The sequence below is a fragment of the Urocampus carinirostris genome, chromosome 18, assembly GCF_059441175.1.
Source record: "Urocampus carinirostris isolate Australia breed hairy pipefish chromosome 18, RoL_Ucar_1.0, whole genome shotgun sequence".
Taxonomy (NCBI): Eukaryota; Metazoa; Chordata; class Actinopteri; order Syngnathiformes; family Syngnathidae; genus Urocampus; species Urocampus carinirostris.
The window spans coordinates 30,708,779-30,852,957 of NC_142366.1; the positions used below are offsets into that span (position 1 = coordinate 30,708,779).

The 144,179-nt window shown below is 40.9% G+C and overlaps 1 protein-coding gene across 3 annotated transcripts; it reads right to left on the bottom strand.

Annotated features, from left to right (window-relative positions):
- Positions 1 to 22,335: 22,335 nt before the first annotated feature.
- On the bottom strand, positions 22,336 to 76,382 carry pfkpa (phosphofructokinase, platelet a). 3 transcript variants are annotated; one of them, XM_088322885.1, is made up of 23 exons: positions 76,143 to 76,382; positions 72,278 to 72,351; positions 70,741 to 70,818; positions 67,610 to 67,799; positions 65,120 to 65,285; positions 65,003 to 65,047; positions 64,246 to 64,354; positions 60,301 to 60,396; positions 59,997 to 60,092; positions 55,822 to 55,914; positions 55,623 to 55,748; positions 54,235 to 54,299; positions 52,805 to 52,874; positions 47,307 to 47,453; positions 44,499 to 44,569; positions 41,235 to 41,322; positions 39,654 to 39,806; positions 37,764 to 37,928; positions 35,795 to 35,856; positions 35,605 to 35,716; positions 30,225 to 30,324; positions 26,452 to 26,557; positions 22,336 to 24,124 (listed from the first exon to the last, which is right to left on the bottom strand). In XM_088322885.1, the coding sequence occupies exons 1-23, from the start codon at positions 76,234 to 76,236 to the stop codon at positions 23,968 to 23,970; spliced, it is 2,463 nt and encodes an 820-aa protein (XP_088179011.1). In that variant the 5' UTR covers positions 76,237 to 76,382; the 3' UTR covers positions 22,336 to 23,967. The 3 variants fall into 3 exon arrangements, with proteins under 3 accessions (XP_088179011.1, XP_088179010.1, XP_088179009.1); XM_088322884.1 differs by lacking the exon at positions 60,301 to 60,396; XM_088322883.1 differs by lacking the exon at positions 59,997 to 60,092.
- Between the last annotated feature and the right edge of the window lie 67,797 nt (positions 76,383 to 144,179).

Here is a 144,179-nt window from a genome sequence, read left to right on the forward strand (position 1 = left end):
GTGTATTCTGTCGTGTAATTGTGTGTTTTAGGGTGTACTCTTTTGTGTATTTTCTCGTGTATTCTAGAATCGGGTAGTTTGTATTATGTATTTTGTATTTATTTTGTGTCGTTTGTCATTTGTTTTAGGATATTTTTCGGGAAGTTTGTCATTTTTGTTGTGGTTCTTTTTGTGTATTCTGTCGTGTAATTGTGTGTTTTAGAGTGTATTTTTTTGTGTATTTTCTCATGTATTCTAGAATCGGGTAGTTTGTATTATGTATTTCGTATTTTTTTCGAGTAGTTTGTCATTTGTTTGAGGATGTAGTTTTTCGGGAAGTTTGTCCATATTTTTTTGTGTACTTTTTTGTGTATTCTGTCGTGTAATTGTGTGTTTTAGGGTGTACTCTTTTGTGTATTTTCTCGTGTATTCTAGAATCGGGTAGTTTGTATTATGTATTTCATATTGTTTTGTGTAGTTTGTCAAACAAATGTTTTAGGATGTAGTTTTTCGGGAAGTTTGTCATTTTTGTTGTGGTTTTTTTGTGTACTTTTTTGTGTATTCTGTCGTGTAATTGTGTGTTTTAGAGTGCACTTTTTTGTGTATTTTCTCGTGTATTCTAGAATCGGGTTGTTTGTATTATGTATTTCGTATTTTTTTTTGTAGTTTGTCATTTGTTTTAGGATGTTTTTGGGGAAATTTGTCATTTTTTGTTTTTTGTGTATTCTGTCGTGTAATTGTGTGTTTCAGAGTGTACTCTTTTGTGTATTTTCTCGTGTATTCTAGAATCGGGTAGTTTGTATTATTGTATTTCGTATTTTTTTTGTGTAGTTTGTCATTTGTTTTAGGATGTAGTTTTTCGGGAAGTTTGTCATTTTTTATTTTTTGTGTACTTTTTTGTGTATTCTGTCGTGTAATTGTGTGTTTCAGAGTGTACTCTTTTGTGTATTTTCTCGTGTATTCTAGAATCGGGTAGTTTGTATTATTGTATTTCGTATTTTTTTTGTGTAGTTTGTCATTTGTTTTAGGATGTAGTTTTTCGGGAAGTTTGTCATTTTTTATTTTTTGTGTACTTTTTTGTGTATTCTGTCGTGTAATTGTGTGTTTTTAGAGTGTACTCTTTTGTGTATTTTCTCGTGTATTCTAGAATCGGGTAGTTTGTATTATGTATTACGTATTTTTTTGTAAAGTTTGTCATTTGTTTTAGGATGTTTTTCGGGAAGTTTGTCATTTCTGTTTTTTTGTGTACTTTTTTGTGTATTCTGTCGTGTAATTGTGTGTTTTAGAGTGTACTCTTTTGTGTATTTTCTTGTGTATTCTAGAATCGGGTAGTTTGTATTATGTATTTCGTATTTGTGTAGTTTGTCATTTGTTTGAGGATGTGGTTTGTCATTTTTGTTGTGGGTTTTTTGTGTACTTTTTTGTGTATTCTGTCGTGTAATTGTGTGTTTTAGAGTGTACTCTTTTGTGTATTTTCTCGTGTATTCTAGAATCGGTTGGTTTGTATCATGTATTTCGTATTTTTTTGTGTAGTATGTCATTTGTTTTAGGATGTCGTTTTTCGGGAAGTTTGTCATTTTTGTTGTGGTTTTTTTTGTGTACTTTTTTGTGTATTCTGTCGTGTAATTGTGTGTTTTAGAGTGCACTCTTGTGTATTTTCTCGTGTATTCTAGAATCGGGTGGTTTGTATTATGTATTTCGTATTTTTTTTTTTGTGTAGTTTGTCATTTGTTTTAGGATGTAGTTTTTTTGGGAAGTTTGTCATTTTTGTTGTGTTTTAGGGTGTACTCTTGTGTATTTTCACGTGTATTCTAGAATCGGGTAGTTTGTATTATTGTATTTCGTATTTTTTTTGTGTAGTGTGTCATTTGTTTGAGGATGTAGTTTTTCGGGATTTTTGTCATTTTTGTTGTGGTTTTTCTGTGTACTTTTTTGTGTATTCCGTCGTGGAATTGTGTGTTTTTAGAGTGTACTATTTTGTGTATTTTCTCGTGTATTCTAGAATCGGGTAGTTTGTATTATGTATTTCGTATTTTTTTTGAGTAGTTTGTCATTTGTTTGAGGATGTAGTTTTTCGGGAAGTTTGTCAATTTTTTTTGTGTACTTTTTTGTGTATTCTGTCGTGTAATTGTGTATTTTAGAGTGTACTCTTTTGTGTATTTTCTCGTGTATTCTAGAATCGGGTAGTTTGTATTATGTATTTCGTATTTTTTTGTGTAGTTTGTCATTTGTTTGAGGATGTAGTTTTTCGGGAAGTTTGTCATTTTTGTTGTGTTTTTTTTTGTGTAATTGTGTGTTTTAGGGTGTACTCTTTTGTGTATTTTCACGTGTATTCTAGAATTGTGTAGTTTGTATTATTGTATTTCGTATTTTTTTGTGTAGTGTGTCATTTGTTTTAGGATGTAGTTTTTCGGGAAGTTTGTCATTTTTGTTGTGTTTTTTTTTTGTGTACTTTTTTGTGTATTCTGTCGTGTAATTGTGTGTTTCAGAGTGTACTCTTTTGTGTATTTTCTCGTGTATTCTAGAATCGGGTAGTTTGTATTATTGTATTTCGTATTTTTTTTGTGTAGTTTGTCATTTGTTTTAGGATGTAGTTTTTCGGGAAGTTTGTCATTTTTTATTTTTTGTGTACTTTTTTGTGTATTCTGTCGTGTAATTGTGTGTTTTTAGAGTGTACTCTTTTGTGTATTTTCTCGTGTATTCTAGAATCGGGTAGTTTGTATTATGTATTACGTATTTTTTTGTAAAGTTTGTCATTTGTTTTAGGATGTTTTTCGGGAAGTTTGTCATTTCTGTTTTTTTGTGTACTTTTTTGTGTATTCTGTCGTGTAATTGTGTGTTTTAGAGTGTACTCTTTTGTGTATTTTCTTGTGTATTCTAGAATCGGGTAGTTTGTATTATGTATTTCGTATTTGTGTAGTTTGTCATTTGTTTGAGGATGTGGTTTGTCATTTTTGTTGTGGGTTTTTTGTGTACTTTTTTGTGTATTCTGTCGTGTAATTGTGTGTTTTAGAGTGTACTCTTTTGTGTATTTTCTCGTGTATTCTAGAATCGGTTGGTTTGTATCATGTATTTCGTATTTTTTTGTGTAGTATGTCATTTGTTTTAGGATGTCGTTTTTCGGGAAGTTTGTCATTTTTGTTGTGGTTTTTTTTGTGTACTTTTTTGTGTATTCTGTCGTGTAATTGTGTGTTTTAGAGTGCACTCTTGTGTATTTTCTCGTGTATTCTAGAATCGGGTGGTTTGTATTATGTATTTCGTATTTTTTTTTTTGTGTAGTTTGTCATTTGTTTTAGGATGTAGTTTTTTTGGGAAGTTTGTCATTTTTGTTGTGTTTTAGGGTGTACTCTTGTGTATTTTCACGTGTATTCTAGAATCGGGTAGTTTGTATTATTGTATTTCGTATTTTTTTTGTGTAGTGTGTCATTTGTTTGAGGATGTAGTTTTTCGGGATTTTTGTCATTTTTGTTGTGGTTTTTCTGTGTACTTTTTTGTGTATTCCGTCGTGGAATTGTGTGTTTTTAGAGTGTACTATTTTGTGTATTTTCTCGTGTATTCTAGAATCGGGTAGTTTGTATTATGTATTTCGTATTTTTTTTGAGTAGTTTGTCATTTGTTTGAGGATGTAGTTTTTCGGGAAGTTTGTCAATTTTTTTTGTGTACTTTTTTGTGTATTCTGTCGTGTAATTGTGTATTTTAGAGTGTACTCTTTTGTGTATTTTCTCGTGTATTCTAGAATCGGGTAGTTTGTATTATGTATTTCGTATTTTTTTGTGTAGTTTGTCATTTGTTTGAGGATGTAGTTTTTCGGGAAGTTTGTCATTTTTGTTGTGTTTTTTTTTGTGTAATTGTGTGTTTTAGGGTGTACTCTTTTGTGTATTTTCACGTGTATTCTAGAATTGTGTAGTTTGTATTATTGTATTTCGTATTTTTTTGTGTAGTGTGTCATTTGTTTTAGGATGTAGTTTTTCGGGAAGTTTGTCATTTTTGTTGTGTTTTTTTTTTGTGTACTTTTTTGTGTATTCTGTCGTGTAATTGTGTGTTTCAGAGTGTACTCTTTTGTGTATTTTCTCGTGTATTCTAGAATCGGGTAGTTTGTATTATTGTATTTCGTATTTTTTTTGTGTAGTTTGTCATTACCAGCTCAGTAGCCTAGATGGTAGGGCGCCCGCTTTGAGACCGGGAGGTCGCTGGTTCGCGCCTCGGCCGAGTCATACCTAAGACTTATAACATTGGTAAAAATGGCGGTGCCCTCTGTTGGCTGCGGCTGCATCGGCTCGCTACAACGGGTCAGGTGTATCGACATTTCGTTCTGTGTACATTGTTACAAAGAATGACAATACAAAGGAAATAATTATTATTATTATTATTTGTTTTAGGATGTAGTTTTTCGGGAAGTTTGTCATTTTTTATTTTTTTGTGTACTTTTTTGTGTATTCTGTCGTGTAATTGTGTGTTTTTAGAGTGTACTCTTTTGTGTATTTTCTCGTGTATTCTAGAATCGGGTAGTTTGTATTATGTATTTCATATTGTTTTGTGTAGTTTGTCATTTGTTTTAGGATGTCGTTTTTCGGGAAGTTTGTCATTTTTGTTGTGGGTTTTTTGTGTACTTTTTTGTTTATTCTGTCGTGTAATTGTGTGTTTTAGGGTGTACTCTTTTGTGTATTTTCTGGTGTATTCTAGAATCGGGTAGTTTGTATTATGTATTTTGTATTTTTTTTGTGTAGTTTGTCATTTGTTTTAGGATGTCGTTTTTCGGGAAGTTTGTCGTTTTTTGGTGTACTTTTTTGTGTATTCTGTCGTGTAATTGTGTGTTTTTAGAGTGTACCCGTTTGTGTATTTTCTCGTGTATTCTAGAACTCATTTTATCCTGTGATTTGCTGTTTATTTTGTCTATTCAGTAATGAATTTTGTTATTTATCTTGTTGTTTTTTATGTATTTTTCACATTTTGTGTGTTATTGTGTTTTTTTGTGTATGGTGTACAGTGTTTTGTTGAGGATTTGGTCACGTACTTTGTATAGTGTTTGTCTTGTAATTTATTTTGTGGTGTATTTTGTTAATTTCTTTGTATTTTGGAATTCATTTTGTCCCGTAATTTGTTTATTTCGTCGTGGATTACAGCATGTATTTTGTTGTTTTATCGTGTACTTTTTTGTGTATTTTGTCCTGTATTTAAGAATTTTTTCCGTCCTGTATTTTTTTTTATAATTCGGTCATGTACTTTGTGTTTGTCATGTATTTTCTTTTGTACCTTGTTGTTTTTTTTTGTATTTTGTCCAGTATTTTAGAATTAATTTCATCCTGTAATTTGTTGTTTATTTTGTCGTGTATTAAGTAATGTATTTTGTTGTATGTTTTATTGTGTGTTTTGTTTAATGTGTATGTTGTCCTGTATTTTAGAATGAATTCCGTCCCGTAATTTGTTAAGGATTTGGTCATGTATTTTGTTGTGTACTTTGTTTATTTTGGGGGATTTTCTCCTGTATTTTAGAATTTATCTTGTCCTGTTGTTTGTTGTTTGTTTTGTTGCGTATTTGGTAATGAATGTTCCGTAGTTTTTGTATATTTTTTGTGAATTTTGTCGTGTTTTAGAATTCCGTCATGTAATTTGTTAAGGATTTGGTCATGTACTTTGTATAGTGTTTGTCATGTATTTTGTAGTTTATTTTGTGGTGTATTTTGTTTATTTTTTTGTATTCTAGAATTGATTTTGTCCCGTAATTTGTTGTTTATTTTGTCGTGTATTACATCATGTATTTCGTCTATTTTTTGGGGTGTATTTTGTTGTTTTATGTTGTATTTTGTCCTGTATCTAAGATTTTTTTCCAGACTGTATCTTTGGATAATTTGATCATGTACTTTGTGTAGTGTTTGTCATGTGTGTGTTATTTTGTTGTGTACCTTGTTTACTTTTTTGTGTGAATTTTCTCCTTTATTTTAGAATTGATTCTGTCCTGTAATTTGTTTATTTTGTCATGTATTACAACATGTTTTTTGTGTGTATTTTGTCTCGTATTCAATAATTTATTCCGTCCTGTATTTTTCTTCTTGTACTTTGTGTTTGTCTTGTACCTTGTTTATTTTTTTGTATTTTCTCTTGTATTTTAGAATTTATTTTATCATGTCATTTGTTGCGTAATTTGTCGTGTATTCAGTAATGAATTTTCTCATTTATTTTTTTGTGTTTTTTGTGTAGTTTATTTTTTTGTATTTTGTCCTGTAATTTTTTGATAATTTGGTCATGTATTTGTAGTGTATTTTGTGTTTACTTTATTTTTTTATTTTATGATGTATTCTAGAATTTATTTTATCCTGTAATTTGTTTATTTTGCTGTGTATTCAATAATGAATTTTGTCATTTATTTTGTTGAGGATTTGGTCATGTACTTCATGTAGTGTTTGTTGTGTATTCTGTAGTTGTGTAGTTTATTTTTTGTGTATTTTGTCCAGTATTTTGATTTAATTCCGTCCCGTAATTTGTTCAGGATTTGGTCAGGTACTTTGGGTAGTGTTTGTCCTGTAGTTTTTTGTGTATTTTGATGTGTATTTTGTCCTGTATTTTGTTGAGGATTTGGTTATGTACTTCATGTAGGGTTTGTTGTTTACATTGTTTATTTTTTGTGAATTGTGTCCCGTATCTTAGAATTGATTTTGTCCTGTTGTCTGTTGTTTATATTGTTTATTTTGCCATGTATTTTAGAATGAATTCCGTCCTGTGATTTGTTTGGTCATGTACTTTGTGTAGTGTTTGTCATGTATTTTGGAGTTTATTTTGTTGTGTACTGTGTTTATTTTGTATTTCAGAATTCATGTCGTATTTTAATTTGTTTATTTTGTCATGCATCACATCGTGTATTTTGTCATTTATTTTTGGTTGTGTGTTTGCTGTGTTTTTTGAGTGTATTCTTTGCGTATTTTGTCCTGTATTTCTTTTTATTTTGTCATGTATTTTGTGTAGTGTTTGTCATGTCTTTAGTGTATTTTATAATTTATTTTATCCTGTTTTTTTTGTTTATTTTGTCCTGTATTAAGTAATGATTTTTCTCATTTTTTTGTGTATTTTATTGTGTATTTTTTGGTGTATTTTGTGTGTTTTATGGTGTAATTTTTGTGTATTTTGCCCTGTATTTTGTTGAGGATTTGGTCATGTACTTCATGTAGTGTTGTGTATTTTGGAGCTGTGTACTTTGTTCATTTTTTGTGTATTGTTTTTGTGTCCTGTAATTTGTTGTTAATTTTGTCGTATATGACATCATGTATTTTGTCATCTATTTTGCTGAGTTTTATCGTGTATTTTGTACTGTATTTAAGAGTTTATTCCGTCCTGTATTTTTTATGATTTGGTCATGTACTTTGTAGTTTGTCATGTATTCTCTAGTGTATTTTGTTGTGTACGTTGTTTATTTTTTTGCATTTCTTCTTGTATTTTAGAAAAAAAAATCTCCTGTAATTTGTTGTTTATTTTGTCGTGTATTCAGTAATGAATTTTCTCATTTATTTTGTCGTTTTTTGTGTATATTGTCCTGTATTTTTTGATAATTCGGTCATGTACTTTGTGTAGTTTGTCATATATTGTTTATTTTTGTGCATTTTCTCCTGTATTTTAGAATCGATTTCTGTCCTGTAATTTGTTTATTTTGTTGTGGATATTGTGCCGTATTTTGTTGTGTGTGTTGTCATTTTTCATTTTTTTGTGTATTTTGTCACAAATATTGTTGTGTACTGTAAACTATCGTGTATTTTGTCGTGTACATTCTCATGTATTTTGTTGTGTATATTGTCGTGTAATTTATAAAATGTTTTGTCGCGTACATTTTTGTGTAAAACGTGTGTTTTGTCAAGTATTTCGCTTTTCTATTTTGTCATTTTTTTGTTGACTATTTGTCTTTTATTCATTTCGGTATTTCATTTGACATGCATTTTGTCCTGTAATACGTCTTGTGTGTTATGTATTTTATGGTATGTTTTTCATGCATTTTTTTGTGCATTTTGTCATGAATTTGACTGCTCACAAAATAAAAGAACAAAAACACGACAACATACTGAACAAAATACATAAATAAAATAAAAAACACCAAAATAAACAGCAAAAGGCACAACAAAACACAGGACAAAATACAAGACAAATAAAGACTAAATAGACAACTAAAACACAACAAATACATAACAAAAGGCATGACAGAATACACAAGGGTTCACGTGACCAAATATCATGACAAAGTACACAATACATAAATTTCATACCATATGTCGTACACAACAAAATATATAAAACAATAAATAACAGAATGCATAATGAATAATTGAGAGATGGGTATTATGTGATGTTTTTATGTGTACATGTATTTATATTGTAAAGTTTTGTGTGGTTTGTTTTATACATATACATACCTGTCATTACTCATTACACTAAATGGGAGTAAATAGGTGCTGGATTGAGTTTGTAAGGTTTATTGGGGAATCGCAGTCATTACTAAAGGGAGCAGGGTTGGGTAGGGTTACTTTAACTGGATTACTTTCAATGACTTTTGGATTACTCCAATACCAAATATGCTAATAAAAGACAAAAGAAACTAAATATGAATACAATCGCTAAATTTTGCGCAGGTTTGGGGAGTAACGGCAAAAATGATGTTGGCAAGCTGTTTGGATTTAATTTCATTTTTGTTTCTGTCGCATTTTATGTTCGTTTTGCCGGGGATCAAAGATATCAAAGCCAGGAGAGAAAGCTTACCACGTGTTGTGAGTCATCATTTTTTGTCAGTCCGTCTGGGAATCTCTGTTTACAATAGGCAAGCCGTTTTTTTGCTCCTGTCTGTTTCTCGACTTCGACCAGTTTTTGATCCTGATCACGTCTACTCTCCCGTCCCGGCTTTCGACCTTTTCTTGTCCTCGACCACGTCTACTCTCCTTTCCTGGCTTATGACTCGATTCCGACCCCATTTTTGCTCTTCTGTCCCGGCTAATGACCCATTTTTCCGTTCCCAAATATGCTCATAAAAGACAAAAGAAACTAAATATGAATAAAATTACTCAATTTCGTGCAGGCTAGGTCAGTAACGAAACACATGGAATGGCAAAAACGATTGTTGGCAAGCTGTTTGGATTTAATTTCATTTTGTTTCTGTCGCATTTTATGTTCGCTTTGCCGGAGATCAAAGCCAGGAGAGAAAGCTTACCACGTGTTGTGAGTCATCATTTTATTCATATTTAGTTGTTTTTTTGTCTTTTATTAGCATATTTGGTATCGGAGTAATCCAAAAGTAATTGTAAGTAATCCAGTTAAAGTAACCCTACCCAAACCTCTATATATATCAGTATGTATATGATTATTTATACATTTTATCATTTGTTTATTCTATGATTTATATATTTTACTATTTAATTTGGTATTAATTTTCTCATGGATCCACTTCTTCACTTCCTGGTTCAGCTCATCTGCCACATCGCTTCCTGTTTCTGCACTTCACTTCCTGGTTCAGCCCATATGCTACCTCACTTCCTGGTTCTGCCCATCATCACCACCTGTTGCCAATTAGCTGTTGCTGATTACTATAAAGGCGCCATGTTTTTGGCCGTTTTTTTATTTATACATGCTGATAACTGCAATCTTATGCTTTGGTATTTTTGTCAATGTTTGGTCCTGAGACAGAGCCCTCTTTACGTTCTAAATGTTGGGTTTATTTCTGTTAAATACACCAGGTTAGAGGGGCTTTGCCACCCTTGTATGTTATTTGGTAGAGTACTGTTGAATTCGGACTACATGGTACACCTGATTATAAGCCTCACCTGATTATAAGCCTCACCCAGTAGGTTTTGAAAGTAAAAAAAACATTTTGTATGTACATAAGCCGCCGGAACTATAAGCCACATATGCTCACATTGAAACATGAGATATTTACAAGGAAAATATGTCTGAACTTTGTTAGCAGGCACTGAAATATGTCATGACCCATAATGTTGGAAGGCCTAAACTCTTAAAATTCTAAATATGATGACCATTTTATAAATATACTCATTATTTGAAATACCCGATCGGTCTGAATGAGTTACCTGAAACCTATAAAGCCGAGCTAACTCACCATTATGTCCCCTGTCTGGAGTACTGTTGAATTCGGACTACATGGTACACCTGATTATAAGCCTCACCTGATTATAAGCCTCACCCAGTAGGTTTTGAAAGTAAAAAAACATTTTGTGTGTACGTAAGCCGCCCCATACTATATAAGCCACATATGCTCAAAGAGATCAAAGCCAGGAGAGAAAGCTTACCACGTGTTGTGAGTCATCATTTTATTCATATTTAGTTTTTTTTTTGTCTTTTATTAGCATATTTGGTATTGGAGTAATCCAAAAGTAAATGAAAGTAATCCAGTTAAAGTAACCCTACCCAACCCTGAATGCCGAGGTTGATGGGTATGCATCCATCTCTACATATACCAAAACGTCTGGATTTGAAATCCTCAAATCGGCGTTTGAGCGCAAATCGCACGTAACCTTTCCACGAGGGTTGGATTGATCGTCCCGACTCATTTATCACATCGCTCCAAATGTACGGATGAATCCAGTGATGAAAATCTGTGCTGAGAAATGTCAGGCAGATATTAACTCCGATGCATCAAACGGGCGCCGCCGACGCTTTCGGACGCCGGTTTGAGTCTCGGATGTAATTTTCAGCAAGGCCGCGGCCATTTGTCACCGCCCCCCCCCTACCCGAGAGGAGTAAATAAAGACACAAGTCACTTTCTCCCAAAGATTAACATCTGAAATGACGCAGAGCGAATTTCATTAGCGTCCCCGACGCCATTCTTTAGATCTGTCTCATCTCAATGAGAGTGAAGGGACAAAAAAAAGGAGGGGTGGAAATTGCCTTTTCTTGTAGTTTTCACTAATCGCTTCCCTAACAAAACACAGCAGCCTTGTACTAATAAGTAAGTTAAGGCTCAGTGGATAGATAGAGTGAAACAGCACAGAGGCTAATGGAATTGAGAGCTTTGCATGCCTCCATGGGCGTCTTAATTGTCAAAAGGAGATTCTCAGATGAGTGCGGCGGAGAAACCCAAATTGGAGAGCGGCTCGCCGGACTTGTTTTAAGCCGGGGCGCCGCTCATTTGCGTAAGCTGGTTCAAATCCTTTTTTCGGTGTCTGGAAGAAAAAAAAACGGAGGCTGGAAAGTTTCCGGCGTAGTCGATTGGGACTGAAGAAAAACGGAGTGTTTATGGCTTTACACTCTCGAGTTCTTGTCATAAACCAGAACAGGATCAGGACCCAAACGCGTGATGTTTGTCACACAAGCCTTTTATTTTACGGGAAATGGGGGATCATGCACGTTAGGTAGCAGTCTGGCGTGACATGATAGGAAGCCAGAGGCCGATGAGATCAAGTCCAATTGCCGATATCGGACAGATGGGGTCGATACCGGACAGGACGGGACAGACAGGAGAGATAATGAAACATGATATCGAAAATAAACAGGAGAAATTATACGGGAATGAAAATTGGAAACCGATATTAAACAGGACAAAAATAAACAGGAACAATTACCGGACAAGGAATACCAACAGGAACAGGACCGAGTCAAAACCCAGGTTCGTTGACGGACTGACCAAGGAAAATGAGAGCACTGAGCTTAAATAGACGGATAGCATATCTGTCAATGAGCCGCTGCTGGCGCCACACGGGCGGGGCCAATTGGGCGCCATGGCAAATGTGACAGTTCTTGTTTATTTCTTTGTTTTTTGCTGTTAATCTAAACTGAGAGATGATTGCTTCAGTCAAGGTTCAGTGATTAAGGTCCCCTAAAACGGTGGTTCTCAGTTGGTCTCAATTCTAGGCCAACCATTCCAGCCTTGATGACAAGGTGGCGTCCAAGGTGGCCTCAGAATGACCAGGGACTTTTTCAACAAACCCTGGCCCAACAACCATGCCTAAGTACAATGCCTGGCAACCTCGGGCCATTATGATTGTTAATTATAAAAAAAACTTGGAAAAAATGTACTTTTGAATAGGGTACCCTTGGAGAATCCAATATAAGTGTTTTACTGTGGGATCTAAACCTCTATTACTTTGGTTCAGTTCGCTCACATGTGAAATAAAAAGAAGTATGAGTTCGTATCGGAGTGACAAATATTTTGCTTCTTGCAAGAAGGACACCGGCCGAACGTGTCCTAGTCACCGTTTGTTCTGCCTTTTTATGCAGCTCCAGTCGTGAGAGTGTGAAGCAGGATATGACTAGAAAATCAATCATTGAAGACCGCTGGAGTTAACAGAATGAAAAATTGTGGCCTTCACACAGTGTGCAAAACAGGATATGACTGGCGGCGCAGTGGTTAGCGCGGGTGTGGCACAGTTCTGAGGTCGTGGGAACCTCCTGCGTGGGTTCAAATCCAGATCCCGGCCTTACTGTGCGGAGTTTGTATGTTCTCCCCGTGCTTGCGTGGGTTTCCTCCGGGCACTCCAGTTTCCTCCCACATTCCAAAGACATGCATTTCAGGTAAATTGGCCGGTCCAAATTGTCCCTAGGTGTGAATGAGCGGGTGAGTTGTCTGTCCCCGTGTGCCCTGCGATTGGCTGGCAACCAGTTCAGGGTGTCCACTGCCCGATGATTGCTGGGATGGGCTCCAGCACCCCGCGACCCTACTGAGGATAAGCGGTGCAGCTAATGAGATGAGATGAGATGAAAAAATAAATGGGAACAATACCGGACAGGAAAACAGGACCGAGTCGAAACCCACGTCTTGCGGGGCGGAGGTTCGTTGACTGACTGACAAAGGAATAATGGGAGCACTGAGCTTAAATAGACAGAAAGCCATTCTGTCAACAAGCCGCAGCTGGCGCCGCACAGGCGGGGCCTATTGGGCGCCATGGCAACCATGACAGTAATACAATCTTAAAAAGGGAAAAACGTACACATTTACACGGCAGTATTGGAGACAGGATTGAGTTGTAGGTTTTAAACCCAAAACGATCACCAGCACTAGCGGTTTATACCTTTTCTAACGATGACGCCAAATTAAACAAAGATAAAACTGGATCGAGGACTCGATGAGAATCCCAAAACCGGGAGAAGCCCCCCCCTGCCTCCCTCTCATTTGCAAACTTTAATCAGCCCAATGAGATCAGATCCCGAGGCGGGAAAAGAAAGTCAGGCCGGAGAAATGAAATGCTAATTAGCATCGATTACCGATATGCGTGTGACCCTTTCACTCTCCGCATGCATTCTTAAATCAACCCAAATTATTCAATTTACTAATTTCTATTTAAAAAGATGGAGGAGGGGGGGGTGAACTCTGCACCTATTCGAACACCGGTGTCTAAAAGGCGGCCCGCGGGCCAGATCAGGCCCGCTAAAGGATGGAATCCGGCCCGCCAGACAACACTCAGAGAAGCGCAAGAGAAAAACAAGTTGCAGGTTGAAATATGTCAACTTGATGTTGCCAAAGCCAGGTGCCTCGAACAAAAACACTGTACTTGTATTTCTCTCTCTCTCTCTCTTTTCCACCCCTTTTCTTCCACTCCCTGTGTCTCTCTTTTCTTCCTTTGTTGCTCTTTCTCTCTCTGTGTCTTTAACCTTTTTTGCTCTAACTTCCTTTTTTCCTTTCTCTCTTTTCTCTCTTCCTTCCCTTTGCGCTTTCTTTTTTCTTTTCTCTCCTTCCGTCTTTCTATTTCTCTTTGGATTTCTTTCTTCCTCTCCCTTTCTTTTCCCCTCTCTCTTACTTTGTTGCTCTTTCTCTCTCTGTGTCTTTTACCTCTTTTGCTCTAACATCCTTTTTTCCTATTCTCTTTTCTCTCTTCCTTCCCGTTGCGCTTTCTTTTCTCTTTTCTCTCCTTCTGTTTTTCTATTTCTCTTTGGATTTCTTTCTTCCTCTCCCTTTCTTTTCCCCTCTCTCTTACTTTGTTGCTCTTTCTCTCTCTGTGTCTTTTACCTCTTTTGCTCTAACATCCTTTTTTCCTATTCTCTTTTCTCTCTTCCTTCCCGTTGCGCTTTCTTTTCTCTTTTCTCTCCTTCTGTTTTTCTATTTCTCTTTGGATTTCTTTCTTCCTCTCCCTTTCTTTCCCCCTCTCTCTCACGACTTTTTATATTTTGTTTCTCACGCTCTCTCCCTCTCTCTTTTACTTTCTTTGTCCCTCCCTCTTTCTCTTATTTCTTTATCTCTCTTTTTCTTTCTCTTTAATCTACTCGTCCGGCCCCCGACAGAATGTTTTTTCTATCGTGTGGCCCTCGAGTTCAAATGAGTTTGACACCCCTGTATTAGAAAACTGGGTTTTATTTGACCACTAGATGTCGCTGTATTGTGTCTGCAACTGAAAACAAGTACTAAAAGGCACAGGAATACAAACTAAAAATACTCAGTGTCAAAATTGCACAATTTTCCTTTGCATTTTTTTCCCCAAGCTTTTTGTAACCGTAGTAGCAAGATGGCGGGGAATTGTATCAGCTCTCCATAGGTAAGTGGCATGTTATATAAAATAAATGCAACTGCCTTGACTTACAACTAATTTTTTTTCACACGTATATGCAAGTTCATTTTTTTTTTGCTGCTCATTTAAATCAATGTGATTTTATTAATGAGAACATTTTTTTTACCCCTAGGAGGCAATAAACAACACACATTGTCCCTTTAAGAGAAAATATAGTTACTCACACAAGCCTATTATTTTACGGGAAATGGGGAGTCATGCACGTTAGGCAGCGGTCTGGTGTGAAATGATAGGAAGCCAGAGGCTGACGAGATTGATACCAATTGCTCGAGATGATATCGGACAGATGGGGTCGATACCGGACAGGACGGACAGGATAGATAATGAAACAGGATATTGAAAATAAACAGGACAAACTAGACGGGAACGAAAACTGGAGAGTATAATAAACAGGACTAAAATAGACGGGAACGAAAACTGGAGAGTATAATAAACAGGACTAAAATAGACAGGAACGAAACTGGAAACCGATATTAAACAGGAGAAAAATAAACGGGAAACCATACTGGACAGGGACTTCCAACGGGAGATAGGACCAAGTCAAAACCCACATCTTGCCAGGCAGAGGTTCGTTGACGGACTGACAATGAACTGAAGTAGAGCGCTCGTCTTGGGATCCAGAGATCACAGGTTCGATTCCCGGCTCTTCCGTGTTGTATGTCGAAGTGTCCTTGGGCAAGACACTGAATCCCTAATGCCCCCAATAAGCAGGACGGCGCCTTGCATGGCTGCTTGGCCGCTATTAGTGTGTGAGTGTGTGTGTGAATGGGTAAGTGTGAAGCACATTGTAGAATAGAATAGAATATACCTTTATTGTCATTGTTACAAAAGGGGTTAACATATTGAAACAACGAAATTGGGCATGACACTCCAGTTTCACACATTCACAGTGAGATAAAAAAAAAAAAACAAGAAGATAAAGAAACAGTGAAGATAAGGTTATAAAACAAGGAGGATAAGGTTATAGTTATAATTTATACAAAATTTACCAAGAAACATGTCATGTCCAGCATGGTCGCCGTTGCGACCGGCTGGCCCCGTCCCGTGGGCACCGGCTGGAGCAGATCGTCTAATTTGCGTGTGGGCTTCTTAAGGGTGGGTTGTGGGTATTGCGGGTTGCAGGTTCATTGCATTTTCTGTTCTGCGTTAGTCTGTTCTGTTTTGCTCTGTCCTGTTTTGTTTAATTCAGAGGAAACCTGTACTTGCCCGTTCTGAGTAAAAGCCTGTTTTGTGAGTATCCCTAGTCTGAGTTCCTGTTTGCCTGTAAGCCTGTTTTTGTTTTGTTTTGTCCCTGAGTGTTGGACGACTTTTATTTCCTTAATAAAAGTATCTGATCGTTGATGCGAATGAGTTCTCCCTTCCTGCCTCCTGCCTCCGGTCCGGTCCGGTCCCGTGACAAAACATAGACATAAGTACCATTTACGTTCGTAAGAGGTAGTGTTTTTTGCAAGAGTTTTTCAGTTTGCGATTTGGGAGGTCTTCATTGACTTGAAAAGCGCCATATAAATGCAGACCATTTACAGAGGAAAAATGAGAGCACTGAGCTTAAATAGACGGAAAGCCAATCTGTCAATGAGCCGCAGCTAGCGCCACACAGGCGGGGCCAATTGGGCGCCATGGCAACTGTGACAAATCACATCCCTGTTTTACATCTCCTTGTGTCCTGCATTTGGGTCCGTCCGCCTTCCTGTGACAATCTTATCCACCGTTTTCTGCAGTATTTAAAGCACACCTGATTATAAGCCGCACTTTCAAATTTTTTTTGCCAATTAGGGTTTTGTCGGGGTATTTTATTTACCCTTTTAGTCTCTGCATGCTTTTTTTTTAAATCAAGTTATTGCATTTACTAATTTCATGCATAGGAATAGAAAAGGGGGCGGAGTCAAAGTGTGCACCTATTAAGAGTGTGAGGAAATTACAATGATGGGATACAAGGTGTCTTTTTGCGCCCGGGCGGAGGAGTGGAGACAAATTAAGCATGCGGCTTGAAGTTAAGTATAATTATTCTGGGAGAGTCTATGGGGAGGAAAGGTGATTCGGGTTGATCTCCCCCCTTCCCCTTCCCCTTCCCCTTCTTTCAAATTACATTCACATTGTCATCGAGCACTAGTCTCGTCTTGACCATATACGCATGTAATTACAGTTACTTAGTGCAGGAGCGTTAAAAAATAGACTTTAATAAGTGGGAAAGCCGCCCAATTAATACCCCAGTGGGAAATTGAAATTTTCTTTTCATATGATGAGATTAATTCGTGTAATTGTGGGAGCTGGTGCGTCGTTAATAAAGCCACTAGTGCCCGGAATTGGGACGCAGCCAAAGTGGACAGCGACTGATGGAAGGAATCCGTGTCATAATGGACCCAATGAACCCGAAAAGTAAAAGGGAAGCGGCGCTCTGCTGACACCTGGTGGATATTTGGGGGATTGCAGTGTTTACAGATTATTTGCGTTTTCAGGTGCACTTTTTCTTATATTCTCGGTAAACAGGGTTGGGTAGGGTTACTTTAACTGGATTACTTTCAATTACTTTTGGATTACTCCAATACCAAATATGCTAATAAAAGAGAAAATAAACTAAATATGAATAAAATGACTAAATTTTGTGCAGGCAAAAATGATGTTGGCAAGCTGTTTGGATTTATTTTCATTTTGTTTCTGTCGCATTTTATGTTAGTTTGGCCGGAGATCAAAGAGATCAAAGCCAGGAGAGAAATCTTACCACGTGTTGTGAGTCATAATTTTTTGTCAGTCCGTCTGGGAATCTCTGTTTACACTAGGCAAGCCCTTTTTTCGACCCTGACTCCAACCCGTTTTTTGCTCCTGTCTGTTTCTCGACTTTGACCCGTTTCATTTTATTCATATTTAGTTTCTTTTGTCTTTTATTAGCATATTTAGTATTGGAGTAATCCAAAAGTAATTGAAAGTAATCAAGTTAAAGTAACCCTACCCAACCCTGTCGGCAAATGATATGTTCTTGTCACATTTATTTCAACTCGTAAGTTTCCCCCGTATTTTGAACGTTTTTTTATCATTTCAACTTGCATAATAACTGTAAAATGTTTATTTAATGTTTTATTCGAATATACAGTTTTGTTTAATAAGCAGGGTGTTAGTTTTGCCAGAGATCAAAGAGATCAAAGCCAGGAGAGAAAGCTTACCGCGTGTTGTGAGTCATCATTTTATTCATATTTAGTTTCTTTTGTCTTTTATTAGCATATTTGGTATTGAAGTAATCCAAAAGTAAATGAAAGTAATCCAATTAAAGTAACCCTACCCAACCCTGTTTATAAGTAACATTGAGTTCACTGGAGTTAGGGAGAAAAAACTAAGAAAGATGCGGGAAATTGTGTTTATTAAGTAAAATGGACTTTTCATAATAATATATTGGCTTTTATACACATAGTCTGTCCTGATGTGAGTGAAAAGGCGTTAAAATGGGGAATTGTAATTGTTAATAATGGGGCAATTGTTGACAAATTAGACGGTAACAAAAACTGGAAACCAGATTAAACATTATCATTTAACTTCAATAATGAAGTAAAATACATGGTAAACAGTGCAACTGTTTCTAAAACCCTAATTAAAAACGATTAACATTAAAAGGCATTATTATATTAGCACATTTTTATAGAGATAAATAAGTAGTTAATTAAAAAAATAATTCCTATTACTGACCTCAGTGAACTGTTAAATCATTTTAAAAAAGTGTCAGCACCAGAACGGGAACAGGACCCACTTGCGTGACGTTTACCACAAGTTTTATTGAAAAAGAGAGGAGGGGCTGGGCGCGGGAAGCAAGTTGCTCTCGTATTTTGATTGTGATCCGAACATGGAAGTGGATCTTCCGTAGCGAGCGATGGCGGTGTCAGAGGCGGAAAACTGGTCGGGAGCCGGGACTTGGAGAGCAAGACGTGGTCGGGGTCAGAAACGAGTAGTAAGCCAGGACGGGAGATTATACGTGGTCTGGATCAAAACGAGCCGTAGCGGGAGACAGACGGGAGTGACTCCCACCTGCTTTTGCTCCCATCTGTTCCCCGGCTTCGACCCGTTTTTGATCCTGACCACGTCTACTCTCCTGTCCCAGCTTTCAACCTCTTTTTGTCCCCGACCACGTCTACTCTCCTTTCCTGGCTTACGACACTCTTCCGACCCCCGACCACGTGTTTGCTCTATCCGGCAGCTGACCCGTTTTTCCGTTCCAGACGCCGCCATTGCTCGTCACGGAAGATCCGCGTCCAGCAACCACCGGATCGTGGGCGCAACCCTTTCTCTTTCTTCCAATAAAACTTGTGAAAAGCGCAACGCAAGTGGGTCCTGTCCCCGTTCTGGTCCTGACAGTAATAACTATTAAAAATAATTCTTTAAATACATTTTTTTCATTATTTTTAATCTCAATGTCAACAAAAACAACCTGAAATATCTAAACACCTTGCACAAGGTGGTAGGCGCAACGTTTTGTTAGAAGAGGTTTCAAGTCTCGGAGTTTTTGACAATATTCAACAGGGAATATCAAGCAAAAAAAAAAAAGAAATAAAATAAAAAATACTGCTTCGATACCAATAGCTTTGATTGATACAGTGAGAGATTGCGGATTGACTGTAGTGGTGCAGATTGTGCAACGGGATAGCTCGTAGATCAACGATGACACCAGCCAGGAAAAGAAATAAAACGGATGGATGGACTGTCACCGGGGCACTAAGTTATGAGTTTTTTGCTGTGGTCTAAAGATCTTTTTTATACTGACACCGATATCATTTTGTTTTTATCATTTTTTTGCTATGTACAAGGGGGGAAATATTTGCGATTAAAACGTATAGTACTTTCCTATGAATGAGTTTTTTTCATAGTTTGGCAGGGATTGCGACTTCTATGTGAAATGTTTAACACATATTATTCATCTCATCTCATTAGCTGCGCCGCTTATCCTCAGTAGGGTCGCGGGGGTGCTGGAGCCCATCCCAGCAATCATCGGGCAGTGGGCAGGGGACACCCTGAACTGGTTGCCAGCCAGGGACAGACAACTCACTCGCTCATTCACACCTAGGGACAATTTGGACCGGCCAATCCACCTGAAATGCATGTCTTTGGAATGTGGGAGGAAACCCACGCAAGCACGGGGAGAACATACAAACTCCGCACAGTAAGTCCGGTAGCTGGATTTGAACCCACACAGGAGGTTCCCAAGACCTTAGAACTGTGCCGCACACACGCTAACCACTGCTGCCCACACATATTATTGAATTTGATTTTTTTATTACACACTTTCGACTTACGCAAAAAGGTAGATAAGAAAAAAAAATTCGGGATGCCGAAAAATACTTCTGTAAGTTAGATTTTCTATTGTGTGCACCTTTTCAGAGTACAAGACAGTATTGTAGTGCTTCTTTCCACAACGTGGCGCTGTGAAAGGTCACCCAGCATCCACCCCGAAGAAATCTGGCTTCTATTTCCTGGTTTGTGTGCATACACACTGCACTGTATCTCTAGCACGCTAAGAACTTTGACGTTTTTATTGTTTAATATCTCGTATATCCATTCAATATGGTTGGTGCAAAGTGTAAAGAAGAGGCATGCCATTTCTTTTAAATTGAAAGTGGAGTAAGAAAGCTGGATGCGGTTGAGAAAATGGTTGGATCGCTTTTTTTTGTCCACTTTTTACCACCGAGGACGGCCTCTTGAAGCGCATCTTTCAAAAGTAAGTTAAACTCGACAGATTGTTTTATGAAATGTTTCTTTTTGAGTACAAAACAATACAGGTTACAGGGAGAATTTGGACCAGCCAATTAACCTGACATGCATGTTTTGGAATGTGGGAGGAAACCCACACAGGTACAGGGAGAACATGCAAATTTTTTTAAATAACAGTATCACTGCATTGTGTTGTATGTGGGTAGGAACCATTGTCCGGTACCTGTTCACAAGTATGTCATGATTACAGATGTGAATCACCTGTGCCCGCTCCTTTGGCGCCAACTGCCTCGGACTCTGATTGGCTCCCTGTCCCATTTTAAACCCAGTCCTGTCAATCCCCTGTTGTCAGTCCATCTGCGAACCTCTGTTTTTACAAAGCAAGCCTTTTTCGAACCTGACTCCCGCCTGTCCCGTTTTCGCTCCCGTTTGTCTACGACTTGTTTTGATCTCGACCACGTCTACTTTCCCGTACTGGCTTACGACTCATTTCCGACCCCGACCTGGCTTACAACCCATTTTTGATCTCAACTATATCTACTTTCCCGTACTGGCTTACGACTCGTTTCCGACCCCGACCACTCCCTGCTCTCCCAGTCCCGGCTACCGACCCGTTTTTCCGTCCCTGAAACCACCATTGCTCGCTACGGAAGATCCAGTTCCGTGTTCGGATCACATTCCGAGTACAAAAGCGACTTGCTTCCCGCGCCCAGCGAACACCGGATCGTGGGCGCAGCCCTTCCTTTCTTTCAATAAAACTTGTTGAAAATGTTACGCAATTGGGTTCTGTTTCCGTTCTGGTCCTGACAAAGTATGCGTGAGCCGCTTCCGCCCAAATCAGATTAACAAATGGAGAGAAGAAGAATGGGTTCAACAGCCTCATTTCAACACACACTTCCTTTATTTTGAAGAAACCCTGTGGGTAAGGACTCGGACATTTTTAATCAATTTTGATGTGTGGTACCCGGGGACCTCTGGGACCTGTACCACTTGCATTTCCGGTTCCGGGCTTTGTTTCTGGTTCGGACAAGCTCAGGTTTGATTTTGGTAGGACGTGGCATTTGTTTTGTGACCCTTGTTTGTCACCTTGTTCCTGGTTTCCTTATTTTGTGCACCCCTGCCTCTCTTCCCCCATATGGGTTGTCCCCAAAGAACCCAACACAGTCTATTTCTAGAAGTTCAAGTATTAAAAACTTAAAATTAGCACAAAAAAAATTGGTTTTAAATTTAATTATTTACTGTAAATTCCGGACTATAAGCCGCTACTTTTTAACCTAATTTTCAACCCTGCGGCTTATTCAGTGATGCGGCCAATTTACGTCATTTTTTTAACGGCCGCTAGCGGCGCTCGAGTGTTGCTACCATTAACTGCCCTGTCAAAGCTATATTATTATTATTATTATTAAAGCTTTGAAAACTCTCTTTCTTTGTAAATATGTGTAATCCATGTATGATATGTATTTGACACTGTATATTTTTGTAATATATTTATTTGTATTTATTTTAGAAACTTATTCTGATATGTTTTGCACGGGTGAACGAAAAATGAGGGGCGGAACAAACGCGGGGTGACGAGTTTAAGTGGGGACCGCTAAAGGTGAGGGACAGACAAGGAAAGAAGAGGGGGTAAAAAGTTGGTTAAAGAAAAAGGAGTTGCTTGAGTAAATGTGTTCATCTGATATTTTTTTCCCACTTTTTTCCTTGGATTACTTTCAACGTGACCCGGACTCTGCAGGTCCGCATCAAACCTTAAGTACAGGTGTCATTTTCCGTTCATTTTGCCGGCTGTGATTTTTGGACTCTGGACTTTAATGAAGGACATTTAGTTTCAATCGCGGGACTTGTAGGCTTTGTAGCGTATTATGAACTGACCGATAACGGATAATGGATAATGAATAACGAAGATAGAAAAATAACCCTTAAAAACCCCACTTGAAGTCGGGTTTGGGTTAATTTTGTGTTTGTGTTACATGTTTAAATGTGGGCGCATGCGGCTTATATACAGGTGCGGCTTGTGTAAAATCGGTTTACTCTTAAAATGCGGTGGGTGCGGCTTATAAACAGGTGCGCTCTATAGTCCAGGATTTACGGTAAATGACTAACGGCAAATGACCTCCACAAATGGAACAGAGATTTGATAATAGAAAACAAATTTAACCATCATTTCAACAAAAAACAATCAACGTCAACTTGATCATTTTTATTCTTATTCACATCTAACAACTTTGTGCATCGTGTCCAGACATATACAGCAGTGTCTACATTTCGTGATAAACATCTTCAAAAACAAAATAAACTATGTTAAAAAGATATATATATATATTAGATCTCTGTGAAAAGCGTCAAATTCTTGCAGGTAGGATCCACTTTTAATTGGAGCCTCAGTTTCGAGGACTGATCCTGACATATGTAAAAATCTATGTAAAAATAAATAAATAAACCTATAAATAACGGAAGTAATACATGAAGAGAAGACATAAATGCAACAGTTTATGTATTTTATTCATTTCTGTTTTTAGTTTGTCATGTATTTTGTGGTGTACTGTATTTCGGTCATGTGTTTTGGCCCTTATTTTTGTCGTGAATGTACAGCTTAGTACAGAAACAAATGTGGTGGGTGCGGCTTATAATCAGGTGCGCTCTATAGTCCGGAATTTACAGTGTATGAATACATTACATTAAGGTCCCATATTTATCTATTACGTCATATGTTTATATGATCCTTTATCTATATAGTATATTTTGAAGGAGTCTTTCTCTCCTGCAGCTTGGTACAGAAACAAATGTGGTGGGTGCGGCTTATAATCAGGTGCGCTCTATAGTCCGGAATTTACAGTATATGAATACATTGCATTAAGGTCCCATATTTATCTATTACGTCATATATTTATATGATCCTTTATCTATATAGTATATTTTGAAGGAGTCTTTCTCTCCTGCAGCTTAGTACAGAAACAAATGTGGTGGGTGCGGCTTATAATCAGGTGCGCTCTATAGTCCGGAATTTACAGTATATGAATACATTACATTAAGGTCCCATATTTATCTATTACGTCATATGTTTATATGATCCTTTATCTATATAGTATATTTTAAAGGAGTCTTTCTCTCCTGCAGCTTAGTACAGAAACAAATGTGGTGGGTGCGGCTTATAATCAGGTGCGCTCTATAGTCCGGAATTTACAGTATATGAATACATTGCATTAAGGTCCCATATTTATCTATTACGTCATATGTTTATATGATCCTTTATCTATATAGTATATTTTGAAGGAGTCTTTCTCTCCTGCAGCTTGGTACAGAAAAAAATGTGGTGGGTGCGGCTTATAATCAGGTGCGCTCTATAGTCCGGAATTTACAGTATATGAATACATTGGATTAAGGTCCCATATTTATCTATTACGTCATATGTTTATATGATCCTTTATCTATATAGTATTTTGTAGGTATTTATTTATTTTGACATTAATTTCAGCATATGACAGGATCAGCAGTCCATAACAGACGGGCAAAGTGCAAAATTTCAACAACAAAAAAACAAAACACCATAAACCCCTTCACTCCCATTGACGGCTATAAACACCCAAGATTCATAAATCACCGGCTGCCATTGACAGCTATTGACGTCAAAGGGAAATTTACCCGGAACTCGGTCGGTCGCCCGTGTGTACTACAATAAATGCATTTGTCACTAGGAATACTCTCGAGGTTAGCGTACAGGTCAATGACTACTACGTCCACGAGGGAATGGACGAAAGGGAAAAGATGGTGCTGGCACGTGGAGTTCACGGCGAGGGATTAGAGCGCCACGTCGTTCTCACATGGCGACCGAAGCGTCCGTGTCTTTGGGCTGGTTGTGCACCACGTGCTCCATCTGACCCGAATCCGAAACGTCGTAACTGGTCTTGTACTTGGCGAGGATTTTCATCAGGGGGCGCAGTTTCAGCCACCATTGCTCCTTGGGGATTCTGTGACTGGGGATATGGGGCAGATTTAAGGATCCTCTTACTTTCCTGATAATCAGAGGTGGGTTTCGTATACTCTGTTACATTTACTTAAGTAAGTTTTGGGACATTATGTATTTCTAGGAGTATTTTTAGGCAACATTGAAGCCGTTACTTAAAACCCCTCCGCTGAGTACTGAGTCTCTGATGATTGTTTTTTATTATGATAATTAGAGGTGGGTTTCATATAATTTGTTACATTTACTTAAGTAAGTTTTGGGACATTATATCTTTCTAGGAGTATTTATAAATCATATATATACTTTTTACTTGTAGATTTGTGGAGAAGAAACTTTAATACTTTAGGCAACATTGAAGCCATTACTTAAATCCCCTCCGCTGAGTACCGAGTCTGATTGATTTATTTTTATGATAATCAGAGGTGGGTTTCATATACTGTTACATTAAGTATGTTTTGGGACATTATGTATTTCTAGGAGTATTTATAAATCATATATATACTTTTTACTTGAGTAGATTTGTGGAGAAGAAACTTTACTCTCACTTTGCTACATTGAAGCCGTTACTCAAATCCCCTGCGCTGAGTACTGAGTCTCTGATTTATTTTTATGATAATCAGAGGTGGGTTTCATATACTCTGTTACATTTACTTAAGTAAGTTTTGGGACATTATGTATTTCAAGGAGTATTTTTAAGTTTTATATACTTTTTACTTGAGTAGATTTGTGGAGAAGAAACTTTACTCTTACTTCACTACATTAGGCAACATTGAAACCGTTACTTAAATCCCCTCCGCTGAGTACTGAGTCTCTGATTTATTTTTATGATAATCAGAGGTGGGTTTCATATACTCTGTTACATTTACTTAAGTAAGTTTTGGGACATTATGTATTTCAAGGAGTATTTTTAAGTTCTATATACTTTTTACCAGCTCAGTAGCCTAGATGGTAAGGCGCCCGCTTTGAGACTGGGAGGTCGGTGGTTCGCGCCCCGGCCGAGTCATTCCTAAGACTTAAAAAGTGGTCGGCGGCGCCCTCTGTTGGCTGCGGCTGCATCGGCTCGCTACAACGGGTCAGGTGTAATCGACATTTCGTTCTGTGTACATTGTTACACAGAATGACAATACAAGGAAATTATTATTATTATATTATTATTATTATTACTTGAGTAGATTTGTGGAGAAGAAACTTTACTCTTACTTCACTACATTAGGCAACATTGAAGCCGTTACTTAAATCCCCTCCGCTGAGTACTGAGTCTCTCTGATCAATTTATTTTTATGATAATCAGAGGTTTGTTTCAAATACTCTGTTACATTTACTTAAGTAAGTTTTGGGACAATATCTATTTCTAGGAGTATTTCTAAATCATATACTTTTTATTTGAGTAGATATGTGGAGAAGAAACTTTACTCTCACTTTGCTACATTGAAGCCGTTACTTAAATCCCCTCCGCTGAGTACTGAGTCTCTACGATTCATTTTTATGAAAATCAGAGGTGGATTTCATATACTCTGTTACATTTACTTAAGTAAGTTTTGGGACAGTATGTACTTTTAGGAGTATTTTTAAATCATATACACTTGAGTAGATTTGTGGAGAAACTTTACTCTCACTTTGCTACATTGGGCAACATTGAAGCCGTTACATAAATCCCCTACACTGAATACTGAGTCTCTGTCTCCGCTAAGGCACATTTAGTTTGTCAGAGACCTTGTTTCTCTTTATTTAGATTTGACCAGTGACATAAAAAACCACTAGGTGTCACTTTTGAGCAGGATTAAGAATGTTATTTTACTGTACTGTATGTGCAATGTATATAGCTGTAGCGTCTCTCACACACACACATGTAAATATATAATTCAATTCAATTATGTTATATGTTTTAAATTAAAACATTACAAACCAGGACAATAATAGCAAAAAATATAACACATTAAAACAATAATCATATTACTATTATTACTATTTTAGTCGTTTTTGTATTTATATAACTCTTTTCCTCACTAATTTTTTTAAAAGAAAATAGTTTAGCTAGATAGATTATTCATCCCGTAGGGAAATTCACACTTCCAGCAGTATCCTTGTGTTGAAAAATAAAGTAATAAAGTAAATATATAGAATACAAAAATACCCAATATAACGTTTTGATATATTTAAATAGTGCTACGGAAAATACACACTGTTATAAAAAATTGGGTAATATGCAAATGGGGGTGGGGTTTAATGTAGGCTTGTGCTCCCCCGGGTGGAGTTCAAGAGCCTCATGGCATGAGGAAGAAATGATTTCCTCAGTTTCACTTTTTTTGTTAAAGGACAAAAATTGAGCATACGTACACAAAATCCGTCTCCCCCTTAAGTTGAACCACGGGCTGGAAAACCAGAGCTCGGCGGCGCATTCCCAGCAAACAGCAAGTGTCCTCGGTGTTTGCAAACACTCTGCCTGCAAGGGGAGAAGGGAAAAAAAATTGAAATTATAGAAGTCAAATATAGACTGAGGTGTATTTATAGTCAGGCATGCGACAGTAGCAAAAAAAAATGGATGAAAGAACAGACGGGAGTGCAAAAGTGGAAGAAATTGGTTGCTAGGCTACGGATATGTGAATCATCTTAGTCAGTGTTTCTCAACCGTTTTTGTTCCCGTGGCACACCGTTTTGTTATTTCGACTACTATACATCGCTGTGATTTTGACTATTATGTTACTGTTCTTTGGGTTTTACAACCTTTAGAGCGGTTCCTCATTTTGTAACCTCGGATATTTGTAAGAAAGGGCTTTTGGAATTTCCTTTCAGAGTTTTGGGCTCTGTCCTGTCCTCCTTGCAAGTTCAAAATCCATTGATATCTTCTCTCCTTATTTTGAGTGTTTAGTGAAACTATTAGTAATCATGAAAATCAACAAAACTATGTGAAAAAATAATACAATCTTACGAAGAAAATAAGTTAATAAAGAGACACTGTAAGATTTGACCACTAGATGTCACAAAGTCATGCAGTGTGACCAAAAATGAGTGCTAAAAAGCACAAAAAAGAATATAAATCACAGAGACTGCTTTTTTTCATGCCTGTCACAAGATTTTGTGTTTTTCGCAAATGATTTGACCTACTAGTATTTAAAAAAAATGCATATTTGTATGACAGTTCATGTATTTTTGCTTATTATTCAGAGCAATAGTACTTTTTAAGTTTCTTTACCCCTAGGAGGCGCTAAATAATACACAATGTCTATTTAAAATTATCTACCAGTAGAAACATGTGTTTTTACTACATTCTGTCTTTTCAGTAGAAGAAATTATTTTAATATCAACAAAATGTGCGAAATGTTACTTTATTTAATTTTTTTTTTGAAGCGTTATAATACCAAACTAATGAAATACCATAAAGTCCTGACTACATGTTTTCGGATGAAGTACCGTATTTTCCGCACTATAAGGCGCACCTAAAAGTCTTAATTTTTTTCAAAAGCTGACCATGCGCCTTATAATACAGTGCGCCTTATCTATGGATCAACATTAAATCACAAGGTCTCGCAACTTACGCAACAGCCGCCGACTCGATTCTCCCCCGAACGTGGAATAGTCCGCGGTGTATGCTGGGATTTATATACCGGCGTTTCATTGGCTAACCAATGTGTCAATCATCATTTGAATCGATCGCTATTGGCTGAAGTTATTCAGAGCCTCGGATTGGCTAGAGGGCCAAAACAAACCCTGCAATTGGCCGAAAAAGATGACTGAATAGCAAGCTTGCTAAACTACGCCATAAAGAAAACATGTTTCATTAGTCTGTATTTGTAAATATTTTACTCTCCTGGATTTACTTCACTCACGGTTGTAAGAAGACCATGATTGCGTATCATTATTGAACGTGAGAACTTAGGTGAGCTATGCGGCTTTATATTTTCCCGGTATCTTGTTTTAGAACGATCTTGATGTTGCTGTGATGAGTTGAGTGAATTCAACTCAATTCCACGTGTTTATTGTCATATGCACAGTAAAGTTGCGAGCGAAAAAGAAAATAGAAACTAAGGAATGGTATATTCGTTATCATTTATCCATTATCAGTCAATTCATAATTCACTACAAAGCCACGGGCCGAGACACTTGTTCTCAGCCAATAGGCCGAGTCAAGGTCCTAGCCACAGTGCCATGCAGCGATCTTTCATTAAAGTCCACAGTCTGATTGTACCCACATAGATAGTACACAATTCTAAAACCACAAATTGAAAATGATACCAGTAATTAACGTATGATGCAGACTTGTAAAGTCCGGGTCCCGTTGAAAGTAATCCAAGGAAACAAAATGTATGTTTCCAAAGTTAAGGGTGGGAAAAATATATATCCACTATTGTCTGCTGCGACAACAGGCAGATCTACCGGTAACTCAGCTTTACCCCACTTCCCATCAGCCCGCGTTTGCTCCGCCCCTTCTTTTTGATTCGTCCGTAGAACACATAACAGAATAAATCTCTAAAATAAATACATTACAAAAATATACAGTTGCAAATACATATTATACATGGTTACACATATTTTCGAAGAAAGACGGTACACCGAGAGAGTTTTCAAAGCTTTAAGAATAATAATATAACTTTCATCCCAAACCGCGCCTTTGAAAGGTACCAACACGCTAGTAGGATCACGCTCGCAAAGCGTCAAACGTGCCTGTCCAAAGAAAGCATCCCGTAATTGTGAAATTCACGGTAGATCGTCCTCAACTTCATCCTCATAACTATCGCCATCAAGGGCGTCTCCCTCATTATCGGAACGTACCTTAATTTTACAGACAATGTATGCTTAAACTTAGAGGTTGCAGTCTTTCTTGGCGCACATATTCTACTGGTCTTAATCTTACCTTTCTGACTCGAGCGCTGCTGGTGGCCGTTAGAAAAATTCCATAAATTGGCCGCTTCACTGAATAAGCCGCAGGGCTGAACATTTGGGAAAAGAGTAGCGGCTTATAGTCCGGAATTTACGGTAGTTAGATTTTGTATTGTGTGTCTGAGTACAGGAGATTACTGTAGAGCTTCTTTCCTCCGCGTGGCCCTGAGAGGTCACCCAGCATCCGCCTGAAGAAATCTGGCTTCTACTTCCTGGTTTGCGTGTATACACACTGCACTGTATCTCTAGCACACTAGAACTTTGACGTTTTTATTGTTTAATCTCTCGTATATCCATTTAATATGGTCTGTGTAAATAAGAGGCGAGCCGTTTCTTTTGAAATGAAATTGGAATAAGAAAGCTTGATGTGGTTGAGAAAATGGTTGGATCACTTTTTTTTGTCCACTTTTTCCCACGGAGGAGGAAGTAGCCTAACTCTTGGAGCCCATCTTCCACAAGTAAGTTAAAGTTCACTTTATTTATCTTTTACAGCGCATATAATTTTATTAAATGTTTATTTTTTCAGAACATAACAATACAGGTTACTTATATAAGCCTCAAACATACTTATATAAACCTTAAACATACAAATCTAGCAACTTACTAACAATCGTTCGTAAGTAGGGCAGAGAGTTAATATATAAAAATAAACAAATTTGCTGCCCCCAACTGATATGGATGAATATTGATTGCTCGTCTGATGACTGGAAGAAATAATAATAATAATAATAATAATAATAATTGGCATGTTATTTTTGCAAAAACGTTTGGTTGAAAAACACTGGCATAGGTATAAATGATGATCGTAATAAGCAGTTGGAAAAAAAAAATGACAAAAACATGGAGCTAAAAAGAGATAAACTAAAAACAAAAAAAGATGTCATGGAGCCAGCTTTGAAAAAAACAAACCTCCTTTACCTTCATCTTAAGTCATCCATCATGCAGATATGAAATAGAGAAATAAACACAAATTGGACTTTGAAGTCAGACTCGGAGTGCATCATACTTCATCATATTCATGCTAAGTGTGAGCTCAGGGATTTTTTTGTTAGGAATCGATAACACGTGATGTGTAAATTTCCTCTCTAAGTATATCAAGACGCCGGGTGGCGAGACTCCATGACAGATCTCAATAAATTACACCACGCCTCACCGGGTTGGGGGTGGGGGGACGTGTCTAACTACGGGAGCATAGATCACTTCTCGGATAAAGAGGAACATTCCGGTCTCACCTTGTCGGAATGTCTCCACTAGCTTTTTGGTGACCCACTGCATGGCCTTGGCGGAGATTTTTGTCCCGAAGTTTCGGTCGAATGGAGATGGGGCACCTCCCTTTAAAACATTGAAAGAGTCCGTTTTTTTTTGAAGAAATTGGTCAGATTTTGATTTTCTAGTTTTGTCATAGCCTGCCCTCCTAGTATAAAAATGATTGTCAGACGTATTTAATGTGTACACTCTGTTTTTTTGTCAATGTCAATTTTTTGGTTTGAACAATTTTTTTGACATTATTAACAGCAAATAAACAATGTGATGTTTGAACAATTTTTCTTGACAATCTTAACAGCAATTAAGCATATTATGACGTTTTAACAATTTTTTCGACATTTTTAACAACAATTAAACACACAATTTCATGATATCATATCCCAACAATGAGTTTTTATCAACACTTTTAACAGCAATTAAATACTTCTTGGTTTGTTTTTTGGGTTTTTAGCAAATAAACAATGTGAGGTTTGAACAATTTTTAAGCATATTCACAATTTCGTGACGTTTTAACAATTTTTTCCGACATTTTTAACAGCAATTAAACACACAATTTCATTATGTCATATCCCAACAATGAGTTTTTATCGACACTTTTATCGGCAATTAAATACTTCTTGGTTTGTTTTTTTTGGGGTTTTTAGCAAATAAACAATGTGAGGTTTGAACAATTTTTAAGCGTATTCACAATTTCGTGACGTTTTAACAATTTTTATCGACACTTTCAACAGCAATTAAATACTTCTTGGTTTGTTTTTTGGGTTTTTAGCAAATAAACAATGTGAGGTTTGAACAATTTTTAAGCGTATTCACAATTTCGTGACGTTTTAACAATTTTTTTCCGACATTTTTAACAGCAATTAAACACACAATTTCATCAATGTAAATGTTCTGCATTTTATAGCTCTTTTCAATGAGACCTCCTAAAGCGCTTTACAACAGTGGTGTCAAACTCGTTTTAACTCGGGGGCCACACGATAGAACAAACATTCTGTCGGGGGCTGGACTAGTCGATTAAAGAGAAAGAAAAAGAGAGATAAAGAAATAAGAGAAGGAGGGAGGGAAAACGAGAGAGGGCAGGACGAAGAAAGAAAAAGAGAGAGAGGGAGAAAAGAAAGGGAGAGGGAGAGAGCGTCAGGAACAAAAGATAAAAAGTCGTGAGAGAAGGGGAAAAGAAAGGGAGAGGATGAAAGAAATCCAAAGAGAAATAGACAGACAGAAGGAAGAGAAAAAAGAAAATGCAAAGGGTATGGAAAGAGAGAGAGAGAGAGAGAGAGAGAGAGAGGAGAGGAGAGAGAGAGAGTAGAGAGAGAGAGAGAGAGAGAGAGAGAGAGAGAGAGAGAGAGAGAGAGAGAGAGAGAGAGAGAGAGAGAGAGAGAGAGAGAGAGAGAGAGAGAGAGAGAGAGAGAGAGAGAGAGAGAGAGAGAGAGAGAGAGAGAGAGAGAGAGAGAGAGAGAGAGAGTGAGAGAGAGAGAGAGTGATTGAAGGAAAGAGAGAGAGAGAGAGAGAGAGAGTGATTGAAGGAAAGAGAGAGAGAGAGAGAGAGAGAGAGAGAGAGTGATTGAAGGAAAGAGAGAGAGAGAGAGAGAGAGAGAGAGAGTGATTGAAGGAAAGAGAGAGAGAGAGAGAGAGAGAGAGAGAGAGTGATTGAAGGAAAGAGAGAGAGAGAGAGAGAGAGGAGAGAGAGTGATTGAAGGAAAGAGAGAGAGAGAGAGAGAGAGAGAGAGAGAGTGATTGAAGGAAAGAGAGAGAGAGAGAGAGAGAGTGATTGAAGGAAAGAGAGAGAGAGAGAGAGAGAGAGAGAGAGAGTGATTGAAGGAAAGAGAGAGAGAGAGAGAGAGAGAGAGTGATTGAAGGAAAGAGATGAGAGAGAGAGAGAGAGAGTGAGCGAGAGAGAGTGAGAGAGAGAGAGAGAGAGAGAGCGAGAGAGAGCGAGAGAGAGTGAGAGAGAGCGAGAGAGAGAGAGCGAGAGAGAGCGAGAGAGAGTGAGAGGAGAGCGAGAGAGAGCGAGAGAGGAGCGAGAGAGAGCAAGAGAGAGCGAGAGAGAGCAAGAGAGAGCGAGAGAGAGCAAGAGAGAGCGAGAGAGAGCAAGAGAGAGTGAGAGAGAGCAAGAGAGAGAGAGAGAAAAAGAGAAAGAGACTGATTGAAGGGGAGAGAAAGAGAGATACAAGTACAGTGGCTTTGGCAACATCAAGGTGACATATTTCAACCTGCAGCTTGTTTTTCTCTTGCGCTTCTCTGACTGTTTGTCATAATAGAACAAGCCAATAAACGCGATTCAAAGTTTGCAAGCACCACACTATGCCACACCCACCGTATGAGCTCATTGAGTGTCCGTAGCGGGCTCTGTAAACATAGTCCCAGAGTCAACAAACGATAAGGAAATTGCACCTACTTCCTTTTTAAAATATTTCATTTATTACTTTATATATTATTCTTATTTTTATGAATGACAAAACAATACTTTTTTTTTATTATATTGAATCTGGACAGACATATTGTAAAAATCTCGTTTCACAATCTTTTTTAGTTTTGTCATTGCGCGCCTTCCTAGTATAAATATGATTGTCAGCCATTAGGACTGTGCAGCTTGTTCTATAGCTTGTTTGTGTCCAGAATATTCTGAATGAAAACCTTGTTTCAATACCCGGATGTTAAACAAACATGCAAGGAAGAAAAGGAATTCCTTCTCGGAGCTTAAGACTCCCAAAATGTGTTTTTTTTTTCTTTTTTAGTTTTGTCATAGCTCGCCTTCCTAGTATAAATGTGATTGTCAGCCATTAGGACTGTGCAGCTTGTTCTATAGCTTGTTTGTGTCCAGAGTATTCTTAATGAAAACCTTGTTTCAATACCCGGATGTTAAACGAACATGCAAGGAAGAAAAGGGAATTCCTTCTCAGGGCTTAAGACTGCCAAAATGTGAGAAGTAGGGTGTCATTATCGTAAAATACGTAACGTATACCTCTAAACACGAGAATTTTAAAATATACGAGTTGTACTTGTATTGTTTTGTTATTTTTTTTTTTTTTAATAAAAATACAATTTTTAACTAGTTCTAAATCCAATAATTATGTACATTAATGAATAAATATAAAGTTTCTGTATTTATATCGCGCTTTCCAAGTCAATGAAGACCTCTCAAAGCGCTTTACAATGTGCTTCACACTTTTCCCTTTTACACTCTAACCGATAGCAGCGTCAGCCATGCAAGGCAACTACCCTGCTATTGGGGGGCATTAGGGATTCAGTGTATTGCCCAAGGACACTTCGACATATAAGCCGGGAATCAAACCTGCGACCTCTTGATTCCCAAGACGAGCGCTTTATCTCTTCCCCTTATCATTAACTATATGGAGACCTATTTTATGGTCAGAAAAAGGTAATAAAACCAACAAAATTACGGTAAAAGGAGATGTGGTCCCTGTCAAACGCGCCGATTGAAATTAAATCATTACATTCAGTTATATTTTTAAATGTACTGGAACAGACTTGAAAATAGATTTTAAAATATTATGCCATTTAAAAAAATACGCTTCCTCATTTCACACAAACAGTAACTGCTTCATATTTCCTATTCTAATGTATTTATATACTTGTAAGTTGCCTCCTTAATTCCAGAACGCGCTTCATGATTTTGTTTCCCGTATTGCTTAGGTTGCAGCAGCGGAACATCAACGCTTCCTCGGGGGATTCATCAAACCAGCGTTTGATCCGGTTTTATTCGCGCTAATCTCGAGACGCTAAAAGTCGAAAAACAAAAAACAAAACAAAGTAATGGAGTGGTATTTTTGGAGTATTTCCGTCGTAATATTTTTTGTAGTTGTATTTTAGTATTACTGTAGTGGGTTTTTGGAGTATTTCTGTCGCATTTGTTTTTTTATTTTCATCATAGTATTTTTGTAGTATTAAGTAGTTTTGTAATATTTTTTTGTAGTAGGACAGTATGTTTGTATTATAGTATTACTGGAGTGGTATTTCTGTAGTATTTAGATCATAGTATTTTTGCAGTATTAATTTAGTAGTTTTGTAATATTTCTGTAGTAATACAGAATGTTTGTATAATAGTATTACTGAAGTGGTATTTTTGTAGTATTTCTGTAGTATTTTTTAGTATTTTCATCATAGTATTTTTGTAGTACCAATTAAGTAGTTTTGTAACAATCTGTAGTAGTACAGTATGTTTTTATTCTAGTATTACTGTAGTGGTATTCTTGGAGTATTTCTGTAGTATTTTATTAGTATTTGACTTGACTTGTAGTATTTAGTAGTTTTGTAAAATTTCTGTAGTACAGAATGTTTGCATTTTAGTATTACTGTAGTGGTATTTTTGTAGTTCTGTCGTTTTTTTTAGTATTTTTGTAGTATTAATTAGATAGTTTTGTAATATTTCTGTAGTAGTATGTTTGTATTGTAGTATTTCTATGTATTTTCTTGTAGTATTTTCATAATAGTATGTTTGTAGAATTATTCAGTAGTTTTGTAATATTTCTGTAGTAGTATGTTATTCCTTTTTTTGGTGTAATAAATATTACTTGGAGACTCTTAGTGATTAAGGGCGTCCCAAAATAAACATGACTTGACTTGAGATTTTTGAGTTTTTCCTTGCCCTCATGTAGGTTTTAGATCGGGGTATGTGTCATAATAGTCTGTAGTTTGCAATAATCTGTGGTCTGTGCAGCCCTTTAAGACTCCTTGTGAATAAGGTCATCCCAAATAATCATGACTCTCTCTCTCTCTCTCTCTCTCTCTCTCTCTTTCAATCAGACTTTCTCTCTCTCTCTTTCAATCAGACTTCTCTCTCTCTCTCTTTCAATCAGACTTTCTCTCTTTCTTTCATTCAGACTCTCTCTTTCTTTCAATCAGACTCTCTCTCTCTCTCTCTCTCTCCCTCTCTTTCTTTCAATCAGACTCTTTCTTTCAATCAGACTCTCTCTCTCTCTCTCTCTCTCTCTCCCCCTCTCTTTCTTTCAATCAGACTCTCTCTCTCTCCCTCTCTTTCTTTCAATCACTCTCTTTCTTTCAATCAGACTCTCTCTCTCTCTCTCTCTCTCTTTCTTTCAATCACTCTCTTTCAGTCAGACTCTCTCTCTCTCTCTTTCAATCAGTCTCTCTCTCTCTCTCTCTCCCTCTCTCTCTCTCTTTCAAACAGTCTCTCTTTCTCTCTCTCTCTCTCTCGCGCGCGCTTTCAATCAGTCTCTCTCTCTCTCTCTCTCTCTGTCGCGCTTTCAATCAGTCTCTCTCTCTCTCTCGCGCTTTCAATCAGTCTCTCTCTCACTCAAAGAGGAACGGGGATAACAGAAAAATATCGACCACCTCCCCTGCCTAAAATATTCTTGCGTACGTTACCTGCTGCATGTGTCCCAGCACATTTTTCCTGCAGTCAAAAACGCCTTTGCCTTCTTCACTGTACAGCTGGTAAATGAAGTCGGTGGTGTAGTTTTCGTTAGAATTCTCATTTCTGACATAAAAAGAGAATTCCGTTAATTGAGTAGGTGGGGTTGGGGGGGCTGGGGGTGCCATTTCTATTTTCCACTACCTAAGCACGAGGCCTCGCTGGATGCTCGTCTTCATTTTCTCCGTCAAGTGCTCGACGTTGGCCTGAGGGAGAGAAAAAACAAATAATAGAGCTGGCCAGATGCCATCTATTGGATGGGAGGAGAAGTACAAGAATAGCGTTTGAGGAAATATTGACTTTGTGACAGGAATGATACATCAGCATCTGGCATCCGTGCTAAGAAACATAAACCTGCTGATTACGAGGTTGCTCGTCTTTGCGCTTGTTTTAAAGATGTGCTTCTCAACGGGTGGGTGGCGGGCCGGTTTCCTTGTCGAAATAATATCAGGAACAGGGTTGGGTAGGGTTACTTTAACAGGATTACTTTCAATTACTTTTGGATTACTCCAATACCAAATATGCTAATCCTAGAGCGCCCTCTTGCGGTTTAGTGTGGAAAAACTGTAACGTGATATACAGTAGCGGTAATAAAAATTGAAAACTCATTGATCCCAAGAGCCAAGAAGAAATCCAAAGGTTTAAGAGGATTAGACCTAAGATTTATGGCCCGAGCCCGAACCCGAACCCGAACCCGAGGCAATTTCGGGCCGGGTCGGGCCTGAAATGTCAGTCATACGGTCGGGTCGGGTCGGGTTCGGTCCTGGTTTTTTTTTTTTTTTTTTTTTTTTTTTTTAAATTAATTAATAATTATAAATATATGTTCATTAAAAATATATACTTAAACTATGTATGGATACTAGACCAAGGAATATAGTAAATCAAATAAATATTATTTGTGTACAATTAGTTGTGATTGCGGAAATCATAGCGTACAGTGACGTTGGTGACTTTTCCATCCGCATTAACAAACGCATTTTGTAAAATACGATCGCGCTTTATTGTTTAAATAAACGCGTTATATAGACTAGAATCTCCCAATTATTATAATTAGCTCGCTTTATTTTGTTTTAAAGCGTATTATATAGAATACGATCGCTTTTGTCGGAAGCGTACATTGACGTTGGTGACATTTTCATCCGCGTTAAAAAACGCAATTTGCAGAATAAAATCACGCTTTATTGTTTAAATAAACGCGTTATATAGACTAGGATCTCCCAATTATTATAATTAGCTCGCTTTATTGTTTTAATAAGCGTTTTATATAGAATACGATCAGGGGGGGGGGGAATTTGCATAGGAGTCAGAAAAGGGCACAACACGTCAACACCCCCTCAATGAAAGTGCTGCGCTAAAATCTTAAGGACGTACTACTACTGCTGCTGTGGATTATGGCCCAATGATCAAGTCGTCAAAATGACGGACGCCCTTAAATGTTTTCGCTACCTCAAAAAAAAAAACCGTCAATGACAGATTGTCGCTTAATGTAACATCTGCAGTGCAGACACAGAAATATAAAAGATGTAAATGTTTATACAGTTTTATTTAACTTAGGCCTAGATGTTGTAACAAAAGGCAGAGTTTAATTTGTTATCATAAATCACCCCTCCTTATAAATAAAATACGTAATTTCGGGCCCCCTCGGGCCGGGCCAGCAAATCCAGTTAATTAGTCGGGCTCGGTCCGGGTCGGGTTTAATACCCCTCGGGCCTGCGTCGGGCTCGGGTGCTTTTTTTTGGCCCGATCTTACCTCTAAAGAGGATTACCTCATGTGTGGTCCCTTTATTTTCCTCATGTTGGGGTTTTTAATTTTTTCCTTGCCCACGTGTAGGTTTTAGATCAAGGGATGGTGTCATAATAGTCTGTCGCTTGCAATAGTCTGCAGCCCCTTGAGACTCCTTGTGATTAAGGGCGTCACAAATAAACATGACTTGACTTACTAGTTTAACTCGTTTACGTGAGATTTTACAATGTATTTCACAAAAACAAGTAAAAAAATAAGCTGGAAGCTATAATTCAAGGAACAGTGAATTTGAATCTCCTTTTTTACATGCAGCTTTCAACTATGCATTTTTAACAATTGAAATAGATAGATTTGGAGATAACGGATTACCTGCAGGTCCCTGATGTCGAAAGGTTCCTCGTAGATGTAGGCAGCATCGGCACCGGCGGCCAGACCGGCAACGGTTGCCAGATAGCCGCAATATCCCCCCATGGTCTCAATGATGAACACTCGCCTCTTGGTCCCGCTGGCCGATTGCTTGATGCGGTCGCAAGTCTGATGAGTGCATGATTGCAGTATTAGCAAGTCTTGGGCCATTACTCTTTTATATATGTATTGCTATTATTTTAACAAGCATCAAAATATCATGGATGGAATAAAATACATGTCCATAATTCGGGCTACACCATTGGTAAATTAAATTGTTTCAATTAATTATTTTTTTTAATATTTACCAACGTAAACATCATGCATGAGTATAAAAGGTCCTTATTAAAGCTTTTTTTTGGGGGGGTTATTTTTGAGTTTATTGATTTATTCATGCATTTATTTATATATATAAATAAGAATAATACTTACAACAATCAATGAAATAAAAGGAAGTAGGTAGTTTCTTTCTCGTCTGTTGACTCTGGGACTATGTTTACGGAGCCCGCTATGACACTCAATGAGCTCACACGGTGGGTGTGATATATATATATACACACAGTATATCTGGATACTGTATATAATGTATATATTACTGTTTGATCTCTCAATTTTTCCATGTAGCCTCAGAATTAAGTTTTACATTTATTTTTATTTAATTATTTATATATATAGATATAGACGTTTTATTTTTCATTTTTTTGTGTTATTATTTTATTTTTTATTTTAATTTTAAAAATAGTTTTAAAAATAGCAGTTTTCTATTGTCTGTAAATGTAGATGTTTTTGTTTTCTAAATGATAATGTTTTCCTTCATGTACATATTTATTCATTTCACTTTTTTATTCATTATTTTTCCATTATTTTAGTTTTATTATGTATTTAAGTATTATTACTAGTTCATTTTATTCATGAGTATAATTATGGAAGTTTATTTCCATTAATAATATTTTATGTAAATTATATGATGTTTATTTATATAGATAAGATTGTTTCACATTAATTTATTTATTTGTATACTATAAGTATCTATTTTTAAAAAAATATCGTGTATATAATTAGAGATGTTTTATCATTCTTCTATATATTATATACATTTATTTTATATATATTTGTTTTGAGATTGTTTGGTTTCATATATTGAAGAATCCTGAATGTATTATGTATTCTATTGCCAACCACTCCACAATATCACGATATTCGCCACCAGGGTTGGGTAGGGTTACTTTAACTGGATTACTTTCAATTACTTTTGGATTACTCCAATACCAAACATGCTAATAAAAGACAAAATAAACTAAATATATAAATATGCTGTTTGAATTGATTTTCATTTTGTTTCTGTCGCATTTGATGTTAGTTTTGCCGGAGATCAAAGAGATCAAAGCCAGGAGAGAAAGCTTACCACGTGTTGTGAGTCATTATTTTATTCATATTTAGTTTCTTTTGTCTTTTATTAGCATATTTGGTATTGGAGTAATCCAAAAGTCATTGAAAGTAATCAAGTTAAAGTAACCATACCCAACCCTGATATTGTGACAAAGAAATTGGACGTGGCACTCCAGGTTCACATTTACAGTGAGGATAGAAGAGAACAAAGAAAATAAAGGAACAAAGATAAAGGAACAAAAGTTTGGATTTATTTTCATTTTGTTTCTGTCGCATTTGATGTTAGTTTTGCCCGAGATCAAAGAGTTCAAAGCCAGGAGAGAAAGCTTAGCACGTGTTGTGAGTCATTGTTTTATTCATATTTAGTTTCTTTTGTCTTTTATTAGCATATTTGGTATTGGCGTAATCCAAAAGTCATTGAAAGTAATCAAGTTAAAGAGTTGCTGAGGAGGAATCCGGCCTTACCTCCACGATGGCATTGAGTGCCGTATCGGCACCGATACTTAGATCGGTGCCCGGCACGTTGTTACTTATGGTGGCGGGTATCATACACATGGGGATGCAAAATTCCTCATAGGTAGCGCGTGCCTCGTAGAGCTGCAGCAGACACTCAAGCGCCTGAAGTGTTTAAAAGCGTGTCAGACGATACATTTCTCTTTCTCAGAGGGTATCTGCCCTTTCCCTTTTTCCCTTGCGACTGCCCCCTTGTGGCACGGCATGATAACGCGTGTTCATTTTGTCTCTGAAAAGTGATGTGTCCCGGGAACAATCTATGGGTGCGTGCACATTCTCAGCGCACAAGAAAATCTAGCCAGCTCACAAAAATCAGGGCTCGAAATTGCTAATTAAGAAGCGAATTAAGTCAAAGTTACAGTGCATGAAGGTAAAAATACACGGGTTCCCCCGACGTTGTGTTCTAAATGCGGTGTTTTCAAGTCAAGGTCGAAGTAGAACGAAGTATGTTTTTCAGGAACCGGAGTCTTCGGCTCGGCTCACTAAAAGGAACCGGCTCTTTCGGGTCCTAAACGGCTCTTCAGGTTGTTTTTGCTTCTTTCATCCCTATATGACCAAATATTGTGTAAAATGATGCACAAAATGACTTAAAGGAAGGGGGAATAGAACAAGAAACAAAAAAACACCAAAATGAAAAAGTAGTGAAAAGCTGAGGAAAAAAAAGAAACAAAAGGAAGAGAAAAGCCCTGCGATTGGCTGGCAACCAGTTCAGGGTGTCCCCTGCCCACTGCCCGATGATTGCTGGGATGGGCCCCAGCACCCCCGCGACCCTACTGAGGATAAGCGGTGTGGCTAATGAGATGAGATGAGGAAGAGAAAAAAGAAGGAAAATAAAGACAGAAAAAAAGAAAAGAAAGAAACAAAGGAAAAAAGTAATCAGAGAACAAAAAAAAGGAACAACTAGGAAAAATAAACACAATGAGATTTTTTTAAAGGAATTAAAAAAAATGGAAAAAAACAGGGAAAAAGAAAAAAAAGTTTGTGTTGCATTCAAATAAGTCAATCTTGTTGCCAACATTGTATTTCCACTAAAAAATGCAACAGACTAAATAAGCCCCCAAAAATGTTCGTATTATGCGACAATAGATACCAGGAAAAAAAAGAAATGGAAATCTTGTGAAAGAATTGTTGTAAAAACAAATGACGTTTGTAGGCCCTACAACCTTTGCAATAATACATAAGTCAATTCATTCAAAAGTGAAAAAATGTTTCGCATTGCCGGAAACTCAAAATGTAACGTGATGTCAAGTTTTGGACATGTTTGATGATGATTTAGTTGCCACACTTGGGATTGCCGTTGCTCACTGTTGTTTCAAGCGTTGCTAACCGACTTTGTTTGAACGCTCAGACACTCGAAAAATTACAGGGAACATTGGTGCCAAGCCAAACGGAAAGCAGCGAAACGACAGATACACCTCTGCATACATTTTTTCCATAAAAAATTCACATTTTACCAACACTATACATCTGAGTTACAAAAATAAGCATATGAAATAAGAATCACTATATAGTCATTACATCAAGCTTACTTACCTCAAATCCGCCAATCACCAGCAGCGCGTTTATGTTGTGGGCTCGCATCTGCTCAGCGATTTTGCTGGCGTGCTTCGCGGGGAGTGTTCTACAAAAATAATAATAATGAGTCGTGGGTTCAAATCCAGCTCCAGACTTCCTGTGCGGAGTTTGTATGTTCTCCCCGTGCCTGCGTGGGTTTCCTCCCACGTTCCAAAAACATGCATTTCAGATGAATTGGCCGGTCCAAATTGTCCCTAGGTGTGAATGAGCGAATGAGTTGTCTGTCCCTGTGTGCCCTGCGATTGGCTGGCAACCAGTTCAGGGTGTCCCCTGCCCACTGCCCGGAGATGGCTGGGATGGGCTCCAGCCCCCCCGCGACCCTAATGAGGATAAGCGGTACGGCTAATGAGATGAGATGAGATGAGATATAGATAATAGATAGCTAGATACTTTATCCATCCCCGTAGGGAGATTCACACTTCCAGCTTGTGTTGAAAAACAAAATAAAAGATATAGAATAGAAAAATACCCAATATAACGTCTTGAGTATTTAAATGGTGTTACGGAAAATACACACTGTCATAAAAATAGGGTAATATGCAAATGTGGGGGTGGGGTTTAATGGTGGCTTTTACTCCCCCGGGTGGAGTTCAAGAACCTCATGGCATGAGGAAGAAATTATCTCCTTATAATAATATGGGGTAATATTTCGTTCATTGCTGCCGACAGCAAAAGAAATCCGAACTATTTTTTTTTTTTTCAAGTTTACATTGCGTATCATGGACAAAATTTCATGGATTAAAAGAAAACTGTTTTTATCTTTTATTAACTTAAATAAATCCGCACATATCTACTTAAAGGATAATATTTTCCCATTTTGCTGCTATGTTGAGGTTTTTGACTTTTTCCTTGCCCTTATGTAGGATCAGGTGCAATGATAGTCAAAACAAAGAAAGAGAGAGATACATAGAAAGGAAGTGGAGGGGGAAAAAGTAAACTGTGAAAGAGAGACAAAGAGAAAGAAAGAGGAAGGAAAAGAAAGTAGTGATATTGAGAAAAAAAGAAGAAAAAAGAAAGAGGTGAAAAGGGAGAGGGACAGAGGAATAGACAAAGAGAAGGAGCAAAAGAGGGATAAAGAGTAGGAAAGAGAGAGAAAAGAACAGAAGAACGTGACAAGGGAAGAAAAAGAGGCAAATAGAGAAGGTAAGAGAAATATAGAGAAAAATTGAGAAAGAGAGTGAGGGAATGGAAAACTGACAGAAAGATGCAAAGAAAGGAGGGAAAGAGAAAGAGAGAGGGAGGAAAAAAAGAGAAAAAGTAGTTTGCAATAATCTGTGGTCTCTGCAGCCCTTTGAGACCCCTTGTGATTGTTAATGTTCGAAATTTAAAAGCGCCGACCAATCAGAGGCAAGTTTTCATAATAGCACAAGCCAATAAACGCAATTCAAAGTTTGCAAGCACCATACTATGCCACACCCATCGTGTGAGCTCATTGAGTGTCATAGCAGGCTCTGTAAACATAGTCCCAGAGTCAACAGACGAAAAGGAAACTGTACCTACTTCTTTTTTAAATTACTTCATTTATTATTCAATATATTATTATTTTTTTGAATGGCCAGAACAATAATACTCTAAAAAAACATTTTAGAAAATATTTTCCCATGTATTCTTTGACTTTCATAAAAAAAAAAAAAAATTCTCAGGCGCTTTACTTCCACATCCTCTCACATTTAGTTATTTTCCATTAAGACAAAGAATACTGTTAAAGGGCAAAACAATGTCCTGTATATGAGACAATTTCATTTTACATAAAATATTATTTTGTGAATTCATGTGCAAAAAACAAAGTTAGAAAAATAAAACAAAAAACAAGCATCAACTGTAAAATGCTGCTCCATTGTCATCATAATTATTTTAATCTTACTTTGCTGCATTTTATTCCCTAAAATTAAAAACAGTACAAAATTTGCTCATTTATACTTAAAGTATTGTGTTTCTCATTTTACCACATTTAATATACATTATTTTTAGACGTTTGACCAGGGAAAAAAAAAAAATTCTTTCATAGAATCAGATTTTTTTGGGAATGATATGTATGTTTACTGTATTTGTTGTACTTTTAGGAATTATTTTACGAACATACAAAAATGAAATAAAATTCTCATAAAATCAAGAATAATTTGTGAAAAAAACTTTTAATATCTGGGATTTTACTTTAATTTTTTTTATTCGATTTGAGAATCAAATTTAAAATTAGAAAATAAAATACATTTAATAAAATATCTCTCATTTACAGATCATTTAGCTCTTGATTATTGCTTTGTTTCACTCAAGGCTAACACATCAACCTTCAATTTAGTCATCATCTGTCCGAACTCCTCTTTCTTCCACTCAGTCGCTTTACTTCCACATCCTCTCACATTTAGTGACCCTATAACTAGGGTTTGTGGGGCCTTTCTGTCTCCTGTCCCCTTTCTTTGCCTTGCTGTGCTGTGTCTTATGGAGTAGAGATATTTGACATTTGGGTTGGCCATTGTTGAAAAATGTTTGTCTGTTTTTTGCTATTTTTTTCCCTTTTTTTAATTTTCTTTGTAACTGTATGTGTTTGTCTTGCTGTTGGTCACTCCTCTTAAGGGATATGACCAAGGTAGATAGATAGATATATATGATTATTGCACTAGAAAAAACAAATTCCAACGCCATTGACAAAAAATTCAGATATTTTAAATATAATTTTAGGATATTTTAACCTAATTTTAAAAGATAATCATTTACATAAACAGATGTTAAGATTATATATCGTTTTTCTAAATCTTAGTATCATTTTTGTGTTCGTTATAATAAGCAAATTATTCTAACATCTGCTGGATGATATCCATCCATCCATCCATCCATTATCTCCACCGCTTATCCTCAGTAGGGTCGCGGGGGTGCAGGAGCCCATCCCAGCTATCTTCGGGCAGTGGGCAGGGGACACCCTGAACTGGTTGCCAGGGCACACAGAGACACCCAAGGACAATTTGGACCAGCCAATTAACCTAACATGCATGTTTTGGGAATGTAGGAGGAAACCGGAGTGCCCGGAGGAAACCCACCCAAGCACGGGGAGAACATGCAAACTCCACACAGGACGTTCGATCTCATGACCTCGGAACTGTGCCGCACACGCGCTAACCACTGTCCCGCCGTGCCGCCTGGTATAATTTTCTTATTTCCAATGATTTTTCTCTTGTTCAAATACACAGATGATGGAACATTACCCAAGCGCACGGCGCCCCCTACCTTTTAGTTCCCAGCAGCGATCCTCCCTGTCCCGTCCATCCGCCGACATCACCCCATTTAATCTCCTTAATCTGAAAGGAAGACAGGAGCAACACGCGCTTTCACAGATTACCTCTATGACTTTTGTCCTCCTGATTGCCGAAGCCGGTAGCACATAAAACATTTCCTCCTTCTCGGAGGGTGGGGGTCACCGTGTTAAATGAAAGAGGATTTTCTAACCCATTCTCCCCCCTCCCCCGGAGTAGAGAAATCTATTACTCCCCGCTGGTCTCATTTTCTCGGGGTCAATTGGAGAAGCCCGTTTTCAGATAGCGGCGAGTTGCGCCAGGGATGTTTAACTAACCGGCGCTATTGGAGAAGGTTTGGTGAAGATAAATGGACGCCTTGTTCATTACGGGCTGGCCTTTGAATGGGACCCCGCTGGCCGTCTGGGGAATTAAGGTTACCCCTGGTGAAAAGGTCAGAACGGGGAAGGAGAGGGATGTGTGACCGGTTTGAACAGTCAACGGACACAGGAAGTAGAATGATTCACCTTTACTTTTTGCTAACTTGAACATCTATTTTGTTTTTAGATAAAGTGGCACATTTTTAATCCAGGGGTCGGAAACCTATGGCTCGCGAGTCATACAGTGTTCATTTTACCTGTGAAAAGTGATGAGTCTCGGGGACTCGCATGCTCAAAAAGCTATGGGTCCCAAAAGAGATCTATGGGTCCCCAAAATTGAATGTTATCGAGGTTGAAATTGTAAATCGGGTAAATGGTCAATCTAACATATAGTTAACCTAAATCTAAACGGCTGCTAATCTGACTTTTTGCACTACTGGCAGTTCTTTATAGCTTGCCACTCCTTGCACATTTGCTCTCTGCACTATTGTACTTACAGCGTTATCGTTACAGTGTTAATGTTACTGTTTACCTGACTTGTTAACCTGACTGCCCATTTTGCACATCTGGTTAGCTACACCTCTTGCACTATCGGCACTATGGTAAAATACTATACGTAGCCATAATACAATACAACTTTTACTTATATCTGTACATTCAAGGAAACTGTGCGGGTCAGATGTATCGACATTTCGTTCTGTATACACGTGTACTAGAATGACAATAAAGTAGATCTGAATCTGAATCTGAATCTGAAATAAAAAATAAAAATCTATATATTCTGCATCAAATTATTAATTCATTTTCTGCATTAAATTATTGTTGGTAATTTTCATTTTCTCCTTTTATACTTCCTTTTTTTCTCAACTTCTTTATACAACATAATCATTCGTAATACAGTGGAACCTCGGTTTTCGAACGCCTCTCAGTTCGAACAAATCGGAGTTCGACCAAAAATTTAGAGAAATTCTTGCTTCGCTGTTCGGTCAAAAATTCGGAGCTCGAACGCCGGTAATGCCTGACTGCGTACGCTAGAGTGCGATGCTGAGCGGCGTACGTGGGTAGATCGTGTAGATCGCCCCCACCCCTCGTGACCAACTGTTATCACGTGCGCACTTGCCTCTTTTTGCTTTCGCTTTTAATATCGGTGAACGGAGTGTTTTAGCCCCTAACTATTGCCTCCGAAGAAGGTCGTTGCAAGCAGGACAGGTGAAAAAAGAAAAGTTGTTCGTACAACTATTGCCTTTAAGAAAGACATAATAGCTAAATATGAAAGAGGTGTGCGAGTTTCCGATCTTGCTAGGGAATACAGCATGCGCCTTCTGCTGACCACCACAAAGGTAAGAAATCCTGTTCATAATTCTTATCTTTATTTCTTTTTTTACACGTTCGTGTTAGCGTAATCATTCGTACGGAAGATTACGATACCGCGAACGTACGATTAGCCTGGGTTAGCTTTATGATTCGAGGTAAACATTCAGGGTGTTGGAACGGAGCCCAAAATTCAGGGTGTTGGAACGGAGCCCCCTTTCCAATGAAGCGCTAGCCACTTGTGGTGCTAAATGACTTGTAAACGACCCGATTTTTTTTATTTTTACACGTTCATGTTAGCGTAATCTTTCGTACGGAAGATTACGATAACGCGAACGTACGATTAGGCTGGGTTAGCTTCATGTTTACGTTACACATTCATGGTAAACATTCAGGGTGTTGGAACGGATTAAAACGATTTACATTATTTTTAATGGGAAAAATGATTTCGGTGATCGAACAAATCGGTTCTCGAACAGGGTTCTGGAAGGGATTATGGTCAAGAACTGAGGTTCCACTGTGTAATGCATCAAAGCAAGTGAGCCGTTTGAGAGCCGGCTCTCTTGAATGAGTTGAGCCGAAAAAGCTGGTCCTCTAAAAAGAGACGGACTTTTCACCACACAACCTGAGATTGGCGTGCAGACGAAAACTCGAACGGCGAGACCTAAACGACATCTGCCAGACCAAAAGTTTGAAGTGAGGTAAATCTTTGTTTGAAAAAAATGTAATCGGGTAATAATGACAATTTGGTGTCAAAAAATGTGCGTCCTGGGGACGCACGTTGATTTGAGACTATGCGTCCCCAGCAAAAATGATGCGTCTAGGACGCAGGGACGCGGGCAAACGAGAAAAGTGTCATATATTCTATTCTATTCGATAAATAAAGGTTTCCACTGAAGGTTTTGACTATAGCTGGAACTTTTGGAACGCAACCCCTTTAAAAACGATTCCTGCACTCGATAAATACAGTACACGAAATGCATTACATCTCATCTGGCACATTAAAGACTGTATGACCCACAGGCTAAGCACAATTTTATGTGAGCAAAACTGAAAACTAGAACATCGATGCAATGTGTAGTGGATTAAGACTAAAGAAAGATTTCACTTACTTGACCTTTATAGAAGCCTTCAAATCCGTCACTGACGGCAAACATTTTGTGGCCCTCCGAGATGCCAACCCTGACAGCCGAGCGGACCGCCGCGTTCATGCCTGCCGCCGGTGCGCCCACGTTCAGTACCGCCACGTTAAAATTGCTCTGTCGGCACAAGACAAAAAGAGTGTAATGATGTTTTAGCTTGAATTTTGAAAATTGTTAGGATTTAAATGATTTTTTCAGTAAACAAATTTGCCTCTAGGTGTTGCTTGTGCTCCCCCATAAATATTTTCATTCTTTGAGGGATGCGAGAATGTCCTGCGCAAAAAAAAACTTACGTTTTTACTTTGAGTTCTTTGAGTTCTGATATGAATTACTAATCCCAACAAAATGGATTCAATGAACCAGGTAAATTGAAATAACACATTACGTTTATTAACATACAAATTTAATGATAGGAAAAAAAGGGGAGGAGAAGGCACAGGAGATTATGGGAGTTTTTGACCACTGACAGTCTGGAAGTCACTAGCACAAAAAAGTGTATGGCTATAATGCTAGTTGATTTGGGGGGGTTTCCCTTGTACAGAAAAAAAGGCTTACAGCAAACATGGTTTTAAATCTGAAACCGTCCTCTTGTAAATTTTCCTTCGGGGATGAATAAAGTATCTATCTATCTATCTATCTTATGTGTTGTTGGGGAGAGATTTGGTCCAGATGGTTTTAACATATGCCAGCAAGCCAATTCTTTTTATATGGACCAGTAACACTCGACGAAATCATGCCTCCATGGTGTGTTCTCAGATATCTGATGCTCTCAGTATCGGGTGACGGTGTTTTAAATTGAACTTTTTAGAAACTTGTTAGAAACCCAAAGAAGTGAGAAATTTGCGTTATGTTCTGTACTTGAGAATGTCCCTCTAATCGACATAATTACGTACGGCGAGAACATTATTTTATCAATACATAGACTTGGATGTCTTAATTACATTCAAAACTTTATGTTATCAGCTTTCATTATGTTACATGGTGAACTGGTACTTTCGGGAACTGTCCAAAAGGGGACGCCGTCGTTCCATCCACTCCAAAGCGTCTCACTCGAAACAAGGAAGTGGAGGTCATTTTTGTGCTGAGCTTATTTGCTCTACATGAGTATCTAAACGGAATTTGCTGAGAAAATATCCGAAACACAACATCATGCGCTACGGCTCTAGGCCTGCAACTAACAACTATATTAATGGTCGCCACAACAACGATTAGTCAATCATTTTTCCTCAAATTTAGCATGAAGTTAATTATGTGGAAAACGATAATAAACAGAAGAAAAATCATTACAAAGAAAAATAGAGGGTGGGGTCCTGGTTGGTACGGGCGCCACAGAAAATAATTGAGAAGCACAGCTGTAAACCGGCTCATTAGCCGCAGAAGAACAGTGAATAAGATAAATATTTTGGGCATTTTGTGAAGTACATTCATTAGACAATTGCTAAGTTTTTAACAAAATAAGCTAAAGATTCACAACGGTTTAAAATCAAACGGTTTGGCATTTGTTGTTTGTAACGCTTCAACAAGGTTGTCCTACTGACTACATGCATTTAATTTCAAATACCTTTCTCAGGCAAAGTCTTGCATAACGCTAAAACTGTCTTTTGTATCAAAATATACAGGTATTAAATGTAAAATGCATGTGATCAAACAGCATTGGCTTAAATGTTAACCTTAATCTTACTGAGGCGAGTCAGACTCTGTTTCGTTTGACTATCCGACTGTTCTCTTTAAATGTTCATGTGTCACCGAGGTACTGCCATGATATGCAAGGTCTGTCAAGTTAAGTCAAGTCATGTTTATTTGTATAGCCCTTAATCACAAAGAGTCTCAAAGGGCTGCACAGACCACAGACTATAGGCTCCGGACCGGAACATAGGGGGGAATTAAATCTGAAAGATATGAGGGACCAAGTCCATCCCTGATTTTATATACTACCAACAGAACTAAAATCACATCTTAAGCTAACAGGGAGCCAATGCAGGTTAGCTAAAATCGGGGTCATGTGATCAAACGTTCTTGCCTTAGTTAAAAGCCTCGCTGCAGCTGAAGGCTCTTGATTTTGGACTTCGGGAGACCGGAGAGTAGTGCATTACAGTCAGGGTTGGGTAGGGTTACTTTAACTGGATTACTCTCAATTACTTTTGGATTACTCCAATACCAAATATGCTAATAAAAGACAAAAGAAACAAAATATGAATACAATTATGACTCGCAACACGTGGTAAGCTTTCTCTCCTGGCTTTGATCTCTTTGATCTCCGGCAAAACGAACATAAAATGCGACAGAAACAAAATGAAAATAAATCCAAACAGCTTGCCAACATCATTTTTTGCCGTTCCATGTGTTCCGTTTCTCCCCAAGCCTGCACAAAATGTAGTAATTTTATTCATATTTAGTTTCTTTTGTCTTTTATTAGCATATTTGGTATTGGAGTAATCCAAAAGTAATTGAAAGTAATCCAGTTAAAGTAACCCTACCCAACCCTGATTACAGTAATCGAGACGGAAGGTAACAAACGCGTGAATTATAATCCCCGCATCCGACTGAGACATGTAAATGCTGAAAGGGGGCCAAGTACTGAACCCTGCAGAACACCACAGGTAACACTTAACACTACTGCTTTGCAAAGTTTACAAGTTATCTTTTTATTTGCAGTATCCAGGCTAAAATGCTAACAAACTTTAGAAGTTTTAGTATGCCTCCTTGATGTTGACGCTGTCATTTCTGGATGTTTATGCTAGTGCGCATGAGCGTCTCTCAGCAGAGATTGTATTTATGCAGGGATGCCTCACTCTGTTGTCCGCTGACTTCTCCTGTTATCGATTTTTTTGTCGACAACCTCAGCTAATCGTTGCAGCCCTATAGGGCGCACGTTTGCTGTCGTAACACATGCCACCAGACTCTGTAGGAGGAATCGATACCGGCTTCACGTACTCGCTCCAACTGCCTTGATCATTACCGCAGACTGGGGAGCATCCCTGATGGGAACGCCGGGTCGTGCCGCCAGCACGCTTTAGCGATTTCCTGTCCAAAGTTTTCTCCGCTTTGGGAGTTCAACCCTTAGCACTGAATAAATGTGTTTAAAATCAGCCACCAAGACATAAATTTGCAAATAAATAAATTGCATTTATGTCATTTATTTAGGTATTACTTGAAGGTATATGAATGAATGAAAACTTTATTCAAACATCAAAATAAAAATATAACAAAAAAAATTACAGTGGAACCTTGCTAGTTCGCGGTTCCACTTTTGCGGGTTCAGAGCTTTGCGGGTCTAAAAAATATACCTTCTCAATAAAAGCATTTATTGACTTGAACAAGCGCGAGCTTATGTCAACTGAGGACACGGTGTGGACACTCTTATTGTGAAGGGGAGGGGGAGGCCCTGACACAATGTTTAGTCATGGTGAGTTACCGCTTCGCTCACCCCCCTCCTTCAACTCCTCCCACCTCACCCCTTTCTTATGTGGTATACCTGTATACGTTTTTTTAAGCATTTTTGAATGGGCGCCGCTACTTCGCGGATTTTCAGTTTTTGCGGGTGGTCTCGGTCCCCATTAACCGCGATAACTGAGGGATTACTGTACTCAACAACAAATAATGTTACATAATATGTTTTGAAAAGGGCTAGTAAGAAGCAAACGGTTATATTCCCTACCCCTTCATCTTCCCCACCAAATACACCAATGATATAACAACAATTGTAATGATATTAATAATAGTTTTGATATAAGAATAGCAACAATAACACAAAGTTAACTAGACACACTATTCCCAATCTCCCGCACCACTCATACCCCACCCTCCTCATCTCTGTATTCCGCCAGGAATGTTACTTTGTTTCTAAACCTGAACAAGTGAATAGTTGGACACCGTTTGATTTCGTCTTGCAAACCGTTTCAAAGCTTGACTCCACACACAGACATACACATACTTTTCCTGGTGGTTCTCACCTTTAGGATTATAAATTCACTAAAGCCCCTTTAGTTATAATTTCCCTCTTTCTAAATGAATAATTCATGGATGTTTTCTGGCACTATGTTTTTGTTGACCTTAAATAGCAGTTGTGAAGTGAAAAATTGTACTAAATCATTAATTTTAATATTAGTATGATCTCGATATCCTACCCTGTGTATGGTTCTAATTGCACGTTTTTGAAGGATAAAAAGGGGCCGTAGTGAACTTTTGTAATTATTACCCCCAGACTTCTGCACAATATGTTAACTATGGCAGAACTAGAGAACAATATAATAAATACAATGCATTATAGTTTAAAATGAATTTGGCTTTATTAATTATTGAAATGTCTTTAGATACTTTAGTTTGTATGTGTCTGATGTGTGTTTTCCAGCTTAATTTATTGTCTATTATGACCCCTAAAAATTTCTGACACAGCGTCTAATGCAGCACCATCCATGTTTACTTTTAAATCTTGAAAGAATATTACTTTGGTTTTATTTCAATTTAAAGATAATTTATTTATATCCATCCATACTTTTAGTTTAATTAACTCACGATTAATACAGCTTACCAAATCAGTATAGTTATCCAATGAATAGAACATGTTAGTGTCGTCTGCAAATATTACTATTTTTAATAGCTTTGAAACATTAAAAATATCGTTAATATATAAATTAAATAACTTTATATTTTTTTAATAACTATCTTTACCGAGTCAGTGGCTGAGTTACTGTATAATAAAAATAACCAGTTACCAGGGAAAGTAACCGTTACTTTAACAAGAAGTTGTTAATTTCCTGAGCAGTATTCGAGTCCGTTAAATAGAACAGACGGGTAATTAGGTGTACAAATGTATCCGACACCTAAAGTGCAACAAAAAGAGTTAACAATACAATAACAGTCTTTAGTAAACAATATTAAGTGAGTTTAATCAATTCTAACTAACTCGAATCGTCAGTTTCAGAGATGGAAATTCCGACTCTTTTTAGAGAGCCGGCCTTTTTGGCTTGGCTCACTAAAACAAGCCGGCTCTTTCGACTCCCTAATGACTCTTCAGATTGTTATTGATATTTGATCTTAAAATTACAATTTATTGTGGAATATTATGAATGATTGACCAGCTCGGTGGCCTTGGGGGTAGGGCGCCTGCCCCGAGACTGGGAGGTTGCAGGTTCAAGCCTCGGCCGAGTCATACCTAAGACTTATAACATTGGAACTCACTGCATGGCGCCCGGCAGTTAGGGGTTGGAATTGGGTGGTTTGGTCACCCAATGACTCCCAACACACCAGTTGGGTTGAGCGAAGGGGCTGGGAATCCCCTCCTAGGTATCAATTTCCCAAAAAGAGTCAGACTGTTCTTGACTCTAGCCACCTCCCACTAGGGGGATATGGCTCCGGTATATATAGTATCTTTACATATGGGCAGGATCGGTCATCTATAACACCTGAGCGGATAATTATGGACAAGCACTCAAAAATATTTGTGGAATCGGCAATTTGTAACTTACAACGGGCAATTCGGACTCCGGTTTACGATGAGCCAGTAATTTGTACGTCTTCAGGTTGTTTTCGAAACTCCTGCGAAAAAATAAAGAATGATTTTGTTAGTCAGGGTGGCCACACCTTTTTCATGGACAAATTCAAGCACTTTTAAGGACTTGAGAAATTAAAAAAAAATGACTTTTTGAGTACCATTACATCATCAAATCGTAAATACATTTGTTGTCACAACCAGAACGGAATCAGGACCCAAATGCGCAGTGTTAACCGCAAGTTTTTTTGATAGAAAGAAGAAGGGCAGTGCCCGCGATCCGGTGCTCGCTGGACGCGGGAAGCAAGCCGCTCACGCAATCGGATCGTGATCCGAATACGGAAGTGGATCTTCCGGAGTGGGAGATGGCGGTGTCAAGGACGGAAAAACAGGTCGATAGTAGGGACAGGAGAGCAAAAACGTGGTCGGGATCAAAAACGGGTCGTAAGCCGGGACGGGAGAGCAAACGTGGTCGGAATCAAGACAAACAAGGAGATCAGGAACGGACGGTTGGAAAAACGGGAGTCAGGGTCAAAATGCTTGCCTTGTAACAACAGAGGTTCGCTGACGGACTGACAACCGAAGAGTGACAGGACTGTGCTTAAAAAGGGACAGGTAGCCTGCAGCGGCTGGCGCCAAATGAGCGGGCACAGGTGATGCTAATCAGTAATCATGAAAGATACGTGTGTAAATATGTTTTAGGCAAATCTCTCCCTAGGTAGGTGCTACCTTTATGTATTGCGTGGCCCATAACAAATATCCATTGTGTGACAAGTAATCCTTGCACCTGTCCTGTGTGTGACCGATAGGATTCAATGACGCGTCATTGGACAATACCATACAAACCAATGCCAGCTGGCGTTAATCACGAGGGAAGAAGAAATGCAAAGGCAAAGCAAAGCCACCAGAGAGCAGTGTCGGCGTCATTTTTAAACGGAAACATGCCGACAATTTCAAGCCTTTACAACCACCTCATCCAAAATTCAAGCACTTTTAATCCATGAAAACAAAACATTAAAACTCAAGCATTTTAACGGATTTCAAGCACCCTTTCAAATCCGGTTAAGTGTCACAGAGTAGAGAATGACCGCATAAAGATCAAAAACGATTCCTGCATTATGTGCTAGCAAATATTAATACACAATATATTTGTGTAAATATTGTGTAAATTATAACTATAACCTTATCCTCCTTGTTTTTATAACCTTATCTTCTCTGTTCTTTTATCTTCTTGGTTTCTTTTATCCTCACTGTGAATATGTGATACTGGAGTGCCAGGCCCAATTTTGTTGTCACAATATGTTAACCCATTTTGTAACGATGACAATAAAGGTATATTCTATTCTACTCTATTCTATTCTAAAAGAAAACAGTTTTGTCTTAATCTAGAAGCAATCGCCATCTTACCTGCCACGGAGCTTCACTGCTTCTTCAAATTTTTTTCCATCCATTGCCTTCTGAACCTCTTGAGTCTAAAAACAAATTGCAGCTTTAAGGATTACAGGACTGATACCAAATATTGATATCAGGATATCAACACAGTCAATTGCAACAAATCGAACACTTGTGGCCAAACTATTTTAAGGAAAAATCTGAATTGGTTCTTTAAAGTAGGACTGATACTGATACTTAGTCCTGATACCGTCAGTTCTCCTATCTTAATAGGCATTCATTTTCTAATGGTACAACCGACAATGTGGCCTGGTATCCGTTTTTTTTTAACCAATGGTAAATCAATCTTAATGCATTAATTATTCAAATTAGGATTATTAAAAAGTAATATTATTGGTATAATAATCTCATCTCATCTCATTAGCCGCACCGCTTATCCTCAGTAGGGTTGCAGGGTGGTATAATAATAATAATATTAATAATTATAGGTATTCATATTGAGGCTTTAAAATATACGAAAGCAATATTAATAGTAATAAGAACAATTATTTTCATCAAATAAAACTTAAAAGTTCCTCGTAAAATGTGATTAAAAATGTTGTACATGCAAACGTGTTTTTATTTCACTTCATATTTTAGAAAAATATGTTAAAATTAGGCAGCACGGTAGAGCAGTGGTTAGTGCGTCTGCAGCACCGTTCTAAGGTCATGGGTTGAAATCCAGCTACCAGCTTTCCTGTGCAGAGTTTGCATGTTCTCCCCCGTGCTTGTGAGGGTTTCCCTCCCATATTCCAGAAACATGCATCTCAGGTTAATTGGCCTGTCCAAATTGTCCCTAGTTGTGAATGAGCGAGTGAGTTGTCTGTCTCTGTGTACCCAGCGACTGGCTGGCAAGCAGTTCAGGGTGTCCCCTGCCCACTGCCCGAAAATGGCTGGGATGGGCTCCAGCACCACCGTGACCCTACTGAGGATAAGCGGTGCAGATAATGGATGGATGGATGGATATTAAATTGTTATTTAAGAGAAAAAAATATACATTTAAACATATTACAACACAATAATATTAAATCTGGACGGACGTATTGTCAAAATCTCGTTTCACGATTGTAATATTTTTTTTAAAATGTTGTCATAGCGTGCCTTCCTAGTATAAATGTGATTGTCAGCCATTAGGACTGTGCATCTTGTTCTATATTTTGTTTGTGTCCAGAATATTCTGAATGAAAACCTTGTCTCAGTACCTGGATGTTAAACAAACAAGGAATATACTATATGGCCAGTAAGCCAAGATCTTCTTTTTTTCCCCTAGTCATAAATGATTCTTATCATGTTGAACACTATCTAAAAGTCTAATGAAAAGTCATATATTTGCCATTAAACCTTTTCATTTTTTTAATACTTACCATCTGCACGCATTCCATCAGAGGCAAGCGCACCGATTGGTTCCCGTACAGAGACACGACGCAGGCCGGCGTATTGGCCGTTGTCTCTAGCAGGGCAAGAACGGCCTCCACGCCCATTCGGCTGGCCTGCAAAACCAAAATGGGCGCTCATGACACCCATACAACACTTCCCTTACTATTTCGGGCGAATTAAACGTACCAGGATGCGATCAAAAGCAGACGGGGTCCCTCCTCGCTGCACGTGACCCAGGATTGTCACTCGTGTGTCAAAACCCAAACATTTGACGACGAGCTGGAATGTGAAGTTTAGAAATGAAGTTGTTATTACAGTGATGCAATGAAAAACAATTGTTTTGATAACAAATGCAAGAAGTCCCCGATTTACAAGACACTTGAGCTACAGCATATTGAATTGAAACCTCAGACCAAAATAAACCCACAATTTTGCCTATCCCGAGCCGCTTCGTCCAACTTATCCGACAGGATCTAGAGGTGGTCCCAGGCCATTGTAGATAAACAGTCTCTCCAGCGTTTCCTGGGCCATCCTCGGCACCTGTTGCCAGTAGGACATGCCCAGAACACCTCCCGAGGGAGGCCTCCTGGAGGCATTCTTACCAGATGCCAGAGTCGCCTCATCTGGCTACTCTCAGTGAGGAAGCTCTACACGGAGTCGGTCCTGGATGTCAGAGCTTCTCCCCTTACCTTTAAGGAAGAGCCTAGCCACCCTGTGGAGGAAACTAAATTCAGCAGCTCCTATCCGGGACCTTGTTCTTTCGGTCATGACTAGCACTTCCTGACCATAGGGAAGGGTAGGAACAAAGATCGACCGGTAAATCGAAAGCTTTGCCTTTCGGCTAAGCTTCTTCACCACAATGGACAACAGGGTCCCCACGACGGGAGACACTGCACCGATTCGTCTGTCAATCTCCCGTTCTATCCTACACTCACTCGTGAACAAGACCCCAAGATACCTGGAGACCTCCACTTGGACAGGATCTCATCATGCCATCCCTTCCCTGCTGAGGACCATGGTCTCTGACATGGAGGTGCTGATCCTCATCCCGGCCGCTTCACACTCAACTGTGATCTGCTCCAGTGAGAGCTAAAGATCCCGGCTTAGGGGACAAAACCGGTCGTCTTCTACTGCATAGCTCGCTTAGCAATTCTGTCCATAAAGGTTGAACAGTATAATTTTCTTATGTTCCTGAACTTAGCATTCTGGTATATACCATCTGACTACTAAAGTAAAAACAAGTTTATTTTACTGCCCTGAAAATGGACAAAACCTAGCATTGTCAACTTCTTCTAAGCCAAAAACTAGCTTATTCTTCTTCTTTGCTGGAAGCTTGACGCCTTCTTCTATGGTGAGAGTGATCTTCTTCTTCTTCTACTATGAAAATGAGGGAGATCTTTATCTAAATGGAACATGAGCATATTGTTATTCCACACTGGAAACTACTATATTCTTCTTCTGATCCTAAAGTGTCTTCTTCGTTTATACTGAAAACATGTCTTCTTCTTCTGTGGTTCAAATGATCTTGTTTTTCTATGCAGAAAACTATTGCAATGTTCTTCCATGCTGAGATCTAGGATCTTTTTCTCTTTCTCAAATCAAATGGTTACCATGTCATTATCAATGGAAATAAAGACCATTATAATTCAAAATGTTCATCTTTTTTAACACTAAAATCTTTTTTTCTCTCTACACCAAAAAGCAAGTAGAATCTTCTGTTCCCAAAAGTCTTAAACATGTTTTCCATAAACTAGTGTATTTTTCTAACCTAAACCCTCAATCTTTAAAAAAAAATAATAATATTAATCCAATCATATCATAACAAGAAAAAAACACGAATTATACTCCGGAGAAAAAAAGGGTATTACACTATGCTGAACACAGTAGTTTGGTATTTCCTTTATAAATCTAGCCACATAGTTAGACTACCGCAAAAAAAAAGAGTTATACTCCAGTGCTAGAGTTATCTTATTTCAGACTGTTCGTCAGCTCTGTGGCTTCCTTTTTTTAAAATATTTTTGACATTTCTTTTAATTTTGCTGTGCAGACCACAACATCTCCAAACAGACAAGCAGCTTCAGCGACAGACTGCTGTCACAGTCTTGTTCTACGGACAGACCGAGGAGTTCATTTCTTTCTCATGCCATGAGGCTCTTTAACTCCACCCGGGGGAGTAAAATCCCACATTAAACCCCACCCCCACATTTGCATATCACCCTATTTTTTTACAGTGTGTATTTAAATTCAAATACTTTATATTAAGATGTTATATTGGGTATTTTAGTATTCTATATCTCTTTATTATTTTATTTTGCATCTATCTATCTCTATCTATCTATCTAATTTCTGCGCCATTGACGGATGTAGACGTCAATTCACCATTTCCAGTAAAAATTCACCTCATGCCCAAATCTCTTGTTCATAAATCGAGGACTTTAAGAAGTATTCAATTCATCATACAACAAGAACAGGCACTAAAACAGAACACACTATAAATCACATTCGATAAAAACAAATCTGAAAAGAAGGGGGAAACAGCAAAGCACAGGCAAGCCATTCTAATTTTTCAGTCATGTTAGTCATGTGCAGGATGTTGGAGTGTCACACTTGAACCCCACATCAAACTGGAGACACGTTTGGATGCTGTACACAACAACGATAGTGCAGGGTTGGGGAACAGTTCTAAGGAATTGCATACCTGTCGACCTGTACGTTTTTGCCATACAAAGTACATTTATGATGCATTTTAAGACGTGTGCGACGTACGAGAAAATCTGTACGGAAAAACGCAAATTTGTCAATTATGGGTACCATCCGGTATATCACGAAAGGTCAAACGAGTTCGCCGCGGTAGCCTCTATCTCGGTATCATTTTTTTTTCCGTTGCAAACGAAGCGAGCGGTTTGATGCTACTGTGTGCATGCGTCTACCGCCTGGGGTTTTCCCATCATGCATCATTCCGTGGTAGTTGTGTAGTGAAAGGATGTCCGTCTCTTTTTTGAGAACCGGCTTTTTCGGCTCAACTCATTAAATAGAGCCGGCTCTCGAACGGCTCACTTGCTTTGATGCATTATATTACGAATGATGATGTTGTATAGGGAGGTTAAGAAAAAAAGGAAGTATAAAAGGAGAAAATGAAAAAGGACATGTTTGTGGTTATCCCTTTAATCAGTATATTACCAACAATAATTTAATGCAGAAAATAATTATATTTGCATGTATTTTTTCTTTCTACAGTGAACGTCCAAGCTACTTATTTTTTTAGCTTTTTTTAAAATAAACCTCATTCATGTCGAGCAACTCTGTATCTTGCAACAAAATGTTAATTATCAATATATAGGATATAACGAAACACATGTACAATATAACATGTTAAACTACATAAATAAACTCGTTTAAAAAAAATATATATGGTGTAAGATTATTTTGTATTTTGTAAGGGAAAATACGACAGTTTGTAAGGGCATTGTCACAGTTGCCATGGCGCCCAGTTGGTCCCAGCCCGGTGTCGCCGGGGTTCTGTCGCGGTTGCCACAGCGCCCAATTGGCCCCGCCCATGGACACCGGCTGAGACGCGTTGACTGAATGCTCCTTGGGAGTACTTAAACGCGGTCCTTTGAGCCGTAAGTTGTCTGAGCGTCTGTGAAACTTCTGTAAGACTCTGTGAATCTTTCTGTGTTTGAGCCTGTTTTATTTTTGGCCTGATCCGTACGTTTGAAAAAAAAAAATACGGTGTAAGATTATTTTGTATTTTGTAAGGGAAATTACGACAGTTTGTAAGGGCATTGTCACGGTTGCCATGGCGCCCAGTTGGTCCCAGCTGGGTGGCGCCGGGCTCTGTCGCGGTTGCCACGGTGCCCAATTGGCCCCGCCCATGGACACCGGCTGAGACGCGTTGACTGATTGCTCCTTGGGAATACTTAAACGCGGTCCTTTGAGCCGTAAGTTGTCTGAGCGTCTGCAAGACTTCTGTTAAACTGTGAAAAGCTTAGTTCTGTGAATCTTTCTGTGTTTGATCCTGTTTTATTTTTGATCCGTACGTTTGAAAAAAAAACATGGTGTAAGATTATTTTGTATTTTGTAAGGGAAAGTACGACAGTTTGTAAAGGCATGGAGCCCTGGAGCTCGACAGGTATGGAATTGAATGCCGCTACTTGTGTCCTGCAGGGTCGTAACGCAGTGATGGTTAAAATTAGCAGTCGTCCTAGCACAGTGAAAGGGGGCCTTACCCTACTAGCGTGTCGGACAGAGCATTCCGGAAACAAAGCCACAAAGTCAAAGCCACATGAGGGCGGCAACAAAGTAGGAGGCCACATAGGAGGCAGTGGGAGGTCAGAAATTTGCAAAAGTACCGTACTTACGTCCTTAATACAGTCAGTGGTAATTGGCTTGTTGTTATGGTCGATGGCCCCTTCGGCCACTATTATGATATTCAGCCTTTTCATCCCTGCTCGGTTCTACAGTTGTGGCGGAGAGACAGCATGACAGAAAAATTGTGAATGTTGCGTGGGCTTTCAGAAGCACGAGGGCCGGACGGGACCTTTGCAGAATTCTTTGACTTCCGCCTTCATACTGCTGCCTAAATCCATGTACATTTGGATGGGTCTACTACCGGTCAAGGCTCCATGCTTCTGGTTTCCCCGTTCATTGCATCTATGTACTCACATCCTTGACAATGCTAGACGTGATGGGCTTGCCGTGCCTATCGATGGCTCCCTCCGCCACTATGATTATATTCAGTCTTGTGCCCCTGGAACGGGTCTGGATTACAAGGACAATATCACTTTTAGATCAACTCTGACTTCAGTTACAAAAAGATAGTTCCGAGTTCAAATGTTTGTCATTAGTTGCCATTGGTTAGCTGCTCCTCTTGCACTCTTTGCACTACTGTATAATACTATACATAGCTATAATTATTTAGTAAATTATTAGGACCGTATTTTCCGCACTATAAGCGCACCTAAAAGCCTTTATTTTTTTCAAAAGCTGACCATGCGCCTTATAATACAGTGCGCCTTATTTATGGATCAATATTAAGTCGCAAAGTCTTCCAACTAACTTGCAGCCGCCGACTAGATTTTCCCCCGAACGCCAAGTAGTCCGCGGTGTATGCTGCGATTTATTTACCGGCGTTTCATTGGCTAACCAATGTGACAATCATCATTTGAATCGATCACTATTGGCTAAAGTTATTCGGAGGTCAAGGGGTGGATCCTTTTTATCATTTACAGGCTGGCATAGGCTTAAACGGCAAAACAAAGCCTGCAATTGGCCGAAAAAGATGAATGTGTATAGCACGTGTTTGACGGCATACAGAAAGCAGTTTTTACTATTCTGTATTTGTAAATATTTTATTCTCCTGGATTTACTAAACTCACGGATATAAGAGGACCATGGCTGCACATTATTATGAACACAACCACTTCGGTGAGCTACTCCGGCTATATATTATCCCTGTATCTTGTTTCAGACTGAACTCGATGTTTCTGTGATAAGCGGTGCAGATAATGGATGGAATGGAGTGTCTATTTTTAAATTAAACTCAATTCCAAGTGTTTATTGTCATATGCACAGTAAAGTTGCGAGCGAAAAAGAAAATAGAAACTAAGGAATGGTTGGCATTTCTCGAATCCCAAGACTTTAACCTTCCGAACGATGGAACGATGCATTTGAGCGACATCGTACGGACACCGCATCCGCACGTGTTCTCGACACGTATTTGCGTCTTTGTAAGCTTTCGGAATGTTAAGGGGTTAAGAAGTTTGCCTGAACTATCTGACTGTTTTGTCCACATTCCCATTGTAGCGCCTTATAATCCGGTGCGCCTTATGTATGTCAAAAATAGGACCAAAAACTATTTTTTTGGGGTGCGCCCTATAACCCAGTGCGCCTTATAGTGCGGATAATACGGTACTTAAATACTCCAACTCAATACAACATTTTATTTATATCCGTACATTCAAGGAAACTGTGCTAGTCAGATGTATCAACATTTCGTTCTGTATACACGTGTACTAGAATGACAATAAAGTATATCTGAATCTGAATTTATATTTAGATTGAAGGCAAATAAAATACATTTCCTGCATGCAAATGACCCTAGTCTGCTTAAAAAGGTTGTATACAAAGCAGATGAGCATTTCAAATCAGTTATCCTAAATTCACAGATGACCTGAGAATATAATATAGAGCAGTGTTTTTCAACCATTTTTGAACCAAGGTCCACTTTTATTTATAAAACAGTTCTGAGGCACACCGTCCTTGGAAATATTTCATTGTACTACCTCATAAGCAGATAATTAGTATATAAAAAGAAGAAAATAATACTTAGAATAAAAAAGAATGATGTTATTTATGTTTTTTTACAGTCCAATCTTAAACGGCCTCGTTAAACAGATTAAGTTATTAAATGTACTGTGCTACCTCAAGAGCAGATAATTAGTATATAAAAAGTATATAAAAATCTACTGCCACCTACTGATATGGATGACTATTACAGTTCCTCGTCTGAAGATAGCAAAAACACTGAATAATGGCCTGATTTTTTGGGGAAATATGAAATTGGGCAAATTCCAAAACAGTTGAAAAACACTGATATAGAGAATACCTCTTGTATGTTTATAATCATTTATTAAAATAAACAAAATTCATTTTGAAGACTTACTTTTGAACACGGATATGTCTTGAATCACAAAAAAAATCTTTGTATAAAAATATTTTTCCAATGAAAAACAGAAAGGGGATTTATACTTAAGTTAGCCATTTCATATTTGTTCTAAATGTTTTTGAGGCATTGGAAAATTGAGAATGTTTGTATTTTTCTCTTGAAGAACACCACAAAATTACATTAAGTTACATACCATGAGAGAGAGAGAGAGAGAGACTGATTGAAAGTGAGAGAGAGAGAGGGAGAGAGAGAGAGAGAATGACTGAAAGCGCGCGAGAGAGAGAGAGAGAGACTGATTGAAAGCAAGAGAGAGAGAGAGAGAGAGAGACTGATTGAAAGCAAGAGAGAGAGAGTGAGAGACTGATTGAAAGCAAGAGAGAGAGAGAGAGACTGATTGAAAGCAAGAGACAGAGAGAGAGACTGATTGAAAGCGAGAGGGAGAGAGAGAGAAAGAGACTAACTGAAAGCGAGAGAGAGAGAATGACTGAAAGCGCGCGCGAGAGAGAGAGAGAGACTGATTGAAAGCAAGAGAGAGAGAGAGAGAGAGAGACTGATTGAAAGCAAGAGAGAGAGAGTGAGAGACTGATTGAAAGCAAGAGAGAGAGAGAGAGACTGATTGAAAGCAAGAGACAGAGAGAGAGACTGATTGAAAGCGAGAGGGAGAGAGAGAGAAAGAGACTAACTGAAAGCGAGAGAGAGACTGATTGAAAGTGAGAGAGAGAGAGAGAGACTGATTGAAAGCGAGAGAGAGAGAGAGAGAGAGAGAGAGACTGATTGAAAGCGAGAGAGAGAGAGAGAGACTGATTGAAAGCGAGAGAGAGAGAGAGAGAGAGAGACTGATTGAAAGCGAGAGAGAGAGAGACTGATTGAAAGCAAGAGAGAGAGAGAGAGAGAGAGAGACTGATTGAAAGCGAGAGAGAGAAAGAGAGAGACTGATTGAAAGCGAGAGAGAGAAAGAGAGAGACTGATTGAAAGCGAGAGAGAGAGAGCAAGAGAGAGAGTCTGATTGAAAGAGAGAGAGAGAGAGCAAGAGAGTCTGATTGAAAGAGAGAGAGAGAGAGACTGATTGAAAGAGAGAGAGAGAGAGAGAGAGAGAGAGCTATCTCTGAGCCTCGATATAATACCACCAAAAACGAGTGCTACAAATCTTAAGGAATATCACAAACTATGGAGATTTAAAGTGACCTAACCACATAACTTTTCTCATTTCTTTCCCGGGCTTTTGCTAAGTGTTTGAGTTACCCTTAACAGCAAGATGGCAGACAATCATGTCAGCTACCACTAGGAAGTGCTAAATAATTCACTGTACCTCTAACTTTAGTTAACCTGAGCTTTAATCCCGCCTTGACTTGATCTAGACTAGTTCAAGCTTTAAAGCAGATCGAATCCTTTCCAGATAAAGAAGTATATCTGACCTTATTTAAAAACTCCAAATATTTTAGTTAAATGTTTATTATTTGATCTCTGAAAGGTTTCCCCAGAAATAAACTTAACTTTAGCCAATGAATTGAGATTAGGAGGTTAAAGCTTTAAAGTTCTTTAAGTTAACCACCATTAAAGCTGTGCAGACGAATATTTGTGGGCAAAACCTATAGAACCAAAGTCATTCAGCACCTTACGATTAATGCTCCAGCTAACAATCTTATAATATAATATAATAATAATTTCTTTTTAGTTTAGTTCAAATACTTATTTGCCGCTATATAACACAAATGTTAAAAAATCATGCATTGTTTTTTCTGGATTTTTCTTTTTAGTTTATCTCTCTAACAGTGGTCATGCACCTTCGATGAAAATTTCAGCCCCCTTCCATGATTTCTAAGTAGGAGAAATGGCTAAATCGCAGGGTGTTCAAATACTTCTTTACTGTAACTACATTTTGGATATATTTTTAATGAAATGTGCAGTATTTAACATGTGGGAGCGTTTCCAAACTGTGTTACCGCAGACAATTTTTGACACATCTTCTCCTCCCAGCCGTCCTCCGGAGGCATCTCGGGAATCAACACCCAGTCTGCGCCACAAGCCAGGGCACTAACCAAGGCCAGGTAACTAAGAAAAAAACACAGTTACAGATTTTGTAGACAAACTGGGATTATAAATTTTACCCTGAACCCAGATCCGAGTAGCCCAGCATTAATTTATACTATACAATATGCAAATAGCACAGCAAAAAACATCCTAGCATAATTCTATTGGCTATGTGTATACTGCAGTTATCCTTAGCCTGCTCTGATTGGTCTTTCCTCCCCTGCAGGATCACGTGTTGGCCCCTCCTGGTTGTGGTTTCCTGGCAGTTGTTTACCAACTGCCTCTGAGTCATCACCCTGCTTGTGGTAGTTACCGTCTGTTCTAGAACATTCCATTCTTGCACTTTTTTGCACCCGCATCCTGTTCCACCCGTCACGCGCTCATGCAGATATCCTCATACTTTCATACAATAAGCAACATCATCTAACAAAACACTCTATGCTTATATTTTGATTTCCTTTAATGCTTGTATTTTGATGTTCCTTTACTTGTTTGGGTGTTTGGGCATTTGGGTTGGCCATGGTCCAAAACATTTTGTGTGATTTTTTTTGCTACTTTTTCCCTTTTCATTTTTTTTTTTTTTTATGTGTTTGTCTTGCTGTCGGTCACCCTTCTCGAGGGATATGACCTGGATAGATAGATAGATAGATAGATGGATAGAAATCTTACCCGCAATGTCTGCCCATGACTTCTAAAACAAAGGTCCTTTGGTGACTGCAAAACAGATAGAGATCTTGACGTACTAGTACCAAGAATTCAATTACTGTCCCAAACAAACGCTCTTACCTCTGCGCAGTTGTCATAATTGCGTCCACGACTTCGATAATCCGATGCAAGGCGGAATCGGTGCCGATGGTCATGTCGGTGCCGCAGAAATCGTTATCGATGGAGCCCACCATGCCCACGATGTGGAGGGCCGAGTAGGTCTGAACGGACTGCTGCTCGATAGAACCTGAAAAACAAAGTGCGTCGCGGTCGGATATATATACCATTATATAGTCAAATCAAGTCACGTTCATTTGTATAGATTATTGCAAACCAAAGACTATTATTACACCATCCCCTGATCTAGAACCTATATGAGGGCAAGGAAAAACTCAAAAAACTCAACATGAGGAAAATGAAGAAACCTTGAGAAGGGACAGTCTCAAAGGGCTGCACAGACCACATATTATTACAAACCACAGACTATTATTACACCATCCCCCGATCCAAAACCTACATGAGGGCGAAGAAAAACTCAAACTGTAGCGTGAAGAATAGTAAGAAAATAAAAAAACCTTGAGAAGGGACCGCACATAAGGTAAATGGATACAAGTATATAACCAGACTTATGTCTGGAGTTATGGCCATTACCAGTGTGCCACATTCTCTGGTGAGCTGCAGGATATTCTTTAACAGGTCTAGAGAAAATTGCTTTAAATAATATTACTGGACAATAAACCCGGTTTTAAGACAATAAACGCATTGAAAGATTATTTTCCCCTGCACCAAAAACAGTTTGTTGCTTTATCCTCAGAAAAGTCTTTCTATCCCTTTTGTTGCATCCCTCGTAGCTTTTTAAGCAGAGGGATAAGGAAAGGGAGAAACATGGGTTTGACTATGTGTCCTGGGTGAGCAGTATCCTTTTGTTGTTTATTAACAAATTAACAGGATGGCCTCGGGGTGCTTTGTTGTAGTTTAGCAACAGCGGAGTGGATGACGTCACACGCTAGGCAAAAAGTTGGACGTCCCTGCAGCAGATGGAAATCTTTGTGCCCAGGGTTACACCACCTCGTGTTCACGTAGATAGCGAGTCCGTCTCCTCTCCGCTTCCCGCAGGCTTTTGTGTCTCTGTCTGTCCTAACAGCGCTGAAGCTGGGTAGCTCCACGTTAGCGTCCGGGATGCTAGACGTGAGCCACGTTTCCGTTAACGGTACCGAAGGCTTATAATGCCGTTAGCCGCTTAGCCTTCAACTTAGCTCCGGCTCTGCATCTATGATAGGGCCCCCTCAACACGCCGGCATGAAAATTCTTCAGGGCAAGGAGTTGATTCCTCGAATAAACGCATTTTTGAGCGTTAAAACCCATAACGATAGGATAGAAACTAACCCAAAGTGTAGACCGAAGACATGCCCGACTGAAACCACACCACATAGTTCAGTAAATTGGTGAACTATTGAAAAAGACAATTGTTAAATGTTAGTACAGTAATCCCTCGGTTTTTGCGGTTAATGGGGACCAAGACCACCCGCGAAAACTGAAAATCCGCAAAGTAGCGGCGCCCCCTTCAAAAATGCTTTAAAAAACGGATACAGGTATACAGTATAACCCCCCTGTATACAGTACACCATATAGAATACGGGTAGAGAAAATCATGTTATAACAAAAAAAAACTGTAAAATATGTTGTATGTACACGGAATAGGACTGCGGCGAAACCACTACGAACCATTCAGTATGATTGTATTAACCGCTCTCAACCCCATGCAGCAATCGCAGCTTATTTCGCTTGTTAACACCACCGGTTACATATTGAAAATAAAAACAGTGAAAATGTGATAATTGATGAGTGTTTGTGAAGCGTTTTGGGAAACAACAGTTCAAAAAATGCTCTGTGTTCATTTTAATGAAAGTGAAAGAGCTACCTTCTGACAATAACAACATACTTTAGCGAGCGGCATCGAACGGCTTTTACAACAAAGACACGAAACCACACACAATTAGCCGTATTTAGGTAGTACAAACAACCGCTCGCTTTTGGTAAATAAAGTCAAACTTGAGATGAAATGTGACAGAAGAGAATATACTTGCGTCGCCAAGTTCCTACATGATAAACTGAGCGCCACATAAGAAGGGGGTGAGGTGGGAGGAGTTGAAAGAGGGGGGGGTGAGCGAAGCGGTAACTCACGATGACTAAGCATTGTATCAGGGCCTCCCCCTCCCCTTCGCAATAAGAGTGTCCACACCGTGTCCTCAGTTGACATAAGCTCGCCCTCAATGGCGTCAAGTCAATAAATGCTTTTATTGAGAAGGTAAGGTATATTTTTTAGACCCGCGAAGCTCCGAACCCGCAAAAGTGGAACCGGGAACTAGCGAGGTTCCACTGTAAATCATTTGGTTCAAACAAATATGAATCTCATTAATGTTAAGACTTTTGAAAATTTGATTGAAGACTTTTTTAAGACCAATTAAGGTCTTAAATTTACCTCACTTTTTAGGACTTTTCAAAGATCCGCGGGAACCCTGTTCAAAGTAAAGCACGATACTGGGTAAGAAACTGGCGGTACGGATATACCTTGCTGTACCAGTTCGGCTAGCAGTCCGCTCCATTCCTCCCTGAAGAGGTTGGCTCCCGTCAAGCTTCCGTCTCCGCCGATCACGCAAAGGTTAGTGATGCCCAACTTCACCAAGTTGAGGGCGGCCTTCAAACGACCTTCGTGGGAGCGGAAATCCTTGCAGCGGGCGCTACCGATCACAGTTCCGCCCTGGGGGGTTCAAAACAGTCCCTAGTCTTTTTTTTTCGGTTACCTGAGCCTATAAAATGGACTTTGGTCTAAGGGAAACCATTTAAATCCGGTCCACCATTTGGCCCTGTTTAATAGGATTGGGGCTGTCCCTATGATTTTTTTTAAAATAGATCGATTTAAATATTATTCTAGTTAATAATTGATCGATAAATTGTTCAGTTTCTCTTCAAAATGCTCAGTATTTATTTTTTTAATTTTTACAGACTCATCCCAAAAATTCAATATTTTTTTTTGTATTTTCTGACGTTTTCATGAGAAGCCATCGAAGACTGAAATACAATGTTCGTGGGAAACCAGCAAATTGTTGAACCCAGTGTTTTATATCAACCGATTTTTAAAGTTCATTTAATCTATTTATTCATGGCGCCCAACTGGCCCCGCCCGTGTGGAGCCAGCTGCGGCTCGTTGACAGATTGGCTTTCCGTCTATTTAAGCTCAGTGCTCTCGCTCTTCCTTGGTCAGTCCGTCCAACGGACCTCTGCTCCGCAAGACGTGGGTTTTGACTCGGTCCTGGTACCTGTCCAGTATTGTTCCCGTTTATTTTGTCCTGTTTAATATTGGTTTCCAGTTTTGTTCCCGTCTAGTTTGCCCTGTTTAATTTCGATATCCTGTTTCGATATCATTCCTGTCAGTCCCGTTGTTTAATATCGGTTTCCAGTTTCGTTCCCATCTAGTTTGTCCTGTTTAATTTTGATATCCTGTTTTGATATCAATCCTGTCGGTCCCGTTGTTTAGAATCGGTTTCCAGTTTCGTTCCCATCTAGTTTGTCCGTCCAACGGACCTCTGCCCCGCGAGACCTGGGTTTTGACTCGGTCCTGGTTCTTGTCCGGTATTGTTCCCGTTTATTTTGTCCTATTTAATATTGGTTTCCAGTTTCGATCCCATCTAGTCTGTCCTGTTTAATTTCGATATCCTGTTTCGATATCAATCCTGTCAGTCCCGTTGTTTAATATTGGTTTCCAGTTTCGTTCCCATCTAGTTTGTCCTGTTTAATTTTGATATCCTGTTTTGATATCAATCCTGTCGGTCCCGTTGTTTAGAATCGGTTTCCAGTTTCGTTCCCATCTAGTTTGTCCGTCCAACGGACATCTGCCCCGCAAGACCTGGGTTTTGACTCGGTCCTGGTACCTGTCCAGTATTGTTCCCGTTTATTTTGTCCTGTTTAATATTGGTTTCCAGTTTTGTTCCCGTCTAGTTTGCCCTGTTTAATTTCGATATCCTGTTTCGATATCAATCCTGTCAGACCCGTTGTTTAATATCGGTTTCCAGTTTCGTTCCCATTTAGTTTGTCCTGTTTAATTTTGATATCTTGTTTTGATATCAATCCTGTCGGTCCCGTTGTTTAGAATCGGTTTCCAGTTTCGTTCCCATCTAGTTTGTCCGTCCAACGGACCTCTGCCCCGCAAGACCTGGGTTTTGACTCGGTCCTGGTTCTTGTCCGGTATTGTTCCCGTTTATTTTGTCCTATTTAATATTGGTTTCCAGTTTCGATCCCATCTAGTCTGTCCTGTTTAATTTCGATATCCTGTTTCGATATCAATCCTGTCAGTCCCGTTGTTTAATATCGGTTTCCAGTTTCGTTCCCATCTAGTTTGTCCTGTTTAATTTTGATATCCGGTTTTGATATCAATCCTGTCGGTCCCGTTGTTTAGAATCGGTTTCCAGTTTCGTTCCCATCTAGTTTGTCCGTCCAACGGACCTCTGCCCCGCAAGACCTGGGTTTAAAATTGGTCCTGGTACCTGTCCAGCATTGTTCCCGTTTATTTTGTCCTGTTTAATATTGGTTTCCAGTTTTGTTCCCGTCTAGTTTGCCCTGTTTAATTTCGATATCCTGTTTCGATATCAATCCTGTCAGTCCCGTTGTTTAATATCGGTTTCCAGTTTTGTTCCCATCTAGTTTGTCCTGTTTAATTTTGATATCCTGTTTTGATATCTCTCCTGTCGGTCCCGTTGTTTAGAATCGGTTTCCAGTTTCGTTCCCATCTAGTTTGTCCGTCCAACGGACCTCTGCCCCGCAAGACCTGGGTTTTGACTCGGTCCTGGTACCTGTCCGGTATTGTTCCAGTTTATTTTGTCCTATTTAATATTGGTTTCCAGTTTCGATCCCATCTAGTCTGCCCTGTTTAATTTCGATATCCTGTTTCGATATCAATCCTGTCAGTCCCGTTGTTTAATATCGGTTTCCAGTTTCGTTCCCATCTAGTTTGTCCTGTTTAATTTTGATATCTTGTTTTGATATCAATCCTGTCGGTCCCGTTGTTTAGAATCGGTTTCCAGTTTCGTTCCCATCTAGTTTGTCCGTCCAACGGACCTCTGCCCCGCAAGACCTGGGTTTTGACTCGGTCCTGGTTCTTGTCCGGTATTGTTCCCGTTTATTTTGTCCTATTTAATATTGGTTTCCAGTTTCGATCCCATCTAGTCTGTCCTGTTTAATTTCGATATCCTGTTTCGATATCAATCCTGTCAGTCCCGTTGTTTAATATCGGTTTCCAGTTTCGTTCCCATCTAGTTTGTCCTGTTTAATTTTGATATCCTGTTTTGATATCAATCCTGTCTGTCCCGTCCTGTCCGGTATCGACCCCATCCTTCCGATATCAGCTCGGGCAATTGGTATCGATCTTGTCGGCCTCTGGCTTCCTATCATTCCACTCCAGACTGCTGGCTAACGTGCATGACTCCCCGTTTCCCGTAAAATAAAATGCTTGTGTGAGAAACGTCACGCATTTGGGTTCTCCTACTGTTCCGGTTCTTGACAGTCCCAGCCTTAAAAGTGGGAATTGATGTTCTAATATTAAAAAGTCATTGCAGATATTTAGCCACCAGTATAATTTCATATTAAGCCACAATTAAAATGATTTCACATAAAATTAGACCATTTGTCTCTTTGTTTTTACGTACCACTTGAAGCATGCTGGACACACTCTCCCATGTAGCTTCTGTGATGTTCTCCCCACCGTCCACCATTCCTTGATAACCCTTAAAAAGAAATGGAAAAATGGCGTACGGTTACAACCAATGTTCCCTCTAAGCTGCGTGTGTGCGCACTACTCAGAGCTTTTCCACGCACAAGAAAATCTAGCCAGCTCACAAAAATCAGGGCTCGAAATTGCTCATTAAGAAGCGAATTAAGTCAAAGTTACAGTGCATGAAGGTAAAAATACACGGGTTGCCCTGACATTCTAAATGTGGTATTTTGAAGTCGAGTCGAAGTAGAACGAAGTTGAGTAACGTCAGTAGAGTTTTTCGAGAACCGGCTTCTTCGGCTCGGCTCACTAAAAAGAACAGGCTCTTACGGGTCCCAAACGGCTCTTCAAGTTGTTTTTGCTTCTTTCATCCCTACATGACCAAATATGATGTAAAATTATGCACAAAATGACTTAAAGGAAGAGGGAATAGAACAAAAAAGAAAAAATACCAAAATGAAAAAGTAGTGAAAAGCTGAGAAAAAACAAAACAAACGGAAGAGAAAAAAAGAAGGAAAAATTCAGAAAAAAAAACAGAAAAAGGAAAGATTAGAAACAAAGGGAAAAAAAAGTAAATAGAGAACAAAAAGAAAAAAGTAACAGCTAGGAAAAATAAACACAATGAGATTTTTTTTAAAGGAATTAAAAAAAATTGAAAAAACAGGGAAAAAAAAAGAAAAGGTTTGTGTTGCATTCGAATAATTTCCAATTGTACCAAGTCAATCTTGTTGCCAACTTTGTACTTCCACTAAAAAATGTGATTAAATACAGTTGTGTATTGTATAAATAAGCCCCCAAAAATGTTCGTATTATGCGACAAAATATATCAGGAAAAAAAAGAAATGGATATCTTGTGAAATAATTGTAAAAACAAACGACGTTTGTAGGCAATAATACATGAGTCAATTCATTCAAAAGTGAAAAAAGGTTTTGCATTGCCGGAAACTCAGCAAAATGTAATGTGATGTCAAGTTTTGGACATGTTTGATAAGACTTAGTTGCCACACTTGGGATTGCCGTTGCTCACTGTTGTTTCAAGCGTTGTGTGAACGCTCAGACCCGTGGAAAATGACAGGGAACATTGCTTACAAAGAGGCTCCAAAAAACGTCAATGGACTTTCCCTTGTGTTTAACAGACGTGTGTTTTTGTCAAAACACGGGCCGAGCTATTTCCGTGTCATTCGTCCACACGGCGTTTTCGCCTTCGGCAAATCTCGCAAGAAAATGTAAACGAGAAAAATATACATGTGTGCTGTAAACACTACCCCAAGAAGAAGTCTCAGTACCTGAGTGGGAGAAATCTTCAAATTAAGGACTCGAGAGTCAGTTATATAACCATTTCTGAGCAAATACGTGGGAACAAAGGACGTGTGTGTCCTCCAGCAAACTAACTATTGACAGCTCATGCAAATCGGAATGGGCCTTCAAACGCATTCAAGTAGATAACAATTGAAATGTGAAAATCCACTCACCTCACGGATGAAATAAACCTTAGCGCCCACGTACAATCCCATTCGAACCACAGCCCGGACCGCGGCGTTCATTCCTAGAAAAAAAAGCATTATTTTGAATTTATTAACATGCAGTAGGAGTGAATAATGTGGAAATTTACATTTCAAGATTCAAAATTCAAAATCTTTATTGTCATATGCACAGTAAAGAACCAGGTTTCCCTGCGCAATGAAATTCTTACTTTGGTGTCCACACAGATGCCAGTGTAAAAATAAAAACAAGGAAACTGTATACGTGTATACGTAGAAGTATGAAAAGATAAAAATACCAGATTAACTCAAGTTGAGTTAAAGCAATAAAGATAAAACTAAAGATAAAACACAAGATTAACTCAAGTGTACATGAGTAGTCAAGTGTAGTCCAGTCGAAAGTGACTTTGGTGCAATTAAATAAGGTAGTTTTATAGTAATGTTTTGCTATATATATATATATATATATATATATATATATATATATGTGGGCTGGACTAGTAAATTAAACAGAAAAAGAGAGAACAGGTAAGAGAACAAGAGAGGGAGAAACAGAGGGAGAAAGAAATCACTAAAGGAAGAAAGACAGAAAGAAAATAAAAAAGGAAGAACAAGAGAAAAAGCGAGCGAGAGAGAACAGAGAAAGTGAAAGACCTAGAAAAAGAAGAGAACAGGACAAAGAACAATGAGAAAACAAGAGAGAGAACGAGAAAGAGAGAATGAGATACAACAATAGAGAAAACAAGAGAGGGAGAGTAACAGAGGGAGAACAAGAGAGATTCAGAAAACAGAAGGTGAGGAAAAGAAGATAGGGAAATGACAAAGAAAAAGAGACATAGAGAAAGAGAGACAGTGTTATAGAGAAAGAAATAGAAACATAAACAAAGAAAGAAAGAAAGACAAAGAAAAAAAAGAGAATTAAATAAAGAGAAAGAGAGAGAAAATGAGAGGGATAAAAATAAAAAAGAGAGGGAAAAAGAGAGAAAATGAGAGTGATACAGAAAAAAAGAGAGAGATATATAAAGAGAGAGGGAGAGGGAGAGAAAGAGTGAGACAAAACAAGAGATATTAAGAATGAAAGAAAATCAGAAGACAAGAGACAGAAAGACAGAAAGAGAGGGAGAAAAAGAGAGAGATGAAAAAGAAAGAAAGATAATGAGAAAAAGAAGATAAAGAAAGAAAGAGATGCAGAGAGTGGACATATCTTAAACTGCAGCTGATTTTTTTTTTCACATGCTTCTCTGGGTGGGTGGTGTCTCCTGGACTGAATTCAAAACTTTGGCGGGCCTGATCCTTCCCGCGGGCCACACGTTTTACACCTATGCAGTAAGTAGCATTCACAGAGATAAATTGCTTTTTATTTTCCCTCTCGAATACTCTCAACCTCTCTCTCTGGCAATTTACCATATATGGTCAAAATCCCTCCAAGCTCCGCCTACAGTCCCTCAGCTACTCCTGTTCCTGTGTCCGAAGTGAAACTTCCCCTCCGTGACTCGACTCTCAAGCTTATCAAAGCTCCGAAAACCAGGACCTTGAACGCCTCGCAGGAAAGGGAGCCCAACAGTCGGAAACGAACAAAAAGCCGGGAAGCTTTTCTAGACAGGAATTGGCCGTCGAGGCGGTCGCTAGGCAACGAGGAGGCCACGGAGGGAGGAAAAGAGAAACAAGATAGTTAGGGCATTGTGGGAAAGCCGGAATAGGTTCCTGGTGCCGAGCCACTGGGACATCATTCAGAGTGACACGGGGGTTCGGAGTTTGTCGAGCATGCATATCCTCATCTCATCTCATCTGATTAGCTGCACCGCTTATCCTCAGTAGGGTCGCGGGGGTGCTGGAGCCCATCCCAGCAATCATCGGGCAGTGGGCAGGGGATACCCTGAACTGGTTGCCAGCCAGTCGCAGGGCACATAGAGACAACCAACTCGCTCGCTCATTCACACCTAGGGACAATTTGGACCGGCCAATCCACCTGAAATGCATGTCTTTGGAATGTGGGAGGAATCCGGAGTGCCCGGAGGAAACCCACGCAAGCACGGGGAGAACATACAAACTCCGCTCAGAAAGTCCGGTAGCTGGAGAAGTGCAGCAGAAATAGTTTGCCACCAGTGAGAGTTCCTCCCCCTGATGTCATTCTTCGAATGCTATCATGTTTTAGGACGGATATTTAAAGGAAGTTGACAAAATCAAGAATGGCGTGTATGGAGGACCAATCCACATGAAGGAAGAATTGTATAAATGTCAAGAAATATGACGATTTATATATACAGTGTTCATTTTCACTGTGAAAAGTGATGGGTCCAGGGGACTCGCATGCACAAAAATCTATGGGTCCCATCAGAGATATATGGGATTAAAAGGGATTACCACAAACCTGTCTTATTTCATGTTCTCCTTTTATACTTCCTTTTTTTCTTAACCTCCTTATACAACATCATAATTCGTAATATAATGCATCAAAGCAAGTGAGCCGTTTGTGAGCCGGCTCTTTAATGAGTTAAACCGAAAAAGCCGGTTCTCTAAAAAGAGACGGACTTTCACTACACAACTCGAACTCGAGATCGGCGTGCAGACAAAAACTTTAACTGTGAGACCAAAATGATAATGACAATTCCGTGTCAAAAAAGTTGCGTCCCGGGGACGCACGTTGATTTGAGTCAATGTGTCCCGAGCAAAAATAATGCGTCTAGGCCGATTTACAATTTCAACCTCGATAAGACTAAATTTTGGGGACCCATAGATCTCTGTTGGGACCCATAGATTTTTGAGCAAGCGAGTCCCCGGGACCCATCACTTTTCACAGGTCAAATGAACACTGGTGATGTCCCGGATTTGTAGGTGCAAAAAACAGTTTTGCATGGAATAATACTATAGATGGCGCTTGTCCAATTTTCTCTCTGAGCCAGTTGAACTTATGGAACAAGCCATTTATGGGTTTGGTAGGGTTACTTTAACTGGATTACTTTCAATTACTTTTGGATTACTCCAATTCCAAATATGCTAATAAAAGACAAAAGAAACTAAATATGAATAAAATGATGACTCCCAACACGTGGTAAGCTTTCTCTCCTGGCTTTGATCTCTTTGATCTCCGGCCAAACTAACATAAAATGCGACAGAAACAAAATGAAAATAAATCCAAACATCATTTTTGCCGTTCCATGTATTCCGTTACTCCCCAAGCCTGCACAAAATTGAGTCATTTTATTTATATTTAGTTTCTTTTGTCTTTTATTAGCATATTTGGTATTGGAGTAATCCAAAAGTAATTAAAAGTAATCCAGTTAAAGTAACCCTACCCAACCCTGAGATAAACCATTGCCCACGTCCGTTATCACGTGACTAGGGTTTCCTCTCTGACGTCACCAGTAGGCAACCCGGGTTGTATGCAACCCATCACGTACACAGGATGAGGTCATTCCACGATAGGCACACTATAAACCTCGAGTGGCGTCCCACGCGAAACCAAAATACTGTTTTTGACTAATTACTACGACGTTATTTACCCCGCGCGCTATAATATGACTCCGCACTCTGCAGCCTCCGGTTATGACGTCGAATACCGTTAAAAATCGTCGTCATCGAGAAACCGTTTTTACATTCTTATTGCATGACCTTGAAACTGTCATTGCACGATGATACCGTCAACAATGGTGGGATTAACGCCGTTAATCTAGAATAGAATCTTGCAACGTTCATCTCCCGCTGCAGGTGATGCGATGTCATGTTATGCGTGCGACGCCATCACGAGACAACCCCATCGGGGATTTCAAGAGTGTTTGGGGAAATTCGAGGGATGGTTTTAAAGATTTATTGATGACGTTTGCACGCCATCAGCAGATTCCGCCGATGCCGTTACCTTGAGCATCCCCTCCACTCGTCAACACGGCGATGGCTTTCCCAGCTCCGGAGAGGTTCTCGAAAAAGATCTTCTTGGTGTCTGATTGCGCCATTTTTGCAGCTCACGCTTCGGTTGGGTACTATTTAATAATCGAAGCGTTTTGGGGGTCGGAATTGTCCCGGAATGACCGTGAAGGGCAGCCCGCTAAACTCTCCTTCTCCCTGTTCCGCATCCAGTTTGCTCATTTGCATAGCTTGAATGACTGTGAGGGTGATTGGCGTTTCTGTCGGCCAATCACGCTTCGAGGCGGGTATCTCTTCGCAGGCGGATGAGCCAATAGGAATGTAGATGGACTCTTGTCACCGGAAGTTACTGGATATTCGTCGATGATGAATTCATCGTATTTTTGATTTTATTTTATATTTATTACCGTATTTATACATTTTAGAACGAACACATGGAATATAAATGACAGTGAGGGTGATTGGCGTTTCCGTCGGCCAATGGCGCTTCGAGGCGGGCAACTCTTTGCAGGCGGATGAGCCAATAGGAATGTAGATGGACTCTTGTCACCGGAAGTTACTGGACAATAGTCGCTGATGAATTTATTGTACTTTTTTTTTATTTTATATTTATTATTTGCGAATTTTAGAACAAACACATGAAATAAAATCCCTGTTTAATTGGTATTAAAAATAGTTTAAACGTCATATTGTCAGATATAACGAAACTGTGAATATGCTTAATTGCTGTTAAAATTGTCGAGAAAAATTGTTCGAACCTCACATTGTTTATTTGCTGTTAATAGTGTCAATAAAACTGTTCAAACAAAAACAATAATTGTAGATTAAAGTGTTAAGAATTAAATAATATCTAATCTAAAACCAACAAGTAAAGGTTATGCCCATCCGATTTCTCTAAACAGATTTGCATTAACATTTAGAAGAATTAAAAACTAAACTGGACTACACTTGACTGATAAAACAAAAATTGTCACGAAAATAAAATATTAAACCCAATATTTACTTATCTTTTGGTACTTACCTGTCAAATTGTGTTTTTTTACTTTCTATTTGTTTTTCTTTTTATGAAGGTTGAAGACTGGATAGCGTGACAGTTACCCATTTTGACCACAAGATGGCAGCAGACAACCTTCAATAATAAAGAGTATTGTGCTTTTTTTGTGATAAAAAATAGGTTTTTGATGTTTTTAGAAATTAATTTTAGCACTATATTGCAAGTTCTCATGAGAATTAATCATTCATTTAATTATTTATTGGTTGGTTGGTAGAAAGGAGCTGTCTGGGTGCCGGACTCGTAGATAAGAAACAAAGAGAGAGGGGAAAAAACAGAGAAACTGAGAAAGAGAGAGCTGCAGAGAAAAGAAGTGGAGGGAAAAGAGTAAACTGTGAAAGAGAGAAAAGGGGTAATAAAAAGAAAGAAGAAATATTGATAAAAAGAGAAGAAAAAAACGAAAAAGACGGAGAGAGACGGACAAACGGAGAGAGCAAAAGGGAGAGAAGCAAAAAAGAATGACAAACTTTTAGACATTTTATTATTGATATTTTAACTCGGCTGGTAATAACTGTGTTGATTTAATAAAACATTAATGTCAATGTCATTTCTAGCCCAGGGGTGTCAAACTCATTCGAACTCAGGGGCCACATGATAGAACAAACATTCAAGTAAACTAGTAGATTAGAAAGAAAGAAAAATAGAGAGAAAGAAATAAAAGAAGGAGAGGAAGGGAAAAAGAGAGTGGGTGGGACAGAGAGAGAGAGAGAGAGAGAGAGAGAGAAATCCAAAGAGAAATAGAAGGCGAGAAAGAAAGAGAGGGAGGAGAGAGAGAGAGAGAAATCCAAAGAGAAATAGAAGGAGAGAGAGAAATCCAAAGAGAAATAGATGGAGAGAAAGAAAGAGAGGGGGGAGAGAGCGAGAGAGAGAAATCCAAAGAGAAATAGAAGGAGAGAAAGAGGGAGAGAGAAATCCAAAGTGAAATAGACGGAGTGAGGAAGAGAGAAAAAAAAACCCAAAGAGAGAGAGGGGGAGACAGAAAAAAATCCAAAGAGAGATAGAAGGAAAGAAAGAGAGAGAGGGACAGAGAGAGAGAAAAAAATCCAAAGAGAAATACAAGGGGAGAGAGAGAGAGGAAAAGAAAAAAATAAAAGAGAGCAAAAGAAGGTAGAGAGAGAGAGAGAGAGAGAGAGAGAGAGAGAGAGAGAGAGAGAGAGAGAGAGAGAGAGAGAGAGAGAGAGAGAGAGAGAGAGAGAGAGAGAGAGAGAGAGAGAGAGAGAGAGAGAGAAAATGAAAAAATAGAAGAGAGCTCTCTCTCCCTCTTTCTCTCTCTACCTTCTTTTTCTCTCTTATTTTTTTTTCATTTCCTCTCTCTCTCTCTCTCTCTCTCCCTCCTTGTATTTCTCTTCCACCGCTTTTCTCCCACTCTCTGTCTTTGTCTCTTTCACTCTCTGTGTCTCTTTCTCTCTTCCATTGTTGCTCTTTGTCTCTTTCTCTCTCTCTGTCTTAACTTATTTTGCTCTAATTTCCTTTTTTCCAATTCTCTCTTCTCCTTCTCTCTTCCTACCCTTTGTCCTTTCTTTTCTCTTTTCTCTCCTTCTGTCTTTCTATTTCTCTTTCTTTCCCCCTCTCTCACGACTTTTCTTTTTATCTCTTTTTTTTCTCACGCTCTCTCCCTCTCTCTCTTTCTCTTTCTTTGTCCTGCCCTCTCTCCTTTTCCCTCCCTCTTTCTCTTATTTCTTTCTCTCTCTTTTTCTTTCTCTTTAATCTACTAGTCCGGCCCCCGACAGAATGTTTGTTCTATCGCGTGGCCCCTGAGTTCAAATGAGTTTGACACCCCTGTTCTGTGGGCTAGTCCCAATACTGCCCACGGGCACCATGTTGATAACCCCTGTTTAAAGCATAATGCCGATTTTTCCGGTAACTTTGCCTGTCTACGACAAAAACTCCACCCAAAGTTTTTCAATTTCACATTAACAACCAGTGCCCTGGTGATTTCCATTTAAACCGGAGTCCATGTTCTTTTATTGAAAACGAAATTGCCAATCGTAGAAAAAAAACCCCAAAAAGAGTCACTCAGGCCAAACAGTGTAGAAAATAGAATCCCGAGTACTAAATGTCCTCAGCCGTTACGCTAATATCCAATCAGCCACATGGATGCTAGGATATTCCGCTGTTTCTTTATCATCGGGAGAATCCCAGCCCGTCTGCAAATGACATTTCGGCTTGTCATCGAGCGCTACAAAGCAGGTTGTAACCGTCATCCTGAGGGAAATCACTTCCTGATTCGTGGCTATAGGCTCACATCGATTGTTTGTTCATTGGCTGGGAGTTGTCATCCGGATTAGGCTTTTATGTCGGGATGCGGTTTTACGCAGCTGTCCGATCCGCGGGGAGGAAATTAAATGTTTGTTGAGGGCGGGTAATCAATGTCTTCTCTCTCCAATTTGATTGGCATTCTTTGCCTTAGGGATGCTTGATACGACTTTTTTCACAGACTGATACCGATACCGGCCAAGGTTAACTCAAATGGGAAGAGAGACCATTTTTACAGAAAAACATATTCTGTAGCAATATAGGGGTGTCAAACTCATTTGAACTCGGGGGCCACACGATAGAACAAACATTCTGTCAGGGGGCCGGACTAGTAGATTAAAGAGAAAGAAAAAGAGAGAGAAAGAAATAAGAGAAAGAGGGAGGGAAAAGGAGAGAGAGGGCGGGACAAAGAGAAAGAGAGAGAGGGAGAGAGCGTGAGAAGCAAAAGAGATAAAAAGACAAGTCGTGAGAGAGGGGGAAAGAAAGGGAGAGGAAGAAAGAAATCCAAAGAGAAATAGAAAGACAGAAGGAGAGAAAAGTGAAAAGAAAGCGTGAAGGCTAGGAAGAGAGAAAGAGAAAAGAGAGAAAAGGATGAAAGGAAGTTAGAGCGAATGAAGTTAAAAAGACACTGAGAGAGAAAGAGACAGAGAGTGGGAGAAAGGGGGAGAGAGAGAGACTGATTGAAAGTGAGAGAGAGAGACACTGATTGAAAGAGAGAGAGAGAGAAAGCGAGAGAGAGACTGACTGAAAGAGAGAGAGAGAAAGCGAGAGAGAGACTGACTGAAAGCAAGAGACAGAGAGAGAGAGAGAGAGAGAGAGAGAGATTGATTGAAAGTGAGAGAGAGACTGACTGAAAGCGAGAGAGAGAGAGAAAGAGAGAGAGAGACTGAAAACGAGAGAGAGAGAGAGAGAGAAGGAGAGAGAGAGAGAGACTGAAAGCGAGAGAGAGAGAGTGAAAGAGAGAGACTAACAAAAAGAGAGAGAGAGAAAGCGAGAGAGAGACTGACTGAAAGAGAGAGAGAGAAAGTGAGAGAGAGACTGACTGAAAGAGAGAGAGAGAAAGCAAGAGAGAGACTGACTGAAAGCAAGAGACACAGAGAGAGAGAGACAGAGAGAGAGAGACTGATTGAAAGTGAGAGAGAGAGAGACTGACTGAAAGCGAGAGAGAGAGAGAGAGAAAGAGAGAGAGAGACTGAAAGCGACAGAGAGAGAGAGAGAGAGACTGAAAGCGAGAGAGAGAGAGTGAGAGAGAGAGACTAACTAAAAGAGAGAGAGACTGACTGAAAGAGAGAGAGAAGAAAGCGAGAGAGAGGCTGACTGAAAGAGAGAGAGACTGAAAGCGAGAGAGAGAGAGAGAGACTGAAAGCGAGAGAGAGAGAGTGAGAGAGAGAGACTAACTAAAAGAGAAAGAGACTGACTGAAAGAGAGAGAGAAGAAAGCGAGAGAGAGGCTGACTGAAAGAGAGAGAGAGAGAAAGCGAGAGAGAGACTGACTGAAAGAGAGAGACAGAGAGAGAGGGACTGATTGAAAGCAAGAGAGAGAGAGAGAGGGAGAAAGAGACTGACTGAAAGAGAGAGAGAGAGAGAGAGAGAGACAGAGAGAGAGAGAAAGAGAGAGAGAGAAATAAATAAAAATAAATAAATAAATAAATACAAGTACAGTGTCTTAGTGAGAGAAACCTTTCTTTGGCAACATCAAGTTGACGTATTTAAACCGGCAGCTTGTTTTTCTCTTGCGCTTCTCTGATTGTTGTCTTGCGGGCCGGATTCAATTCCTTAGCGCCAATGGTTTTAATCCAAAACCAAAATGAGAGAAGCGCAAGACAAAAATGAGCTGCAGTCCACTTGATGATACACAAGCCAGGCACCACTTCCAAAGCAACTGTGGTAGTATTTTTCTTTCCCTTTCTGTCTTGCTCTATGACTCTATCTCTCTCTCTCTCTCTCTTTCTCCCTCTCTTTCTTTTCTGTTTTTCTATTTTTCTCTCTCCCTTTTTTTATTTTTTTCTATTTTCCTCTCTCTCTGTTTTTATCCCTCTGTTTTCTCTTTCTCCTTCTTTCTCTCTAACTCTGTTTTCCATTCTTTTCCACCCTCTTTGTATCTCGCTCTATGGCTCTCTCTTTCTGTATTCTTTCTCTTTTTTCTTTCTTTCTTACCCTCTCCCACTCTTCATCCCCCTTTCTATTTTTCCCTCTCTCTCTGTTTCTCTATCTCTTTCACGCTTTACTTCTTTTTTCTCCCTTTCTTTCTCAATCCTTTTCGTTTTCTCTATTTTTCTCTCCCTTCTTTTTCTCATCTCTTAATCTTTTTGATCTTTGTCTTTTGCTCACTTTCTTTCTCCCTTTTCTTCCCTTTCATTTCTGTCTCTTTATTTCTCTCTTTTGCTCTTTGTCTGTCCTTGTTTTCTCAATTTCTCTCCGTCTATATTGTGTTCTTTTTTTCTATTTTTATCTCTCTCTCTCTCTTTTGTTCTCTCTTTATTTTAAACCTAATAGTTTGGCCCCCCATGAGATTTTTTTTTCCCTGTCACGTGGCCCCCATATAAAATGAGTTAGACACCCTTTCTATAGAGCATTTGTAGAAAGACAATTCTGTGCCCAAACAATCGCCCTCAAACATTACAGAGCTGTTTTGTAAAGAAGAATGGGCAAATATTTGTCAGGACCGGAACGGAAACAGGACCCAATTGCGTTACATTTCTCACAAGTTTTATTAAAGGAAAGAGGAAGTGCTGCGCCCACGATCCGGTGTTTGCTAGGCGTTATCCGAACACGGAAGTAGATCTTCTGTAGCGCGTCATCAGGGACGGAAAAACAGGTCTATAGTCGGGACAGGAGAGCAAAAACGTGGTCGGGGTCAGAAACGGGTCGTAAGCCGGGACGGGGGAACAGACGTGGTCGGGATCGAAAACGGGTCGTAACCTGAGACAGACGGGAGCAAAAACGGGACAGGTGGGATTCAGGGTCTGAAAAGGCTTGCCTAGTATACACTGAGGTTCGCAGACGGACTGACAACAGGGGAAGAGACAGGTGATTCACATCGGTAACCATGACAATATTACAGTTTTAAGAAGACATTACTGTTATCATGTTTTAAAGACGAATACAATTTAGCCGGTTGATCGTAGAGGTTGCACAAGGTCAGCATTGCTTCATCCGAGTGATTGCCACAAAAGAACAAGCGCACGTGATTGACTCCAGAGGTCGCCGATGAATAAAACGGGAACAAAAAAAAGACGACGTCGGGGTCGCAGGCTAACCGCAGTACTCTTTCCCCCCTATCGGGCTAATCACCCCATTGTCCGACAAGCCTCCGAATCCGCCATTCGGAACGAGACGGAAGCGAAACGGCGCCGAACCGCTCAACCGGCATCCGCGCCATTACCCTCGTTTCTCCCTCATCCATCTCGTTCGCTTTAATGGAGGCCTTGTAATTATTTCCGTGATTAGGCGTCGCAAGCTATTTAGCGCGCTCGGCGACACGTGTTTAATTTATTTGCCGCCGTCGCTAAACTTCGGCGCTAGCCGGAGGATGCGCCGCGCTAAAATCGCCCGATAAATCGCCGCTAAGGTATGCTAAGTGTAGCATTGCTAAGTAAGGTTTGCTTGGGCTAACGGGGCGTGTCTTGGTTGCGCCATTGGGCAAGCTAATAGCAGCTGATAATGTGCAGAATATATTATATTTTTCGATAAAACAGAGAACCTTCGCTATGTGCTTCGAAATAGAAGGAGAGAAAGAGAGAGAGAAAAAACAATCTAAAGAGAAATACAAGGAGAGAGACAGGAAAAGAAAAAAATAAAAGAGAACAAAAGAAGGTAGAGCGAGAGAGAGAAAAAGAAAAAAAGAAAAGAGGGGAAAAGAAGGTAGAGAGAGAGAAAAAAATGAAAAAATTAAAAGACAGCAAAAGAAGGTAGGGAGAGAGAGAGAGAGAGAGAGATAGAGAGAGAGAGAGAGAGAGAAGGGGAAAGCAAGAGAGAAAATGAAAATAATAGAAGAGAGCTCTCTCTCTCTCTCTCTCTCTCTCTCTCCCTTTCTCTCTCTACCTTCTTTTGCTCTCTTAATTTTTATCATTTCCTCTCTCTCTCTCTCTCTCTCTCTCTCTCTCTCTCCCTTTCTCTCTCTACCTTCTTTTGCTCTCTTAATTTTTATCATTTCCTCTCTCTCTCTCTCTCCTTGTATTTCTCTTCCACCCCTTTTCTCCCGCTCTCTGTCTTTGTCTCTTTCACTCTCTGTGTCTTAACTTATTTTGCTCTAATTTCCTTTTTTCCATTTCTTTCTTCTCCTTCTCTCTTCCTACCCTTTGTCCTTTCTTTTCTCTTTTCTCTCCTTCTGTCTTTCTATTTCTCTTTCTTTCCCCCTCTCTCACGACTTTTCTTTTTATCTCTTTTTTTTCTCACGCTCTCTCCCTCTCTCTCTTTCTCTTTCTTTGTCCTGCCCTCTCTCCTTTTCCCTCCCTCTTTCTCTTATTTCTTTCTCTCTCTTTTTCTTTCTCTTTAATCTACTAGTCCGGCCCCCGACAGAATGTTTGTTCTATCGCGTGGCCCCTGAGTTCAAATGAGTTTGACACCCCTGTTCTGTGGGCTAGTCCCAATACTGCCCACGGGCACCATGTTGATAACCCCTGTTTAAAGCATAATGGCGATTTTTCCGGTAACTTTGCCTGTCTACGACAAAAACTCCACCCAAAGTTTTTCAATTTCACATTAACAACCAGTGCCTGCAGTTATTGTCCTGAACCGGAACGGGAGTAGAACCCAAATGCGTGACGTTTCTCACACAAGCTTATTATTTTACAGGAAATAACTTTTACGGAAAAACACACTCATTTGTGATTTTACTCATAACTGTAGGATTTTTAGAATATTTGTATTGTCATTGATGGAGTGATGAGATTAGAAGTGGCACTCCAAGATATACATGTAATGAAGACTTAAATGAGAAAAATAGGTAAAACAGGAATTTTATTGAAAATAGGCCAAAAAAAATCTTAATCTTAAGTGCATCAGAACAATAATGCAATGAAAAAAAGTCCAATGATTATATTTTCAAATTGTCATGAACCGGAACAGGAGGAGAACCCAAATGCGTGACGTTTTTCACACAAGCCTTTTATTTTACGGGAAATGGGGAGTCATGCACGTTCGGCAGCGGTCTGGCGTGGAATGACAGGAAGCCAGAGGCTGACGAGATCGATACCAATTGCCCGAGCAGATATCGGACAGAGGAGGTCGATACCTGACAGGACGGGTAAGACGGGATTGATATCAAAACAGGATATCGAAATTAAACAGGAGAAACTAGACGGGAACAAAAACTGGAGATAATAATAAACAGGACAAAAATAGACAGGAACGATACCTGACAGGAAACGCAGGCAGGAAACCAGACAGAGTCAAAACCCACTTCTTGTGGAGCAGAGGTTCGTTGACTGACTGACAAAGGGAGAGTGAGAGCACTGAGCTTAAATAGAAGGGAAGCCAATCCGTCAACGCAACCGTGACAGTTATCGCAGATTTTGAATTGAATTTTCGTCATTGTCATTGATATCAACGTATTGCGTATTGTGTTCAGAGGGGCTTTTTGTGTTGAGTGGGCGTGACTGTTTGTGTGTGTTTAGGCACATGTTTATGTATTTGTTTTTTGTGCAAATATTTTGTTTATGTTTGGTAATTTGATTATATTGTTTTTTTTTTTACTGTGACTTAATGAAGCCTCAATCAATGAATCAATCTATATTGTAACTATTTTTTTTTTTTGCTCAATATTATTGGACTTCTTTTACAAATACACTATTCTTTTCATTCACCAACATTGCACTATTATTGTAACTTAAGCCATTTTTTAAGTATTCTATTTTTTGGGTTTTTATCCCGAAGGGCTTACCTTTGTTTTATTTTGAAAATCTTTATGACGTATTTACCCCGGAGTGCCGTATAATATTGTTACATAAAATGATTCACAACGTTGATATGAATTACAATAAAGTACTACCCCAAAATCCCTTTTTGTGTCTCTCTTACCCAAATAATATATTTTTTCTTTTTAATATCTTATAAAAATAATAGTATTAATTTCAATAAATCGCTCTTAAAATGTGGATTCTAAATTCTTAAGATTTGTTGTCGGGCAGCTTGGTTAAAAACCGTAATACTATTTTGACCGCTAGAGAGCGGTAGAACCTCACAGAACAGTTTCACAAAACACGAGGGAGAAAACAAGGAAGTAAGTAAATTACGTGTTGGTCATATCTCATTGCAATGTTTTGAGAGTAATAAGGTTTTTTTCCACATACCAATCATTTTTACATTAGTTTGTTATTTTACATCAGGGGTGTCAAACTCATTTGAACTCGGGGGCCACACGATAGAACACACATTCTGTCGGGGGCCAGACTAGTAAGATTAGAGAGAAAGAAAAAACAAGAGAAATAAATAAGCGAAAGAGAGGTAGAGAAGAGGAGAGAGGGCGGGACAAAGAAAGAATAAGAGAGAGAGAGAGGGAGAGAGCGTGAGAAACAAAATATACAAGTCGTGAGAGAGGGGGGAAAAAAGGAAGAGGAAGAAAAGAAAGACAGAAGGAGAGAAGAGAAAATAGAAAGCACGAAGGGTATGAAGAGAGAAAGAGAAAAGAGAGAAAAGGGAAAAAGGAAGTTAGAGCAAAAGAGGTTAAAAGACAGATAGAGAAAGAGATAAAGAGCAACAAAGGAAGAGAAAAAGAGAGACAAAGGAGTAAATGAGACAGAGTGGGAGAAAAGGGGTGAGAGAGAGAGAGAGAGAGAGAACATGAGAAACAAAAAAGAGAAATAGAAAGAGAGAAAGGGAATGAAAGAGAGAAAAAGACAAAGAGGAAGAGAGAGAGAGAGAGAGAGAGAGAACGTGAGAAACAAAAAAGAGAAATAGAAAGAGAGAAAGGGAATGAAAGAGAGAAAAAAACAGAGGAAGAGAGAGAGAGAGAGACAGAGAGAGAGAGAACGTGAGAAACAAAAAAGAGAAATAGAAAGAGAGAAAGGGAATGAAAGAGAGAAAAAGACAAAGAGGAAGAGAGAGAGGAAGAGAGAGAGAGAGAGAGAGAACGTGAGAAACAAAAAAGAGAAATAGAAAGAGAGAAAGGGAATGAAAGAGAGAAAAAGACAAAGAGGAAGAGAGAGAGAGAGAGAGAGAGAGAGAGAACGTGAGAAACAAAAAAGAGAAATAGAAAGAGAGAAAGGGAATGAAAGAGAGAAAAAAACAAAGAGGAAGAGAGAGAGGTAGAGAGAGAGAGAGAGAGAACGCGAGAAACAAAAAGAGAAATAGAAAGAGAGAAAGGGAATGAAAGAGAGAAAAAGACAAAGAGGAAGAGAAAGAGAGAGAGGGAGACAGAGACAGAGAGAGAGAGAAATAAAAACAAGAACAGTGTCTTTGTTCAAGGCACCTGGCTTTGGCAACATCAAGTTGACATATTTCAACCTGCAGCTTGTTTTTCTCTTGCGCTTCTCTGAATGTTGTCTCCCTTAGCGGGCCTGATCTGGCCCGCGGGCCGCCCGTTTGACACCTCTGATTTAAATAGTTCTACATAAAATCCACACTGTCATAAAAATAGGGTAATATGCAAATGTAGGGGTGCGGTTTAAAATGGGCTTTTACTCCCCCGGGTGGAGTTCAAGAGCCTCACGGCATGAGGAAGAAATGATCGACCGTATGAACACAGACTCATTAAATGGAACAAAAATTCACTTAAAAGCCAAAGTCAGCCTTAATCGTATAAAACTACCGGCTGAAAGCGCAAAATAAATATACTTTTGGAAATAGATTAGAAAATGTAATATCTGGTGTAATATTCCCATCCCACCTGCGTGTAATTGTGAATCAATATCATAAAAGAGGCAATAAAAGTGTACGGAGTTTAATAACCACCGAGTAATTTTCAATTACAGAGCATTCAGTCGAGCAAATGAGGTTTTTTCATTGGAGGAGATTCGTGAGACAGTTATTACTAAGGAACGACCGTTGGCATTGGAAATATTCAGGATTTTATTATTATTATTATTTTTCATAGTACGAAGTCAGGGGTGTCAAACTCATTTTAACCCGGGGGCCACACGATAGAACAAACATTCTCTCGGGGGCTGGACAAGTAGATCAGAGAAAGAAAAAGGGAGAGAGAGAAAGAGAGAGAGAGAAGGATAAGAAAACAAAAGATAAATAGAATGAGAGAGAGAGAATGAAAAAAACAAAAGAAAAATAGAATGAGCGAGAGAATGAAAATAACAAAAGACAAATAAAATGAGAGAGAGAGCGAGAGAGATTGAAAAAACAAAAGACAAATAGGATGAGCGAGAATGAAAAAACAAAAGACAAATAGAATGAGAGAGAGAGGAGAGAATGAAAAAAAGAAAAGCGAAATAGAATGAGAGAGAGAGAGAGAGGAGACAATGAAAAAACAAAAGGGAAATAGAATGAGAGAGAGAGGAGAGAATGAAAAAACAAAAGGGAAAAAGAATGAGAGAGAAAGAATGAAAAAACAAAAGAGAAATAAAATGAGAGAGAGAATGAAAAAACAAAAGAGAAATAGATTGAGAGAGAGAGGAGAGAATGAAAAAAAGAAAAGCGAAATAGAATGAGAGAGAGAGAGAGAGAGAGGAGACAATGAAAAAACAAAAGGGAAATAGAATGAGAGAGAGAGGAGAGAATGAAAAAACAAAAGGGAAAAAGAATGAGAGAGAAAGAATGAAACAACAAAAGAGAAATAAAATGAGAGAGAGAATGAAAAAACAAAAGAGAAATAGAATGAGAGAGAGCAGAGAATGAAAAAGAAAAGAGAAATAGATTGAGAGAGAGAGGAGAGAATGAAAAAAAGAAAAGAGAAATAGAATGAGAGAGAGAGAGAGAGAGATTGAAAAAACAAAAGACAAATAGAATGAGAGAGAATGAAAAAACAAAAGACAAATAGAATGAGAGAGAGAGAAGAGAATGAAAAAACAAAAGACAAATAGAATGAGAGGGAGAGGAGAGAATGAAAAAACAAGAAAAATAGAATGAGAGAGAGAGAGAGTGAAAAAACAAAAGAGAAATAGAATGAGAGAGAGAGAGGGAATGAAAAAACAAAAGACAAATAGAATGAGAGGGAGAGGAGAGAATGAAAAAACAAAAGAGAGATAGAATGAGAGAGAGAGGAGAGAATGAAAAAACAAAAGAGAGATAGAATGAGAGAGAGAGAGAGAGAGAGAAAGAAAAACAAAAGAATAGAATTAGAGAGAGAGAGAGAAAGAAAAAATAAAAGAGAAATAGAATGGGAAAGAGAGAAGCAGAGAAGAGAGAAGGAGATAAAGAGAGAGGGGGAAAGGAGAAAAGAAGATAAAGAGAGAGAAAGAGATAAAAGGAAAAAAAGGAAGTGATAGCAAAAGAAGATAGACACAGAGAGAGAAATAGACAAAGAGGAACAAAGAAAGAGAAAAAGAGAGATTGAGTGAAAGAGAAAGGAATAGAGAGTGAGAGAAAAAGGGAGGAACTGGAGCTCATGGTGTGATAAGAAAATGGTGTCGGACCCAGATTGGCTACCTGTCCCTATTCAAACCCACTCCTATCCGTCCCCTGTTTTCAATCCGTCTGCAAACCTCAGTTAACACTAGGCAAGCCCTTTTTTCGACCCTGACTCCCACCTGTCTTTTTGTTCCCGTCCGTCCCCCGGCTTTTACCCATTTTAGATCCCGACCACGTCTACTCTCCCGTCCCGGCTTTCGACCTTGATTGGCTCCCTGCCCCTATTCAAACCCACTCCTATCCGTCCCCTGTTGTCAGTCCGTCTGCAAACCTCAGTTTACTCTAGGCAAGCCTTTTTTCGACCCTGACTCCCACCTGTCTTTTAGCTCCTGTCTGTCCCCAGGCTTCTACCTGTTTTGGATCCCGACCACGTCTACTCTCCTGTCCTGGCTTTCGACCTTGATTGGCTCCCTGTCCCTATTCAAACCCACTCCTATCCATTCCCTGTTGTCAGTCCGTCTGCAAACCTCAGTTTACACTAGGCAAGCCTTTTTTCGACCCTGACTCCCACCTGTCTTTTAGCTCCTGTCTGTCCCCAGGCTTCTACCTGTTTTGGATCCCGACCACGTCTACTCTCCTGTCCTGGCTTTCGACCTTGATTGGCTCCCTGTCCCTATTCAAACCCACTCCTATCCATTCCCTGTTGTCAGTCCGTCTGCAAACCTCAGTTTACACTAGGCAAGCCTTTTTTCGACCCTGACTCCCACCTGTCTTTTTGCTCCTGTCCGTCCCTCGGCTTCTACCCGTTTTAGATCCCGACCACGTCTACTCTCCCGTCCTGGCTTTCGACCTTGATTGGCTCCCTGCCCCTATTCAAACCCACTCCTATCCATCCCCTGTTGTCAGTCCGTCTGCAAACCTCAGTTTACACTAGGCAAGCCTTTTTTCGACCCTGACTCCCACCTGTCTTTTAGCTCCCGTCCGTCCCCCGGCTTCTACCCGTTTTAGATCCCGACAACATCTACTCTCCCGTCCCGGCTTTCAACCTTTCTTTGTCCCCGAAACCGAGCAGATGGTAGACCCAAACGCGTAACGTTTCACACCAAGCCTTATTGCGGAAGCGGAGAAGTCAGGCGCAGGAAAACCAACGCCAGCGATTCGGCGATCGCTGGGCAGGAGAAACAGGAATCGAAATAGGTCAAAGTGTGGTTGGAGGGCGGAAATGAGTCAGGCAGCCGGGACGGGAGATCGGAGCATGGTCGGCGGGCAGATTGAAGTCGGGCAGCCGGGACGGATCAAAACGGGTCGTAGCCGGAGACAGACGGTAGCAAAAACGGGACAGGTGGGAGTCAGGGTCAAAAATGGCTTGCCTAGTATTCACTGATGTACCATGGGCTCACCACCTATAGGAGGGGCCAAAGGGGTCCCTGGAGAAGTCCCTGGTGCAGAACCAGAAAATGATTCCTTTTTCTTTATCCCCAAAAAACTAAACCAAACAAGATTGATGCTTTCGGGAAGAGCGTGGTAATGTAGTGAAACAAGTCCTGTGATGAAAATGGGTCTCGTGATGAAAGCTAGACGGCAAAATCCTTTCTATAAATCGTCTGTACGGGACGGGATGAGAGGTGAGGACGACTCGGTGGGAGTAATGACCAGAGAGCCGTCCGGGACGGCTATAGAACACTTTGTGTGAGTTTTCGTGCGAGAGTTTGTGTGTATGCGAGAGAAACACTAGGGGGATGTGCGCTGATCACTCATGATGGCACCTTAGAGGCCGTCCTGTAAGGAAGAAAAATGAAAACTATTACCGGCTGGCTGGGCTATGTTAGCTTTGATGTGTCAGCAGTTATTAGCCGGGGACGCCTGTCTTTGGGATAATAGCTCGCAGAGGAAAGAAAGACACTACCGTCTGCAAATATTTGAGTTTACAAAATATTTTTGCATTCGAACGGCCACATTTTAAACAAAACTGTCAGGAACCAGAACAGGATCGGGACCCAAACGCGTGACGTTTTCACACAAGCGTTTTATTTTGCGGGAAATGGGGAGTCATGCGCGTTAGGCAGCCGGTCTGGCGTGGAAGGACGGGAAGCCAGAGACCGACGATTCCAATTGCCCGAGTTGATATCGAACAGATGGGGTCGATACCGGACAGGAAATGACAGACAAGATGGATAATGAATAAGGATATTGAAAATTAACAGGACAAACTAGACGGGAACGAAAACTGGAGATAATAATAAACATGACAAAAATAGACGGGAACGATACCGGACAGGAAACGCAGGCAGGAAACCGGACAGAGTCAAAACCCACGTCTTGTGGGGCAGAGCTTTGTTGATGGACTGACAAAGGGAGAGTGAGAGCACTGAGCTTAAATAGAAGGGAAGCCAATCCGTCAACGCAACCGTGACAGTTATCGCTGGTTTTGAATTGAATTTTCGTCATTGTCATTGATATCAACGTATTGTGTATTGTGTTCAGAGGGGCTTTTTGTGTTGAGTGGGCGTGACTGTTTGTGAGAAACTAGAGAAAATAATAAACAGGAAAAAAATAGAGGGAAACAAAACTGGAAACCGAAATTAAACGGGACAAAGTAAACAGGAACAATACCGGACAGGCAATCCCAACAGGAACAGGACCGAGTCAGAACCCACGTGTTGCGGGGCAGAGGTTAGTTGACAGGCTGGCAAAGGAAGCAAGAGCGCTGAGCTTAGTATAGACAGAAAGCCAATCGCTATACGGGCCGCAGCTGGCACCACACGGGTGGGGCCAATTGGGCACCATGACAACTGTGACACACACGGGCGCGGCAAATTGGGCGCCGTGGCAACCATGACAAAAACGATAACAAAACACCATGAGTGGCAAAGATGTGGCATCAATTTTGATTGAATTTATTTGACTCACTCCGGGTACCAATTTATGATTTACCAAACGGTGATAAAAAGTTTGTTAAAAAATCAAACTGTCAGGACCAGAACAGAGACAGGACCCACTTGCGTTACGTTTCTCTCAGTTTACTTGAAAGAAAGGAAAGGGTTGCCCCCACGATCCGGTGATCCCTGGGTGTGGGAAGCAGGTTGCTCTCAACGTGGAAATGGGACTACCGTGGCGAGTGATGGCTGTGTCGGGAATGGAAAAACGGGTCAGTAACCGGGACAGGATAGCAAAAACATTTTTTTGAAATACTGGTCAACTATTTAGATTGTGGCTACACTTTGCACATTTTTCACTTAAAACCTATATATTTTCATATTGTACATGCAAACTTTTATGTTTTGATATTGTCAGGACCAGAACGGAGACAGGACCAGAACGGAGACAGGACCCAATTGCGTAACGTTTCTCACAAGGAAAGATGAAGGGCTGCGCTCTCGATCCGGTGTTTGCTAGGCGCGTGAAGCAAGTCGCTCTGAACACCGAAGCGGATCTTCCATGTCGAGCGACGGCGGCGTCAGGAACAGAAAACGGGTCAGTAGCCGGGACAGGAGAGCAAAAACATGGTCGGGGTCGGTAGCGAGTCGTAAGCCAGGAAAGGAGAGTAGACCTAGTCGGGGACAAAAAGGTCAAAAGACAGGACGGGAGAGTAGACGTGGTCAGGATCAAAAACGCGTCAAAGCCTGGGGACAGACAGGAGCAAAAAACAGGTTGGAGTCAGGGTCAATCTGCTTTCATGAGCCTGTTTAAGACAATCCCTACCTCTGAAAACCAGAAAAATTTCCCAAGCTCCGCTAAACTAATCAGACAGACGATTATCGGATAATTGCTCAGGCCAAGTCTCACGGAATTCCCCCAAATCTCATCTCGGAGAAAACCTGTTCACGTTTCACGCAGGAGCACACGTCTGTCGATGATTGATCGCTTCGCTAATAATTTCCTAATTTTCATTCCTGGCGGGGACTTAACAGGGAGAGAAGCCATTTTTTCCTCAACGCTGACCGGGTTGCTATTATTTCCGCCCCGGCTCGGATGAGAAGAATCTCCCAGTCCATTAAGCAGACTTTCGATGTCATAAAATTTGCCGGCATTTTCTCTCTCTGGCGGTTTTTTTCCTGCTTCCTCTCGCTTGCTCAGCATCCCGAATGAAACGGACTGTTTGATCCGAAGGCTGCAGGTTAATAGAAATCAGCCCGCTCATCAGCAATACCGGATTGAACCTAACCGGCCACCTTATGCCCTGTCGATTCCGATTTGCGAGGAAAAAAAAAAAAAAAGGACGACTCCGACTGCGATCTCATTTCTTTTTGTCGGGTAATCAGCGTTTCTTTTTAGCAGTGTTGGGCCTGCAAAGCCTTCTCTGCTGGCCCTAAAAATCTCTGAATCATATTGTCCAGGTTAAAACTTGAGATTGTGTTAGGAATAAAGAAAGGAACGCACTTTTAGTCTGTCATGAAACGGGACAGGATCAGGACCCAAACGCGTGACCAAGGTTACTTTAACTGGATTACTTTCAATGACTTTTGGATTACTCCAATACCAAATATGCTAATAAAAGACAAAAAAAAACTAAATAGGAATAAGATTACTAAATTTTGTGCAGGCTTGGGGAGTAACGGAATACATGGAACGGCAAAAAGCTGTTTGGATTAATTTTCATTTTGTTTCCGTCGCATTTTATGTTCGTTTTGCCGGAGATCAAAGAGATCAAAGCCAGGAGAGAAAGCTTACCACGTGTTGGGAGTCATCAATTTATTTCTATTTAGTTTCTTTTGTCTTTTATTAGCATATTTGGTATTGGAGTAATCTAAAAGTCATTGAAAGTAATCCAGTTAAAGTAACCTTACCCAACCTTTGCAGTATCTCCTATTGTTTTTTTTTTTGCAATTAATGACAAAAGAAAGTAAATCTCACACAATTTCCTCCAGTGAGAATCTTACTAAATGAAATTATATTCTGTAATTGAACACAGTATGACAGCAAACAATAGGACTGTCTTTGAAAACTAGAATATTGTGATAAAGACGTGCAATATTTCAGTTGATTTAGTAAGGAACTCAGAATGTATAATATTTAAAAAAAAATGGATTAAAAAATAAAATCAAAATCAAAATGCATATGTCATGAAACAGAACAGGATTAGGACCCAAATGCGTGACGTTTCTCACACAGGCCTTTTATTTTACGGGAAATGGGGAGTCGTGCACCTTAGGCAGCAGTCTGGCGTGAAATGATATGAAGCCAGAGGCCGACGAGATCGATACCAAGTGCCCGAGTTGATATTGGACAGATGGGGTCGATACCGGAAAGGACGGGACAGACAGGATTGATAATGAAACAGGATATCGTAGATAAACAGGACAAGCTAGACGGAAACTGAAACTGGAGAAAATAATAAACAGGACAAAGATAGATGGAAACAAAACTGGAAACTGAAACTGTAGTTTGGATGTTAACCTAGAAAATAATCCAACAATCCACATTTGCCTTGGCGCCCAATTGGCCGCGCCCATGTGGCGCCAGCTTCGGCTCATTAACAGATTGGCTTTCTGTCTTTTTAAGCTCAGTGTGCTCTCTCTTACTTTGTCAGTCCGTCAACGAACCTCTGACGTGGTCCTGTTTTCCTGTTGATATCTCCAGTCCGGTATTGTTCCCGTTTACTGTTATCCTGTTTAATATCGATTTCCAGTTTCGTTCCCGTCTATTTTTGTCCTGTTTATTATTATTCTCTCCAGTTTTCGTTCCGGTCTTGTTTGTCCTGTTCATTTTCGATATCCTGTTTCATTTTCAGGACCCAAACGCGTGACGTTCTCACACAAGCCTTTTATTTTACGGGAAATGGGGAGTCATGCACCTTAGGCAGCAGTCTGGCGTGAAATGATAGGAAACCAAAAGCCGACGATATTGATACCAATTTCCCGAGTAGATATCGGACAGATGGGGTCATACCGGAGAAGACTTGACACACAGGATATCGAAATTAAACAGGACAAACTAAAAGGGAACGAAAACTGGAGAGAATAATAAACAGGACAAAAATAGACGGGAACGAAACTGGAAACCGATATTAAACAGGACAAAATAAACGGGAACCATACCAGACAGGAAATACCAACCGGAAACAGGAAACCCACGTCTAGTGGGGCAGAGGTTCGTACTTTTTCATTTTGGCATTTTTTTCTTTTTTGCTCAATTCACCCCCCCAACCCCACCTTCCTTTAAGTCATTTTATGCATAATATTACATAATATTTGGTCATGTAGGGATGAAAGAAGCAAAAACAACCTGAAGAGCTGTTTGGGAACGAAAAAGCCTGCAAATTTTATAGAACCAAGCCGAAGAAGCCGGCTCTCGAAAAACTCTACTGACTTTACTCAACTTCGTTCCACTTCGACTTCAAAATACCGCATTTAGAACTCAACATCAGGGGAACCTGTGTATTTTTACCTTCATGCACCGTAACTTTGACTTAATTCGCTTCTTAATTTGCAATTTCGAGCCCTGATTTTTGTGAGCTGGCGCGCGGAAAAGCTCTGGGTAGTGCGCAATTGCGCATACACGCAGCTTAGAGGGAACACTGCCTGTGGTGTTCCGCAGGGTTCAGTACTTGGCCCCTTCTTTCCTTTGAGACTCTTTTTTATTAAGGGCTATACAAATAAACATGACTTGACTTGACTCATTGTTTTGTTTTTGTTTGCAATAAAGATTTATTCATTCATTCAATAAATCTTTATTTCAAACAAAAACAAAAAAATTCAAGATTCAAGATGACATCAAAGTTTTTGGTGTCGGATTTTATCTGATTTATCTTCCCCGAAAATGCGATTTATACACTTGGTGACTTAGTACCTATAAAGCACAGGTGTCAAACAGGTGGCCCGCGGGCCGGATTAGGCCCGCTAAGGGATTGTATCCGGCCCGCGAGGCAACGCTGAAGGAAGCGCAAGAGAAAAATGAGCTGCGAGTTGAAATATGTCCACGTGATGTTGCCAAAGCCAGGTGCCTCTCACCAACGCTGTTCTCTCTCTCTCTCTCTTTCTCTCTCCCTCTCCTTTTCTCTCTCTCTCTCTCTTTCCTTTTCTCTCAATCTCTCTCTCAATCTTTCTCTTTCTCTGTGTGTGTCTTTTTACCTTATTTTCGCTCTCTTCCTTTTTCCTTTTCTCTTTTCTCTCTCGTTTGTTTTCCCTTCTCTTTTTCTCCATTTCTTTTTCTCCTCTCTTTCTCTTTTCTCTCCTCTCGTTCTCTCTTACTAATTTTCTTTGTATTTCTTTCACTCTCTTTTTCCCCCCTCCCTCACTATTTCTTTTTATCTCGTTTGTTTCTCACATTCTCTCGCTCACTCTCTCTCTTTCTCTCTCTTTCTTTGTCCCATCTGCTCTCTTTTCAGCTTCTTCTCTTTCTCTTATTTCTTTCTCTCTCTTTTTCTTTCTCTCTAATCCACTAGTCCGGCCCCCGAGAGAGTGTTTGTTCTATCATGTGGCCCTCGAGTTGAAATGAGTTTGACACCACTGCTATAAAGTAATCCCATTCCGGGAACACGTTTTCATTGTGATGCATTAGTTCCCAACCTTGTTCGGCAACACTTTAGCTTAACCCGGAATACATTTTTGAAACATTCGCCAGTTTTACGACTCTCATCCTTCGTCCTATATTCGACCTTCACCATCCCCCGGTGGACATTACAACAGCGTTTCCATCATTTCGTATCAACGTGTCAGATGTCAACCGAGACCAATCCCGGCCTTGACAGTGAGTGTCATTTCCGCCATTTTACCCAGCTGTAGTTTCGTGGAAAAGACGATACGGTTTTTGCGTTGACTTCCCCCGCTGGCCGTCGGGCCCAAACTATTTTTTCCCGTCTGCTGAGTGAAAAAAAAATGTGCTGAGATGTCCAATTTTACCTTTAAGAAACGTTTGATGGATTGTCACAAGAGCAGGTTTGTATTTAGATGATGTGCAAGCCTTCATGTTGGGTTTTAAATGTCATTGATTTGCATCATGCATTCTGGTTGGATATTTTATAGGACTATTTTAATGGATGCATTTACCGTATTTTCCGCACTATAAGGCGCACCGGGTTATAGGGCGCACCCCCAAAAAATAGTTTTTGGTCCTATATTTTCCATACATAAGGCGCAGCGGATTATAAGGCGCTACAATGGGAACGTCGACAAAACAGTCAGATAGTTCAGTCCAACTTATTACCCCCTTAACATTCCGAAAGCTTGCAAAGAAACAAATACGTGTCTCAGACATGTACGGAAACAGTGTCTGTACGATGTCACCAATCACTCCAATGCATCGTTCCACATATCATTCGGAAGGTTAAAGTCTTGGGATTCAAGAAATGCCAAACATTTCTTAGTTTCCATTTTATTTTTTGCTGGCAACTGTGTTGACAGCAAAGTAAGAATTTGATTGTGCAGGGAAACGGGGTTCTTTACTGTGCGTATGACAATAAACACTTTGAATTGTAGTTAGTTTAAAAATAGACTCATCACAGAAACATCAAGATCGTTCTAAAACACGATACCGGGAAAATATAAAGCCGCGTAGCTCACCTAAGTTCTCTTGCAGCCATCACGTTCAATAATGATACGTAACCATGGTCTTCTTACAACCGTGAGTGTAGTAAATCCAGGAGAGTAAAATAGTTACAAATACAGAATGGTAAAAAATGTTTTCTCTATGCCGTAGTGCAACCCAACGTGTGATTCGCATTCATCTTTTTCGGCCAATTGCAGGCTTTGTTTCGCCCCTTTAGCCTATGCGAGCCTGTAAATGATCAAAAGGATCCGCCCCCTTTACCTCCGAATATCTTTAGCCAATAGTGACTGATTCAAATGATGATTGACACATTGGTTAGGAAATGAAACGCCGGTATAGAAATCCCAGCATACACCGCGGACGACTTCGCCTTCGGGGTAAAATCTAGTCGGCGGCTGCTTCCTTATTTGCAAGACTTTGCGACTTAATATTGATCCATATATAAGGCGCACTGTATTATAAGGCGCATGGTCAGCAAAAAAATAAAGGCTTTTAGGTGCGCCTTATAGTGCGGAAAGTACAGTAATTAGAATTTGAAGAAGAATTTAAATAGTCTTTATTGTTATTAATAACAACCTTTTTTGCAAAATTATACGTGGCACCTTAGGGTAAAGACATTGTACATCAGGGATCTCCAACCTTTTTCGAGCTACTTGTTACTAGTCAGCGCAAAGCGCACCCAGTTTTTGTCACGAACCAGGAACGGAGACGGGACCCAATTGCGTTCGTTTTACTCAGTTTTATTTGGAAGGAGGAAAAGACTTGCACCCTCGATCCGGGGATCTTCGGTCATGGGTACCAGATAGCTGGGAACGCGGAAGTGGCAGTTCCGTGTCGAGCGCAGGCAATGTCGAAAGGGAGGAAAAACAAGTCGGTGGCCGGGACGGAGGAGCAAAAACATAAACGGGTCCAGAAAAAAGGTCGGCAACGGGAATCAGACGGAACAACAGGGCAGGATAGAGTCAGGTGTCACAAAAGTTTGCCTAGCGTGTAGCGTAGGTTCACAGACGATCCGACAAATGTTGACAGGAAAGCGGGGGTTTAAAAAAGAGGAAGCAGCCAATCAGCGTCCGCTGCTGTTGGTGCCCCGCATCAGTAATCATAACAGTTTTATACGTTATCAAGGTAAAAAAATGAGATTGTATTAGGAAGAAGAAAAGAACAAGCTCCGAGCCCTTCCATCAGAGGCGCGTGCTTCCAGAATCATCTCAGGAAGAAAAAACACGTTCCGCCTATAGCTAAAGACTCATTTATTGAAACGCAAAGGCATAGAACAACACAAGAAAATGATCTGATTGGTTTAGACAGAAAACACAAGTTTAAATGGAGTGAACAATGCTGGTCGCTAGATGGCGTGTGGGCATAATAAATGAGCAATAAGGATAGTGAAACTTTGTAACATAAATGATACAATGAGTCTCTGTATTACGAAAGGGAGGCAAGCTCTTGGGCAGGCTTCCCGGCACTAAAGCGAAGGCCAAGAGGATACAATTGTTGCAAAAATTCAAACAACAACTGGATATAATCTTTGGCTTCGTTAAGCCACTTTTGAGGTAACATCTTACAAAGGAACATTCAAACTATAATCAAACTATAATTTACCTAACATATGTATTTCTAAAATGACTCATGTTATTACTATGTTGTTACTATTTCATTACCCGGTTAATTATTGGAAGTAAGGTTGAATAGACTCGGTTAACAACCAAAAAAAAACGATTTTACTTGAAATCACAGTGCCCCAACACTGGTGACCTACTTTCAGAACAGGTATGTGGGCACCAGATTGGAGACCCTTTCTGTATATGCTTTTTTTCAATTGTAGTTTCCACTTGGTTGGGGATGGTGGCCCTGGAGAAGGTTCTCTACAGACACTTATTCAATTTAAATCAAACTACAATTCAATCCTAACTGATTTGATTAATCTTTAGTAATCCATTGTCAGTACCAGAATGGAAACAGGACCCAATCGTGTCACGTTTCTCACAAGTTTTATTAAAGGAAAGAGGGAGGCTGCGCCCACGATCTAGTTTTCACTAGGCGGGCGAAGCAAGTCGCTCTGGTACTCGGACCCTGATCCGAACAGGGAAGTGGATCTCCCGTAGCGAGCGATGGCGGTGTCAAGGACGAAAAAACACGTCGATAGCCGGAACGGGGTCAGAAATGGGTCGTAAGCCGAGACGGGACAGCAGACGTGGTCGGGATCAGAAACGGGTCGTATGTCGGGACAGGAGAGCAGACGTGGTCAGGATCAAAACAGGTCGTAGCCGGAGACAGAGGGGAGCAAAAACGGGAGAGGTGGGAGTCAGGGTCAAAAAAGGCTCGCCTAGTATTCACTGAGGTAGCGAGTAATGGCGGTGTCAGAGGCGGAAAACTGGTCGGTAGCCAGGACTGGGAGAGCAAGACGTGGTCGGAAACGAATCCTAAGCCAGAACGGGAGAGTAGACGTAGTCGGGAACCAAAGGGGTCGTAAGTCGGGACGGAAGAGCAGACGTGGTCAGGATCAAAACGAGTCAAAGCCGGAGACAAACGGGAGCAAAAACTGGACAGGCGGGAGTCATGGGTCGAAATAAAAGCTTGCCTTGAAAAAAAGAAGTTCGCAGACGGACTGACAAAAGGGGACAGACAGGACTGGGTTCAAATACTGACAGGGAGCAAGTCAGAACCTGCGGCAGCTGGCGCCAAATGAGCCATAACAGCCGAGTCACTTCAGTAATCATGACATCCATGATAAATATTGTTTAATCATTTTTGTTTAGTTGTTTTTCTCTCTATTAGCTACAGCACATCAACATAGAATTAATCAAAGAAAACCTGCATATTTTCACACAAAGAGCTGTATAATACATTGATTTAATACGTATATAAGTGCCTTAAGGGAGAAAAAAACAGAAACATTTAAGTGCCTACCCCTGTTGCAATTTTTCCTACTGGAAAGACAAAATCAAAACTAGGCAACAAAGCCCTACCCCACAAAAAGGATATTCGGAAAAATAAGAAAGGACATTTCAGGATATGCAGGTTCCTCTGCACAAGGTTGATGTTGCCGTTCTGGACTTTGACACACCGGTTGAAGGTTAATGCATGTTGGCCCACCTTTTGCACACAAACGCCTTTGATTGATGCGTGCTCAGACGCTAGGCCGCAGGGATTAGCGCCTAGCGTCTGGCTAACGGCGACGTTTACCATCCCTGACCTCTTGCGTCATAAAAACACGGACGACACACAGTTGCTTTTTTCCTTGTCTGTTGTTCTAGAACACATGTGCCTAACTTAGACACAGCCAGATCTTTTTTTGCGGCCCGTGAGAGCTTTAAATGTATGAACATCTAAAAATAAACGGGTTAAAAGACCTGACCTGTTTTGCCCTGTTTCCTGCCTGATACCTGTTGCCGACCTCTTTTCGGGACTCATTACCGCCCTTGCTCCTCCGTCCCGGCCACTGACCCGTTTTGCCCTGTTTCCTGCCTGACACCTGTTGCCGACCTCTTTTCGGGACTCGTGACTGCCCTTGCTCCTCTGTCCCGGCCACCGACCCGTTTTGCCCTGTTTCGTGCCTGGCACCTGTTGCCGACCTCTTTTCGGGACTCGTTACCGCCCTTGCTCCTCCGTCCCGGCCATCGACCCGTTTTGCACTGTTTCCTGCCTGACACCTGTTGCCGACCTCTTTTCGGGACTCGTGACCGCCCTTGCTCCTCCGTCCTGGCCATCGACCCGTTTTGCCCTGTTTCCTGCCTGACACCTGTTGCCGACCTCTTTTCGGGACTCGTGACTGCCCTTGCTCCTCCGTCCCGGCCACCGACCCGTTTTGCCCTGTTTCGTGCCTGACACCTGTTGCCGACCTCTTTTCGGGACTCGTTACCGCCCTTGCTCCTCCGTCCCGGCCATCGACCCGTTTTGCACTGTTTCCTGCCTGACACCTGTTGCCGACCTCTTTTCGGGACTCGTGACCGCCCTTGCTCCTCCGTCCTGGCCATCGACCCGTTTTGCCCTGTTTCCTGCCTGATACCTGTTGCCGACCTGTTTCTGGACCCATTTCTGCCCTGCTCTTCCGTCCCGACCATCGACCTGTTTTGCACTGTTTCCTGCCTGGTACCTGTTGCCGACCTCTTTTCGGGACTCGTTACCGCCCTTGCTCCTCCGTCCCGGCCACCGACCCGTTTTGCCCTGTTTCCTGCCTGACACCTGTTGCCGACCTCTTTTCGGGACTCGTGACTGCCCTTGCTCCTCCGTTCCGGCCATCGACCGGTTTTGCCCTGTTTCCTGCCTGATACCTGTTGCTGACCTATTCCTGGACCCGTTTTTGCCCTGCTCTTCCGTCCCGACCATCGATCTGTTTTGCCCTGTTTCCTGCCTGATACCTGTTGCCGACCTGTTTCTGGACCCGTTTCTGCCCTGCTTTTCCATCCCGACCATCGACCTGTTTCGCCCTGTTTCCTGCCTGATACCTGGTGCCGACCTATTTCTGGACCCGTTTCTGCCCTGCTCTTCCATCCCGACCATTGACCTGTTTCGCCCTGTTTCCTGCCTGATACCTGTTGCCGACCTGTTTCTGGACCCATTTCTGCCCTGTTCTTCTGTCCCGACCATCAACCTGTTTTGCCCTGTTTCCTACCTGACACCTGTTGCCGACCTCTATTCCGGACTCATTACCACCCTTGCTCCTCCGTCCCGGCCACCGACCTGTTTTGCCCTGTTTCCTGCCTGACACCTGTTGCCGACCTCTTTTCTGGACTCGTTACCGCCCTTGCTCCTCCGTCCCGGCCATCTACCTGTTTTTCGCTGCCTACAACTACCCTCGCTCGACACAGAAGTGAACGCTATTTGGTCCTGTCTCCGTTTCTGACTCGTGACAATAACAGGGTTGACAAGATTCTGCTGTTCATCCATTAAAAAAATTCCGTCGCCCATCTGTACGCACTAGCCAAGGGCCCCGGCATTTTGCTGTGTGTTTTAGTCAATCGCGGTCCATCTGTCCAGGCCCAGTGAGCGTTGGGCCCTGGGAAATAGAGGCGAAAACCTCATTTATAAGTGTGGCAGGGGGTCCCCCGTGCGCTCAAAAATCTCCATGAGTGATGACAAGTTGGAAAAAGGGCCCGTCTTCCTGCAGAGTTTCCACTGCGAGGGCGCTTAAATTCGGTTTAATAATGCAATGCTTGAAAATGACCAGCGGGCGATATCTTAATGAACATGCTGACCTTCACTTGGATGATTTATAAAGCTTGTGCATGTGTACTTTTAATTATTGATGAAGGGGAAAAAAACATAATTTTCCTTTTTACATGAGGAAATTGATCGGTTATTACACCGTTTTTCATTGAGAGTGTTTAAAAAGTAATGGCACTATGATGAGTTATTACCTTCAAAATAAGAGATTTTATTTTAACATTATATATAATATATATAGGGCAGCACGGCGGCGCAGTGGTTAGCGCGTGTGCGGCACAGTTCTAAGGTCTTGGGAACCTCATGCGTGGGTTCAAATCCAGCTACCGGACTTCCTGTGCGGAGTTTGTATGTTCTCGCCGTGCTTGCGTGGGTTTCCACCGGGCACTCCAGTTTCCTCCCACGATCCAAAAACATGCATTTCAGGTGAATTGGCCGGTCCAAATTGTCCCTAGGTGTGAATGAGCGAATGGGTTGTCTGTCCCTGTGTGCCCTGCGATTGGCTGGCAACCAGTTCAGGGTGTCCCCTGCCCAATGCCCGGAGATGGCTGGGATGGGCTCCAGCCCCCCGCGACCCTGATGAGGATGAGCGGTGCAGCTGATGAGATGAGATGAGATGAGATATAATATATATAGAGCAGCACGGCGGCGCAGTGGTTAGCGCGTGTGCGGCACAGTTCATGTCATGGGAACCTCCTGCGTGGGTTCAAATCCAGCTACCGGACTTCCTGTGCGGAGTTTCTATGTTCTCGCCGTGCTTGCGTGGGTTTCCCAGGCACTTTGGTTTCCTCCCACATTCCAAAAACATGCATTTCAGGTGGATTGTCTGGTCCAAATTGTCCCTAGGTGTGAATGAATGAGCGAGTTGTCTGTCCCTGTGTGCCCCGCGATTGGTTGGCAACCAGTTCAGGGTGTCCCCTGCCCACTGCCCGATGATTGCTGGGATGGGCTCCAGCACCCCCGCGACCCTACTGAGGATAAGCGGTGCAGCTAATGAGATATAATATATATAGTATATTATAATTGTATATATTTAATGATTACCGATGGGAATCACCTGCGCCTGCTCTTTTGGCGCCAACTGCCGCGGGTTCTGATTGGCTCCCTGTCCCTACTTAAACCCAGTCCTGTCTGTCCCCTTTTGTCAGTCCGTCTGGAAACCTCAGTGAACACTAGGCAAGCCTTTTTCGACCCTGAGTCCTACCTCTCCCGCTTTTGCCCCCGTCTGTCTCCGGCTACGACCTGTTTTGATCCTGACCAACGTCTGCTCTCCCGTCCCGGCTTCCGGCCTCTTTTTGACCCTTTCTCTCTGATATCTGCTCAGGCAATTGGCATCGATCTCGTCGGCCTCTGGCTTCCTGTCATTCCACGCCAGACCGCTGCCTAACGTGCATGACTCCCCATTTCCCGTAAAATAAAAGGCTTGTGTGAGAATCGTCACGCATTTGGGTTCTCCTCCTGTTCCAGTTCATGAAAATTTTGAAAATAGTGATTGCACTATTTCAGATTGCACGATTGTTCTGATACACTTAAGGTTGCAGTCACCATGCACTACTTTGTAACTTTTTTTTTTGCCTATTTTTAATAAAATTCCCGTTTTACTTACTTTTGTCATTTTAATCTTCATTACATGTTTATCTTGGAGTGCCACTTCTAATCTCATCACTACTTTAATGACAATTAAAAATCTTCTAAAAATCCTAGAGTTATGAGCAAATTCACAAGTATTGTGATCACTCATGTGACACACCTGTGCCCGCTCATTTGGCACCAACCGCCGCGGGTTCTGATTGGCTCCCTGTCACTATTTGAACCCAATCCTGTCAATCCCCTGTCAGTCCGTCTGCGAACCTCAGTGTATACAAGGCAAGCCTTTTTCGACCCTGACTCCCACCTGTCTTTTAGCTCCTGTCCGTCCCCAGGCTTCTACCTGTTTTGGATCCCGTCCACGTCTACTCTCCTGTCCTGGCTTTCGACCTTGATTGGCTCCCTGTCCCTATTCAAACCCACTCCTATCCATTCCCTGTTGTCAGTCCGTCTGCAAACCTCAGTTTACACTAGGCGAGCCTTTTTTCAACCCTGACTCCCACCTGTCTTTTTGCTCCTGTCCGTCCCCTGGCTTCTACCCGTTTTGGATCCCGACCACATCTACTCTCCCGTCCCGGCTTTCGACCTTGATTGGCTCCCTGTCCCTATTCAAACCCACTCCTATCCATCCCCTGTTGTCAGTCCGTCTGCAAACCTCAGTTTACACTAGGCGAGCCTTTTTTCAACCCTGACTCCCACATGTTTTTTGCTCCCGTCCGTCCCCCTGGCTTCTACACGTTTTAGATCCCGACCACATCTACTCTCCCGTCCCGGCTTTCGACATTTCTTTGTCCCTGAAACTCGTCTGTCTGCGGTTACAACCCGTTTTGATCCTGACCAGGTTTGCTCTCCCTTCCCAGCTTATCAATTACCTCTTTTGGTCCTCGACTAGGCCTACTTTCCCGTTCTGGCTTACGACTCGTTTCCGACCACGCCTTGCTCTCCCAGTCCCTGCTACTGACCCTTTTTTCCGGTAAATGGGGAGAGAAAATAAAGAACTTTTAATAACAATGTTGCAAAAGTGTGCACACCCGTCTTTTTCTGTCATGAATTAATCTTTTAAATTCATGAGTGTACACCACTTATTCCAATACTACCTCTGTTCAATATTCCATTATTTACGTCATTTTTAAACAACCTTAGCACACAAAAAAAAAAAAAAAAAAATTACTAACCAGAAAAGTACGTTTGACGACAAACCTCGCTTTTGAAGTATCAAAACATTTCTGCAGATAACGTTTTTTTCTACTGTAAGAACTTTTTCGCCCCTCGGCTATTTTGTAAAAAAGGGCTGGAGCGATTTTTATTGCAGAGATTTAATCTCTTTTTCTTCTTCCCTTTATCTGTGCGGGCGTGGAGAAGAATCATTCCAAGCATCAAGAAACGGCGAAATTGGCTGCTGTAATTGGAACGCTCCAACAACCACATGAAGAAAAACAAGCTGTAAAAAAACAAAGAATTTGCCAGAAATGTAAGATTTTACTGTTTTTTTCTGGAATATATGGTGCTCCTGAACCCCCCAAATTGTAAAGTGTTATGATTACCGTGTGATTTACCTGTGCCCGCTCTTTTGGCGGCAACCACTGTGAGTTCTGATTGGCTCCTTGTCCCTATTTAAACCCTGTCCCCTGTTGTCAGTTCGTCTGCAAACCTCTGTTTATACAAGGCAAGCCTTTTTTGACCCTGCCTCCCGCCTGTCCCGTTTTTTACTTCTTTTTGTCTCCGGCTACGACCTGTTTTGATCCTGACCACGTCTGCTCTCCCGTCCCGGCTTACGACCCATTTTTGATCCCGACAACGTCCTGGCTTACGACTTGTTTCCGGCCCGACCACGCTTTGCTCTCCAGTCCCGGCTACCGACCAGTTTTCCCCTCCCTGACACCGCCATCGCTCGCTATGGAAGATCCACTTCCGTGTTCGGATCACAGTCCGAGTCCGGGAGTGACTTGCTCCCTGCGTACACCGGATCGTGGGCGCAGCCCCTCCTTGTTCTTTCAATGAAACTTCTGGTAAACGTTACGCATTTGGGTCCTGTTTCTGTTCTGGTCCTGACATACAGATCCCCGAAAATGAGCCAGATTTTCAGGATTGAAAAGGAGCACCAAACCCCCCTCCAAATTTGTCAGGAATTGAGTGCTCCATATTTTATCGTATTTTCCATACCATAGGGCACACCTAAAACACAGAAATTAAAAAGTATTTTCTGGACTATGAGGCGTTCCTCAAAACCCTTTATCCACTAGAAATTTAAAAGTCTGCCAGCTTTTATTTTTTTCTAAACCTTAAATGTTGCTGGCTACCTGATTGGTTCCCCGTCCTATTTAAGCTCGGTCTTTTCACTCGCCGGTTGTCAGTCCGTCAGCGAAACTCTATTTCTACAAGGCAAGCACTTTGACTCTGACTCCCGTCGGTCCCTCTTTTTGCACCCGTTTTTCTACCCATCCGTTCCTGATTTCCCCGTTTGTCTCCGGCTACGACCTGTTTTTTGACCCTGACCACGTTTTTGCTCTCCCGTCCTGGCTTACGACCTGTTTTTGATCCTGACCACGTTTATGGTCTCCTGTCCCGTCTATCGACCTGTTTTTTCCGTCTTCGGCACCACCTTCTCTGGTTATACATTATGTATATCACTGGCGGTCTAATGATTAGGATTTGGCATTTTCCCCACTGTGACCTGGGTTTGAATCCCGTTGTCTCCAAATGTTTTTGTGGTTGTCATCTGTCGTGAACCGAAACAGGAGGAGAACCCAAATGCGTGACGTTTTGCACACAAACCTTTCATTTTACGGGAAATGCAGCAGTCATGCACCTTGGGCAGCAGTCTGGCGTGGAATGACAGGAAGCCAGAGGCCGACGAAATTGATACTAATTGCCCGAGCAGATATCGGACAGATGGGGTTGATACCGGACAGGACGGGACAGACAGGATTGATATCGAAAGAGCATATTGAAATTAAACAGGACAAACTAGACAGGAACAAAACTGGAGAAAATAACAAACAGGACGAAAATTGACGGGAACAAAACTGGAAACCGATATGAAACAGGACAAAATAAACAGGAACAATATCGGACAGGGAATACGAACAGGAAAAGGACAGAGTCAACACCCACGTCTTGCTGGCCGGAAGAAACGATATCAAAACAGGATATCGAAATTAAACAGGACAAACTAGAGGGTAACAAAACTGGAAACTGATAATAAACAGGACAAAATAAACGGGAACCTTACCGGACCGGAAATACCAACAGGAAACAGGACAGAGTCAAAACCCACGTCTTGCGGGGCATAGGTTGGTTGACAGACTGACAAAGAGTGAATGAGCTTAGATAGAAGGGAAGCCAATCTGTCAACGAGCCGCAGGTGGCGCCATGGCAACCGTGACAGTCATCAGCGATATTTTTGGACTGATAAATCATTGCACGGATAAAACTTTGACCGGCACCCAAACTTTGAGTTCTTTTTGAGGTAAAAAAATGCACGTTATACACGGATAAATACAGTATGCGGTGTTCATTTTACCTGTAAAAAGTGATGGGTCCCGGGGACTCGCATGCTCAAAAATCTATGGGTCCCAACAGAGATCTATAGGTCCTCCAAATTTTGCGTTATCAGGGTTGAAATTGTAAATCGGCGACAAATATTAAATATAAATCTATATATTTATTCAGTTTTAATCATCACAGTTTATTGGTAATACAAATCAGTTATCACTTCAAGATTTTTCAGTTCACAACAATATTGTAGATTATACAAAAAAATATTGCTGAAATATTTGTCTATATATTCATGCAGTTTTAATTATCACAGTTAATTGGTAATACAAAGCAGTTATCGCTTCAGATTTTTCAGTTCACAAAAATATTGTACATTATACAAAGTAATATTGCTGCAATATTACCGTATTTTCCGCACTATAAGGCGCACCTAAAAGCCGACTAGATTTTCCCCCGAACGTGAAGTAGTCCGCAGTGTATGATGGGATTTATATACCGGCGTTTCATTGGCTAACCAATGTGTCAATCATCATTTGAATCGGTCACTATTGGCTAAAGTTATTCGGAGGTAAAGGGGGCGGATCCTTTTGATCATTTACAGGCTCGGATAGGCTAAAGGGGCAAAACAAACCCTGCAATTGGCCGAAAAAGATGTGTCAATCATCAGTTGAATCGATCACTATTGGCTAAAGTTATTCGGAGGTAAAAAGGGGTGGATACTTTTTATCATTTAGGGGCTTGCATAGGCTAAAGGGACAAAACAAAGCCTGCAATTGGCCAAAAAAGATGAATGTGAATAGCAAGTTTGGTTGGTTGTCTACGGCATAGAGAAAGCATGTTTTACTATTCTGTTTTTGTAAATATTTTATTCTCCTGGATTTACTACACTCACGGATATAAGAGGACCATGGTTGCACATTATTATTGAACACAACGACTTCGGTGAGCTACTCCGGCTATATATTTTCCCAGTATCTTGATTCAGAGTGATGTCGATGTTTTGTGATGGGTCTTTTTTTATATTAAACTCAATTCCAAGTGTTTATTGTCATATGCACAGTAAAGTTGCGAGCGGAAAAGAAAATAGAAACTAAGGAATGGTTGGCATTTCTTGAATCCCAAGACTTTAACCTTCCGAATGATATTTGGAACGATGCATTCGAGTGACATCGTACGGACACCGCATCCGCACGTGTCTATGACACGTATTTGCTTCTTTGCAAGCTTTCGGAATGTTAAGGGGGTAATATGTTTGACTGAACTATCTGACTGTTTTGTCGACGTTCCCATTGTAGCGCTTTATAATCCGGTGTGTCTTATGTATGTCAAAAATAGGACCAAAAACTATTTTTGCGCCCTATAATCCGGTGCGCCCTAAAAAAATACGGTACTCTATATATTCATACAGTTTTAATCATCGCAGTGAATTGGTAATACAAAGGGCGGCAGTAGCTCAGGAGGTAGAGCGATCGTTTTAGGATTAAGGGATCCCAGTTCGAATCCCGGCTTGTCCGTGTTACATGCCGAAGTGTCCTTGGGTAAGACACTGAATCCCCAATACCCCCAATAAGCAGGTTAGCGCCTTACATGGCTGCACAGATCACGGCCGCTATTGGGAAATGTGAAGCACAATGTAAAGCGCTTTGGGAAGTCATTGACTTGAAAAGGGCAATATAAAACGCAGATCATTTCATTTCATTTCAGTTATCACTTCAGATTTTTCACTTCCTATATTCTTCGTGGTTTGCTGTCCCGCCACAGTTGTAATGCATCCTCAAGGTCCAATCCATTATCATCCTCCTCATAGCGTAACCAGGAATATAATTTAGTCCATTTTGGCAGAAAAGTCAATTTCTTGCTAGTATTCTTTTGTTTATTTTCTTTTGTCGAATCATGCGCTTCAACACGCGTGTTTTCCTTGCCTCCGCCATCTTCCGAAGAATTTCCCCGCCGTTTTTCGTGCCGGAATTATCGCCGTTGTTATCACTTTCGGCATTATGTTTCGACTCATTACTGACACTGAAGAATTTACCAATTTTTTGTTGATTTTCACCTTTAATCGACGACAACCACCACAACAATGACGTCATCTCGAAGCAACGAGATCGGCGCGCAGACGAAAACTCGAACCGCGAGACCAAAACAACAATGGCGGATCTGCCTGACAAAATGTTTGGAATGCGGTAAATCTTTGATTAAGAAAAAAGTAATCGGTTAATAATGACAATTTTATGTTTAAAAAAAGTTGCGTCCCAGGGACGCACTTTGATTCGACACTATGCGTCCCCAGCAAAAATGATGCGTCTCGGACGCAGGGACGCGGGCAAACCAGAACACTGAGTATAGTAAAGGCCCTCCTCCAGAAGCACAGACACTCAAAGTGCACCAACTTCTCGAAAAAGTGAGAGTTCAGGACAATTAGTTACACCGAGACGAATGTGCAACAGCCTGTCACAGTACCAGAGACAGCCTGTTCGCGCCGATCATTCAACTTTATGGCCCACTAAAGCTGAAGCATATGTGGCTGTTAAGTAGCTCCAAACGATTGTTAGCCGGGCCCTAACTTCTCCCCCGGTGCTGAACTATTGATTTTGCCTTAGATAAACATGAATCTTAAATAAGAGCTGCATATGGATCCGTTGTGCTGCGTAAAACAAGGAGAGAATGAAAGAGAGGGGGCGCTAAACATTATTCAACAGCAAATGCAAAGCTTCATTTGAGGCGTAATTATCTTCTGCAGTTGAACGCGGTGAAGGAATAAATGGAAGCCCCAGAGGTGACATCGATTCCCCGTTGGGGGGCTATAAAGGTCAAATCGGGCTACCTAAAGACCGTTAAAGGGAGAAGTTGACACCGATACTGACTCACAAATAGAGATAGATAGATAGATAAATACTTTATCCATCTCCGTAGGGAAATTCACAGTATCCTTGTGTTTAAAAATAAAATAAAAGATATAGAATACAAAAATACCCACTATAACGTGTTGATATAGAGTATTTAAAATTTAAATACTGGGGTGTCAAACTCATTTTAACTCGGGGGCCGGACTAGTAGATTAAAGAGAAAGGAAAAGAGGGGTAAAGAAATAAGAGAAAAAGGGAGGGAAAAGGAGAGAGGGCGGGACAAAGAAAGAAGAAGAGAGAGAGGGAGAGAGCGTGAGGAACAAAAGATAATAAGTCGTGAGAGAGGGGGAAAAGAAAGGGAGAGGATGAAAGAAATTCAAAGAGCAAAAGAAAGACAGAAGGAGAGAAAAGAGAAAAGACAGCGCAAAGGGTAGGAAGAGAGAAAGAGAAAAGACAGAAAAGGAAAAAAGGAAGTTAGAGCAAAAGAGGTTAAAAGACAGAGAGAGAAAGAGAGAGTGAAAGAGACTGAGAAAGAATGGGAGAAAAGGGGTGGAAAAGAAAGAGAGAGAGATAAATTAATACAAGTACAATGTCTTTGTGAGAGGCACCTGGCTTTGGCAACATCAAGTTGACATATTTCGACCTGCAGCTTGTTTTTCTCTTGCGCTTCTCTGAGTGTTGTCTCGCGGGCCGGATTCAATCCCTTAGCGGACCAGATCTGGCCCGCGGGCCGCCTGTTTGACACCTGTGATTTAAATAGTGCTACATAAAATACACACTGTCATAAAAATAGGGTAATGTTTAAATGTAGGGGTGTGGTTTAATATGGGCTTTTACTCCCCCGGGTGGAGTTCAAGAGCCTCATGGCATGGGGAAGAAATGATCTCCTCAGTCTGTCCGTGGAACAAGACTGTGACAGCAGTCTGTCGCTGAAGCAGCTCTTCTCTAATTTCAAAGTTCTCTTTGAAATTAGAACATTAGAATATTTTAAGAAGAAAGACACAACCGATTAGAAACACAAACAATTATTTTTTCATAGCTGACAAAGTATTATGTGAATTAGGCTTCAGAATATCTCATTTCATTTAATCTTATTAGCTGCACCGCTTATCCTCAGTAGGGTCGCGGGGGTGCTGGAGCCCATCCCAGCAAGCATCGGGCAGTGGGCAGGGGACACCCTGAACTGGTTGCCAACCAATCGCAGGGCACACGGGGACAGACACCTATCCAAATATCGATATTATTCCTACAAAGCAAGTACTTGGATCGTACTTGTCCTGGAGGGAAAACTGGTCGGTAGCCGGGACTGGAGTGCAAGGCGTGGTCAGGCCGGAAACAAGTCGTAAGCCAGGATGTTGTCAGGATCAAAAATGGGTCGTAAGCCGGGACGGGAGAGCAGACGTGATGGGGAACAAAACAGGTCGTAGCCGGAGACAAACAGGAGTAAAAACGGGACAGGCGGGAAGCAGGGTCATAAAAGGCTTGCCTTGTATAAACAGAGGTTCGCAGACGTGGCTCAGTTACACTGTGGTATTTCCTGTATCTGTCACGGACCAGAAACAGAGACAGGACCCAGTAGCATTCCTTTACTCAGTTTTATTAATAAAGAGAGAGAGCAGTGCTTGCGTCCACGATCCGATGATTGACGGACACGGGTAGCAGGTGGCCGGGACGCAGGAGTGGCACTTCCGTGTCGAGCGAAGATAATCGTAGACTTGCAGGAAATACTGGTCGTTAGCCGGGTCAGGAGAGCAAGGGCGGTATCGAGTTCAGACACGAGGTCGGCAACAGGTGTCAGGCAGGAAGCGGAGCAAAACAGGTCGGATGTCGGGATGGCAGAACAGGGCATAAACGGGTCCTGAAACAGGTCGGCAACGGGTATCAGGCAGAAAAAAACGGGGCAAGAATGAGCTTGCCTAGCTGGGAGCATAGGGTCGCAATGATCCGAAAGTGTTCTCTTGAATGCTGGGGGTTTAAAAAGAGTCTCTTAGCCAATCAGCTCTCAGGGCTGTTGGCGCCAATTGGGTAGTCACAGGTGCCTTGAATCGCCAATCATGACGGTATCAATATTCTTTCACAGCATCCAGATGTTTTCCATCAAGCTGACTTGCAGTTAATCCGCAACAAGCTTGCTAGCTTTTAATTGGAGAAGATACCAACAGCATTTAGCTAAAACTAGCTGGAATAGCTAATAGGAGGTGTATAGCTAACATGGCTGGTGAGAACTTGCAACAATACATTTTAAAGAAAGTGTTGGAAGAGGTCGGAGGTGCTAACAATAAGGCTAGTATCAGGGTTGCCATGGCGCCCAGTTGGCCCCGCCCGCGATGCGCCAGCTGCGGCTCGTTGACAGATTGGCTTCCTTTCTATTTAAGCTCAGTGCTCTCATTTTTCCCTTTGTCAGTCTGTCAACGAACCTCTGCCCCGCCTGTCCGGTTTCCTGCCTGCGTTTTTTGTCTGGTATCGTTCCCGTCTATTTTTGTCGTGTTTAATTTCAATATCCTGTTGTTTCGATATCAATCCTGTCCGTTCCGTCCTGTCCGGTATCGACCCTTTTTGTCCGATATCTACTAGGGCAATTGGTATCGATCTCGTCGGCCTCTGGCTTCCTGTCATTCCACGCCAGACTGCTGCCTAACGTGCATGACTCCCCATTTCCCGTAAAATAAAAGGCTTGTGTGAGAAACGTCACGCATTTGGGTTCGCCTCCGGTTCCGGTTCTAGGAAAAAAAGAAGCTAGCAAAAACTAGCTATGACGGCAAACTATTGCAGCTATTAAAAGTAGCTAACAAAAAAATCGAATTTAAAATTCAGTGATAAGCACTTGGGTCCACTATTTGCTACTATCGGCAAGCACCAGCAGGTGCTAACTACGCTACGTCAAGCATCCGTAGCAGTGAGACGACCGCAAAAAAAATTTCAGGCCCGAACTGTCCTACCGGGATACGTTCCAGCACACCTGTTCACCCTAATAAAGATAAATGGTTGACTGGATACACCAACATACTTTCCTTTTTACGATTTTATCTGGATTGGTCTTAGATCAGGCGTGGGCAAACCCTCGCCCACGGGCTGCATCTGGCCCGGCAAGTTTTTAATCCGGCCCGCTGAAGAAAAATTGTTAAATTATAATGACGAAATATATAATAGTAAATCAAGTATTACTAATTTTGAAAATGACGTTTTTTCGGGTGCTGATTTTGTCCCTTTTTTCCCTTTGTGTGTAAACTACAATAATATTCCGTCAGAATTACTTAAAAAATACTACCAAATTTCTACAAAACTGTCAGATTTATTGCTAAAATCAGGGACCTAATGTTTTATTTTCAGTCTGAAAAGAAATACCACAGAAATAGTTGTACAGCAATACTAAAAAAAAGAAATTCTACAGACCGAAACACTATTACAGAAATATTACTGCAAAAATACTACTTTAGTGATATTATAATATAGAAATACTACAAAAGAAATGAAACTACAGAAATGTTCCTAAATTGATGCTGTAAAACAAAAAAATGACTAAATTTTTACAAAAATACTACAACAGAGATACTATATAGCAGAAATACTACTCCAAACATATTACTACAGAAATACTGCAAAAATACAACTACAGTAATACTACAAAAATACTCCAGAAATACAACAAATATACTAGAACAGAAATTCTGCAAAGATTCAAATACAGAAATACTAAAAAAAAGTATTACTACAGAAATCAAAAAAATACATCTGCTGTAATACAACAAAAAATACTTCAGTGACACTGTAATACAGAAAAACTACTACAGAAATATAATAAAAACACTACTGCAGAAATACAAAAATTACATCTACAGCAATAGAACAAAAATACTATCAAAAATTGCACTACAGAAATACTACTCAAATACATGTACTATAATAGTACAAAAATAGAAACAGAAATACTATTGAAATACTACTACGGAAATACTACAAATACACTACTATAGAAATAATATAATACGTAAATACTACGGATGGATGGGTAAATACCCTACGGAAATACAAGAAAAATACTATTGCAGACCTACTTCAAAAATATATCAAAAATTCGAAAGAAATACTACAAATTATTACTTCAGGAACACTACTACGATATACGTACCGGTAATAATAATGTAAAATTCAATGATGTAATAATGTGTAAAAAGTCTCACTGTAGTATAAAAGTAAAAAAAAAACTGCAATTTATAGTCCGGAAAGTACATGTCACGGTTGCCATGGTGCCCAATTGGCCCCGCCCATGTGACACCAGCTGCAGCTTGTTGACAAATTGGCTCCCTGTCAGTATTTGAATTCTGTACTGTCAGTCCCCTTTTGTCGGCCCGTCTGCGATTCTCTGTTTTTACACAGCAAGCCCTTTTTCGCCTGTCCCGTTTTTTGCTCCTGTTTGTCTGTTTTTATCTCAACCACGTCTGCTCTCTCGTCCCGAATTACGACCTGTTTTGATTTCGACCCCGTCTATTCTCCTGTCCCAAAAAACGATCCGTTTTATGATCTCGACCACTTTCCACTCGTTTCCGATCTCGACCACGTTTTTGCTCTCCCGTCCCTGCTACTGACCTGTTTTTTCCGTTCCCGACACCGCCATCGCTCGCCACGGAAGTCCCACTTCCGCGTTCAGAGCCACTTGCTCCCAGCGACCAGCGATCACCGGATCGTGTGTGCAATCCTTTCCAGTCTTCCCAATAAAACTGAGAGAAACGTACGGGAGTGGGTCCTGTCTCCGTTCTGGTCCTGACTGTACGGCATAATACTAGGTGAAACTTTGAATCCGTCCGCCCCATTCAATAATCATATCTCTCATGGGATTCCATTATTAAAAATAAATCCAACCTCCCTCAGGGACGCGGAACATCCTCGTGAATAAAGTTACGGGCCTTTAACAGATCGGATCCAATAAGGCGAGCGCACTCACTCATATTGATTCATAACAATAGCTCGCCGCAACGACGGGGCGCTCTATAACGCGGATTTTTCATCAGGGATTTAACGACACCAATAATAGTCTTGAAGACTACCGGGACGGGGATTCATTTCCGATTCTCGATAGACTCTCAAACGGCCGTTTGGGCTTTTTCCTGGAGTAGGCTGAGAATTTATGAAATCCTCTAACAAGTCTGATTTATGTTTATTGGCCCGTAAACAGACAGGTCGTGAGCGGAGTCGGGGGAGCACTAAACAGGAGTACATAAAAACAATAGAGCGAGGATTGGATCGGCTCGACTGAATTCGTCCCGGGGGTGAAGTGTAAGTGGGGGGGTTTTGAGGGGGTCCTCGGCTGCGAAATGTGCAGCGGCAAGCATGGGTAGTTTATCCGCGGAATGGAATCCTTTGAGCGTGTATTAATCAATAACCGTGTTTGATGGCGTCAAAGCGTGGCGGGTTTTCTGCGGATCGCAATCAGTTTTTAGACCAGGGGTGTCAAACTCATTTTAACTCGGGGGCCACAGGATAGAAGAAACATTCTGTCGGGGGCCGGACTGGTAGATTAAAAAGAAAGAAAAAGAGAGATAAATAAGAGTAAGAGGGAGGGGAAAAGAAGAGAGTGGGACAAAGAAAGAGAGCGTGAGAAACAAAAGAGATAAAAAGACAAGTTGTGAGAGAGGGGGGAAAGAAAGGGAGCGGAAGAAAGAAATCCAAAGAGAAATAGAAAGACAGAAGGGTAGGAAGAGAGAAGAAAAAGAGAGAAAAGGAAAAATAGGAAGTTAAAGCAAAAGAAGTTAAAAAGACAGAAAGTGAAAGAGACAAAGAGCAATAAAGGAAGAGGAGAAAGACACAGAGAGTGAGAGAGAGAGAGAGAATGGGGAAAGTAAGAGGGAAAAAAGATAGGAGACAGAAATAAAGAGAAAGAGTGAGAGAAAACGAAAGCACAATACAGTAGAGAGAGAAAGGGAGAAAAAAAGAGAAATAAAGAAATAGAGTGCAAGAATGGGGAAAGTAAGAGAGTGAGAAAAGATAGGAGATGGAAAAAAGAAAAAGAGTGAGAGAAAGAGGAAGCACAATAGAGAGAGAAAAGGAGAGTGAAAGAGAAAAAAGAGAAAAGAAAGAGACAAAAAACAGGGGACAGGAGGGAGAGAGAGAATAAATATAAAACAGTCTGATTTTAGAGGTAACAAGTATTTTATATTAGTCCATGTTTTTTGGGGGGGCGTGGCAGGTTGTCATTAAAGGGAGTTACCAAATTACAGAGAGAGAGAGAGAAATAAATACAAGTACAGTGTCTTTGTTCGAGGCACCTTTCTTTGGCAACATCAAATTGACATACTTCAACCTGACGCTTGTTTTTCTCTTGCGCTTCTCTGAGTGTTGTTTCGCGGGCCGAATTCAATCCCTGAGCGGGCCTGATCTGGCCCGCGGGCCGCCTGATTGACACCTGTGTTTTAGACCGATAGATAGAAACTGTGGCCTGTCTTTTTTTCACAAAATTATTCAGATTCAGATCTACTTTATTGTCATTCTTGTACACGTGTATACAGAACGAAATGTCGATACATCTGACCCGCACTAATAATATACTAAATAATTATAGCTATGTATAGTATTATACAGTAGTGCAAAGAGTGCAAGAGGAGCAGCTAACCAGATGTGCAAAATGGGCAGTCAGGTAAACAAGACACTATACAATAACAATAACACTGTACGATAGTGCAGGGGAGAACAGATGTGCAAAGGAGTGGCTAGGTATAAGAGAACTAAAAATTCATGGGAGTATTTTGATTTACCTGGAGAAGAATCGATTGATACCAATTGCCCGAGCAGATATCGGACGGATGGGGTCGATATCGGACAGGACAGGACAGACAGGATTGATATCAAAACAGGATATCGAAAATAAACGGGACAAACGAGACGGGAACGACACTGGAAACCGATATTAAACAGGACAAAATAAACAGGAACAATATGGGAAGGGAAATACCAACAGGAAACAGGACCTAGGCAAAACGCACGTCTTGCGGGGCAGAGGTTCGTTGACGGACTGACAAAAGATGAGTGAGAGCCAATGCTCCCTCTAAGCTGCGTGCGTGCGCAATCGCGCACTGCCCGCACATTCTCGGCCCACAAGAAAATCTAGCCAGCGCACAAAAATGAGGGCTCAAAATTGCTAATTAAGAAGCGAATTAGGTTAGTTACAGTGCATGAAAGTAAAAATACACGGGTTCCTCTGACATTGTGTCCTAAATGCGGTATTTTAAAGTCAAAGTCGAAGTAGAACGAAGTTGAATAGTCAGTTTTTCGAGAACCGGCTTCTTCGGCTCGGCTCACTAGAAGGAACCGGCTCTTTCAGGTCCTGAACGGCTCTTCAGGTTGTTTTTGAATTTTGAATTTTAGAAGAAAGCCGGACAAAAATAAAAGAACGCTCAGACCCTCGGAAAATTAGAGGGAACATTAGTGAGAGCACTGAGATTAAATAGAAGGGAAGCCAATCTGTCAACAAACCGCAGCTGGCGCCACACGGGCGGGGCCAATCGGGCGCCATGGCAACCATGACATTTTGGGCTTAGTTCAGAGTAATAAACCCAATTGATTTGGATTGTTTCATTTACACCACAAAAAAAGCAATTTTGAATTGCTTTAAATAAATTAACCTCTATTCGAAGGTTTTGTTTTTTTGTTTTATTTAACACATCATTTCGAAATTCTGAAATGTTTTGTTTCGTTAGTCATTTTTGTACGCAAGAAGCATAAAAACACCAATGTTCCCTCTAAGCTGCAATCGCGCACTGCCCGCACATTCTCAGCGCACAAGAAAATCTATCCAGCGCAATGTTCCCTCTAAGCTGCGTGTGTGCGCAATTGCGCACTACCCAGAGCTTTTACGCGCACAAGAAAATCTAGCCAGCTCACAAAAATCAGGGCTCGAAATTACTAATTTAGAAGCGAATGAAGTCAAAGTTTTTGTGCATGAAGTTAAAAATACAAGGGTTACCCTGACAATGTGTTCTAAATTCAGTATTTGGAAGTCAAAGGCAAAGTTGAACGAAGTTTGGTAAAGTCAGTAGAGTTTTTCGAGAACCGGCTTTTTTGGCTCGACTCTTCAGGCTGTTTTTGCTTCTTTCATCCCTATATGACCAAATATTATGTAAAATTATGCACAAAATGACTTAAAGGAAGGGGGAATAGAACAAAAAAGAAAAAAATACAAAAGTGAAAAAGTAGTGAAAAGCTGAGAAAAAAAGAAACAAAAGGAAGAGAAAAAAGAAGGAAAAATTCAGAAAAAAGGCCAGAAAAAAAGAAAAGAAAGAAACAAAGGAAAAAAAGTAGATAGAGAACAAAAAGAAAAACAGCTAGGAAGAAAATAAACACAATGAGATTTTTTTTAAAAGGAATTTAAAAAATAGAAAAAAACTGGGAAAAAGAAGAAAAAATGAAATGAAATGATCTGCATTTATATAGCGCTTTTCAAGTCAATACTTCCCAAAGCGCTTTACAGTGTGCTTCACATTTCCCAAGAGCGGCCGTACAACTAACCTGCATATTAGGGGTATTAGGGGTTCAGTGTCTTACCCAAGGACACTTCGACATGTAACACGGAGGAGCCGGGATTCGAACTGCGATCTCTTGATCCCAAGACGAGCGCTCTACCTCCTGAGCCACTGCTGCCCAAAGTTTTTGTTGTATTCAAATCATTTCTGATACATTTAACTGAAATTGCTGATCAGAATGGTCAGGGGTGCCCCAACTTTTTCATACGACTGTAACTCTAAGAATGCTTTGTACAAAATCGGGCTTTGCAAAATAGTCTCTTTTTGTTCTGGGGCGGCAGTAGCTCAGGAGGTAGAGCGCTCGTCTTGGGATCAAGGGATCCCAGTTCGAATCCCGGCTCGTCCGTGTTACATGTCGAAGTGTCCTTGGGTAAGACACTGAACCCCTAATACCCCCAATAAGCAGGTTAGCGCCTTACATGGCTGCAAGGCCGCTATTGGGAAATGTGAAGCACACTGTAAAGCGCTTTGGGAAGTCATTGACTTGAAAAGCTCTATATCAGGGGTGTCAAACTCATTTCAACTCGGGGGCCACATGATAGAAAAAACATTCTGTCGGGGGCCGGACGAGTAGATTAAAGAGAGATAAAAGGAGAGATAAAGAAATAAGAGAAAGAAGGATGGAAAAGGAGAGAGGGCAAGACAGAGAAAGAGAAAGGGAGAGAGGGAGAGAGCGTGAGAAGCAAAAGAGATAAAAAGACAAGTCGTGAGAGAGGGGGAAAGAAAGAGAAATAGAAAGAAAGAAGGAGAGAAAAGAGAAAAGAAGCGCAAAGGGTAGGAAGAGAGAAAGAGAAGAGAGGAATGGAAAAAAGGAAATTAGAGCAAAATAAGTTAAGATACAGAGAGAGAAAGAGACAAAGAGCAACAATGGAAGAGAAAAAGAGACACAGAGAGTGAAAGAGACAAAGACAGAGAGTGGGAGAAAAGGGGTGGAAGAGAAATACAAGGAGAGAGAGAGATGAAATTAAAAAATTAAAAGAGAGCAAAAGAAGTTAGAGAGAGGGAGAGAGAAAATGAAAAAATAAAAGAGAGCAAAAGAAGGTAGAGAGAGAGAGAGAGAGAGGAAATGAAAAATTAAAAGAGAGCAAAAGGAGAGAGAGAATGAAAAAAAAGGCAGCAAAAGAAGGTATAGAGAGAGAGAGAGAGAAAATGAAAAAAAATAAACGAGAGCAAAAGAAGGTATAGAGAAAGAGAGAGAGAGAGAGAGAGAGAGAGAATGAAAAAAAAAAGAGAGCAAAAGAAGGTGGAGAGAGAGAGAGAGACACAGAGAAAATGAAAACAATTAAAAGAGAGCAAAAAGGTAGAGAGAGAGAGAGAGAGAGAGAGAAAAGGAAAATATTAAAAGAGAGCAAAAGAAGGTAGCGAGAGCGATACAAGTACAGCGTTTGTGAGAGGCACCTGGCTTTGGCAACATCAAGTTGACTCATTTCAACCTGCAGCTTGTTTTTCTCTTGCGCTTCTCTGAGTGTTGTCTCGCGGGCCGCATTCCATCCCTTAGCCGCCTGTTTGACACCTGTGCTCTATATAAATGCAGAATACTCAGTCATTTTTGTGAGCAAGAAGCATAAAAACACCAACACGAGTTCCGACAGATACGACTAAGAATGTTGACACCCGAATCCTTTCTTTTGGTCAAGGCACGCGAGTCGGAAGCTGGACGAGATTAAAACGGAGAGCTTTCCGCTTTTATTTAACCCTCTCCGCCTGATTCGCTATGAAGCATGTCTGTGCGCACATGATAACTCGGTGCAAAAGGTTGACATCAATAGGACCCAGGGCGTGTCGCTTTGAGTGTGTGTGTTCTTCAAAAAAAACCTTCTTATGTGCCTTACTGCAGAAAATTTCGGCGCACTTCTAAAAATTTCTGGCAAATTCGGCATTTTTAAGGCCCAGTTGATATGTTTTGTAGTCTAGTAGACAATTAACATAATTAAAATTACATCTCATCTCATTAGCTGCACCGCTTATCCTCAGTAGGGTCACGGGGGTGCTGGAGCCCATCCCAGCAATCATCGGGCAGTGGGCAGGGGACACCCTGAACTGGTTGCCAGCCAATCGCAGGGCACACAGGGACAGACAATGCACTCGCTCATCCACACCTAGGGTCAATTTGGTTAGGCCAATTGACATCTATCATTATCTGCACTGCTTATCCTCAGTAGGGTCACGGGGGTGCTGGAGCCCATCCCAGCTATCTTTGCGCAGTGGAAAGGGGACACACTGAACTGGTTGCCAGCCAATCGCAGGGCACACAGGGACAGACAATGCACTCGCTCATCCACACCTAGGGTCAATTTGGTTAGGCCAATTGACATCTATCATTATCTGCACTGCTTATCCTCAGTAGGGTCACGGGGGTGCTGGAGCCCATCCCAGCTATCTTCAGGCAGTGGGCAGGGGACACCCTGATCTGGTTGCCAGCCAATCGCAGGGCACACAGGGACAGACAATTCGCTCGCTCATCCACACCTAGGGTCAATTTGGTTAGGCCAATTGACATCTATCATTATCTGCACTGCTTATCCTCAGTAGGGTCGCGGGGGTGCTGGAGCCCATCCCAGCTATCTTCAGGCAGTGGGCAGGGGACACCCTGATCTGGTTGCCAGCCAATCGCAGGGCACACAGGGACAGACAATTCGCTCGCTCATTCACTCCTAGGGACAATTTGGACTGGCCAATGAACCTAACATGCATGTTTTTGGAATGTGGGAGGAAACCGAAGTGCCCGGAGGAAACCCACGCAAGAACGGGGAGGACATGCAAACTCCGCATAGGAGGTTCGATCTCATGATCTCAGAACTGTGCCGCACACGCGCTAACCACTGCGCCGCCGTGCTGCCTGTAAGGAGAAGAGGTGAAGCAAACAATTTATTGACCAATTGAATGAAACTCGTCTCGCCTTTTTGGAGCACTACATACGTTTTTGTCACGGTTGCCATGTTGCCCAATTGGCTCCGCCCGTGTGGCGCCAGCTGCGGCTCATTAACGGATTAGCTTCCCTGCTATTTAAACCTTGTCCTGTCAATCCCCTTTTGTCTTTTGATCATTTTTTAACAAAGATTTACCGCACTCCAAACTTTTCGTCAGGCAGATCCGCCATTGTTGTTTTGGTCTCGCGGTTCGAGTTTTCATCCGCACGCCGATCTTGAGTTGGAGTTGTGTAGTAAGAGTCCGTCTCTTTTTAGAGAACCGGCTTTTTCGGCTCAACTCATTAAAGAGCCGGCTCTCAAACGGCTCACTTGCTTTGATGCATTATATCACGAATGATTATGTTGTATAAAGAAGTTAAGAGCATACTAAATTTTGGGGACCCATAGATCTCTGTTGGGACCCATAGATTTTTTGAGCATCCAAGGCCGAATTCATTCCTGGTCTCTTATCTCGAACTCCTCATATTTCGAGCGGATTTTCCCATTAGGAAATAAATGTAAACCGATCAATTTCTTCCCGGCCTCCAAAAATAGTCCAAGTAAAACCTTAAAAGCTATTAAATACATATTTCTGATCACGAAATACTTTTTAAAATAGTAATTGAACATTAAAATACAGCGATAATATAGATAAAATAATGACAAAGAGGGTTCCGGGCCGGGAGATCAGAACGTGGTCAGGGTCAAAATAACGGGTCGTTAGCCGGGACATGAGATCAGAACGTGGTCAAGGTCAAAAAATGGGTCGTAGCTGGAGACAAACGGGGAAAGACAAAGAACAAACAACAGTGATGTCTAAAAGTTAAAATAATGACGTGGCATCCCATGTAATCTCCTTTGAAACATCAGTCGGTCCTAACAGAGTCAAGATGTTTGAAAACAAACATTCTGCGTCTGTGGACCGAGCCAGAGATGTAGGGGATCTGTCTGGGAACAAGGCTGCTGAACTGCCATTGAAAGCAGGGGGAATCATCCCAAAAGCTAATTCGTTGAGCAATCTGGACTCAGAAAAAAGCTATAGAGTACCAGAACCTCAGAAGGCTGAGTCCAAAGTCGCTGATGACATAGTGCGGCTGCCTTTTCCAGCAGCTGCCCTATTGTTTTATTGTCTGCTCCTATCTTCGGTGTTTTTCTTTCCGTTTTGACAACTACACTATGGATTACTTCTATCCTATGGACATGGGTTTTAGCGCACAAAAATGCGTCTATTCAAGGAATCAACTCCTTGCCCTGAAGAATTCTCGTGCCGGCTTGATGAAGGGGCCTATCGTGGAAGAAGAGCCGGAGCTAGCGAAGCGGCTAGCGGCGTTATAAGTCTTCGGTACCATCCGTAATCATGGTAAATGCGAACTCACGACCAACTAAGATCATCGAGTGCTGGTGGAAAACATCGAAGCGCACAGGGAGCGCAGTTGCTGTGTTTTGCGGAAACGTGGCTCACGTTTAGCATTCCGGACGCTAACGTGTAGCCACCCGGAGCTACCCGGAGCTATCCGGCTTCAACGCCGATATACAGAGACACGAAAGCCGGGGGGAATCGGAGAGGAGGCGGACTTGCTAACACGAGGTGGTGTATCCCTGGATTTTCACAAAGAAAAGATTTCCATCTGCCGCAGGAATGTCGAACTTTTGGACTAGCGTGACGTCATCCACTCCGCTACAAGCACCCCTAGGGCATCATGTTCATCTGTAAATAAACAACGAGGTAGACTGCTGGAAGTGTGAATTTCCCTACGGGGATGAATAAAGTATCTATCTATCTATCTATCTATCTATCTATCTATCTATCTATCTATCTATCTATCTATCTATCTATCTATCTATCTATCTATCTATCTATCTATCTATCTATCTATCTATCTATCTATCTATCTATCTATCTATCTATCTATCTATCTATCTATCTATCTATCTATCTATCTATCTATCTATATATGTATATATTGCTTCATTTCACTAATTTAAGCTAGTGTACCAAGGCACAATATAAAAGAGGTGATAAAAGAAAATTCTGACCAACTCTGACAGTGATGGAGTGGCACTAGAGTGCAATACATTGTCAGCACAATATCTAGTGGCTGTAGACGACACTGTCAGTACAGATTCTGAAAAGGTTGCAACACTAGCTAACCAAGGGCAGAGGATGGTCATTCAACCTTGAAAGAGCATTTTGAAGTCATTCATTTTTAGCCACTTCTGCGCTTTCATTCCGTTCCCACCAGGTGGCCGTAACTCAGGTAAGACAAACCCTGTGGACCCAGGGGATTAAGTCACTTACCCCACCGCTGTTCATCCATTATAGAATTGTTTTTTTATGTTAGCATTTGTAAGATGCTTCATCAAAAGTTTGCAGCTGGTTCAGAATGCAGCAGCTAGACTTTTGACTAAGACTAAAAAGTTTGAGCATATTACTCCTGTATTGGCCAACTTGCACTGGCTCCCAGTCCACTTAAGATGTGACTTCAAGGTTCTCTTATTAACAGATAAATGTTTGCATGGACTTGCACCCTCTTATCTCTCTGATTTGATTTCCCTTTATGTTCCTGCACGGAGTCTGCGCTCGGAAAATGCCGGTCTACTGGTGACTCCGTGAGCCAAGAAGTCTGCGGGCTTGAGAGCGTTCTCCATCCAGGCCCGGTGCTATGGAATGCCCTGCCTCCGGAGATAAGATCTGCAACCTCAAAGGAAGTTTTTAAATCGAGGCTTAAGACACACTTATGATTGATGCCCACCTCGTATTCTGTATTGTCCTGTCTTTTTCCGACTGCCTGCCTGGCGCTGATACGAAGTAGAAGGACGATTTGAGATGAGTCAGCGGACCAGCGTCTGACCTGAAGCATGTGAACGGCTGCATGGACCAGCTGGCAGAGGTGGGAAGCTGCGTCGTGGCCGTCATAGAATTTCTGGACTAGTTCACAGGCCGGGGGCATCGCTGCTGTCATGCACTTTCCGGACAAATCTTCGACATGTTACCTAGTGTTTACTATGTTTGTGTACTGTAATGCTAAATGTAATTAACCATGGTCATCCTGAAAGGGGGATACCACTTGTGAGGTCCCTTCTCAAGGTTTCTCTTTTTCCTCGCACTGAGGTTTTGAGTTGTTCCTTGGCCCTCTAGCCAATCCGAGGCTCCGAATAACTTTAGCCAATAGCGATCAATTTAACGGACGATTGACACATCTTTTTTGGCCAATTGCAGGGTTTGTTTCGGCCCTCTAGCCTATCCGAGGCTCCGAATAACTTTAGCCAATAGCGATCGATTTAACGGATGATTGACACATCTTTTTCGGCCGATTGCAGGGTTTGTTTTGGCCCTCTAGCCTATCCGAGGCTCCGAATAACTTCAGCCCATAGCGACCGATTTAACGGATGATTGACACATCTTTTTCGGCCATTTGCAGGGTTTGTTTCGGCCCTCTAGCCTATCCGAGGCTCCGAATAACTTCAGCCAATAGCGATCGATTTAACAGATGATTGACACATCTTTTTCAGCCAATTGCAGGGTTTGTTTTGGCCCTCTTGCCAATCCGAGGCGCCGAAAAACTTTAGCCAATAGCGATCGATTCAAATGATGATTGACACATTGGTTAGCCAATGAAACGCTGGTATATAAATCCCAGCATACACCGCGGACTATTTCGCCTTCGGGGGAAAATCGAGTCGGCGGCTGTTGCGTAAGTTGCGAGACCTTGCGATTTAATATTGAGCCATATATAAGGCGCACTGTATTATAAGGCGCATGGTCAGCTTTTGAAAAAAATTAAGACTTTTAGGTGCGCCTTATAGTGCGGAAAATACGGTACCCACAGGAGTAATCAGAAAATGCGAGTCGGTGTCAAGGGGCGGTGCCAGCTGGGCGCCATGGCAACCGTCCAGGACTTGACAATACCATTTACCAAATTGTTCGAATTAGTTATCTGACTTCATTGACCAAACACAACCTACATTCGCCCAACAATTTATGCACGCTCGTTTCTTGAGGGAAACGATGAACAGGAAGCTGATATTTCCACACGGTGTCGTGTCCAGCATGGTCGCCGTGGCCCTTTGTTCTTCTTTGTCTCTTTCTCTGTCTTTTTACATTCTTTTGCTCTCTACCTTCTTTCCTTTTCTCTCTTTCTCTCTCTTGCTGTACCCTTCTCTCTCACAAACGCTGTACTTTCTCTCTTTCAGTCTCTCTCTCTCTCTGTTTTTCTCTTTCTTTGTTCCTCTTTGTCTCTGTCTTTTTTCGTTCTTTTGCTCCATCCACTTTTTCCTCTTCTCTCTTTTCTCTCTTTTTCCCTCTCTGGCTTTCCCCTTCTCTCTTTCTCCCCTTCTCTTTTCTCTCTTTCTATTTCAATTTGGATTTCATTCTTTCTCTTTCTTTCACCCCTCTCTCACTATTACTCTTTTTATCTCTTTTCTTTCTCACGCTCTCTCTCTTTGTCGCACCCTCTCTACATTTGTCTCCCTCTCTCTCTTATTTTTTGCTCTTTTTTTTCCCTTTCTCTATAATCTACTAGCCCGGCCCCCGAGAGAATGTTTGTTCTATCGTGTGGCCCCCCGAGTTAAAATGAGTTTGACACCCCTGCTCTAAAGGCTGAGGTGACCCCGACTTCTATGGCTTCGACTCTGGCCGTTGTTTTTCGATTTATCTCGGCTACTTCTCGCCAAACGACAAGGACAGATGGCGAGAATTTCGTCGGGGTTCATGAAAGTGCTGTGACGGGGAAAAGTGAATTTGGAGGCAGATTTCTGAGTGCTGATCTATTCAAAGTGCAAGGAACCAAGAAATAAGGTGGAGGACTCTCCAGGTCTGGGGGATAATAGCTAGCTAGGGTGTCGGAGACGAGTGTGTGATGAAGAGATGTAATGGAAATTTTATCGTAGTGAATCCACTCGACCGTAAACCTCTATCATGGAGTACTGGTATTTAATGCTTTTTTTGTTTACCGTATTTTCCGCACTATAAGGCGCACCTAAAAGTCTTAATTTTTTTCAAAAGCTGACCATGCGCCTTATAATACAGTGCGCCTTATATATGGCTCAACATTAAATCGCAAGGTCTCGCAACTTACGCAACAGCCGCCGACTCGATTTTCCCCCGAACGGGGAGTAGTCTGCGGTGTATGCTGGGATTTATATAACGGCGTTTCATTGGCTAACCGATGTGTCAATCATCATTTGAATCGATCACTATTGGCTGAAGGTATTCGGAGCCTCGGATTGGCTAGAGCGCCAAACCAAACCCTGCAATTGGCCGAAAAAGATGTATCAATCATCCGTTGAATCGATCGCTATTGGCTGAAGTTATTCAGAGCCTCGGATTGGCTAGAGCGCCAAAACAAACCCTGCGATTGGCCGAAAAAGATGTGTCAATCATCCGTTAAATCGATCGCTATTGGCTGAAGTTATTCGGAGCCTCGGATAGGCTAGAGGGCCGAAACAAACCCTGCAATTGGCCGAAAAAGATGACTGAATAGCAAGCTTGCTAAAGTACGCCAAAAAGAAACATGTTTCATTAGTCTGTATTTGTAAATATTTTACTCTCCTGGATTTAATACACTCACGGTTGTAAGAAGACCATGGTTACGTATCATTATTGAAGGTGATGGCTGCAAGAGAACTTAGGTGAGCTATGCGGCTTTATATTTTCCCGGTATCTTGTTTTTAGAACGATATTGATGTTGCTGTGATGAGTTGAGTGAATTCAACTCAATTCCAAGTGTTTATTGTCATATGCACAGTAAAGTTGCGAGCGAAAAAGAAAATAGAAACTAAGGAATGGCTGGCATTTCTTGAATCCCAAGACTTTAACCTTCCGAATGATATTTGAAACGATGCATTTGAGTGACATCGTACGGACACCGCATCCGCACGTGTCTACGACACGTATTTGCTTCTTTGCAAGCTTTGGGAATGTTAAGGGGGTAATCAGTTGGACTGAACTATCTGACTGTTTTGTCCACGTTCCCATTGTAGCGCCTTATAATCCGGTGCGCCTTATATATGGAAAATATAGGACCAAAAACTATTTTTTCGGGGTGCGCCCTATAACCCGGTGCGCCCTATAGTGCGGAAAATACGGTACTTTAATGCTTTATAAGGGTCTCCAACCTTTGGACCCACAACTGTCATGAACCAGAACAAAGATCAGGACCCAAACGTGTGACGTTCTCACATAGCCTTTTATTTTACGGGAAATGGCGCAGTGGTTAGCGTTTGTGCTGCACAGTTCATGTCATGGGAACCTCCTGCGTGGGTTCAAATCCAGCTCCAGACTTCCTGTGCGGTGTTTGTATGTTCTCCCCGTGCTTGCGTGGGTTTCCTCCGGGCACTCCGGTTTCCTCCCACGTTCCAAAAACATGCATTTCAGGTGAAATGGCCGGTCCAAGTTGTCCCTAGGTGTGAATGAGCGATTGAGTTGTCTGTCCCTGTGTGCCCTGCGATTGGCTCGCAACCAGTTCAGGGTGTCCCCTGCTCACTGCCCGGAGATGGCTGGGATGGGCTCCAGCCCCCCTGCGACCCTAATGAGGATAAGCGGTACGGCTGATGAGATGAGATGAGATGGGGAGTCATGCACGTTAGGCAGCAGTCTGGCGTGGAATGATAGGAAGCCAGAGGCCGACGAGATCGATACCAATTGCCAGGGTAGATATCGGACAGATGGGGTCGATACCGGACAGGACGGACAGACAGGATTGATTATGAAACAGGATATCGAAAATAAACAGGACAAACTAGATGGGAACGAAAACTGGAGAGAATAATAAACAGGACAAAAATAGACGGGAAATATACCGGACAGAAATGGCATGCCGGAAACCGGACGGAGTCAAAACCCACGTCTGGCGGGCAGAGGTTCGTTGATGGACTGACAAAGGGAGAGTGAGAGCACTGAGCTTAAATAGAAAAACGAAGCCAATCTGTCAACGAGCCGCAACTGGCGTCTCGCGGGCGGGGCCAACTGGGCGCCATGGCAACCGTGATACTAGCCTTTGTAGACCCGATTGAAACTGGAAACCGATGTTAAACAGGACAAAAATAAACGGGAACAATACCGGATAGGAAAACAGGACCGAGTCATAACCCACGTCTTGTGGGGCAGAGGTTCGTTGGCGTGAAATGATAGGAAGCCAGAGGCCGACAAAATCGATACCAACTGCTTGAGTGGATATCGAACGGCTGGGATCGATACTGGACAGGACGGACAGACAGGATTGATAATGAAACAGGATATTGAAAATAAACAGGACAAACAAGACGGGAACACAAACAGGAGAAAATAATAAACAGGACAAAAATAGACGGGAACAAAACTGGAAATTTACATTAAGCAGGACAACAATAAATGGGAACAATACCGGACTGGAAATACCAACAGGAAAACAGAACCGAGTCAGAACCTACATCTTGCGGGGCAGAGGTTCGTTGAAGGACTGACAAAGTAAGAGAGAGCACACTGAGCTTAAAAAGACGGAAAGCCACTCTGTTAATGAGCCGAAGCTGGGCGGGGCCAATTGGGCGCCATGGCAACCGTGACAGTAACAAAAACATTTACACAGAAATACTTCAGAAATACTATAAAATTACCAAGAAACTAAATATCAAATTCAGTGCTTTGAACAGAAGGACCTAATCTAGACTATTGTGAAAAAAAAATAAAAAAATGATTTGCGTGCACGTGTGTGTGTTCGTATGGGGCTTATAGGCTTCAAAACGGCTCAACAAATTTTCAGGAAAATTTACACATTAGTACTTTAGGCCTCTGGGAGTGTCTATAGCTAGGTTTTTTGTCAAGACGTAAGTAAAGGAGTGTCTGTATTGTATTTTTTTTATAATGAATGAATTCTGTTTACCACGAGGTAACACTAAAAATGAACACTGTCCCTTTAAAACAAAACCGTACCAAGAAAAATAGTTCAATCAAATTATCGTATTTTCCGCACTATAAGGCGCACCTAAAAGCCTTTATTTTTTTCAAAAGCTGACCATGCGCCTTATAATACAGTGCGCCTTATTTATGGATCAATTTTAAAATTGCAAAGTTTTCCAACTAACTTGCAGCCGCCGACTAGATTTTCCCCCGAACGCCAAGTAGTACGCGGTGTATGCTGGGATTTATTTACCGGCGTTTCATTGGCTAACCAATGTGTCAATCATCATTTGAATCGATCACTATTGGCTAAAGTTATTCGGAGGTCAAGGGGCGGATCCTTTTTATCATTTACAGGCTGGCATTGGCTTGAACGGCAAACAAAGCCTGCAATTGGCCGAAAAAGATGTGTCAATCATCAGTTGAATCGATCACTATTGGCTAAAGTTATTCAGAGGTCAAGGGGCGGATCCTTTTTATCATTTACAGGCTGGCATTGGCTTAAACGGCGAAACAAAGCCGCAATTGGCCGAAAAAGATGAATGTGTATAGCATGTGGCTGACGGCATAGAGAAAGCATTTTTTTCTATTCTGCATTTGTAAATATTTTACTCTCCTGGATTTACTGCACTCACGGATATAAGAGGACATTGGCTGCACATTATTATGAACACAACAACTTCGGTGAGCTACTCCAGGTTTTATATTGTCCCTGTATCTTGTTTCAGACTGAACTCGATGTTTCTGTGATAAGCGGTGCAGATAATGGATGGAATGGAGTGTCTATTTTTAAATTCAACTCAATTCCAAGTGTTTATTGTCATATGCACAGTAAAGTTGCGAGCGAAAAAGAAAATAGAAACTAAGGAATGGTTGGCATTTCTTGAATCCCAAGACTTTAACCTTCCGAATGATGGAACGATGCATTAGAGTGACATCGTACGGACACCGCATCCGCACGTGTTCTCGACACGTATTTGCGTCTTTGCAAGCTTTGGGAATATTAAGGTTATAAGTTGGACTGAACTATCTGACTGTTCCCATTATAGCGCCTTATAATCCGGTGCGCCTTATGTATGTCAAAAATAGGACCAAAAACTATTTTTTCAGGGTGCGCCCTATAACCCGGTGCGCCTTATAGTGCGGAAAATACGGTAATGCACGGCAACTGCTCAACAACTGATTAGCTAACTTTATTCCTAACCTGGCATGAACCTTTGGATAATTTGCTTTTGTGTGTTTTTGTTTTTTGTATTTTGATAAGCAGCCAGTATTTTAGGTCAACCTTGATTTTATTTCTTCTGCCTATTTCCTTTGTCGCTTTGCATGAAAGGCTTGTCAGGGATATTTCTTTCACCGTGTAATTAGCATTTGAGTTATTCATTTGATGCTATTCAAGAGGTTGACAGCCAGTAGTTCTGTCGGGCACTTTTTTTTTTTAAACCGATACGAAAAGACTCAATTAACCCCGACCGAACAAAAGCGTGTACTTGTCGTCTGTAATTGCACAAGCAAACATGCAAACTCGAGTTCGGGTGTCATGGAAATTTCGATGCGGGGTCTAACCGGCCGAAATCAAATACACAGTACTCTCATAATTTTAATAAATACAGGTATAAAAAAATCACAGAAAATTATTTAATATACTCATCTCATCTCATTAGCCGTACCGCTTATCCTCAGTAGGGCCCATCCCAGCAATCATCGGGCAGTGGACACCCTGAACTGGTTGCCAGCCAATCGCAGGGCACACAGGGAGAGAAAACTCATTCGCTCATTCACACCTAGGGACAATTTGGACCGGCCAATCCACCTGAAATGCATGTCTTTGGAATGTGGGAGGAAACCGGAGGTAACCCACATAAGCACGGGGAGAACATGCAAACTCCACACAGGAAGTCTGGAGCTGGATTCGAACCCACGACAGGTTCCTATGACATGAACTGTGCCGCACACGCGCTAACCACTGCGCCGCCTATTATTTAATATACTGGTAATTGAAAATACAAATTAATAATTCATTCAAATAACTTAAACAATAAACTCGAACTGAATAAATGCTAATACCAGGAAGAATGTAACACAATGATAAATTGTCACTAACCAGACTAGGATCAGGACCCAAACGCATGACGTTACTCACTCATGCCTTTTATTTTTTTTATTTTTTTATTTATTTATTTATTTTTTTTTGCTTTTTTGTTTTTTGTTTTTTTTGTTTTTTGGCACTATGATGACTTTTGCACCAAATGGAAAATTGCACAACCCTTACAATACCAACTGTATTACGATACCAACTGTATGTAACATTCTACATGGCGACATTTCTTGTGTAAATATCGTGTAAATGATAACTATAGCCTTATCCTTCTTGTTTTATAACCTTATCTTCTCTGTTACTTTATCTTCTTGGCTTTTTACCTCACCGTGAATGTGTGAACCTGGAGTGTCATGCCCAATTTCGTTGTCACAATATGTTAACCCATTTTGTAACAATGACAATAAAGGTATATTCTATTCTATTCTATTCTATTCTATTTCACAGGAAATGGGGAGTCATGCATGTTAGGCAGCAGTCTGGAGTGAAAAGATAGGAAGCCAGAGATCAATACCAAATGCCCAAGTTGATATCGGACGGATGAGGTTGATACCGGAGAGGACGGGACGGACAGGATTGATAATGAAACAGGATATCAAAAATAAACAGGACAAACTAGACGGGAACGAAACTGGAGGAAATAATAAACAGGACAAACTAGACGGAAACAATACTGGAAACCGAAATCAAACAGGACAAAATTAACGGGAACAATACTGGACAGGAAATACCAACAGGAACAGGAGTCGAAACCCACGTCTTGCGGGGCAGAGGTTCGTTGACGGACTGACCAAGGAAGAGTGAGAGCACTGAGCTTAAATAGAGCCAATCTGTCAACGAGCTGCAGCGGGCGCCACACGGGCGGGGCCAATTGGGCGCCATGGCAACCATGACATAAATGAGAATACAATTGAATAAAAGTAAATGAGTATTTTAATAATATTGGGGGAAGGTGGAAAAAATTGAACAATTGACACATTAAATATCTAATTTTCTCCATCTTTTTAAATATATTTAAAAGTAAACAATTTTGTTCATTTCAAAGTCCACATTTATATTTTGATTATTAGTTTGTTATTTTGAAATTTCATTATAAAAAGCCAACAGGACAAAAAAACGTTTTCTTGGAAGGGATTTTATTTTTTCTCATCTTATTTATGTCACAACCAGAATAGAAGGAGGACCCAGATGCGTAACGTTACTCACAAGTTTATTGAAATATAGAGGAAAGGCAGCGCCGCTCACGGCATCGGAGCTTGTTCCGAATGCGGAAGTGGATCTTCTGGAGCGGGAGTTCGTGGCGGAAAAACAGGTCGTTAGCCGGGACGGGAGATCAGATCGTGGTCGGGGTAAAAAAACGGGTCGTTTGCCGGGACTGGAGATCAAAACGTGGTCGGGGTCAAAGAACTGTGTTGACGGATTGGCTCCCTGTCTGTATTCAAACTCTGTCCAGTCTGCCCCCCTTTGTCGGTCCGTCTGTGAATCCTGTGAATTTTTACACAGCAAGCCCTTTTTTCGCCAGTCCTGTGTTTTTGTTCCTGTTTTTCTCTCGCCATGGCGACTCTCCTCTCCTGGTTTTTGACTTTTTCCGTTCTCGACACCTCTATCGCTCGCCACGGAAGTCCCGCTTCCGCATCTGAGCAACCTACTCCCCGCGACCAACGATCTTTGGATCGAGTGTACGCTCCTTTCTCTTCTCCCCAACAAAACTCTGAGCTACGTTACGCGAGTGGGTTCTGTTTCCTGTTTTGTTCCTGACAGTATTCATCTATTTATTCTTGATTTGGGCATTTTCGATCCTTCTAAAAATAATTAAAAGGGGGGATAAGCGATGAGGACGAAAACCAATAAAAAATCACCGCATACAATTCAAATGTAGTTGAGTATCTGGAATCCAACCGACTAAATCCAACTGCCGTTTGTTACCTCCGAATCAGGAAAGTGTAAAAAAGGCAGGCTGACCCGTTCGTTTTCTACCCCTTCCCCGCTATTGTTTTTCTCACAGTGCGGATAGCCATCTGTCAACCTTACTGCCAGAGAGTGCCAATGATTTTTTTACTCGCTTGAGTGAACACAGACCCAAGCAATACTTCACATGTTGGATATGAGAGAGAAAATAGGGACTGGTCTCGGGGGATTTTGCTTGCTGTGATGGTGTCCGACATCAAGAATGATAGCGACGCCTTTGAGACCAGCGGGAACTCCATCAACTTGGGTTAACTGGATGGCAACATGCTGATTGAGCTTGTTGAACTTCATGATATATATCTATATTTATATATAATAATAATAATAATTTCCTTGTATTGTCATTCTGTGTAACAATGTACACAGAACGAAATGTCGATTGCACCTGACCCGTTGTAGCGAGCCGATGCAGCCGCAGCCAACAGAGGGCGCCGCCGACCACTTTTTAAGTCTTAGGAATGACTCATATCTATATATATATATATAGATATATATATATCTATATATATCACAAAATGTCTCAAAAGACAGGTCAATTACACCATCCTGTCACGGTTGCCCATTGCCCTCGATTGGCCCCGCCCGTTTGGCGCCAGCTGCGGCTCATTGCCTGATTGGCATCCCTCCTATTTAAGCTCAGTGCTCTCACTCACCCCTTGTCAGTCCGTCAATGAACCGCCGCACCCACATGACGTGTGTTTTGACTTTGTCCGGTATCCCGCTTGTGAATTCTGTCTGGTATCAAACCTGTCTGATATCTGACTCCAGTCTCGAGTATCAGGTATCGATCCCGTCTATCTCGTCCTGTTTAATAAATGACGACAGTCTCCAGTGTTTGGTATCGATCCTGTCTGTCTCGTCCTGTCTAAAATCTTGCTACAGTCTCCGGTATCGATTCGACCTGTTTCATCCTGTCCGATATCCTGCGCCAGTCTCCAGTATCTGGTATCGATCCCATCCGGCTTGTCATGTCTGATATATGACTCGAGTCTCCAGTATCTGGTATTGATCCCGTCTGTCCCGTCTGTCAGGTATCTGACTCCAGTCTCTAGTATCAGGTATCGATCCCGTCTATCTCGTCCTGTTTGATATCTGACACCAGACTCTGGTATTCGGTATCGATTCCGCCTGTTTCATCCTGTCCGATATCCTGCGCCAATCTCATGTATCCGGTAAGGAACCTGTCTGTCTCGTCCTGTCTGATATCTGACTCCAGTCTCCAGTATCGGGTATCGATCCCGTCTGTCTTGTCGCGTCTGATACCTTACTACAGTCTCCGGTATCGAGTCCGTCTGTCTCATCCTGTCCAATATCCTGCGCCAGTTTCTAGTATCCAGTATCGATCCCGTCTGTCTCGTCCTGTCTGATATCTGACTCCAGTCTCCAGTATCTGGTATCGATCCTGTCTGTCCCGTCTGTCAGGTATCTGACTCCAGTCTCCAGTATCAGGTATCGATCCTGTCTGGCTCGTCCTGTTTGATATCTGACTCCAGTCTATGGTATTCGGTATTTATTCCGCCTGTCTCATCCTGTCTGATATCCTGCGCCAATCTCACGTATCTGGTATTGATCCTGTCTGTCTCGTCCTGTCTGATATATGACTCCAGTCTCCAGTATCTGGTATAGATCGTCTCTGTCCCGTCTGTCCGGTATCTGTTGGTGTATCTGGGATCGATCCTAGCTGTCTTGTCCTTTCTGGTATCAAACCCGTCTGTCCGGTATCTGCTCGTGTACCTGGTATTGATCCTGTTTGTCTCGTCCTGTCTGATATCTGACTCCAGTCTCCAGTATCGGGTATCGATCCCGTCTATCTCATCCTGTCCGATATCCTGCGCCAGTCTCCAATATCCGGTATCGATCCCGTCTGTCTCGTCCTGTCCGATATATGACTCCAGTCTCCAGTATCTGGTATAGATCGTCTCTGTCCCGTCTGTCTGGTATCTGCTGGTGTATCTGGTATCGATCCTGGTTGTCCCGTCCTGTCCGGGATCAACCCCGTCCGTCCTGTATCTGTTCGTGTATCTGGTATTGATCCTGTCTTGCAAAATGTCGCCTGTTTAGAGAATTTTAGCAAGTATGCCTGCATTGTTTTTTTTGCATTCTATCATATCACAACTAGGTGTGAGTAAATATCAAACCAGTATGAAATTCAAAAAAGATAAATCCCAAACTGTTTTTTTTAGAAGTTAGAACCATAAAAAGATCTATATTAGTTTTCCGTTTATAATATTCTAATACAAAATGTCAGCGCTCCACCATCCTTCCAATTTTTCTTGATAGAGACCAATGAAGCATGAAGCATTAATAGAATCCGAATCAACAAAACCAGCGAGTCCCGTTAACACAGCCGCCCACAACAATGCTTCATTCCGTCTCAGCCTTTTAGCTTTGGACCCCGCGACCGCATTCGTCAAACGGCAACTTCTTTTCAAGGTCGAGGACTTCAATGAGGCTATCGTTTAACTATCATGTAATTAAGTATCCCAATGATCATTTGAAAGGAGTAATGGAGTATAGAAAATGCCTACATTAGAACTTAGACGTGTCAGAAAGGACACTTTGGAAATTGATGAGCCATTAGCTAAAGAGATACAAATAGATGAACAACTAAATGACTTCCCATTGGAGAGCTTAAACCGCCGGACGAAAAGTGTTTATTTATGAGGCATGCGAAACTTAGGAATTAAGAACTCATTTTAACTCGGGGGCCACACGATAGAAAAAACATTCTCTCGGGGGCCGGACGAGTAAATAAAAGAGAAGAAAAAAAAGAAAGAGAAAGAGGGAGGGAAAAGGAGAGAAGGCGGGACAAAGGAAAATGAGAGAGGGAGAGAGCGTGAGAAACAAAGGATAAAAAGTTGTGAGGGAGGGGGAAAAGAAAGGGAGAGGAAGAAAGAAATTCAAAGAGAAATAGAAAGACAGAAGGAGAGAAAAGAGAAAAGAAAACGCGAAGGGTATGGAGAGAGGAAGAGAAAAGAGAGAAAAGGAGAAAAGGAAGTTAAAGCAAAAGAGGTTAAAAGGCATAGAGAGAGAAAGAGACAAAGAGCAACAAAGGAAGAGAAAAAGAGAGACACAGCGGGTGGAAGAGACAGTGGGAGGAAAGGGGTGGAAGAGAGAGAGAGAGAGAGACAGAGACAGAAAGAGAGAGAAAAGGACAGAGGAGACGGGAATGAGATAGATAGAGAGAGAGAGAGAGAGAGAGAGAGAGAGAGAGAGAGAGAGAGAGAAAAGGAAAAAAGGAAGTTAGAGCAAAAGAGGTTAAAAGACACAGAGAGAGAAAGAGACAAAGAGCAACAAAGGAAGAGAAAAAGAGAGACACTGAGAGTGAAAGAAACAGAGACAGAGTGGGAGAAAAGGGGTGGAAGAGAGAGAGAGAGAGACAGAGACAGAAAGAGAGAGAAAAGGACAGAGGAGACGGGAATGAGATAGAGAGAGAGAGAAAGAGAGAGAGAGAGAAAGAGAGAGAGAGAGAAATAGTACAGTGTTTTTGTGCTTTGGCAACATCAAGTGGACATATTTCAACCTGCCGCTTGTTTTTCTCTTGCGCTTCTCTGAGTGTTGTCTCGCGGGCCGGATTCAATCCCCTAGGGGGCCTGATCTGGCCCGCGGGCCGCCTGTGAATTGAGAGAAAATAGGGGGCGATGATGGGAATTTTGGTCGGAGTAAATCGATACCCACCTGATACCGATACTTTTTGCTTCGAAATGTCATGATCATTGAATGATTGAACCCTCTCCCCTAGAGTTTTAAAAACAGTAGATAGTGTCACAGACCAGGAACGGAGACGGGACCCAATTGCGTTTTGTTTTACTCAGTTTTATTTAGAAGGAGAAAAAGTGGAGACCGGAGTCAGATATCAAACAGGACGAGACAGACGGGATCGATACCCGAGACTGGAGTCAGATATCAGACAGAACAAGACAGACGCAATCGATACCAGACACTGGGGAATGGAGTCAGAAATCAAACAGGATGAGAAAGACTGGATCGATACCAAAACCCACGTCTTGCGGGGCAGTGGCTCGTTGACGGACTGTCAACGGATCTGTCAACCAGCCGCAGCTGGCACCACACGGGCGGGGCCAATTGAGCACCATGGCAACCGTGCCATTTTTCTACGCACAGCATTGTATTCTTACAAGCTCTTGATGTTGTCCCTTATCTAAATTATGCATCATACGCAAGTACGAGTCTAGATTTATCGGTGCCGGGCTAATGTTATTCATTAACCTTGGCGAATGTTTGATTGGAATTTGGCATTGCTTCCTTCAAAGGCATCTTTCATTCCTCTCCGCCATTTATCTTCAAATGTTAGTCTTCAAAAGTCCAGTTAATGAAATAAGCATACCGGTGACGAGTTTGTAAAACACACGTACGGGATTCTGAAAGATGACGTTTCTTCGTTATGACATTTGAATATCGGAATCTTGATTAAAAAATTGCTTCGGGAGACGTAATTGTGTTTTATCAGTAGTGGCTGATCTCCGACTCATTCGACTCTCTTCTGAGTAATTATTGAGCTGCGATTATGAGAGTAAATTAAGAATCTAAATTAAAGTTTGGGAGATGTAAAAACAAGCCGCGGGTTCTGATTGGCTCCCCCTGTCACTATTTGAACCCAGTCCTGTCTCCCCTGTTGTCAGTCCATCTGCGAATGTCAGTGTATACTAGGCAAGTCTTTTTTTCGATCCTGACTCCTACCTGTCCCGTTTGTTGCTCCCGTCTGTCCCCTGCTTCGACCAGTTTTTTGACCCTGACCACATCTGCTCTTCCGGCCCGGCTTTCGACCTTTTTTCTCCCAAACCACGTGTGCTCCCCTTTTCTGGCTTCCGACTCGCTTCCGACCCCGTCCACGTTTTTCTCTCCTGTCCCGGCTACTGACCTGTTTTCCGTTCCCGACACCGCCATCGCACATCCACTTCCGCGTTCTGAGCGACCTGCTTCCCGCGTCCAGCAACCACCGGCTCGTGGGCGCAACCCTTTGTCTCTCTTCCAATAAAAGTTGTGAGAAACGCAACGCAAGTGGGTCCTGTCTCCGTTCTGGTCCTGACAAAATCTTAGAGCATTATTTAGTGATTTTTTTCTGGTATCTGTCATGATTACCGATATGCTTCACCCGTCTTTTTTTTTTACCCTGACTCCCACCTGTCCCGTTTTTGCTCCCGTCTGTCTCTGGCTACGACCTTTTGTGCTCCTGACCACATCTGCTCTCCCGCCCCGGCTTACAACCTCTTTTTGTCCCCGACTACATCTACTCTCCCGTTCTGGCTTACGACTCGTTTCTGACCACGACCACATTTCGCTCTCCCAGTCCCGGTTTCCGACACATTTTTCCGTCCCTGACACCCCCATCGCTTGCTACCGAAGATCTACTTCAGTGTGCGGATCCCAGTCCAAACCCGAAAGTGACTTGCTTCCCGCGTCCAGCGAACACCGGATCGTGGGCGCAGCCCCTCCTCTTTCTTTCAATAAAACTTGTGGTAAACGTCACGCAATTGGGTCCTGTTTCCGTTCTGGTCCTGACACTTTAAATGTGTGAAATGTTTTATTTATCAGTGATGTGCAGTCAGGGCTGGTATCTATCTAGCCTAGATGTATCTTAGACTATCATATAAATTACAATTTGCGCGTGTGTGTCTTTGTATGTGACTTATAAGCTTCGAAACGACTGAACGTTGTTTTTTGTAAACATTCACACAGTTTTACTTACCACTGAGCGAGGGGGCTGGGAATCCCCTCCTCTAAATCAATTTCCCAAAAAGAGTCAGAAATGACTCTAGCCACCTCCCACTAGGGGAATATGGCTTTGGTATATATAAATATACTTACCACTGGGTGGTGCCAGAGTCGCCTATACTCCAGAGCAGATCTTTATTGTTTTTTTGGGGGTTTTATCAGGAGTACCTTGACACAAAACTTAATCAAAACACTCCCAGAAGCCTTTAGTAAAGCTATGTAAATTTTCACGAAAATCGGTTTAGCCATTTCGCAGTTTATAAGCCACATACGAACAAAAACACGCAGGCGAATTAAGATTATATATGGATACACGTTTTTTTCACACCCTGTCTGAGTATTTCTGCTATTTCTTTTATATTTTATTCCATCAAGGACTAAGACAGTCTTCAAAATGCGGCGCTATTATATATTTAAAGCTTTTAGCTCTCTCTACTGTCAGTATTTTTTGTGGTTTCGGAACGCTAATTACATTTGTCATTGATGGCGGCCTAAATTAGCCGTTAGAGCAGCTAATGAGATGCTGATTGCGGATTTCAGAAAGTCATTCTTTGCTGATTCGCTGATATGTTAGCACAAACATCTAAGATGATTTAATGTTCTCGGGTTAGTTTGTTTTTAGCCTTGTTTGGGTTTTTAGCGTAGTAAAGGATAGAAAAAAGAAAAAAAATGTGAATTGTATATTGTACAATTCGTGTGATTTTTTTTGGAAAGAATAAACATTTATTGTATATAGAATAGAATAGAATAGAATAGAATAGAATATGCCTTTATTGTCATTGTTACAACATGGGATATGCTGTGACAACGAAATTGGACGACTCCAGTTCCACATTTACAGTGAGGATAAGGAAACAAAGACACAAAGGAACACAGAACTAACTGACTTTGTTGTCCTCCGGGGGGGATAGGACAATTAATCGAATCAATTGAATTAATTGAACGATTTAATAACCAATTTCCTGAAAATTTGCTAGAAATTCGAGTGAAAATAGAAATATGTACAAATATAATTGAAAAAAGGTACTTTTGGTGTAAATCTTTGCAAGAAAAAGTAAAATTTTTACTGTTTTTTGGGGGGGGACGGCAATGAATCTCATCTCATCTCATCTCATCTCATTAGCCGTACCGCTTATCCTCATTAGGGTCGCGGGGGGGGCTGGAGCCCATCCCAGCCATCTCCGGGCAGTGGGCAGGGGACACCCTGAACTGGTTGCCAGCCAATCGCAGGGCGGCAATGAATCAAAATTATTTAATCATCTTAATAACGATCAGGGTTAGGTAGGGTTACTTTAACTGGATTACTTTTAATGACTTTTGGATTACTCCAATACCAAATATGCTAATAAAAGACAAAAGAAATTAAATATGAATAAAATGATGACTCACAACACGTGGTAAGCTTTCTCTCCTGGCTTTGATCTCTTTGATCTCCGGCAAAATGAACATAAAATGCCACAGAAACAAAATGAAAATAAATCCAAACAGCTTGCCAACTGCATTTTTGCCGTTCCATGTTTTCCGTTACTCCCCAAGCCTGCACAAAATTTAGTAATTTTTAGTCTTCCTTAGTTTCATATATATGAGAAAATAGAAATGATAACAATAACGAGAATGAAAACGGGTACAATTTACCTGCAAATGAATGAGTCACAACACAACACGTGGTAAGCTTCTCTGCTGGCTTTCATCTCTATAATGGGAATTAGCATTTTAGCACAATATGCAACGTCCGGCAAAACTAACATAAAAGGCGACAGAAACCAAACAAAAATAAATCCAAACAGCTTGACAACATCAATCACATTCCTGTGCATGTTGAGAAATTTGTCAGCTGTAATTTTAATGTTCAAAATTAACTTTTTTCCAGAGCATCAAAAGATCGTGTCTTACCTTTGGCAGCTCGTTGTAGACTGCCAAAAAACCCCACCTTCCTGTCGCAAAGTCTAAAGCCAAACCAAACCTTACCCCATACCAGCAGGTGGCACTGTTGGACTCATCATTGCAGGACACTTATACAGAAACTATACAACATATTTCAGCAGGAATTTCAATAAAACAAAAGTTATTATTACACCCGTTACATATGTATTGTTTCATAAATGGGAAAAATTGCATAAGTCTCCAGGACCGGCCCCTCTGCCAAAATTTGGTTTACTGGATTCCATAATCTCATCTCATCTCATTAGCCGTACCGCTTATCCTCATTAGGGTCGCAGGGGGGCTGGAGCCCAACCCAGCCATCTCCGGGCAGTGGGCAGGGGACACCCTCAACTGGTTGCCAGCCAATCGCAAGGCACACAGGGACAGACAACTCATTCGCTCATTCACACCTAGGGACAATTTGGACCGGCCAATTCACCTGAGATGCATGTTTTTGGAACGTGGGAGGAAATCGGAGTGCCACCCACGCAAGCACGGGGAGAACATACAAACTCCGCACAGGAAGTCTGGAGCTAGATTTGAACCCACAACAGGTTCCCATGACATGAACTGTGCCGCACAAGCGCTAACCACTGCGCCATTTCCCGTAAAATAAAAGGCTCGTGTGAGAATGTCACGCGTTTGGGTCCTGATCTTTGTTCTGGTTCATGACAGTTGTGGGTCCAAAGGTTGGAGACCCTGTTATAAAGCATTCAAGTAAACAAAATAAGCATTAAATACCTGCCCGGATTCCATAATCATACGTACAAATTTAAGAAGTGGATAATAACTACCGGGCAGCACGTCGGCGCAGTGGTTAGCGCATGTGTGGCACAGTTCAAGTCATGGGAACCTCCTACGTGGGTTCAAATCCAGCTCCAGACTTCCTGTGCGGAGTTTGTATGTTCTCCCCGTGCTTGCGTGGATTTCCTCCGGGCACTCTGGTTTCCTCCCACGTTCCAAAAACATGCATTTCAGGTGGATTGTCTGGTTCAAATTGTCCCTAGGTGTGAACGAGCGAACGAGTTGTCTGTCCCTGTGTGCCCTGCGATTGGCTAGCAACCAGTTCAGGGTGTCCCCTGCCCACTGCCCGATGATTGCTGGGATGGGCTCCAGCACCCCCGCGACCCTACTGAGGATAAGCGGTGCAGCTAATGAGATGAGATGAGATGAGATGAGATAATAACTACCGAAATCTAGGTTCTTTTATCTGAAGTCATTCCGACGAAACCCTAAGCAAGTAGGAAGCCCCGAGACGAGATTTGAACCCAGAACCTCCCAATCGTGAGACCAAAGCCTCTTCATCAGCAATCACTTGAAAAAAAACGTACATTGTACAAAAAAACCTTGTGAAAACTCCAGCGCTCCACCTCCAAAACCCTCCAGTTCACAATGTCGTGATTAACCAAGGAAAGGAATCACAATAAGCTCCTGATTATGCTTTGGAGTGTCGCATTTGACCAAGTATTAAGCAAAACAGCATCCGGAAATCCAACAGACGGGACAAAAAAAACAGAAAAATACTATATTTTTGCCGCCGTGATTGACAGAGACTTAAAAGTATACGATCACTCCCAAACTATTTCCAGTTTTTAATGACTACATTATGTCAAACTTTTCATTTTTATTCCTTTGCTTGGGAAATGTGAACCACAAAAACATTTTTTGACAGGAATCCATCGGTTATGTTTATAGTTTATTCAACCAATAACCTTCACATAAAAATCATAGGAAATTGTCTCGTGTTCTCGGCTCAAGTAAGAATTAAAAAATTCATCTCATTATCTCATCTCATCTCATTATCTACACCGCTTATCCTCAGTAGGGTCGCGGGGGTGCTGGAGCCCATCCCAGCAATCATCGGGCAGTGGGCAGGGGACACCCTGAACTGGTTGCCAGCCAATCGCAGGGCACACGGGGACAGACAACTCACTCGCTCATTTACACCTTGGGACAATTTGAACCGACCAATTCACCTGAGATGCATGTTTTTGGAATGTGGGAGGAAACCGGAGTGCCCGGAGGAAACCCACGCAAGCATGGGGAGAACATACAAACTCCGCACAGGAAGTCTGGAGCTGGATTTGAACCCACGCAGGAGGTTCCCAAGGCATGAACTGTGCCGCACATGCGCTAACCACTGCGCTGCCGTGCTGCCCTTTGAAAATTCAACATTCAGAAAATAAAACGAAAAACAGAAATTACAATTTACAATTATTAAAGATTCGGACAGCACTCGGGTAAAAACCTGTTGGTACCCCTGAATGACCTCAAGCGTCTACCGCTCCGTAATAGATGAAAATTATTATTAAAACAAAACAGAACGAGAAGTGCAGACAGAAAATGCAATGAGCCAGCACCCGCAAAACCCACAACCCACCCTTAAGTAGCACACACGCAAATTAGCTGATCTACTGCAGCCGTGCCCAGGCGGCGGGGCCAGCCGGTCGCCACGGCGACCATGCTGGACACAACAATATCAAAATATTTCCATTGCACCATTACACGATGTTATCCACCTGCCGTCTGTATGCGCAGTTTTTTTATCACGGTAAATGGGGACCAGAACCCCCTGGAAAAATGAAACCCTCCTCCATAAAAGCAAATTCCCTTTGAGATGTCTTTTGGGATGACTTTCGGTTTTTTCCATTATCTAACAT

Excerpts from the sequence above, each read along its gene's own strand:
- pfkpa (XM_088322885.1), bottom strand. The coding sequence starts at position 76,236 with ATGGCGCAATCAGACACCAAGAAGATCTTTTTCGAGAACCTCTCCGGA. Across the intron at positions 65,286-67,609 it reads AGCCGAACTGGTACAGCAAG|GTTCTATCGAGCAGCAGTCC; the intron begins GTATATCCGTAC and ends TTTGTTTTTCAG. Across the intron at positions 64,355-65,002 it reads GTCATGGGCAGACATTGCGG|TTACCTGGCCTTGGTTAGTG; the intron begins GTAAGATTTCTA and ends TTTTTTTCTTAG.